Source organism: Eulemur rufifrons, chromosome 15 (assembly GCF_041146395.1).
Source record: "Eulemur rufifrons isolate Redbay chromosome 15, OSU_ERuf_1, whole genome shotgun sequence".
NCBI classification, from domain to species: domain Eukaryota; kingdom Metazoa; phylum Chordata; class Mammalia; order Primates; family Lemuridae; genus Eulemur; species Eulemur rufifrons.
In genome coordinates this window covers 18745956-18890134 of record NC_090997.1, presented here as the reverse complement: position 1 = coordinate 18890134, position 144179 = coordinate 18745956, and the positions used below count along the sequence as shown (strand labels likewise).

At 38.2% G+C, this 144179-nt stretch overlaps 1 protein-coding gene and 1 pseudogene across 2 annotated transcripts; one reads left to right on the top strand and one right to left on the bottom strand.

Moving 5' to 3' along the window:
* Positions 1–71756: 71756 nt before the first annotated feature.
* On the top strand, positions 71757–73224 carry LOC138395560 (keratin, type II cytoskeletal 8 pseudogene; annotated as a pseudogene).
* An 18218-nt stretch (positions 73225–91442) lies between these two features.
* TFAP2B (transcription factor AP-2 beta) lies at positions 91443–115514 on the bottom strand. 2 transcript variants are annotated; one of them, XM_069488169.1, is made up of 7 exons: positions 115434–115514; positions 110686–111144; positions 105856–105916; positions 98594–98813; positions 96786–96904; positions 94546–94687; positions 91443–91743 (listed from the first exon to the last, which is right to left on the bottom strand). In XM_069488169.1, the coding sequence occupies exons 1-7, from the start codon at positions 115512–115514 to the stop codon at positions 91443–91445; spliced, it is 1383 nt and encodes a 460-aa protein (XP_069344270.1). The 2 variants fall into 2 exon arrangements, with proteins under 2 accessions (XP_069344270.1, XP_069344271.1); XM_069488170.1 differs by lacking the exon at positions 115434–115514 and adding an exon at positions 112357–112383.
* Positions 115515–144179: the final 28665 nt, after the last annotated feature.

The window sequence follows — 144179 nt, the reverse complement described above, 5'->3', positions numbered from 1 at the left end:
TTGGAACTCTCAGTCTTTCTAATTTTAGCTGTTCTAGTGGGTGCGTAGACATATCTTAATTTTAATGGATTTAATTTGCATTTCCTTGATGACTAATAATGTTCAGCATATTTTTTGTGTTTATTTACCATTCATATATCGTCTCTGGTGGATTATCTTCAATTTTTTATCAAGTAGTTTTTCTTATTATTAAGTTGTATGATGTTTTGTATATTCTTGATATAAGTTCTTGCTCAAATATGTGTTTTCCAAATATTTTCTCCACTCTATAGCTTATCTTTTCATGTTCTTAATAGTATCTCTCAAAGAGTAGAAATTTTATAATTTTGATGAATTCTAACATCAATTTTTTCTTTCATATTTTTGTGTCCTATCTAAGAAAATTTTGTCTACCCAAAGTTCACAAAGATTTTCTCTGGTATTTTCTTCAAGGTATTTTAAAGTTTTAGCATTTAAGTCTATGTTTCATTTCAAGTTAATATTTATGTATGGTGTGAGGTAATGGTTGAGATTCATTTTGTACACATATATCCAATTGTTCCAGTTCCATTTGTTGAAAAGACTGCCCTTTCCCTCATGTTTTTATTCATAAGTATTTTATTTTTATAATATTGCAAGTGAATTGTCAATTTCAATTGTCAGTGTTGCTAACATATGCAAGTACAATTGCAGTTTGGAAAATAGATGGGAGCCTACAAAAAAAGCAGCTAGAACTAAAAAGTAACTTTACCAAAGCTCTAGTCTCTTTTCCAAACTCAACCAGTCCCTTTTAGAACTTTATTACAGGTTTTAATTATAAAAGTAGTATATGCTAATTGTAACATATCAGAAACCACAAAAGTGAATAAAGAAAATGTTAACAATCTTTCTCCATCTCACCCTTAATCCTTCCTCCTAGAAGTAACCCTAAAAGTACTCAGTATTAACACACATTTCTTACATTCCTACATTCAAGCAGGTAGTCAGTTATTTTTGCAACATCTGGTGGGCAGGGGTAAAATGTGCTCAATGAAAGGGGAAAAGCAGAATTAGTCTGCCAGACGTTCTGTCATTATTTCTAAAGGTCTAGCCCTAAAAAGAACATACAAAGTTGACAAAGAAAGCAAAAGTGCATAGAGGAATTATAGGAAGGAGAAGAGTATACAGAAAGAAGCAAAGGGGAAGATTGGTCTTTATAAACAAGAAAGAGAGTTGCTCACTGACATGAGGAGAAGAGACAGCTGTATGGGTCCCAAAGAAGAAAAAAAACAATGGATGCATTTTTTTTAATTCAGAATATTATGGGGGTACAAAAATTTTGACTACATACATTGCTTTTTTGTTGTTTGAGTCAAAATTATAAAGCGTGCCCATCTCCCAGATAGTGTGCATTTTACCCATTAGTTGTGAATTTACCCATCCCCTTCCTCCCGCTCCCACCTGCTTGATTTCCTATGAATATTATTTTCATACGTACATATAAGTGTTGATTGATTAGTTCCAATTTAATGGTGAGTACATGTGGTGTTCGTTTCTCCATTCTTTTGATACTTTACTTAGAAAAATTGGCTCCAGTTCCATCCAGGTTAATACAAGAGGCATTAATTCACCATGTTTTTTTATGGCTGAGTTGTACTCCATGGTATACATATACCACATTTTCTTAATCCACTCATGTATTGATTGGTGCTTGGGTTGTTTCCATATCTTTGCAATTGTGAATTGTGCTGCTATAAACATTCAAGTGCAGGTGTCTTTTTTTTATAAATTGTCTTTTTTTCCTTTGGGTAAATACCCACTAGTGGGATTGCTGTATCAAAGTGTAGGTCTACTTTTAGTCCTTTGAGGTATCTCTATACTGCTTTCCATAGAGGTTGTACTAGTTTGCAGTCCCACCAACAGTGTATGAGTGTTCCTATCTCTCTGCATCCATGCCAGCATTTGTTGTTTTGGGACTTTTTGATAAAAGGCATTTTCACTGGAGTTAAGTGATATCTCACTGTGGTTTTCATTTGCATTTCCCTGGTGATTAAAAATGTTGGGCTATTTTTCATGTGTTTCTTGCCCATTATGTAAATTTTTTGAGAAAAATTGGATCTTTGAAAATTTAGATAAAGCACTATTGGACATCTTGTAAAGATTCCTATGTCTCAACTGTGGTATGAAAACAACAATGACCCTCAAACCTAAAGTCATAGTGCAGAAAGAGCAAATGCACAAATGAGATGGAACCTGCTTGGAGAGAGAGCCAATGGCCAGAGGTGATCACCAGCCTAGGCACTGTAACTGCCTTTGGTTGCTCAAGACCCAGCAGGGACCCCACAAGAATGACCAAATTGGAATATCCTATCAGGGAAGATAATTAAAATCAAATAACTCCATAAAAACCAGAATGCAACCTTTTTGTACTTTATGCACATATTTTGAAGGACCTGGAAATAAAATTTTCTCCAGCATAGAGACTACGACCCATTTTCTGAAACTCTGAGATGAATGATAGATAATTAATCTTTGAATGGTTCTAAGGATCAGGAAGTCTGAATTCTAATCTTGTCTCTGTTTAAATATGATGTGCAGCTTTGGGAAAACATGTTTTTTAACTTTTTCATATGTAAAAAGTAGATTTCTTAAAATATACCCTCTAAATCAACCTGAAGTTTTTGAAGTTCTCTCTATTAGAAACTACCAATATATTGCAATACAACCAAAACACAGAATAAACACTAAGTAATAAAATGCACAGTAAAAATATAAAGAACTCATCCAGATAACATTATATAGCAACTTCCCCTTTCCAATCATCGTAAAGAATTTATAAGTGCAAGAAACACCTCATGACATGATCTGACACTCCATACTTTGTTCTTTGGATAGCCAGCCCCTCAAACATCAGTTTATTTGCTCTTGGCTTATATATCATTCTTATAAACTTACTTTTCCAAGCCAATAGGAGATTAGAAGCATCAAACTAAAGGTAGGGGAAGAAAATATGGAGATCGAGAACAAAAATAAGAGTATTATCACAAACAGCTGAAGAGAACAAAGCTAAAGAACAGATATAAACACTCCAAATCACCTTGCACTGAGACTAGTAGCTTGGCATATATCAATTCATACTGACTAAATTCACAGGTTTGGAAATGGAAGGGACCTTAGAATTTACCTAATGCAACTTGCTGATTGACACTGAAGAAAACTAAGCCAAGGCCTAGAGAGATGATTGAAGTGTCTCTCAATTAAGGTGCCCTCCCCCCACCACCACACCCACACACTTATACCCATACTTAATGAGTTGAAATACCAATCTTTTTCCTACTTCATTACTCTGGCAATTGTTTTTAAATGATTAAGAAAAAATTACATTTCTTAAAGTATACTCTATATATCATAAGCAAGGGATTTGATCAGCTGTTTTAGAAAGAGAAGCCTCCAATTTTGTTAAAATTTTAAATAGGTTTGTGTATACCAAGAACACATTGTTGACATCTCATTTCACAATAGTGTTAAACTATAAATGACAGTGTCTGTGTAGCTGTGCACCTGTGTGTGTGTGTGTCTGTGTTTGTGTACGAATGTGTTATGAAGCACCCAGTGGTGTGCTGGAGTCAACTCACGCAAGCTCTCAAGAGCCATTTTGTCTATCTTTGCCTAACTCCACATTACAGACATCTCACAGGTAGCTTTAAATCAGCATGGCATCAGTAAAAATATTTACACCACAAAAGTCAGCAACAGCTACAAATTAAGGCCCTTTTTTTTTTTTTTTTCAGGAGATCTGGTTGTTAAACATTTACCAGCATACCACTTGATGAACCCATACACATATATTCCCTGAAATAAAATATAGCCTTAAGAAATACATTTATTTAAGTTATTGAATGCATGCAATTTTGTACTGTAGGTACTTTAAGAGTTTTATTTGTTTTTATAGATATTGAAATTGAGAAATTTTCTTTCTTTAAATCTGTAAAGGAAAGAATCAAGACCTGTTTCCATTACTGACACTTTATTATGTAGTTAATAAGATGAGGAGAGAGAAAAATATATTTATTTGTTCAAGTTTGTCAAACAGTACTTTAATATGATGTGAGCAGAAGAGCAAGCTCCCAGTTCTATGATTTGCTGTGTAATGACATGCAGAATACGTGGTCAACCACATCCCATATTTTACATGCAGTCCTAACAGCTTAAACCAGTTTTTTACATGTTTCTTTATAAATTGGAGAGGTCTGTAAGAACAGAGTACAAATGAAGTACCACATGACAAGAGCCCAGAAGTTTCAGACCTAATTCATGAAGTATATATAATATTTACAAGTCCTATATATATTATTGCCAATTACTTTTGCTTTTACAAATTCTTCTGAAATGAATGTGGTTCTCTTGCGATTGACTTCAGTCAGATTTTTCATGGTAAAAAGGGGGTTCTTTTACATAGTGACCAGAAGCATTACTGGTACATTGTATGTGATAATCAGATAGTTCCCCTTGCTCTCATATACTCACCTTATAAAATAAGTCATACTAAATCTTTATTAAAAGAGACCAAAGGTCAGTTAGCATAATACAAGTGAGAGTTTTAAAATTGATAATATAAAGTAGTTTGGTTTTATATACTGGGACTGTGAATTCAGGCAACATTACTTAAAAAAAAAGGCTTTATTGAGATATAATTCATATACCATATATTTCATTCATTTAAAATGTACAATTCAATGGCTTTTAGTGAATTCACACAGTTGTGTATTCACTACCACAATCAATTTTAAAATATTTTTGTTACCCCCCAAAAAAACCTTGTTCCCCTTATCCATCACCCTCTAATCCCCCCAATCCCTTCCACCAGCCCTAGACAACATTATTCTTCTGTGTCTATATATAAATTTTCCTATTCTGGACATACTATATAAATTGAATCTTATAATATGTTGTACATTGTGACTGGCTTCTTTCACTTAGCATAATTTTTTCAAGGTCTATCCATTTTGTAGCATGCATTAGTGTTACATTTCATTATATTGCCAAATAATATTCCATTATATGGATATACCACATTTTGGTTATCTATTCATCAGTCGATGGACATTTGTGTTGTATCTACTTTTGGGCTGTTATGAATAATACTGCTATGAACATTCATGCACTAGTCTTTGTATGGACATACGTTTTCATTTCTCTTGGATGTATACCTAGGAGTAGAGTTGCTGGATCATATGGTAGCTCTATGGTTAGCCATTTGGGGAACTTCCTAAAGCAGCTGCATCATGTTACATTCCCACCACAGGCAACATTTTTACTCAGCCTAAATACCCCAGGAAACTATGGAATCTCACTTAAACCCAAACAATCCAGTCAATTAACATTTTCTTTTCTTTATTATGCCTATTTGTATTAATTCATAAGTTTCTCATTATATGGATAAATCAGCTGCCACTAGCGTGACTATTCTATTTTAATGTTTTTGGCTTTCTACTTTTTCAAATACTCAATATTTTTAAAGAGTTTTATCTCAAATTTCAGTGAAGAAGAATTTTGTGGTGGTAGCTAGCATTAGGTTTGGTGTTATTAAGACAAACTCATACACAATGGCTGTAGCCAGTTCAAGGGACCCCATTTAGGAGGTTTCTTTTTCAACATCTGTAGTTAGAGGACACAAAAACGTGGTTTTAATTGTTTACAGGACCACAGTTGACTAAACCTGCATAATGTTAAGCTCTTTTGTATCTATTCTCAGTAAATGATTTGAGAAGGCCATATTATAAGAGATGGGTCAACAAACCAAAACTCACATTAAACAGAAGAATTATTTTGATATACCAGTATTCTCCATTTCTGTTTGGGATGAATGTAGTAATGATTACGTATTTCAATGAAGCAGTAGCATCTTACATTATCTTACCAATTTGTCCCACTATTCACCTTCCCATGTTCATGTGCCACTATCAGCAATTGTTCATGGGCAGAATTTATGGGTAAATTATAAAAAAAAAATCTAAATGAGTATGTAGAAAAAGAGAGTTGGCTTTTATTTTCTTTGAGGAAAGCTACATTTGTTTATTAATATTTGCTTTCTTCAAATATCTTACAGCCAAAGTGAATGACTGTTTCAGAGAACAATGAAGTTGCTAAAATATCCTGTCCTCATGGAGCCAAAGAATGTTGTTGAGGCAACTTTACAGCTGCCCTTCTTTCCATCTGCCTCAACTTCCCTACCAGATTGAAGCCCCCTGAGTACAGCACTTTGTTTTCTTGTAACATCCTCATAATGACTTGCATCCAATGAGAGCTTCATAAATGTTTTCTAAATTAGAAAATTAATAATATAAAGAAGAATATGAAAATATTCAAAACACAAGTCCTTTATAATTTGCGCTAGGGGCAACACTGCTGTCCAACTGGTAGTTATCATCAGTAAAGTACACTAATCCTGTTTCTGCCAGAAGCATACCTCGCATCTCTGAAATGAGGTCACCTTCAGAGAATACCACACCGGCCCCACGTGTCATTGCCTCAGTATGGTGGGTGAAAAGGAAATAAGAAATATTTGGTGCCACTGAATTGGTAGGAGATAAATTTGGGTGGCATCAATGCAAAATTTCCATTTACCATTTGTTCAACTTCTTGACATCAACATCATTACATGTCAAAATTGGTGGGAATGTTCCATGGCCAAGAATATTTAAAAAAAACCGCTTTTCCCATCAGGAAGCCTATCTCTTACAAGAGTTGGATGAAAAGAGGCCACAGAAGTACTTTTAATAAAGTCTTAGCTTATCATAAAGTGCCACTTTAAGTAGATTCTCTCTGATCCACCAAAATCGTTGAACAATGCAAAGTGGTAAAGGGATCAAACCCAATCCTGTGATCTTCCTAATTATTCAGAGGCGTTTTTTGCACATCTTCAATATTTTTTAACATGAGCAAGACTAGGCATGTGAAGTTTTGAGTTCCAATTCCAGTTTATCCACTGGAATCCTCAATGAGTTATTTCATATTATTCAGTTTGTTTTCAGATTTTTACCTCAATCAGTTTTACCTAATATCTAAGTCACATAGTTGTCAAGATCAGCTGAGTTAATGTTTGTGAACCTGCTACATCTATGGTAAAGCACTTCATAAATACATATTAGTGTAATCACCATCATCTGTGCACGAGTCAAAGATATTATCTTTATTTTTATTAGGAAGATAAATTTCCTATTTAAGTGGTCAGTACCTGTAAGGTATTTCCTTTTGAACTGCCATTGGATTGCGATGACTTTCAAATTCCATAAGAAATATAATATACATATAAATGATAGGTGATGAAATGGAAAGAAAATTGCCTCTGGAGGCCAGGAGACTGTCTTTAACAAGTTACATGGCCTTAATTTTAACTTGTCTGAGCTTCAGTATCTTACTTGTGAAATATAATTACCACTCTCTATTTTGGGAATGGTATTGAGAAATAAATGAGATATACATAAAGGACGTGGTATATAACAGATACCAGATTAAATGCATTTTCTCTTCCCTTTCCTTTCACCAGTTATAACACAAAGGCAATAGATCAAAAAATCAATGTTTGCATTAAGAGGATTATATCTGAGAGAGGGGCTGCTCTACAAAATCCCTTACATAAATGGATTCTATTCGTTCGTGAAGTTGAGTGTAAATAAGAACTAAAGTAAAAACTGTAAAATCACTCAAATCCTCCACACCTTCCCCAAACACATCATGTTCTCCAGTTGCTTTTTGTAGTAAAATAAAGAGAAAATATCAAATCCCTTTTCACTCATACCGTTGCTGTTCTAAACCTACTTTACCACCAGTGACTTTCAGTCAATGCTCCACCTCTGCTGGATTTAAACTGCAAACACCATTCCCTTGTAAATCTTGCTCTGAAAATTGATTTGATAGGGCTTTTCTATTTGGAAAGAGCAGAATTTTAGAGACTGGCTATCGTATTCGGGAGCAGTCACAGGACCTGGTTCAACTTGAATAGGTCTCTGCTCACCAGACTTTCTTTCAGTCCCCATCTCTTTTCTTCCTTTCCTTCTGCCCCTCTGCCCCGTCTCTTTCTCTGGTCCAAGATTAACAGGCACCAGAGTTCCAAGGCCCACTTTTTAATCACTCTCTTTGCCATGGCATCACCAGGTATTCCAGCATGACTTTCCCAGGGTGCTAATGTTGTTATCATTCTCCAGACAGACTGCTGACGGCCTTCTGTTCAGAGTTTTGCTTTTTGAGTCCTCTGGAAACCGGGATACTTGAGACCATAGATATGAAATAGCTACCTTAATCTACTATGCAAAGAGTTTCTGGGGTATTGGATAAAACACTCTTTGAGGGGTGGAAAGAGGTGCTGGAGAGAGAGGCATTAAGGAATCAAGCCTATTAGGTTTCAGCATGTATAACTCTCAAGGCAGAGATATTTCTGTGATGTACACTATATACAATATAAGGGAGAATTTCCAATATTGACAATGATTGAAGAGTCCAGAGAGTAAACAAAGTGAGAAAAGAAAAAGTGCAAAATTATATATACTACTTTGCAAAGTAATGTTAATTACATGTACTTAAAAAAAATCTCATTATTTATACCTAATCACCATTGACATTGAGAATTAATATATAAGTTGTTAAATGTTTCAAATTAATTTATATAAATATTGCTGGACTAGAATATGTATGTCAACCTTCTTGGAATCTTGCTCCCATAACATGTTCATCTGTCATACACTTCTCTGCTCATAACTATAAAAAGCAGAAAGGAAGATTATATACAACCAGTTATATGTCTTATGAGCCATTAATAACTGAGATGACCAATTGCTTTCTTATGTTAATCAAGTTAATTACTAATGTCTCAATATTTATCTGAGTTTCTCTACTGGAATTATGCATTTATTGATTTTCTTTACATATGTTCTTGTAATAGGAAACAGAAATATAAATGAAACAAATGCAGATAAACACAACTGTCCTTAAATGTACTAAATCACAAAAAAGAGTGTATCCAAATGTATCAAGTTCTTATTGCAATTCTATTTTAATATATACAATGGCACTTATATTTGGCACTGAACTATTCTTCCCCTATGGTTTTCATGAAGAAGAAAAATCACCTTGAACACAAGAATAAATTGGTAAACTTGAAGAAATCACGCAGAGTTGCAAGTACTCTACTGATAACTACTTATGTATGTTTTATCACCTATTCCCATCACTCCTCTCCTTCTTCTTTCAAGTCAATTTCTTAAATAACTGGACCACCATGCATCATGATTACCACATACACAAAGAAAAAACAAAGTTTCTTTTAGGGTCAGTGAGGGTAAGTTTTGATTCTTTAAGCAAGGGGGAAAAAGGGGAAAAAAATTCTTGTTTTTATTACTACTATACATAAAGTAAAGCACGGGGATATTTTCGCCACACTACTTTGTTTTTTTTTTTTCCTATCTTTACCTTTAAATGTATGCCTTTCTCTGCCACCCTCCCATCCCACATCAATTCTCCAGCAGCTCATATTCATGGCTGTATAAGTCAGAGCCTTCATTTCCAATAATTTCCCAACCAAAAGACATGCTTCATGTTTTAACTGGAGCATAGCTAATAATGCAGATGAAATCTGGACCTGGTAACATTTGATCTGGCCTCAGACAAGAGAAGCAAGGTGGCATCAGCCTCTCTGATATAATCTGCAGCCAAGGAGCGGCACCAGTATACAAGTGACATGCATATCACATGTATCAAAGTGGAAGCTCAATCTGTAAGGCAATAAGACTCTCTCACATCCCAGCATGGGTGCTGGCCCTGAGCTGCAGTTCCAGTAATTGACATAGTTGCCCAATGCTACAAAACAAACTCAGAAACTATTCTCATTAGACATCCCCCTGCTTTGTGACTTTGTTATTGTAAAACCCAAACACTGAGCCCCATACCAGCGTGGCTCTGTTTTTAATTAGTTCTGATGGCACTGGGCTGTAAGCCAAAGAAAAAATGAACTTCCTGTGACTGAGGCTTGTTGCTCAGTATGTTGCTTCCTTCTTAGAGAGATTGTTTTCACAACATTTTATGAAAAGAACTACTGACAGAAATAATATAAGTTTTTACTGCTTTTGATATTTTTTTCAGGCCTATAAAAAACAGTCAAAAGTCAGATTTGTACAGTTACAATGTCATTATTTAGTCTTTTGTGTGACCCAGTTGATTTGTCTTTTGATTAAAGACATCCTACCCGATTAATTTTTTTTAATGGAGAAAACACAGGCTTCTGTTAAAATTTTAAGACCATGAATGTTTTAGTGTTTCCACTAAATTAATTCGGTGATATATATTTTACTGCCTGGGTCATTGCCGGCATAATGTTAGAATTGAGATGCTAGTGAGGTCACCTTCTGAAAACAAGGAAGTAAAGGGCAGACAAATAAAGAAAAATTGAGATAAATGCTGGAATCCTACCGAAGATGAGCCTTCACTGGCCATTAATTTTTACCTTTTGAAAATCCTTTTAATGCAGGAAAATTCTCAATCTATGAGTCTCTCCTCCCCAACTTAAAAAGCTGGGCTTTTGCCTTCCCAGATTCCCTTGTAATTTATCATGACATGTGACTTAGGCTCTGCCAATTAGATACATCCACTCACAACTTCAATTTGAATGAAAGTGAAATAAAAAAGGAGATACCACGTGGAACTGATTTTGGCAAGAGAAACATAGAGATATCCAATATGCAGGATCAGCAGTGGCCCAGGTCTTGGCTGGCCCCCGAATCAGGGTCAACAGCTCCCTATGCAAAGCTGTATATGGAGGTGGTGATTGTGGGGTCCCTACTGAGTCAGCGCAACAGTGGGACTGGGCACCCCATCCGGATGCATAGCCTTCAAATTTGACTCCCTGACCCTTGTGGAGATTCATTCAGTGAGCTGGCCAATCTCTTCTAACAAATTACTTCTCTTCGTATATTAGCTAGAGTGAATTTTGTTGTTGACAAATAGAAACTCCAGTATAAACACCCTGACTCTACATCACACTTATAGTAAAAAGGTAACAAGATGGTTTTAAGGTGGTAAAGAAAACAATCTTTGGAGCCAATAAGACATGGTTCAAAGTCCTAATTCTTCCTCTTAATAGCTGGGTGGAGACAAATGCTAAACTCCTCTGACCACTTCTTCACCTGAAAAATGAAGATTATAATCTACAACTCATGAAGTTCTTGGGAAAATTTAGTAAAATATGCTTGCAATTATTATTATTATCACCACTAAGAAAGGCATTTATAAGATTTTTTTCAATTCCTTTTAGGTACTGGTATAAATTTTACTTTAAATGAATAGCAGTTTACTCTCCTTGGGTACAGGCTTAGAGACTTACTGGATCACAGAATTACAAGAGATCCAGGGATTTTCTCAGCTATACTCATGCTTCTAAAAGGGTAATTGTCTATAGTTTTCTACAAAAGACCAGAAAAGGAGATGCCACTAATTATTTTTTATTTAAAGCTTATTCACACATACAAGTATTTTTTGACCAAACCAAAATAATCCCTACAATATTTATGCATCTGTTCCTTTTGAACACATTTAGTAGCCTGTCAAAGTTCTATGCATCCTTTAAGGCCCACTGTAAATTCCACCTCCTCTCTGAAGCCTTTGGCTATTCTCCTTGGTCAAACAGGAGCTTGCCTCCTTTGAAAGCACTGATACCATTGTCTCTTGTGGCAGTTAATATGCTCTCGCTTATGTGAAGGTTGTTTGTACACAGGCCTTAGTTCCCCTCATTGGTATAATCTAAGCTCCTTAAGATGAGAACTCATCTCAGTATCTCCTGTAGCACTTAGCAAAGTGTTCTCTGTATGTCATTCCTGTATATCATGTTATAACCTATACCACTGTAACACTCACTCTCAGTTCTGTAACTATATTAGAATCCCCTTGAAGACATAGATATTTCTTATTCATGATCATATCCTCCCTTGGTGTCTAGAACATATTTGTTGAATTGAAATACTAACATTAAACTAAAATTGTCTATATATTTCCTCCTTTTGTTCTTTACTTTTTCCCCTCTATTCCGTTCTTCTTTGATTCTTTAAAAATCTATAGTCTTCAGCACTTACTTTGTTCCAGTAAGTCTTTATGAAAGTAAATTCTTTCTTTGTAGCCATTACTGGCCACACTTCTTAGTGCTTTTACATAATCTTTGCAAAGTAGTTATAAAATATTTTCATGATAGCATATGGTTTAAACCAGCTATTACTGTTTCCTCTCTAACGCCTACATCTGGGCAGCTGTTATGTAAAATGTGTTGCACATTGCTAAAATTCTTCCAACCTACTAAGAGAATTCATATTAATCTGTGTTCTACAGCCCTTCCAGCCCAAGTATCCTCCTAGTTTCTAAGTGTCTAAATTAGAAGCCAGTAGAAAGCTCAAGACATGTCAATAAGTGAAAAGGGTAAGTTGTAGAACACAACTCATTATATGGTCTGTCATTTTATGTGTGTAAATGTACAGATATATGAAGGTTAATACATAACAGAGCTCTAGAAAGATACATACCAAACTTACTAGTGAGTGTTTCTGGAGAACGGAGTGGCTTCATAAGAAAAGATGATAAACTTTTTAGTATTATAACTCTACATTGTTTGAGTGCTTTAAAGTTAAAATACTGTAATATATTTCCTATATAAAAATAATTTAAATAAATAGGTAAATAGTCAACTTTTTTGGAAGTTTGGAAAAGTATTAAATTATGGTGAAATTCATTATTCAGTGCTATGGGTCCAGATAAATAAGCACATATGGAAACTAGAAAAAGGAAATATCTGGAATGGTGAATTTTCTTGGATCAAAACCATAAGGATGCAGTCTGTTACCGTGGAAATTGAATACTGTGCTAAACAATAAAAGCCATTTGACTCTATCTGTCTATATACACATATAACGTTATCACTAAAAATATAATCCCTTGGTCCAAAAACTATTCTTCTCAACTTATTTTGAGATTGTCACCCAAAATCATCTGGCTTATGTATCATTCCAAGCTGAAAATAATATATGTTAGATAATGTCTCAAAACAAAACACGCAAGAAAAAAAAATAACAAAATATTTTTTGTAAAAGCAAAACCTTTTTCAACATTTTTGTACTGGCAAATTCATAAGCAGCTGTACTTGTTCAGTAGCCAAGTCACAATCTCTTGAAGACAAGGTAAAGCACTCTCTACTAAACCATCATGATGAGGAGCACAGCCTACCTTGGCTCCAAGCTTCCCCATAAAGACACATGCTCTTCACTTGCCATCTGTTTTCTTCTAAACATCTATCAGCATAGCCTTGTACAGAAACACTAGTATGTGGAATGATTTTATGAATATGAAAAGTTTATTTATAAATTTCTTTGGGCAGCCAATACTTCACAGTTGTCACATTGCTTCAACTGGGTTGACAGACCCAAATATATGAGCTAAGTCCCAGGCCCTCTTGGACGTATACCTGAGACCTCTTCTACTCCTTGGACTTCATCTCCTACTGGTCTCTCCCCCATACATTCCATTCCTTGCTGTATCCTCAATATGCCAGGAATGCTCCTAGAATCAGTTCATTTACGAGTTCCCTGACAAGGATGCCCTTCACTCCTTATTTCCTTCAGGACTTTGCTCAAATGTCACCTTCTCAGTAAGCCTTTCCATGTTTTATTTTTCTCAATAAGAGTTATCAATCATCTAATATACAAAATATTTTATTTATTTTTTTCATATTCACCACAGCTTCATTTATAATAGCTAAACAACTAAAAACCACTTAGATGCTCAAAAATAGGGTAATTGATAAGTCAACTGAAACATTCATACAATGAAATATTACTAAGCAATAAAAATTTTAAAAATGTCTGATACACATGTATATTCATTTTCTATCAGTGCCATCACAAATTACAGCAAATTTAGCAGCCAAAAACAATACAAATTTATCACCATGTAGTTTTCTTATTTCATGTTTTACTTATTTTTTACATTTTATTTTGTTTATCATCTGTCCCACTCCACCCTCAACAGAACGTAAGCTCTTTCAAGGTGTATATTTTTCCTGTGTTTTTTACTGCTTTACTGTCAGAGTTATGATAGTGCCTGTTCTAACACTGAAGAGTTGGTACTGTTCTAACTCTTCAGAGCATAACTGATGCTCAAAAAATACTGCCATAATTATAAGACATCTCATACCAACAGTATTTTTTTTTCTGAATGATATAGATGGAAACTAAGACCACCTCCCAGTTTGAAGTTTGAAGGGGTTAAAGCCACTTTTCTGATATACTGATATTCCAGACCAGAAAAGTTATAGCAATGAATTTAGATTAGTAGATTAACTGACATAACTAATGGATTCTGAGCTCCCTGTGGAAATAAACTGGATTCCTACGTGCTCAAGGTGCTGATGCTTACAGAATGGGTAAGAGGGTTTTGCCAGTGTCGATGCTCAGTCGTCACTCTCCCACTCACAATGGAGCCGTCAATCACTCAAGGACTAACAACAAAGTTCTTTGGCCTAACTCAATAGCTGGAACAGAAGACAAGGTTCTACCAATGAGAAAACTTCCAAAAAGAAGTGGAAGGGGCTCAAAAACCACTAATCTGTCCCATATCATGTTGGCAAGAGAGTAGCTAAGGCCTTGCACAAGATACAAGTATGCATAGCTCTGGAATTTCCAAAACATTGTAGTCCGGGGTGGACTGAAGAATTGAATCATGTTAGGCCTGGTAGCGAAAGATGTGGTTATAGAGCAGATGCCTCCACTTCTGATAAACTCTCAAAAATGTTCAGCAGCAGCAACATCAGTAACAGCAGAGTTGGAGCAGACACGTTAGGGACAAAAGCACATAGCCGTCTAAACCAGGCCAAAGGTCACTCAACAAAAGAGCCAAAAGTATCTACAATGTGCCATTATCATAGCTTTTCTACTCAAGTTCAGATTCACTAACTAGGACACCAGGAATAACCCTCAGTACATCTTGGACCACCATAACCTCAGAACCCTAAGTGTATCTGATAACTCATTCCTTTGTCAGAACCCAAACACTCAGACTTCCTGGACATGATAAGGTTGAACTAATCCAGCCACAGGCGCAGCCAATTTTAGCACTTTGTCTTGTTAGCAGATTTATCTCCATTGATCAATATGAATCCAGTAATGATGAATAATCAGTATTAGTCACTAAACTGCTACACACCACCTTTTCTACCTGTCCATATAGCACAGAAATTATCATGAATGGATACCATGGCTACCTAGACGCATTCATTTCCACAATGAGAGTAGTGTGTCCAGGTGGCCCAAGAGAAAAGACATTAGATTTGTACGTTATTTTGTCACAGAAGAAATGTGATCTCTAGTCTAGGACCCTTGAAGCAACTTTCAGTCTGTCTTTTTCCACAGTATGTTTTCCAGATCTGGGCCAAGTACTTAGTAGGCCTCATCCAAGTAAATTACTATCTCTGATTGTGATGTAATAGATAATGTACTGATTAGGGTCTCTTCCTAAACTGCCAGCAAAGCTTCTTGCTGAGTTTCTCTCGTTAATATTCTCCTTTACCTTTCATGGCTCCTTCCTAACTGAGCATCGTTTAGATTTAGTAATGATGCTTCATATTATGGCGGCAATCTTTTCCCAAGTAACATAAATAGAAATATTCAATGAGAAAAAAAAGAAAGAGCACTCATTTGTTGAAACTCAAGTGTAATCTCTATTCTACAGTCCTGGGTCCAGCTGATCAGATGCTGTTCATGCAAATCAAGTAGTAGCCTCCCTTAATGATACACTTTATTGTTTACTATAAAATCAACAGAGATGTACTGAGAACTATTACATGTTTTTCAGCAAATGATCTGCATCTGCCATGCTGTAGACAGCTAAAGTTAGCCATTATATCTGTTCCAGTGAATTCAGCTAAATCATTATAACAAGCATAGTTATTGTGCTAAAAGACATTAACAGTCACCATTTTTCATTTCCATCAGGGGGTGAAAACTGTTCTATCTTTACTTCTAAAACATAGAAATTGAACTAAAACTGGGAAGTAATAGTTTTAAATGGTAATGCTAATAGTAAACATGACATCTAAATAATTATTCTAAAATAAATAAAATGGGGGAACATATAAAGGACTCTCTTCTTCATTTTTTTCCTAGAACAAAAAAGAGTCATGAACCATTATATAGCTCTCAAAATAAATTCAGGTAAAGACTCAAGACAATAATTAGGCTGGTTCTCCAGACTCTATTATGGGTTCAAATCAGCTCTGTTCCTAGTCACAGGCACTTTGGCTAAACATGGTCCTTTGGTTCTACTTCAATTCAAGAAGAACTTAATTTCTCATCTATATATGAGATAAAAAGACAGCAATCATTGAACACATAGAGCATATATGTACCAATATCACAAGTATGTACCAATATTAAGTAAAACTGGGATTTATACTATTGATTGTCATTTCAGTAAGTTCTACTAGTTGGTCATACTAAGCTCACCAGCATCCACTTAAAAGCTAAAAGCAGATCAACCTTATTTTTCTCTTGAGTCAAATGGAAGGATAATAATAATGTTCTATCTTTTACATGGTGTCTTCATTATAAATATGATATAGTACACTTACTGCAATAAGGACTTGGGGGCTTATTGGTCTGGAATAGTCTAACTGCAAGAAATTTTTTTTTTCTTTTTGAGGGATAACCTTCTTTTGTTTGATTCTAGACACTGAGACTGTGTAATTATTCAGAAAATCTCCCTGGAGATATATATATATATATACACATTCCAGAATATATATCTGTGTGTATATATATGTATGTATAATATACAAACACATACACATATACATATATATAAATTTTCATTTTAAGAATGCAGATGGCTAGGCAAAGTCTACACAGACCAGACCAGAGTGTGTAGAAATCAATTGATAATCTTGGACTGTGTGATAAGAATGAATCAAATTCAGTCAGGAGACTGAAAGCATTGACTTTGGCTCTGCCATCCAAATTCTCTAAATATTTCCCTGACTTTGTGACAAAACCTAAATGATTGGTGCAGATCAGGTGATTTATGCTACAGTGCTGCACAGACAAAGCAAAACAAAGAATGCATGCAGTTAGCCAAATAATTTTACATACAAAAGAAAATGAGATTATTAAAGTAAAGGTGAGGTTTTGCCTTAATTATCTGCATGCCTACCTCATGCTTTCTGTGTACAGATACAGCTTTAGCTAGGTTCAAATGATTTTTTTAAAAAATATGTCTGCAGCAATGTTGATTCAGATATGAGGGCTGCCTTAATGAACAATTTGCTGAGTCAAACATCAGCCAATCAACAAATATTGAGGCACATTGTGTACTTAACTATCTGGGGAACAACAGTTACCCAGAAGTATGGGACAGGATCTCATCCTTCATGTACATAAAAAGTAACCAGTGAGTTAGACCAGCAGCAAAGAGAGGTGGTGTGAACTGGTAATTAAACATGCAGGTCCCAGGGCCTAACTACTGGGGTTTAAATCCCAGTTCCGCCATTTAGCCTCTGATGTCTTTGATCAGTCCCCATCTGTCAAATGGGCATGATAGTTGTATCTTAGGTTTCTTGCATAAATTAAACGATTGGATCAAAGAAGGTACACTGTCTGTATGTGTTGAATGAATGAATGAATAAAATTTTGTGCACAGTTTTTTTTTCTGGTTTTATTATTTATTTATTGTTTTCAAATTAAAATGCATCATTTTACTACTTACTAAATTTTTGAGAATCTGTAGGTACTAAGCACAACTCTTAAAAAGATATGGCCCCATTCATAAGAACATGGATTACGTGTGCACAGTTTTTAGAGTACAGTGGCCCAAGATCCAAGAATCCTGAATTCTAACTCAGTCTTCACTACTAGTTCTTTGCATGAGTTTGATCCAGTTACAAACTTTCTGAGCTTTAATTTCCCCTACTTAAAAATAAGAGCTTAGGCCAGGTGGTATCAACACAATATTATAGCTTTTGTTATAATTCTATAATTGCCCAATCTTAGATGAATAGAGAAAAGGGATATCAGTGAGGGCTAGAGTCATGGTTTCATTAAGGAAGCAAAGGTAATCTACCTGAGGGAAAAAGGGAGAAATACATTGGCATGGTGGTGGTAGAAAACAAACATATGAGAAGGAAAGGAGTGGAACAGATTAGAGGAACTAACAAGAGAAAGTTCTGTCCTATTTGGAAGCTTCACACAAGGAAGTAGGCAGAAGTAAGTTTTTACATGACGGATGAGACCTGTGAGTGTGGAGATTTGAAAGAAAGGCAAACAGATTTCCTTGTAAGCCAGTAAGACCTCAGATCTTCTAAACTTTTTCTGAGAAGGGGAATGACAGCATGAAAGCAGTGATTAATGAAGACTAATTTGATAAAGTTATGCAAGATGAATGGGAGGAGTGAAGGTAATAGATTCAATTATTCTTTTAAAATTGACTATTAATACTGCTCAGAAAAAAATACAATAACTATCACAGCTACCTTCGAACAAGTTTCATTAGTCTATGGCTAAAACTCAAATTGTAACCATATGTACTAGGTAAGGAATTCAGGAAATCATGTAACATAATTAAAAATTAAATACATCATGTGTGTATGTATATGTATATTATATATATTTAGATCAAGTACCATATGGCAGAGGCAAATAACATATTTAAATACTATTGTTCTGTCTACATGTCTCTCTTCCAAGATAAATGTAGTATGAATCAAGTGAAGACTTATAGATTAATTAGAACCTGAGATTTCTAAATAATCTCAATTCTGCCACATGATATTCAAACCATGTGTAATGAAATGATTTTTAAGCACTTGCAAACTATCATTTAGCACAGGAGAAAAGAAAGGGAGACGTTAGGAATCAAAACCTATACTGTTCAATCAGCCCTACTTGTGTTTCTCTACTATTTGCATTAACAGAGTAAGATTAAGCAATTATCCAGAAAAGTTAGACAAATCCTAGCAATAGAACCAGATGATTCATTTGCCCATTGATGCTCAGAAAGAAAAGATATTTGGGCAGTTTTCAACAGTGTGGGAATTCTTTAAATTTTTGCATTTTGAGAACGGGGGGATTGAATTTGGAATTAATTTAATACAATTTGATAAATATTTTTACATATTAGCATGAACAAAAAGAAGCTAGAAGGGAAATGAAAAAATATACATTAAATACCAACTATATTCCTAACACCATGCTGGACACAACTTAAATGTTATCTCATTTATTTCTATTAAGAGAGCTCTGATATTTTCCTCATTTTACTGATTAAAATAAAATTAAGTTCACAGCACTAAAGAAATGTATCTAAGCTCTCACAACAACTAAGTGACTGAGTCATTTAAAACAATTGTGCCTTAATTTCTATTTATACCTCCATGGAATAATGGGGAAAATATTCACCTTCTTGCCTGAAACCACCAAAATACAAAAAATAAGTGAAATAAAGTTTTCAAAATATACGAAACAATGTTTTCAAAACACTGAACATCAGACAATGAGGAACCGTAATCCCTGAGGAGCAGGAAACAAATAAATGAGCCCTACAATGTCCCCCAACTTACTGCGTTGAGAGAGGTTCCAGGCTCCAGCACAGGGAGATGGAACCCAGGTGGAGCCCAACAAACTCCCTAAGTTGAGGAGACAGAGCTAAGAGTCTGGGGAGTCCAAGGCGCTAGAATTTGCAGGACACAGTCCTAAAGAGGAGAGAACTGCACATAGAAAGAACTCCTCGAAGATCTGCAGAGAATCCCTTTCTGTATTAGGCTGAATAGTGATAACACATATATGTGGAGAAACTACAGGGAAAGAATTGCTAGAAAAGATCAAAGCTAACTGCCTGACACTCACTCAGGGCCAGCAATGGTAGCTAGCAAACCTCAGGATTCAAGCGACAATGGGCAGAATACACAGAAAGGTCTTGTCTCAAAAGTGGATAATCCATTCTCTCTCATTAAAACTTTAAAACAAGACCTGAAAAGACAGAAATATTTTCAAGTAACTTAACTGCATCTCAGAATGAAAGCTCAAAAATACTTATAGAAATAGAAAATTATCTAGTAATTAATAAGGTAAAATTCACTGTCATACAATAGAAGATTATTAGGCAAAAGCAGGAAAATACAACTCATAATAAGAAGAAAAATAAATCAATCAAAAGTAAGCCAGAACTGATGCACTTATTAGAATTAGAAGACAAAGACTACTAGTGAAATGGTTATAACTAAATTCCACAGGTTCAAGAGTAGAGATATGGAAGATATTTTATTTAAAAAAAATACCCAAATTGAACTTTCAGAGATAAAAATTACAGCTTATAAAAAGGAAAATACACTGGTTGGGATTAATGACAGATTAGACATTACAGAAAGAAATATCACTGAATTCAAAGCCATAACAATAGAAACTGTCAAAAATGAGTCACAGAGTAAACAGAGAATCAAAATGGAGAAAAAAAGCAAAGAATTAATACTGTTAAAATATCCATGCTATGCAAAGCAATTTACAAATTCAAAGCAATCCCTATGAAAATCTCAATGGCAGTCTTCACAGAAAAAAAGAAATAACAAAGCTCAGAGCAGAACTAAATGAAATGGAAACAAACAAAAAAACAATATAAAGGATCAATGAAACAAAAAATTAGTTCTTTGAAAATATAAACAAAATCAGTAGACCACTCGCCAAATTAACTAGAAATAGAAAAGACTCAAATAAGCTTAATCAGAAATGAAAAACGAAAATTGCTTGAGGTCAGGAGTTCAAGAATAGCCTGAGCAAGAGCAAGACCCCACACTAATAGTAGAAAAAATTAGCCGGATGTGGTGGAATGCACCTATATTCCCAGCTACTCAGGAGGCTGAGGCAGGAGGATCCCTGGAGCTCAGGAGTTTAAGGTTTCAGTGAGCTATGATGATGCCACTACACTCCAGCCAAGGCAATAGAGCAAGACTCTGTCTCAAAAAAAAAAAAAAAAAGGGACATTACAATTGATATCACAGAAATACAAAGTATCATCCATGAATACTGTAAAAACATCTAGACACACTGAGTACAAAATACAGAGGAAATGGATAAATTCCAAGGCTAAATCAGGAAAAAATAGAAATCCTGAACAATAACAAGCAGCAAGATTGAAGCAGTAATAAAAAAATCTCCCAAGAAAAAAGCCCTGGACCAGATGAATTCACAGCCACATTCTACCAGACCTACGAAGAAAAACTAGTACCTATCCTACAGAAATTATTTCATAACACGGAGGAAGGAATCCTGCCTCTCTAACTCATTCTATGAAGCCAGTATCACCCTGATACCAAAGCCAGAAAAGGACACACCAAAAGAGAAAACTACAGACCAATATCCTTTATGAACATAGATGCAAAAATCTTCAACAAAATACCAGCAAACGAAATTCAACAGCACAATAAAAAGATAATTCACCATGATCAAATGGGCTTCATCCCAGGGATGTAAGAGGATGGTTCAACATATACAAATCAATAAACATGACTCACCACATAAATAGAAGCAAAAACAAAGACTATATTTTCATGTCAATAGATGCAGAAAAAGCATTCAATAAAATCCAGCACTGTTTCTTGATAAAAACTCTCAACAAAGTAGGCATAGAAGAAACATACCTCAAAATTTTAAAAGCTATATATGACAAACCCACAGCCAACATCATACTGAAAGGGGAAAAGTTGAAAGCATTCTCCCTAAGAACTGGAACAAGACAAGGGGGCCCACTGTCACCACTAAATACTTTAAACCAGTGATGACAAAAAAAAATCTCAAAAGCTTAAGAAAAAAAGACACTTTATATACAGAGAATCAAAAATAGGACAGATTTCTCATCACAATGTAAGCAAAACAGGGTCAATCTCTTTAAAGTAATGGGAAAAAAACTGTCAAACTAGAACTATTCCCACTGAAAATAGCTTTTAAAAATGAAAGTGAAATCAAGATGTTTTCAGAAATATTAAACCTGAAAAAATTTATTGCCAGCAGAACGATACTACAAGAAATGTAGTAGGTAGTCTTTCAGGCAGAAGGAAAATTAGACTAGATGCAAATATAGATCTACACAAAAGAAAAAATATATATAATAAATGGTAACTACATTAAATATATTGCTTTTTTCCTTGTTATTTAAAGGCTTTAAAAGAGAATTGACTGCTTCAAATACAAATAATATCAATGTGGTATGAGGTTTATAATATATGTAGAAATAAAATATATGACAAAATAGCATAAAGTTGGAAAGAAAGAAATGGAAATACATTATTTTAAGGTTCTTTTTGTTTTTGTTTTTGTTTTTTTTGAGACAGTGTCTCATTCTGTTACCCAGGCTGGAGTGCAGTGGTGTGACCATAGCTCACTACAGCTTTGAACTCCTGGGCTCAAAGGATCCTCCTGCTTCAGCCTCCCAAGTAGCTGGGACTCCAGGCACATGCCACCACGCCTGGCTCATTTTTTTCTGTTTTTAGTTGCCCAGCCAATTTTTTTTCTATTTTTATCAGAGAAGGGGTCTTGCTCTTGCTCAGGCTGGTCTTGAACTCCTGACTTCAAGCCAGGATAAAAGGTAAAAAAAGAAAAGAAGATAGGATAACAATAATTTGCCCAAAGGGTTGAAAAAAATAAAAATACTGGAACATTCCACATATTAAAAAAAAAAATAAAACATATAAATATATTAAAAATCTCTACAGAACTTACCTCTGAGTTTAAGGTTTCAGAATACAAGATCAAAATACAAAAATCAATTGTATTTCTCTACACAAGCAGTAAACAATCAGAAATTGACATTTTAAAATATAAGAGCATCAGAAACAATGAAATAAATGAGGTATAAATTTGACAAAATGTAAAAGTTCTATACACCGAAAACTTCACCACATCACTGAAAGAAAACTTGAATAAATGTACAATAGTCATAAGTCAAATGACTCAATATTGGTAAGATATCAATTCTAACCAAAGTGATCTAAAATAAAATGAATTCAAAATCCCAGCAGTTTCTTTTGGTAGAAAATGACAAATTGATTCTAAATTTATAGAAAAATAAAAAGATCTAGAATAGCCAAAATCACCTTTGAAAAAGAAGAACAAATTTAGAGGATTAACACTACCTGATTTCAAGGTTCATTATAAATCTATGGTGATTAAGATATTGTGTTATTCAAATAAAGGTAAACAATTGACCAATGCAACAGAATAAAGAGCCCTCAAAATAGACACACATATATATGGACAACTAGTTTTCCACAGAAGTACAAAGGAACTTCTGTGAAAATAGGCCAGTTTTCAAAAAATCAGAAAATGATGCTGGAACTGGGCATCCATACACAAAAAATAAAGAAAGAACATCAACTAATACCTCACATCATATACAAAAATTACCTCAAAATGGATCAAAGACCTAAATGCAAATCCTAAACGTATAAAACTTCTAGGAAACAACATAAATTAAAAATGCTTACAACCTTGGTTTTGGTAAAAATTTCCTAGCTACAATACCCAAAGTATAACTCATGAAATAACACATTGTTAAAATAAACTTCATCAAAATTAAAATCTTCTTTAATACTGTCTTCAAATGACTCTGTTAATGGAATGAAAAGGATAGCCATTTGCACTCTGTTGATTAGCCATTAGCCAAACATTTGCACTCTGTTGATTATTCCCTTTGATGTGCAGAAACCAAATGTGGTGTGTGTGTATATAAATATACACCATGGAGTACTACTCAGCCATAAAAAGGAATGAAATAATGGTGTTTGCAGCAACTTGGATAGAACAGGAGACCACTATCCTAAGTGAAGTATCTCAGAAATGGAAAACCAAACACTATATGTTTTTACTAATAAGTGGGAGCTAATAGATGGGTACACACAGGCACAAAGCACTATAAAGGACATGAGAATCCAAGAAACGGCATTCGATAAAAAAGACATCTGCACTAGAATGTTTATAGCAGCACAATTCACAATTGCAAAGACGTGGAAACAACCCAAGTGCCCATCAATACATAAGTGGATTAATAAAATGTAGTATATGTATACCATGGAGCTCTACTCAGCCACAAAAAACAATGGTGATCTAGCACCTCTTGATTTATCCTGGATACAGCTGGAGCCCATTCTACTAAGTGCAGTATCACAAGAATGGAAAAACAAGCACCGCGTGTACTCACCATCATATTGGTATTAACTGAGCAACACTTAAGTGCACATATAGTAGTAACATTCACTGGGTGTCAGGCAGATGGGAGGGGCGAGGAGGGAGGAGGGGATGGGTCTATTCACATCTAATAGGTGTAGTCTGCACCGTCTGGGGGATGGACAGACTTGAACCTCTGACTCAGGTGGGGCAAAGGCAATATATGTAACTTAAACATTTGTACCCCATACTGTGCTGAAATAAAAAAAATGCAAAACAACAACAGCAAAAAAGAATCCAAGAAGAGGGGAGGATTGAGAGGGGGAGTATGGGATAAAACTTACGTTTTGGGTACAACGAACACTATTCTGGTAATGGGCACTCCATTTTCCTCCTACCTACTACATGCAGGTATTCAATTAAATAAGTATTTATTGACGCTCCTATGTTGCAGCTCCTGCTGATGTTGTTAAGAATATAAAAAGACTGTGCAGAAGCTTTTTAATTTAATCATGTCCCATTCATTAATTTTTGTTGCTGCTGTGATTGCCTTGGGGGTCTTCTTCATAAATTCTTTGCCTAGGCCAATGTCTGTAAGAGTCTTTCCTACATTTTCTTCTAGAATTCTGATTGTATCACGCCTAAGGTTTAAGTCTGTTATCCACCGTGATTTGATTTTTGTGAGAGGTGAAAGCTGTGGGTCCTGTTTCAGTCTTCTACAAGTGGCTAACCAATTCTCCCAGCACCATTTATTGAATAGGGATTCTTGTCCCCAGAATATATTCTTTCCTGCTTTGTCAAAAATTAGGTGACTATATGAGGATGGTTCTATATTTGGATTTTCTGTTGTGTTCCACTGGTCTGTGTCCCTGTACTTGTGCCAGTACCAGGCTGTTTTAAGAACCACGGCCTTGTAGTATAGTTTGAGGTCTGGCAAATTAATACCTCCCATTTTGTTTTTGTTGCTTAAAATTGCTTTTGCTATACGGGGTCTTCTCTGGTTCCATACAAAGTGTATAATTATTTTCTCTACATCTGTGAAGAATGATGTTGGTAATTTAATAGGGATTGCATTGAATCTGTAGATCACTTTGGGTAGTATAGACATTTTAACAATGTTGATTCTTCCGATCCACGAGCATGGTATATTTTTCCATCCATTTGCAAGTTCTGCTATTTCTTTTCTCAGTGTTTCATAGTTTTCCTTATAGAGGTCCTTTACCTCTTTAGTTAGGTATAAACAGACCACCTACAGAATGGGAAAAAATTTTTGCATATTACACATCAGATAAAGGACTGATAACAAGAATCTATTTAGAACTCAGGAAAATCAGCAAGAAAAAATCAAGTAACCCTATCAAAAAGTGGGCAAATGACATGAATAGAAACTTCTCGAAAGAAGATATAAGAATGGCTAACAAACATATGAAAAAATGCTCAACATCCCTAATCATCAGAGAAATGCAAATCAAAACCACAATGAGATATCACTTAACCCCAGTGAGAATGGCCTTTATCAAAAAAACCCAAAACAACACATGTTGGCGTGGGTGTGGAGAGACAGGAACACTAATACACTGCTGGTGGGACTGCAAACTAGTGCAACCCCTGTGGAAAGCATTATGGAGGTATCTTAAACAGATTCAAGTAGACCTGCCATTTGACCCAGCAATCCCATTACTGGGCATATACCCAAAGGAAAAAAGGTCATTCTTTAACAAAGACACATGTACCCGAATGTTTATAGCAGCACAATTCACAATAGCAAAGATGTGGAAGCAACCCAAATGCCCATCAATACATGATTGGATTAGTAAGCTGTGGTATATGTATACCATGGAATATTACTCAGCTATAAGGAATGATGAAGATACGACATCTCTATGGTTCTCCTGGAGAGAATTGAAACCCATTATATTAAGTGAAGTATCCCAAGAATGGAAAAACAAGCATCACATGTACTCACCAGAAAATTGGTTCCCCTGATCATCACCTAAATACACATCTGGGAACAACACCAATTGGATGACAGACTGAGTTGGGGGTGGGGGAGGGGATGGGGGTATGCCTACACAATGAGTGCATTGTGCACCGTTTGGGGAGTGGTAACACTTGAAGGTGCTGACTCGGGAAGGGGGGGTGGGGAAGGGAGGGATATATACCTACATGATGGGTGCAATGTGCACGACCTGGGGAACAGACACGTTCCCCAGGTCGTGCGCTCTGGAGCTCTGGCTTGGGGGGAAAGGCGGAACAGGAGCAACGTATGTAACCTGAAATTCTGTATCCCCCATAACAAGATGAAATAAAATAAAATAAAAATAAAAAAAAAAAAGAATATAAAAAGAATAAGTGAGCTGCTACTATTTCCAAGATAAATTAATATGTAGATAATATTAAGCATTGTTAAACTTCTTTTCTGGTTTCACTTTATGTCTTGCCCTTGTTTTCTTTCACATGCTATCTAATTATATTTTTGATATTCTTTTCTTTTTTCAAACTTCAAGAATAATTTAATTTCTTCTTTCTGGACCCAATGATATCCTAAAAGCTACATCAGAGTTGTGATTTTTTTTCTGCACTTGTTGATTCTCTTTGAATCCTCTCTAGAACAAGATGAAATATAAATACAGATAAATAATTATTCAAATGACTAAGACATGAGATTTTCCTTCAAGAAATTTGTAGCAAAGAATAGTCAGTCCTTCTCTTAAAGTACCTTACAACCTAGTGAGGACAGACATGTACACTAATAATTATTCTATAAGATTTGATTTGTTAATGCCATAGAGGTATTGATACATTTAAACTTAAAATACATTTAAGTTTTTATAGGATGGAACACTGGAGAAAGAATGTTTAATTCTGACAAGGTGAACAGAAGTTTACAGAGAGAATAGAGAATTTTCAGTTGGGTTTTTGAAGGATATGCTGATTTTCAATGGGCAGAGGTAGAAGAACAGTCTGAGCACAGAGAATATCATAAACAAAGGAGTGGATGTGAGAAAGGCCAGCATATATTCCTGGGCTAAAGAATAGTCTAATAAGAAGAAATAGAAACCTAATACTGGTACTAGCTACATGGTGTCTGGGGAGTTATTTAATCTCTCCAGTTTCCAGTGCCCTTAACTAGGAAGTGGGAATAATTAAACTATTACATATATCTAAGAGATTTTTTTAAAAGACTAAAAGAGAAAAATAATGAACATAAAGCATTCAGCATTGTGCCTGGCACAATGTTTACCAAATGTTTACAAAACTAGTAGCAGTTATTATTAGCATAAGGCTGGAATCAAAGGCAGCAAAGGAGAAAAGAAAAATTTATCTCATTCATATTTTTATAGTGACAAGTTGTTGCCCCTAGTAGCTTCCCAAATACATTCAGTTATACAATGACATCATTCTTTCTAAAACAAATTTCTGACTTCACCTGGTCTGCTTTAAAAAAAAAAAAAGTATTAAAAATGTGAGGAATGGGAAGGGGAAGCACAGATGGCAATTTCATGCTTGAAAATTCAGTCCTCCTGATTTGAGTTGAAAAGATAAAAAAGACCTTATGGATCTCTTCCTTTATGTGTCTTTGGCCATTATATATATTTTATATATATATATATATATATATAATAGTCTCATCATGACTTAAGGTTGTATAATTCTAAAGGATTCATTTTTAAGTTTCATAGAATCATGTTTCTAAAAAGGATCATTTTGTTCAAACCTCACATTTTCAGGCCAACAATACAAGAAACAAAAATACCTTGAACAAACCTACCAACAAATAAAAACCCATTTGCAAGTTGCTGCATATTACGTTGTGATTTCACTTATAGTAGTCTCAAACAAAGACAATCACCATAACTCCCAAAATCACTGTGTCATCGAAAACTAAACATAAGTAGAGAATGGTCACAACAAAACACTGAATAGACATCCATGTGCTTGGTATGATGATCCAATATGAAGTCAAGTAGATTCAATAGAATTCAAGTAGATCAAAAAAAGTAATGGGATTTATTTGTTCTCAGAAGACTAACTATATGCTCAAGTAAGGCATTGGTATGCTGTTAAATATTTACATGTTTGTAAAACTAGAAGATATTGTAACCATATTCATTTATATTTTCATCCCTTTTTCTCTCTTAGCTCCATCCTTGCCTTTCTACGCCTAGTCCATATGACTTCTGATAAAATATTTTAAGAGTACCTATCCAGAGAGGAGTAGTTCTTGCTCAAGCAAGTTTTTTTTAAGAGAACAGTGAGTTGTTGGTGGGGAAGGAAATTATAACAACCTCTATGGAGATTTCTCAAAGAACTGAAAATAGAACTACCATTTGATACAGCTAACTCCCTACTGGGTATCTACCCAAACAAAAATAAATCATTCTATCGGTAAGATACCTACACGCATGTGTTTATCACAATACTATTTACAATAGCAAAGAAACGAAATCAACCTAACTGTCCATCAACTGATGATTAGATAAAAAAATGTGGTGTAAATATACACACTATGGAATACTATTCAGCCATAAAAAAGAATGAAATTATGTCATTTGCAGCAACATGGTCGAAACCAGAAACCATTATCCTAAGTGAAATAACTCAGAAACAGAAAGTCAAGTACTTCATGCTATCACTTATAAGTGGCAGCTAAATAATAAGTACACATGACATAGAGAGTGGAATAATAGACACTGGAGACTCAGAAGGGTAGGGGAACTTCCGGAAGGGTGGGAGAAGAGAGGGATGTGGGAATAGAAATTTCCAAATGGGTACTTTGTACACTAATTGGGTGACGGTTACACAAAAAGCCATGACTTCACCACTGTGCAATATATCCATGTAACAAATCTGCACATTCCCCCCAAATCTATAAAAGTAAAAAAGGGAAAAAAATTAAAAATAAAAAAGAACAGTGAACGACATAAATCCCTTTAATGTGAAAATGGCATTTAATTTTAAAGATGAGAAATTTCATAAATAGACCTGAAAATTTAGTTACTGAGAAGGCAGCAAACATGTAAAAAGAAAGTATGTTAATAATCCAGGAAACTTATTTTCATGATGAGGTTTAAAATATCTAGAATATTCCACAAGAAAATAAGAAAAGGTGTCTAAACATCAGTAAAGGCCTTGTTTCCAATGGCATTTGTTTTTCAAAATGGAATATCTATATAGATAATATAGATACAATTATACATGTAGATATGGATGTAGTTTTTTTTCTTTCCAGGAAGTTTAAGAAATTTCTCTGGGACTTCCCACATTGACAGAAAAACTGAGAGCTTGAAAAACTTAGTGAGGTGAAGAAAATTTCCATATCCCTTTTAACACAGAATATATTTCACTAAAGATTAGAAAGGTAAGTGAAATGCAGGTTTCAACCAAATTTTCTAAATACATATATTACTATTAGGAGAGGTAGGATAACCAGAAGGATGAAAAGATATACATTTATTTTACCAAACAACACATATCAATTAATATGTACCGGCTATAGTTATAAGCATTTTAAAAATAATATCATTTAAATGAACCTTCAAGACAACCCTAAAATAAAGATTCCATTATTATCTCCAATTAACAGAGGAAAAAACTGAGATACAGATTAAAAAACTTTTCCAGGCTCACGTGGTTACTAAATGTAGAAGTGAGCTTTGAACCCAGACCATTTGGCTCCAAGATCTATATTTGTAATCACTTCACTATTTTGCATATTTTTCCTCAGAAGAGCTTCTCTTTGGGGATAAGTTTAATCTTTGAACATTTTTGTCTTTCCTACAGTCCCAAAAGAAATTTTACTTGTATGGTAGACCTGGACCATTCTTTACAGAAAAAAATCAGTATTTTTATAGGAGAATTTCCCTAGAAAACAGTTTAAAATGCCTTTTTAATTATCAATAACTTTAGAGGAATTAATAATCCCACACCTCCCTTTAGGAGAGACAGGTGATAAACTTCAGGTATATGACCTCATTGATTTTATAAACATTTCTGGGAGCCACGTGGCAGCTAGCATGCCTACTTGACAGGTGAAAACAGAGACAAGAAGCTGTTCGGTGACTTCTCCGTGGCACACAGACACCTTTACAAACACACCCTTGAAGGGACAATATGAATCCAGCATAACCATGTGTGGCAGCTTCTGAGTCTTCATTTCTTCATCCATCCTGTTCCAGAGGCAGGAAGCCTGGTACAGTCTATGACTTTTTGCAATGAGACTTCCCACAGTAGAGGAATCATCAGTGACAAGGCCCATAAGCAACAAGAAAGAAGAAAAATAAGCTTTCTTAAAGAAAGCAGGCCCAAGGAGCACAATGACTGATTATGGAAGAGATAGTGTTTAACGTAATTGGCTCCTTCTTCTTGGTAAAGGTCAAAGCCATCTTCAAAATGATTGCCCTATTCATGTTTTTCATAATAGATTGGAAAATATGACTCAGACAAACACCCAGGAAAACTTGGCTCCTAATTTCTCAGGTTTTTAAATGGGTAGTCTTTAAACTTCCTCGAAGAAAGTATTCTAGCATTCCTCAAATTGTTTTTTCTCCCCTATATTTCTACTCAAGAGAATATAAGCTTGGGAAACTGTGTGTTGTGCATGCATGTTTGTAGATTTATACAGTTATCCCCAAATTTCAGACATCAAAAATAATTTGACCACTAAAAACAAAAGCCAAGCAAAACTGGGCACATGAGGTTCTATTCAAGTTCCACTGCACTCTGAGGTGAAGGTGAAGGCCAGCAGTCCCTTCTCTTGTTCGCCTTTGCACTCATATTCCTGAATGAATGGACATCCAGAGGATGGTGCTTACTCAGGATTCCACTTTAGATTTTAGCATTGAGGCATCTACATAAAGCATGAGTGGCTGTTGTTGCCCCAGGCTTACTATTCCTAATTGTATTGTTTTGTTGCTTTGCTTGGTTCAGTAAGCTGATGCATTAACTGTTTAGCAGCATAAAAAATAAAATATAAAACCATGTTTGTTTAAGTCATGCCATCTTGGCTGTCTTCTTTGAGTATTTCCAAGGCCAGCAGTCAGTTGAAATGAGTGGCAAATATAAGGTGATTTCCGGTGAGGTGAGGAGGACTTCCTCCTACTTTGATTTATCCTGCTTTCATCGTTACATAGAAAACACTGAAATGTTGTCATCCTTTTCAGTTTTTTGATCCCCTTAGGGTGTTTGTTTCACTTTGATTATGGAAGATTTACTTGGAAGTAGTATTAAAAAGTTTGGAAATTGTTAAATCATCTATCCAATGAGAAGTCTTGGAACAAATGGAATGCCATTACTTTCAGAATAAAGCTGAAATTGCCAAAAGGTCATACAAGAAGGCTCTTGATATTATGGCCACTGCCTAGCTGTCCAGCCTCAACATTTTTTTTTTTTTTTTTTTTTTTGAGACAGAGTCTCACTTTGTTGCCCGGGCTAGAGTGAGTGCCATGGCATCAGCCTAGCTCACAGCAACCTCAAACTCCTAGGCTCAAGCGATCCTACTGCCTCAGCCTCCCGAGTAGCTGGGACTACAGGCATGCGCCACCATGCCCGGCTAATTTTTTCTATATATATTTTAGTTGTCCACATAATTTCTTTCTATTTTTAGTAGAGACGGGGTCTCGCTCTTGCTCAGGCTGGTCTCGAACTCCTGACCTTGAGCGATCCACCCGCCTCAGCCTCCCAGAGTGCTAGGATTACAGGCGTGAGCCACCGCACCCAGCCCACAGCCTCAACATTAACCACATCATCTTCTCCCTCAACTCAACCCAACCCCAGATAAATACATAATCATTATTTCAACTGGAATAAATTATATGATCTCCTTGATTCCTTGTGCTTTCTATAGCCACAATATAATTTGTATATGCTGTTTGTATTAGTTGTGGTAGACTAACGATGTAACAAATAACCTCAACATTTTAGTCATGTAACACATTAAGTTTTATTTCTCACTCAAGTCACAATCCCATTCAAGTCAGCAATGGTTCTCTGCTACACTCAGTCATTAAGAAACTCAAACCCCTTCTATCCGGTAGCTCCAATGTCCTCTAGGACAGCCCTGCTCAAATGGGATTCCATGAGAGACTTAAGCAGTAATGCCCATAAGCATCCACTGTTAATGAGGAATGAACCGTCCCCTACAAATCTGCAATGATGTTAGCCGAGCACTATCTTCGCATGAACTGAGAAAATGGTCACCAAAATCATTTTTATAAGGCTTAATTCTCTATGAACCCTTTGAGGAGGTCTGCTTCCAGGGCATTGCCTTCAACATTGGCTTGCATGTTAGAATCACCCAGAAGCTAAGGCTAAGAGCCACTGATTTGAGGCCCTAGCATTTTTAGTTAGGTCATCTGCATCCAGCCTACCAAAGGAGGAAGAGAAAGAGGGTAAAAGGGAATGCATGGAAAATCATCTTCGAGGTCTTCTTCTGGGTTAACCCTGGAAATGGCATCACTCAGTCCACAGTCCATTGGCCAGACTACAGTCAAAATGCCCCATGTAACTGCAACCAAGAAGGAAATATACTTTGCTCCCATGTGCCAGAAGAAAAAGGAAGTGGGACTTACCTTAGCAGTCTCTGCCACACCCTTCCCTTTGCCTGAGGAGATATCACCTTTCCTTCCACCACCTCTCTCCAATTGTTCCATTTAGTTAGGTCCTCTGGTCCTCCGAAACAGTAGTTACCTGCTCTAGAAAACCTTCTCCCTCCATCCCCCAAAGCTAAGGCTGTATCTTTACCAGAGTACGTATCACACAGAACTATTCTGGTTAGTTTCTCTGTCTCCTCCAGCTCTAACTATATATTCCTGGTGACTGTCGCTGCTAAAGATACACAATAAGTACTCAATATGTTTCAAGAATGAACAGATAAAACTGCCAAAATGTATTTCACATATACATACATCATAATCTTGAAGACTTCATATTATCCTATGTCTTAGATTTTAAAAAACATAGATGCCTTAGAAGTAAAAGACTTCTTCAAAATAACAAAATCATAGAGATAAACAGGAATGATCTGTATAATCTATAACTTAACCATATAATTTATTAATTGTTCCTGTGTCTTTTATCTTTCCTTTTTAACTTTAAAAAATAAGATGATATATTTATAAGGAAAAACACTATATACTCCCTTTTAGGCCTCAAAATGCTCTTCTTGCTGAAAACAACATAAAAACCTTCTTCCTCTTCCAAAGCCCAGTGAAACACTAGAAAAGTGATGGAGAAGGTACTCAGTAGCTTTTCCCTCCTAAAAGTTCCAGTGCAATGCTTGAATAGACATATAGCAGCGCTAGGTTCATCAAAAACTACCTGCCATTTCTAAAAGAACATTAGTTTGTTACTTATATCAGATATAATCAAAATAATCAAGTTTAATCATATGGGATTTTGAACAGTGATCCCTCTTTTCTTTCCTTCTTTCCTTTCTTCTTTCCTTCTTTCCTTCCTCCCTTTGAAGTATTATTACCTACTGTTCTGTGACAGCTGAAATGAAATGCTACGTGACAAACCAAATCACCTACAGAAGGTGGCTAACATTGTTATTTATTTCTCAGTCTCCAAACTAAGAAATCATTTAGAGTTTCCATTTCAGTGAAAAAGTTCCTATTAAAATAAATAAATTAAAATAAAACAAACATTAATTTAAAACACAGAAGCAAATCGTCTAAAGAGAAGGAAAAGAAGATAAAATATTTTTAAAAGTTCGTTATGTATATGATTCTTGACTGTTGGCTTTCCCATAATCATCATTTGTTTTGAAACTTATAAATATGGGTAACTGAAAGGAAAAAATTCTCTTTATTAAATTAGAGATGAGAGGTGACAATATTCCCATAATCACAAAGAACCCTTCCTATATTCAAAGTGTCAAATTGGAAACCACATGTTGAACATGGAGAAATAAATTAATTCACTTAGAATATCCTGCTTCTAAAGAAAAAAAAAATATTCCAGAGGCTTACAGACTCTTAAATGGTGATTTCCAAGCATTCTGTTGGTTCAAATATGCACAAGTCAAAGTGCTGTCAATTAAATATCATAAAATATGCATTGACTTAGAGTTGCCTAGGAAGAAAAAAGACTGTGTGCTATTGATAAAATTTAAACAAAATATTTGATACCTTAAAATTGGTTTCAAAATTTTCAATATGTGGCATCTAAGAAACAAACCCTGTTAACACAAAGAGATTAAGGTGTTTCTATAATGTTTGGTGGTGAATGTGGATCACAGGCTGTGCTACAATAAAATCCAAACCAGGGTTATTTCAGGAATCAGCATCAGAAAAGCAGTGGGAAGTCAGGTCCTGACCTGTAAACAAGAGGAGAGAAGCAAAGTGAAGCCAAGGTCTGGAAATAAGCTCAGAATTAAAAAAAAACCAAACAAGCAAACAAAACGAACCTGAGTGAAAAGGATTCCACAATTCAAAATTAAGAAAAGGAAGTAATAGGAAAGAAGCTCAGACATGTCCAAAGGTGAATAAGTTAGCAAAAGACGATAACATGAGAAGAAACTCAATAGCTATTCTTCAGTATTCTACTAGCACCAAACCAAATCTTACCCCACTTGGGACGTTGTGAAATAGACCTTACACACGTTCTCAATGGAATCATGGAGGGTTTTAAAAATGTGACCTTGGCATCTGCCATCAGGAAATTTAGATTTCTCATTGATGGTCGTAGGGTAATTCTTTGATGACTTTTTCGTAGGTCACAAAATGAGGTAAAACTAATAATCGTGAAAATTGACAGTGCTTCAAGGATAACCCACTACCTCATTTAATTCTTCAACTAAATATAGTACATGTATATTGGTATTTAGTACTTTTCCTACCTTCTTCTATTGTTCCTCGCTTTATTACAAACACTGAAAAGTTAAAAAGTATATTCCATACTTTTCGTCCAAATACTTTTAGAATTTCTTTGCAACTAACAAAACACATTAGATTTGTAAACTAGGTTTCACCAATGAGAAGCACTCCCCTGAAATTTGGAAAGCAGAAGGAAAATAGAGATCACATACTCGTAACTTTCAGTACATTTTCTTCTGACAGGCAAGGCTGTGAAGAAGCCAATGTCAACAGCTTTGTAAATATTTATTACAAATTGGAGCAATAGCATCTGGGCTCAGTTTCCCAATTCTCAGGCAGTTCTAGGCATAGCAGTGGTAATGGTGGTGACAGAGCGCTGACAGTCTCCTGAATCCTAAATTTCAGTGAACTATTGACACATAGTTTCAGTGGCAGCCTCTTGACTCCCTACCTTCTTAAGTGTGGCAGAGACAGCAGCTCTCCTTGGAGGCCAATTGAATAGTCTCGTTCTCAGAAGCTTTCCTGGAGGTCCAGTCTAGTGCTTGTTCTCTAACCCTGCCAACAATTTTCATGAGCATATAATTAACCTGTATTTAATATTTTACTGTTTAAAATACTCAAAGTGTTTTTGTTTAAAAAATTGAATCTTAATCGATACAAACTTCAAAATAACCCTGTGGGATCCTATTATTATAACTCTTTACACATGAAAAAAACTGAGGCACTGAAAAGTTAAGTAAAAATTAAATGACATGGACAGAGAGGCCACAAACTGAGAGGATATATTTGCGAAATGTATATCTGATAAAAAAAAGTTATACCTAAAGTTTTAAAACTCAACAATATGAGAAATAACAACCTAATTTTAAAATCGGCAAAATTCTAGAGCGGATATCTCACCAAAAAAGATATATATGGCAGATAAGCATATAAAAAGATGTTCAACATCATGTATCATCAGAGAACTACAAATTACAACAACAATGAAATACCACTATGTATCTTTTAGTATGAACAAAATCCAAAACACTAATAACACCACTGTTGGTGAGGATGTGAAACAATAGGAACTCTTATTCATTGCTGTCAGGAATGCAAAATGGTACAGCTACTTTAGAAGACAAGTGGTCGGTTTTTTATAAAACTAAGCATACTATCTGGCAATCACACTTCCATATTTTTACCCAAATGAATTGAAAATATGTCCACAAGAAAACTTACAAGCCAATGTTTATAGCAGCTTTATTCATAATTGTCAAATCTTGGAAGCAACCAGGAAGTTTGTCAGCAGGTAAATGGATAAACAGCCTATGGTACATCCATATAATAGAATATTATTCAGTGATAAAACATTTAGCTATTGAACAAAGAAAATACATGAAGGAAACTTAAATACATGTTTCTAAGTAAAAAAAAGTCAGTCTGCAAAGGCTACATACTACATAATTTCAAATACATAGCATTCTAGAAAAGACAAAACTAAAGAGACGGTTAAAATACCAGTAGTTTCTAGAGGTTCAAGGGGGAAGGGTTGGAACATGGGATTTTTAGGGCAGTGAAAGTATTTTGTATGAATATTGTAATAGTAGATACATGATGTTATGCATTTGCCAAACCCATAATATAACAAAAAGAGTGAGCCCTAATGTAAACTATGTACTTCAAAAAGAATGTATCAATATCAGTACATCAATTTTAACAAATGTACAACACTAATACAAGACATTAATAAAGGAAACTGTGGGGGAAAATATATAGGAACTGTATATAGAAATATATAGGAAATATGTAGGCTTTTTCTGAAAACCTAAAACTGCTGTAAAAAATAAAGCCTATAGTAAATGATATAAAAGGTCATCTATGAGGATCTACATCTATAATCATACTTAGTGGAGAAAAAGTGAATGCATTTCCCCTAACATCAGGAGCAAGACAAAAATGTCTATTCTTACCACTTCTATTCAATATTGTACTAGAGGTTCTACCCAGGACAAGTAGGTAAGAAAATGAAATAAAGGGCATCCAGATTGGAATGGAAGAAGTAAAACTATCTCTATTTTTTTTTTATTTCATCTTATTGTTATGGGGGATACAGAATTGCAGGTTACATACGTTGCCCATGTACCGCCTTTCCCCCCAAGTCAGAGCTCCAGGCGTGTCTGTTCCCCAGACAGTGCGCGTTGCACCCATCGTGTAGGTATATATCCCTCCCTTCCCCACCCCCCCTTCCCGAGTCAGCACCTTCAAGGGTTACCATTACGAATGAATAATCTTGTACCTACAAAATCCTAAGAAATTCACCAAAATATATTAGACCTAGTAAACAAGTTTAGAAAGATTTCAGAAAAATGGTAAATATACAATAATCAATTGTATTTCTATACACTAGTAATGAACAGTCCAAAAATAAAATTAAGAAAACGACTCTATTTATAAAAGTAACAAAAAGAATAAAACTCTTCAGAATAAATTTGAGAAAAAGAAGGCAAGAATTATACACTGAAAACTATAAAATTTCACTAAAAGAAATTTTAAAATACATGAGTAAATAGAAAGTCACCTCATGAAAATGAATTGAAAGATTTTGTATTAAGTTGGCAACGCCCTCAAATTGATCTCCATATTTAACACAATCCCTGTCAAAATCTCAATTATCTTTTTTGTATCTATTGACAATCTTATCATAAAATTCATATGGAAATGAAGGGGACTCAAAATAGCCAAAACAATCTTAAAAAAGAAGAACAAAGTTGGAAAATTCATACTTCCCAATTTCAAAACTTACCACCCAGTGACAGTAATGAAATCAGTGTGGCACTGGCCTAAGAATAAATACAGATCAATGAAACAGAATTGAGAGTCAGAAATATAATCTTATATTTACAGTTAATTGATTTTCAACAGGATTGTCAAGAAAATTCAATAAGGTAAGAATTGTCTTTACAACAAGAGGTGTTGGGACACTGGATATTCACATGCAAAAGAATATACTTGTACTCCTTTCTCACACAATATACAAAAATTAACTCAAAATAGATGATAGTCCTAAATGTAAGAGCTAAAACTATAAACCTCGTATTAGTTTCCTATGCCTGCTGTAACAAATGATCAGAAACTTGATGGTTTATACCAACAGAAATTTATTCTCTTATAATTCTGGAGGCCAGAGGCCCAAATCTGGAAACCCACATAGGTCTACCTGAGTCTTTGGCTGAGTACTTATCTGTGTATGTATAAGAAGCTAGGAATAAAATCACCAAAAAATAAAATATTGCACAAATGCTTAGAGCCCATATAGGACTGGGAAGAGTTTATATTTCAACCAGAGAAAAAAATTTCTGATATCATGAGTCATTGATTAGAGGCCTTAGATTGCTATCATCTTAGTACTAGGGCTAAATTAGTCTTATGGTATAATAAAATCTCCTCTGGACCTATCCTAATAAAACTTAAAGGCCAAATTCAAACAAAGAAAACCATTTCCAAGCAATGTAACAGTGTCCCAGAAAAAAAAGGCCAACTTTATATTTAAAGGAATATATCAAATTACAGCATACCAAAACATAACATGCATAATGCCCAATATCCGATCAAAAATTACCAGATGAACAAAGAAGCAGGAAAATGTAGACCATAAATCATAGAATAATCAATTTTAAAAAACAGATATTACAGAGATAATAGAATTATCATTAAAAGATGTTACAACAAATATGTATATTATATATACATTATATGCATGTATATGTATCCTAGATATATATATATTTTAAATATAAATATATGTTCTAAAAGGTAGTAGCAACTATTAATTAGAGGTAGAGTAATGCAAAGTATTTTTTAAAAACCCTAATGGCATTCCTAAAAGTGAAAAATAGATTATCTCAAGAGAAAAATGCAGTGGAAAAAATTATTATTAATAATTGATTAAACACTGCAGAAGTATAAATATGTGAACACATAGAACTAGAAACTATCAAAAACAACCAGAAACAAAGAGAGTAAAAACATAAATAAATAAAAAACTGGAAAAAATGGAAAAACATGAACAGTACATCAATGAGATGATAACAAAGGCTCTAACATACATGTAATTAGAGTCCCAGAAGAAGAGGAAAAACAAATGACATAAAAATTAAATAATAATTGCCAAATTTGCTAAAACTAAACACACAGATCTAAGAATTTCAACAAATCCCAAGCAGAATAAACACAAAGGAAACCACACCTAGGCTCTTCATAACCAATTTGATGAATACCAGTGACAAATAGAAAACTTAAGAATCAGAGAAAAAAATACACGTTATATCTAAAAAGAAGTTATATCAAAGAAGAAATCACAAGGTGAACTAGAAAATATTTTAAAGCAAATGAAAAGAAAAACATCATCTAAAAGTTTGTAGTTTGCAGCTAAAGAAGAGCTTAGAGGGAACTTGATAATTTTAAAATGATTATAGTAGAAAAGAGGGTTCTCAAATTAATGATCTGAAATGATTATCAAAATTAATGATCTTAAGAAATTTTTAAAGAAATTTATATCCAAAATAATCAAAGGAAAAAAATAATAAAGATAAGAGGAGAAAATAAAAAAAGAGAAAAATAATTTTAAAAATTGATGCACCCAAAAATTGCTTCTCTGAAAAATTAATAAATTTTATTAACATCCAGCCAGATTTATAAAATTTTCAGGCACAAAAGAGAGAAAATACAAATCCCCAATACCAGAAATAAAAGTAGTGGTACCACTACCTGCTCATAAAAGACTAATAAGGGATTATTATGAATAACTTTATGGCAAACAATGAACAATTCCAATGAAATGAAAAATTTCATGAAAGATATAAAGTACCAAAACTGACATAAGAAGAAATAGATAATAGGAATAGGCCTGTTTTTGATAAAGAATAAAAGATTGTGTATAGTAAGCAAAACCTCTGACTCTGATCTCATGTATTTTATTTTTAGGACCCCAAATCAAGTAACTAGCACTGATTCTGAATATTAACTACAAAAAAGTTGATAAGAATAGAATTGCAAGCAATCATGGCCATTTAAATCCAGAGTAAGATGATCACATTTGTATAACCATAGAGTTGCAAATGCCCAAATGGCAAACCACTCAGCATGTTTTCATTATTCCCAAACTCTCCTCTACTTCCCTATACCATACTCTCTCAAGCAAAATTCAGATTAGGCCATAAACCAAAGCCATTCCAGGCAGTACTATATTAATATGATTCCCGAGAGTCTGCCTATACACCTGAGTCCTTTAATAGGAGGCAAAACATTCTAAGAGAACATTAGAAAAAAGGTTTAAAATGCAAATATCTCTGGAGGTAGAATACACATTAATAAATTTCCAGTAAGATTTAAATGACTGATTCAAAATATTGTTTTACAAAGAAGATTTTTCTGGAAAGGGTGAGATCTAAAGGACTAAAGTAGCAAAAGGATGGCAAAGAAAGTAGCAACTAGTGTAGATGGAAGTTGATATTGAAACAAATTTCATTTACTTCAGTTTGACAAAGGTTAATGTTATCATTGTGCAGGTGCCTGGCTAAGTACTGTAGCACTGTGACCCTGCCTGGGGCCCAGGAATTACCTTAAGGACTATGAGGTTAGTCTTCAGGATAACCCTTTACACTAACTTCTTCCTCGTAGTCACCTCAATATTGTAGAATTCCACTTTCAGCATTGGCTGTATTATTTACTTAAATGAAGCCATTTCATTCTTATTTCAAAATCTAGGGTTTTTAAAAAATTCTTTTTAAATGAATGAATTCATGAAATGAATATATCCCATCCAAAATAACCCCTTTGCTGCTTCTTTTTTCTTTTTTTTTTTTTTTCAGGATTAGGCATATGATATTGTTTTGAAAAAAATTAAAGATTAGAATAAAGAAGTAAAATAAAGATTTCATGTATTTGTTTTCTTAAATGCAACAAGAGATCTATTTTCACCACCACTATATATTTGCCTATGAAAACACAGCTATTCGATTAATAGTGATATTCCCCCGAATTAATTTTGGCAGTTTGTGTAGAGTCAAAGACATATCCGGCATTTTTTAAATATAGAACAACATACACAGAATGTTACCAAAATGGTTAAAACTATTTAATTAGATGTGATGTAAATCTCCCTTAAGTAATTCTCTACCTAGGTCATTTATAAAGACAGACTTTGCTTATTCTCTTTTTATAGGAGTCTAATAGAAGGCCATTATCCTTTTGGAGTGAAGAGATTTACGGACATACCTTCCATTAGCATTAATAGGTGTCCATGTAAATCACCAGGCACCAATAGCTGAAGAGGTCTCACTCATCTATTGGGTAATTGGCTATTTTAGTTAAAAAATAATTTTGGGACAAGGAGAAAAAGTAACATCCTTAATGTAATTATCTGAGGTTAAGACTGCATTAAAAGGACATGGTAAGGAATAATGGGTGACCTGACACTTCATTTGGCTTTTATTTCCCCTTCTTCATAAGTTAATCATAAGCATAACAAAAAGAAAGCAAGCATAAAGGTGAATTAGAGTGACTGCTTTTGAAAAGACAGCAAAGTGCATTACATGATATATAAGCACATTGACATAGATCATTAAATTAACAGAATGGAGTCACAATAAAAGCATATTGTTTCCTTCATATGGCAAATGTTTGCTACACTTGTACCTTAGACTAACATAGGATTTGCTTAACATTTTAATTGTATTATTTTAAGAAGTACAATGTCTTCCAAATGTTCTATTACTCTGCGTATTTTTTTTTTTTTTTTTTTTTAGTTCTGTATTGCTGTTCATGCATATGGGCTTCTCAGGGTCCCTGGCACAATTTTATGTGCCTCGAAATATCATGTGCAGATGGTTACATTTTAGTTTGTCATTCCACACATAGAAGAACTTTCATGTGCTTAATGTAAAGCCAGGCTTAGCATGTCAAGTTGTCTTGTGTGACAAATAGTTGTGTATAAATAAACTCACTGGATACACTTTAAAACAAAACAGGGGTGTTTAACTTCTCAAAAATAGGGTATCAGAAATCCAGGAGTCTTTCCATATTTAGCAAATGATTTTGAAAGAGTAGGGTTCACTGCCGGCAAAGTAGGTTATATCTTCGTGGTTTAGACAGACAAATACCACATAATCTCTGCTCAGATTTAAAATGCATGCCTGTGTAATATACATTTGCAAATCTGTCCTAGAAATGTTCTGCCACAGATCAGATGCCTTGTTATTGAGAAATCAAACAGTTCTTTAAATAGAAGTTGAAAATGCAGCAGAAGCTAATTTTTGCAGTACAAAACTAATTGTGTGTTTTATTTTCATTTAACAGATTAAATATAGCTCTACCCTTTGCTTTGATTCCTCTTCTGTTTCTTACAAATGCGACAGTGTCAGAGTACATGCAGGGATTCCACTTAATTAAAAAAAACATACTTATGGATAAAAAGAGAGAAAAGAAAAGGAACAATAAAAACAAAACAATTTATAGGGTTCTAGTTACTGGCATTTAACAAAAGGCATTTTGAAGGAATTTTAGGGAGCTTTTTTATAGTTCTCAGAGTGGATGCTACATATTGCTTTATTTTTTTTTTTCGCTGTATTTATTGTAAAATCAAACATATAGAAGAGAGTCTGTAAAACAAAAAATCAGAAAAGAGGAGAAATGGATGACTGCCTCTTTGTGACATATTTTCTCCCTCAGCCTTGCATATTTGCATTAAAGTGATTGTGAATAATGTACATTTGACCAGCGCTGTCTGCAGAACTAATGCCTATAAAAGGGATGGGAAGTAGCATATGTTGTGCCTAGGGCAGAGAAAGTCCAATCACCCCCACTGTGAGAGTCTCCAACTAAAACACAGGACAGCCTGGGATTTAGCCTAAATGAACCCAGCAGGGAGAAACAGGACACAGTCCCTCGGTCCACATTTAAGCTTCTGAACTAAGATTTTTAGAGTTTGCTTCCCAAAAAAGAACCCATAATCTCTATCATTTTATTCACACAGAAAATTAAGATTTTTTTTCTCCTTTGTCTTATCTACCTATTCTGCAAAATTTCAAGGGAAACATTACAGCAAGAAATCAGACACATGCAATTGGTTGTTACAGAATCAAGATGTATGCTCTTTCTTGCCATTTTAGCAGCTCTCTTCTCTGCTTGATCTACTCCCCAGCATTATCTGACAAGGCACAGTTTTGACAGTAATTGCAAAATGTTTTGGGCTTGTGGTTTCACTTTTATGCTCTTGCACTGTACTAGAAATTCTCTGCTATAAACACTTTGCAAAGCTTCTCAGTCCTGTTACATAATCTTTCTGTGACCTCCAGCATCAGGTTCAGATGCAAACTAGCTTTCCTTATACCTGTGTTAACCTGATAGCTAAAAACAGCAATTATAAAAATGTATAAGAATAACAAAATTGACTGAACTAGGGAAATAATAGTTGCCGAATTGCTGTGTTTAGATCAGTAGGATTGCTTTGTGCCTCATTAGCTGCAGTATTAAAGGGAAAAAGAGAATAGGGCTAGAAAATATGTATTCAGATTATCCATTTGGTATTTATGTAACCCAAAGAGGGGGGAGGTAGTAAAAAAAAATACAATTGAAAAACTTGTAAGCTATATCATAGTATGATAAGGAACAGTCTATGTAATGCTAAAAATAATAGAGTTGATATGATATAGTTTATCTTTTCTGCTACTATTGGAGTGTTTTATTCCTATTCAAATTACTGTGAAGACACTGTTATGTTTTGGAATGGAGGAAGGCTCCAAACCATTGATTTTAGTTTATTGAGCTATTTCTTGGATAGGCATAGGAAGGTGGCAAGGACTGCCCCATTTTGATAGCTTATACGGACTTCTTTCTTTGAATGGTTAGCCATTATGGAGGGTTACAAACGTTCACGGGAATTAAGTTTGGGCGTTTAATTTTATTTCTTTGGAATCATAGCCTGAGTTTAGTAGATCAAAGACCTCAACCCCACTCCTCCACCCCCATCCGTGACTTCACTGTCCTAATTTGCTGGAACCCCAAGATGATCTATTTTGGTAAGCTAGGCATCCTTCATTTTTTTTCCATGATTTCAGTCTTCTCTGTTATCATCCAGTGATGGGCCCTCATGGTGTGCAATCACTGTAGTTCCTGAGATCAACCAAACCCACCTCGCAGAGATTTCATTTGAGACCATGATTCAGTGTCTTAGATTTAGGAGACATCAATCTCCTGTTAAGATTATAGAGCAGCTTCTATCTGCTCTATAGTATTATAAGCACCTATAAATCTTGGAGAGGGGAGTTAATGGAGAGGGATTCTCCAAAACATGCTACCAGAAAAAGTAACATAAAAATTGCTTAACATTAATTTATCAGAGGCTTGAAAATACTGGTTGTTTGATAAATTAATTGACACAGATAGCTCTTCATCTTATATATATCATCATGTCAGCATTTTCTATCTTAATCTTATCCTTAGTGCCATTATTAAACTAGGGACTGAGGGACAGGAAGTGTAAATCATGCAAACATTTTCATGAAATGTTTAGCAGGCACCTGCTATATGCTGGTACCAGATGAAATTAGGGACCTCTGTTTCCACTGAACTTAAAGTATAATGCTGGAGATAGAGAAGTAAACAAGCAATTTACATTATAAGACATTGTGATTATATTATGATAAGCTGAGTAACATGAGGTTCTATAGGACTACAAAGTGGAAAATGCAAAAAAAAAAGCATAATATGTAATTATTTTCTTAGAAGATGTTTTAAACTTGTTACCAAACATGCAAATTACTTTACCGTCCTGCTCACATGAAGGTTGCCCTTGTTATTGCTGTTTTATCATTAATAATATATTATGGTTTATTCCTTTCTTAACCAGTGAGGGTTAATATTGCAAATAAATTGGGAACTGGTGAGGTTAGATCACTCCAGAGGAAGCTTCATAGCAGACACTTTCCCCCTTATGCTTAATTTCACAGGCTTTGGTCATTTCACATATTGCTGCTGGGGCTGGTAAAAGTTTGTGTTGTGATGTATTACATTTGTCATCACGTGTCCCCAAAGCCCCTTCCTCTTCTCACATTGCTTTATTGCAGCATAAGGTCTAAAACCCATGAATCTTGCTGTCTTTCAATAGTCCCCTTCCATAACACGGCGACCTGTGCGGAATTAGAGCTAATAATTCAAACCAAAAAGGATAAAAATCATAAAGCAACTGGCTTGCTTCCAGATTCCACCATGACATTTTTAAAGCCCAAATCAAATATTTTAAGCAGTGCCCTTTCTGAGGCAGAATTTTAAGCAGTGCCCTTTCTAAGGCTGTGTGTGGCTCAGTCAGGAGCCCTGGGTTCTAGTTTTGCTTCCACTACATACTCAAGGCAAGTAATGAGCTCCCTCACATTTAAATGGAAGAGGCATTCACGATCCATAACATTAATGTCAACTCCAGTTTTCTAAAAATGAATTTTAAAATAAACTAGATAAACTTTTTGTTCTTTTAATGTTCACACCTTTGATCTACCCAAAGTTCTTAAAGAATGTTTTAAAATAAGACTTCCTACATCATTCTAATGTATGCAAATGGCCAAGAAATGGCATCCTCTCCTCTTTTCTGAGATAAAAATTCTGAATCCCAGAAAGATGTAGTGATTTTTCCAAGAATTACAATGACTTATCAGAGTAATAAAAAACCAAATCCCTATCTTCTCAAATGTTACATTAAAATGTGTGTGTGTGTGTGTGTGTGTGTGTGTTCCAAAGGAAAAAGACTTTTATTTCACAATTTTCTCTGATTCAGTTAATAATCTGAACCTCAGTATGACTTAGTAAAACACTAATTATATTTGGATGTCTGACAGATAAAATAGTTTAACTGGCCAAAATTCATAGTTAAAGGAATTAGGTGTTCATCAGAGCACCAAATGGACCACACCGGAAGCACAGATTGATGCTCCAATATCTCTATATTTGACAGTGGCAGTCACCACTGGCAGGTAGGAGAACGAAACCAGAGCTATCTCAATATTAGCTCCCTCTCTCTTCTTCTCTGAGGGCTAAATATACAGACATCACCATTTGGTCTGTATGCTTGGAAGTTTCCCTGAACTGGCTAGCAAAGCAACTACATGCCTTCCTAAAGATGAATATGTGTACTCTTAACTTGGAATGTCTCTAGCCCTCAACAGAACACTGTGAAAAGTCAGATTATTAATTTTAAATGACATGACTTGATGACCACAGAATCCAGGACCATAGATTCCCAAGAGGTAACACAGGTAATTAGGCACACAATTTCTACATCTTGTCTGTTATCTGTACAATTTCTAAAATGTTTATGTGCATAATCAATTAAAACCTGCACCAGAAAGAGAAACTAGATAAATGCTATATTAGACTATCTGTAAGAGAAGAGGGCTGGAAACAACATATTACTTGATATCTTGCTCAGATATCAACTCAGTCCTTTCATTCACTTTTCCCTGAGTTGGAATTTAGCCACCTAGAAAATGTAACTACCTAGCACATAGAAGTTCAATTTTTTTAAACATATTATCAGTGGCAATTATCATGTCACCTATGTCAAATGTAACCATTTTGTAACTAGTGTAAACCTCAGAGACTATTTTATCTTTTGTGACTCAATGCTGTCCAGTGCTTTTGATCTTGCCAAATCCCTACCTCCTAATCCGTACTTAGTAAGATTAAAGCTTGGTACTGGTCACTGTGATGCTTGTCTGCAAGAAGAGACAGTCAAGCAATAAACAAACTCAAAAGAATAAACTCTTTCCACCCAATGTTTCTCAGGCAAATGAAACAATAACACACAGAGACAACCAAATATTTTAATTCTTTTATGTTGAAAGCATATGGGTCTTCATTTGTAATATGATTCTATTGTCAGTCAAAGAACAGAAAAAGAATGGAATTTTGAGGTTGATTTTTATTAAAGGAGTTTTGTTTTTTTAAATAAGGTCTTATTTTTAGGAACAGGTATTTTGACATAATTATTTACATTATCATATAGAGCTTATTCTGCGTGGGATACTATCCTAAGTGCTTTATAAAATTTAACTTATTTGATCCTCATAATAATCCCATGTGGTTCTATGATTATCCACATCTTACAGATAAGGAGACTAAGAAACAAAGGTTAAAAAACTTTGTGAAGGTCACTAGCCAGTAAGCGGAGGAGCTGGGATTCAAACCCCAGCAGTATGACTCCAGAGTCTATATACTGAAATCTCAATAAGATGCTTTTAATATCAGTAATATGAAAATTGGAAGCATTTCATTGACAAAGAAAATTGGAAACCTCACTTACATTGCTGAACCTGACCTCATCAGCCTTGCAATCATGCCTTCTCATGACTCTTTTTCTAATATTTGAGAGAGCATTCTGAGAAAAGCGCCATTGTTTCTCAAACATAGTTTTCATAGTCTTTCTCCAAATCTATGATAAGTACTTTTGCAACTTTTGTCAAATTGATTTTTAGAAACTGAAGAATCATGAAGGAAGAGGAAATGGAGGAGCTACTCTTAGTGTTTATCAACTTAACTCACATGGTTGCAATAAAGAAAAACAGGAAATCGCAACATTAACTGAAACAGCTCTCCGCAGCCTACAAACCAAATAATGATTCCACCACTTTATCTTGTAGTCTAGTAGTTAAGATTCTGCACTTTCATTGCTGTGGCCTGGGTTTGATTCCCAGTCAGGTAATCAATTCTTTGGAGAAGTCAGTCCTTTAACTCAAGCAAATCCTGATTCCACCATTCTGGGACTCTGTGCTATTTGATCATGCTGAGCTTTAAGTTGTCTCTTGTAAAATATGGTTAAAATACATACCTTACAATGCTGTAGTAAGGACTAATTGAAATAATATAAAGTGCTTAGCAAAGTTCTTGGTACAAATAAGCCCTCCATAGATACTCAAATCCTTTCCTCTCATTGTAGAAATAAGGGCTTTCTGGATTATAAATATAGGGGGAGAATTATTAAGCTTTAAAAAGCACACTTGGAGAACACATACAATCATTTAACAAATATTTACCAAGTGCTTACTATGTTCCAGGCATTATGATTATTTCAAATATGATAGATCGGAATTCCAGAAGATTGAAAAGTCCCATGGGTACTTATTTCAATGTATTAGAAACAAATGTGCAAGTAATTCCACCACTTCTAAGTGTTGTTTCTTTGAAAGAATACACTCTTTAGTTCAACAACGAGAATTCTGTGATTATTTTGTCTATTCCTTGACTTCATAAGAAAATTATTTCTGAATAAACACACAGTCGAAAAGGAGCACAACATTCGGTCCTAAGGAGCAAATACAAAGCATTCAGAAACTACAAGCTCCAGGAGGACCAATACCACTCAATTCCTGGTCATTCCAGGGAAGACTTTCCCTGGAGATCAACAACAGCCAACCCCCTTTGCAATACGCAGTGTCTAATTTGATCACTGTCATTAAGACAGTGCCTTTTAGGTTTAGCGTATTTTGCTAGAAATTCAAGAACATTTATCTTCTTTTTAAAAATTATCCAGGTTTGTTACTTCAGTTTCTGACACAAATATATTAATGAACTTGCAGCTCCATAAAGAAGAGCATAGCAAATAACCTCAGACTTGAACTATTTCTTCCAGCTCTCTGACTTGCCCTCAGGTGGGAGGCAGCTGCTGCCTGGATCGGCTATCTGAATGGCACAGGGACACACTTTGATTCTTTTCAGGCTAGCTCTTCACTAACATAATTCTTTGATTCACAGCCCCTGTGTCTGTCCACAGAGCCTAACACTAATCACTCAGCCCTTTTCCTCACTGTCCTTCCACATCCTTCTTGTTTCTTTGCCACAGGTCAAGAGATAAGGCCGCTTTGGTCGATTCCCAGCAGTCAGTCCTTCATGTCACTTCACAGGTAGCTACTGGGCACATAGTATATGCTCAGTGCTGAGTACTATGGAGAGTACCACAACAGTACCTTAAACCAAAGCCTTCATTCCTAGTCGGAATATAAGATTTAAATTAAGCTTCTCCTAACACTTCAAGAGGATACATAATTAAGGACCATCGCACACCTGTGCTGCCTGTTTCGTAGTTCCACACTGGCCCCCTCCAAAGACCCTCTCAGAGACCTCAAGGAGCACTCCCTGGTGACACATCCACAGATGAATACTCCTCACTACGTCTTCAATAGCAGTCCCTCTGCACAGGAGATGCTGCTTTGCAGTACTTTATATTCTAACCAAATTCCTTTAATAACATAGTCTCTTTCAGAGTTGCCCCAGGGTTTCCAGTGTCTTCATCTGAACTCCAAGATGAACCCCTAGAATTCATTCCGGCTGCTAAATCTGTCAGTATTTCCACATATTCCTTGGAGGGTTATGCTTTGGCTATACAATCTCACTTTAGGATAAGAGGATCTTAACAGGAAGATACCATACACACACACACAAATAAATGAATAAATGATCTTTCATTATCTACTTGACATAGAAAACATTAAAATATCAGAAAATCCAAGATTTTAGAGCCAAAATAGGTCCCAATCAATGATCTAGAATAAGCTGTTAAAAAAATAATAGGTCCTATTTTATAGAAGAGATTCCAAAGCTAAAAGACGATGGATTTTGTTCCGGTTCATAGATTTCTAGGGTGTCTATAAATAAGTATACTTATTTCCCTTTATTTATTATAAGAACATATTTAATACTTTAAAAATGTTTCACTAGTCATACTTAATATATACTTATGAAATTGAAATGGTTCAGGCAAAAGTTTCATCAACCCACTTTCTCTTCCGTGTTTCATAACTATTTTACTGCTGCTGCTTTCTAAAAGTGGAACTATGGATTCTTCATACCACTTCTGGATTCAATTAAATTCAATTTAGCAAATATTTAATGAATAACTTTGCAAAATCCTAAAAATTTTCATTCTACATATTTTAAATCCATACGTTTAAAAGATTCTAGCAAATAAAAGAGTTGGCCAATTTTCAAGTGCATGTTATGACGAAAATAGTCATGTGAATGATGCAGCATATATACTTACTTATCTGGTCCAGGATTCTATAATGATTAATGCATTAAGACTGTTCATGAAGAAAACAGTATGGATATTCCTTAAAAGATTAAAAATAGAACTATCTCATAATCCAACAATCCCACCTCTGGGCATATATCCAAAAGAGATGAAATCAGTATCTTGAAAAGATATCTGCACTCCCATGTTTATTGCAGCATTATTCAAAACAATATATTTGTGGTCAAGTCAGGGTGCAGTGCCTTGTGCCTATAATTCTAGCACTCTGGGAGTCTTAGAGGGGAGGATCCCTTGAGGCCAGTAATTTGAGACCAGCCTGGGCAACATAGTGAGATCCTGTCTCAACAAAATATTAAAAAATTAGCTGGGTGTGGTGGTGTGTACCTGTGCTCCTAGCTACTCAGAAGGCTGAGGCAGGAGGCTCACTTGAGCCCAGGAGTTCGAGGCTGCAGTAAGCTATGTTTGTGCCATTGCACTCCAGCCTGGGTAACAGAGTGAGACTCTGTCTCAAAAAAAAAAAACAAAAACAAAAACACAAAACTTTGACAAATAGGACAGTTCTCCAAAATTGCTAAAGCCAACTTTTCAGTAATATACAAACTCTATGGCTGAAAACACATCTATATTACAAGCAACTGACTTCTTGTATCAGCTGAAAAATATACTTTAGTATATAAAGGCAGTTTGGCCTAAGTTACAAAATTGTAGCATGTCATTATTTTATTACTAGGTGCTACTATATATTTTAAACCTCTAAAAAAATACAACCAACATATAAAATGTCATACAGAGAACAAGTTTTTAAATGAATCAGTGGTATTATACTGAATGCACCACAGTCCACGTTGGGCTCTAGAACAGGTCCTGCAAACTGCCTGCACTGCAGGCCACCAGTGAGGAGGACCCAGATAGGAATAAGAATTCTGTCCCCCTCCCCCAGATAGGCCAATTTGACTGTGGTGGAGGCCTGAAAAAGCAAAGCTCATAAATGTATAAAAAAAAAACCCAGAAGAATCCACTGATAAAAAGTGCTAAAAATATGAAAAGCCATGGAAGACAAAAACATGTGAGTTGTATCCACTCAGTCAAATATTCTCCTCTGAATGCAGAACATTCCCTCTGAAGGCTATTACTTAGGGAAGATACAGGGAAACAGGAAGGAGACAAAGACGAACCTGGTTCTAGCTGTACTACCCACCTGATCACAGGAAAGTCATGCATTAATAAAATGCTTTCAGCATCCTTTTCTTTATTTTCAAAGTATGTATCATGCTCTATTTTTCTCCATGCTTCCCCCTCAACTGCCTGCACTTTTCCTCTAGCCACAGTGAGCTACTTGTAGTTCCCAGAAAGCACCATGCTCTGTTTTCTGTTGTTAAATCTACTGTCTCCATTGGCAGAAATGCTCTCTGTACCCTTTCTCCCCCTCCTCACACACTTAGCTAAAGCCTATTTATGATTCAAGTTTTAAATTAGACATTACTTCATCCAGGAAGACATCGCTAATGCCTCAATATTGGCCCACATGCACTTTTTACATGTCTCCATAGATAGCAAGTACTTATCATCATCTCAGTATTCTCTGCACTGAAACCTCATCTCACCCTTCTCTGAAAACTCCTGTGAGCTTAGCAAAGACTGAGCACTGAAAAAAAAAAATACATGTAAAAAAGGGAATGGGAGGGGAGAAAAGAGGAGAGGAAGAAGGAGAAAAGGAAGGGAGAGGAATGAACATGAAGACAGAGAAGGAAAGGATAGGGGTGAGGAACATAAGGGAGGAGAGGGACAGAAAAGTAGAGGAAAGAGAAGGACAAAGAGCAGGGAAGGGAAGGGAAGCCAAAGAAAAGAAAAACTACCCCTTTTCTTGACAAGGTTATTATGAGGACCAAATGCGACAATGAAAGCCCTTCAAAAGCTTCCATTTGTAAGAAGATAGACAATAAGAATAAACATGATAAATAAGAAAGTACCTAGTATGTTAAGTGGGATAACAGTATTAGAGAAAAGTAAAAGAAGAAGAAAAGGAAAGTAGTATTAAGAATAACAGGAGTGATTTGTAATCTTTCTGTCTTTTGGATGTAGGCATTTCTATGAATACTATAAAAACCTCTATGCATGTAGACTTGAAAATGTGGAGGACATAGACAAATTTTTAGAAACACACAGGCTCCCTAGGCTCAATCAGAAAGAAATAGAATTTCTGAACAGACAAATATCAAGTACTGAAATTGAAGCAGCAATAAAAAAACATTTCTAAAAAGAAAAGTCCCAGACCAGATGGCTTCACACCCGAATTTTAGCACACCTACAAAGAAGAACTGGTGTCTATCCTACAGAAATTATTCCACAACATCTAGAAGAAACGAATCCTCCCCAACACATTATATGAAACCAACATCACTCTGATACCAAAATCAGGAAAGGACACAACAAAAAAAGAAAACTACAGACCAATAACCCTTTTAAATATAGATGCAAAAATTTTCAGAAAAGATCCTAGCAAACCGAATTCAGGTGCTTATCAAAAAAATAATCCATCATGACCAAGTGGGCTTCATCCCAGAGATGGCGGAATGGTTCACCATATGCAACTGTATAAACATAATTCACCACATAAATAGAAGTGAAAACAAAGGCCATATGATCCTCACATTAGATGCAGAAAAAGCATTTAACAATATTCAGCACCCTTTTATTCTAACAAAATAGGCATAGATGAGACTTACCTAAAAATGATAAAAGCCATATATGAGAAACCCATAGCCAACATCATACAGAACTGGGAAAAACTGAAAGCATTCCCGCTTAGAGCTGGAACCAGACAAGGTCACCCTCTATCACCACTTCTATTCAACATAGTGCTACAAGTGCTAGACAGAGCAATCAGACAAGAGAAGGAAATCAAGGGCATCCAAATGGGGGCAGAAGAAGTCAAACTATCACTCTTTGCTGATGTTATGATCTTATATCTAGAAAACCCCAAAAATTCTGCCATGAGACTACTGGAATTGATAAATAAATTCAGCAAAGTCTCAGGTTACAGAATCAATGTACAGAAATCAGTAGCATTCCTATACACCAAGAACAGTCAAACTGAGAACCAAATCAAAGACTCAATACCCTTCACAATAGCTACAAAGACAATGAAATACCTACGAATATATTTAAATAAGGAGGTGAAAGACCTCTACAGAGAGAACTACAAAACACTGAGGAAGGAAACAGCAGAGGATGTAAACAGGTGGAAAACCATACCATGCTCACGGATTAGCAGACTCAACATTGTTAAAATGTCTATACTACCCAAAGTGATCTACAGATTCACTTCAATCCCTATTAAAATACCAACATCATTTTTCACAGATCTAGAAATAGTAATTGTACATTTCTATGGAAGCAGAGAAGACCCTGAAGAGCAAAAGTAATCTTAAGCAAAAAGAACAAATTGGAAGGCATCAATTTACCAGACTTCAAGCTATTCTACAAGGCATTAGGAACTAAAACAGCATAGGATTGCCACAAGAACGAAGACATAGACCAATGGAACAGAACTGAGAACCCAGATATAAAACCATCCTCATGTAGCCATCTAATCTTTGACAAAGCAGACAAAAACATAAACTGGGAAAAAGAATCCTTATTCCATAAATGGTGCTGGGAAAATTGGACAGCCACATGTAGAAGACTGAAACAGGATCCGCACCTTTCACCTCTCACAAAAATCAACTCACAGTGGATAACAGACTTAAATCTAAGGCATGAAACTATAAGAATTCTTGAAGAAAATGTTGGAAAAACTTTTGTAGACATTGGCTTAGGCAAAGATTTATGAAGAAGACCCCAAAGGCAATCACAGCAACAACAAAAATAAATAAATGGGACCTAATCAAATTAAAAAGCTTCTGCACAGCCAAGGAAACTATCACAAGAGCAAACAGACAACCTTCCCAATGGGAGAAAATATTCATATTCTACACATCCAATAAAGGGCTAACTAGAATCTATATAGAACTCATGAAAATCAACAAGAAAAAATCAAACAAACCCATTAAAAAGTGGGCAAACGACATACACAGAAACTTCTCAAAAGAATACAGACTAATGGCTAATAAACATATGAAAAATGCTCAACATCTCTAATCATTAGGGAAATGCAAATCAAAACCACAATGAGATATCACTTAATTCCAGTGAGAATGGCCTTTATCAAAAAATCCCAAAACAATAAACGTTGGCATGGATGCAGAGAGATAGGAATACTCATACATTGCGGTGGGACTGCAAACTAGTACAACCTCTGTGGAAAGCAAAGAGCTACAAGTAGAACTACCATTTGATCCAGCAATACCATTACTGAGCATCTACCCAAAGGAACAAAAGACATTCTATAAAAAATATATCTGCACTAAAATGTTTATAGCAGCATAATTCACAATTGCAAAGATGTGGAAATAACCCAAGTGTCCATCAATACATGAGTGGATTAATAAAATGTGGTATATGTATACCATGGAGTTCTACTCAGCCACAAAACACAATGGTGATCTAGCACCTCTTGTATTATCCTGGATAGAGCTGGAGCCCATTCTACTAAGTAAAGTATCACAAGAATGGAAAAACAAGCATCACATTAAGTCACCATCAAATTGGTATTAACTGATCAACACTTATGTGTACATAAAGTAGTAATGTTAATCATGTGTCAGGCACATGGGAGGGGAAGGAGGGGATGGGTCTATTCACATCTAATGGGTGCAGTGCACACCTTCTGGGGGATGGACATGCTTGAAGCTCTGACTCGGGTGGGGCAAAAGCAATATATGTAACCTAAACATTTGTAGCCTTGTAATATGCTAAAATAAAGAAAAATGGGTTACAAAGGAAAAAAGGTCATTCTATAACAAAGACACATGTACCCGAATGTTTATAGCAGCACAATTCACAATAGCAAAGATGTGGAAACAACCCAAATGCCCATCAATACATGATTGGATTAGTAAGCTGTGGTATATGTATACCATGGAATATTACTCAGCTATAAGGAATAATGAAGATACGACATCTCTATGATTCTCCTGGAGAAAGTTGGAACCCATTATATTAAGTGAAGTATCCCAAGAATGGAAAAACAAGCATCACATGTACTCACTAGATAATTGGTTTCCCTGATCATCACCTAAATACACATCTGGGAATGACACCAATCGGATATCAGACTGAGGTGGGGGTGGGGGAGGGGATGGGTGTATGCTTACACAATGAGTGCATTGCACAACGTTTGGGGAATGGTAACGCTTGAAGGTGCTGACTCGGGAAGGGGGGGTGGGAAAGGGAAGGATATATACCTGCATGATGGGTGCAACGCGCACTATCTGGGGGGCGGACGCGCCTGGAGCTCTGACTTGGGGGGAGGGGTGGTGCATGGGCAACGTATGTAACCTGCAATTCTGTATCCCCCATAACAGTAAGATGAAATAAAAAAAAAATGGGTTAAAAAAAAAGAGAGAGAGAGTAACCAGAGTGATGGAGGGTCTGTGGTTTGTAACTTTAAAGGGATAATCAGGGCAGTGTTCATTAGGAGATGCCCTGAAGAAGAAAAACGATTTAAGTGGATAAGTAGAGGAAGATCACCCTAGGCGGTGAAATAGCCAGTGCAAAGGTCCTAAGGGGGTGACTTTACTGCCATGATTCAGGAACAGTAAGGAGGCAGGGACTGAAGGGTAATAGTTTTAGGAGATGAGGTCAGAGGGGCAAGGGAAACACATCCAGTCATGTGATGCTTTGCAAGCCATTGTAAGAATTTTACTTTTACTATGAAATGGAGAGCCACTGCAGGGTTTAGAGCAGAGAATGATCATTATCTGACTTATATTTTAAAACCACCACTCTGACTGCTATATTGAAAATAGATGCTAGAGGGCCAAGGGTAGATGCAAGCAGCCAGACAGAGGCCATTGCAGCATTCATGTAAAAGATATTGGTGCTTTGGACCAGAGTAATAGTGGTAGTCACCCCAGTGGCTTTCCATCTTTCTCTCTCTCTCTCTCTCTCTCTCTACACACACACACACACACACACACACACACGTATAAAGAGAGAATGGGAGGGGAGAAAAGAGGAGAGGACGAGGGAGAGGAGAGGCAGGGAGAGGAGGGACAGAACAGTACAGGAAAGGAAGGACAAACAGCAGGGAAGGGAGATTCTCTGTCTCTCTATCTCTCTGTGTATATATATATATACATAAACTAATACTGAAAAATTACTATGTTCCATGCCCTTTTAAAACACTTTCATGTACTATTTTTTACTCTGTTAGGTAGGTACTATTACTATTACTAGTTTAAAAATGAAAAAACCGGGGCACAGAGAAATTAAATAATTTACCCAAGGTCACGCAGCTAATAAGAAACATTCTCTGTGTAGATGTCTCTTGTTGATGCCTCTGGTATTGAATAGTGCTTTTTGTCTGCTTGTTTTTGTTTTTGTTTTTGTTTTTAATTATTTGAAAGCATTACAGGGGTACAAATGTTTTTGGTTACAAAGATCGTTTTGGTAATGCTTAAGTCAGAGTTGTAAGTGTGCCCATCATCCAGATAGTGTTCATTGTAGCCATAAGGTAGGTTTTCACCCACCCCTCCTCCCCTCCCCCAATTGACTTCCATTGAGTTATACTTCCCTGTGTGCACATATGTGCTCATTGGTTAGTTCTAATTTAATAGCGAGTACATATGGTGTTTGTGTTTCCATTCTTTAGATACTTCACTTGGGATAATGGTCTCCAGTTCCACCCAAATTGTTGCAAAAAGTATTAAGTCATCCTTCTTCATGGCTGAGTAGTATTCCATGGTGTTTGCTTGTATTCCATGTGTTTTCCATGGTGTTTAAATTTGATAATTTTAAGGTGGGTACAAGCTTTCCAGGTCATCCCAGTTCCCACTACTACTAATTGCCTCACATGTTTTTCCACTTCATTAATTCACATTACCTGCCTAGCCCATAAAGAAATTTGAGTTTGTAACTCCAGCCAATCAGCCTAATCTCATTCCTGCCCCTTACCCTGTCCCTTACCCATCTGCCCATACTTATCCCTCTCTCTTAATTGGAATATTCTCTATGGCTTCTTTTCCAGATTCAACTACCATATTCAAATTTAGCTGAAGACCTCTCTTGAAACCTTCTTAGATTAGCCTGAGCACATTAATAACCTTTCAAATCTCTTGAATTCTAATAGCACTGCATAGTTTCAATAATCTTTTTACTCAAGTGGTTTATTACTGTACACTTTATCTCCTCCCTGACTCCCCATCTGAGTGTAAATGCACTGTGAAGACATTTGTGATGTGTCAAGTTCACTAGGCCACAGCCCCAGTTATTCAATCAAATACTTAGATAATCTAAGTGTTGCTGGGAAAAGATTTTGCAGACGTATTAATATTTGGGGGTCCTAGTAAGTTGAGTTTAAGGAAAGGAAAGTATCTTGTATAATCTGGGTGGATCATGTTTAATCAGTTGAAGGCCTTAAGAGTAGGACTGAGCCTTGAGAGAGAGAGAGAGAAAGAAATTCCACCTGTGGACAACAGCTTCAGCCTGCGACCATGAAGTTTCATCCTGCTCGTAATTTTCCCTTCCTGACTGCTTGACCTATAGATTTTGAACTTGTTTTGCCATCCTGCATAACCAGGTAAGTCAATTCTTTGTATTTCACACACACACACACACACACACACACACACACACAACCCCATGCTACAGGTTCTTGGTTGAACCCTGACTAATACACAGAGAGTGGAAGAACTCACTCTGTGTGTTCTCTTCTTTTTGAAACTCCTATCTTACTAACACACACACATAAACTCACATTTGGGTACCTAGTTAATACCATTAAATAAACCTAAGATATTAAAATTATGACAAAGTATTATATGCATAGGAAAATATGCAGGATAAATTAGATAAATAAATTATGAGTAATAGAAAAAAATAAATTATTAGAGTAAGCCAGTATAAATCACGGAAGCCTTCCAAAAAGAAATGTGTTTGCAATGAAGTCACTGAGTAAGTTTTGAATGTAGACTAGTAGAGATAACGATGGAGAACAAAATGAGAAAAATATTTCTGAAACAGTAGCAGTACCAATACACAATGAACCAAATGTATATCTGCATACTTGTTTGAACAGTTCTTTCAACATATAGAATTCCAAATAATTAAAATGCAACAAAACAGACATTTTAACTGTCTAGGTTTCCCGTTTTTTTAGTTCATTCTACCAAGCTGTCATATTGATAGCAATAAATGATGTTTACCATTTTAATATTAAAGTTTTCTCACTAATGGCATTAGATATAAATAACTTTGATTTGTGATTTTCCCCCAACACTGTGCTTTTAGAATGCATGACATGATTATGTATGAAATGGGAATTGAAAATTCCCTTAATATCCATGAGCATGTATTTATGCAGTCTTTAAAATTTAGAATTATGTAGGTTGCCTAAGCACTAGATTCAAACGTTCAAATATAAACGATTACATATATATGGTAATTGTCCCATATATGAAAGAATTGCAAGGAGCAGGGAAAGGAGCAGTGAGTACAGAAGTTCAAGGTTACAACTTTCTGGACATCCCACCATCCATACAGCATGCATATTTTTAAAATGTTCTGAAGCTTCTAGTTAGCTATGCAATGACTCAGAATTGGCACACAATGTCACTAAAACCAAGCAATATGCTTTTGGTTTGAAAATTGGTTTCTTGAGTCAGTTAAAATTCAGAAACACATTTTCTACTCCCTGCCAAACTCATTCTATCCTCCCCACTATTATGTAAAATTATTTTAATCAAATGAACCTATGTAGATCAAGCTTAACTTTTCACCCAGTTATAAACCCTGAATGCATGATGTTATAGTATGGAAATATTGATATTCCATCAGGGCAAGTAGAAGCAGCAGCCTATTTATTATATTATTTTAGGAGCTAGAGAAAAAACTCCTGCCCCCAAAAATATTAAATTTAGTTCAAATTCAATTTAGCAGACATATATGAAGTGCCTACTATTACTAGGTGCTGAGTTGACAAATGTGAATAAAACACAGTTGTTACCCTCAAGATGATCACTGTGTAATGGAAACAACAGCTATGAAACAATGTGATGAGTATAATAACAGATATCTACACGGAACATTATAGGACCAGAAAGGTCTCCTAACCTTTGGAAAGGACAGGAGTGTCATGGGTGACTTCTTGAAACAGTTATTCCTGAGCTGAGCTTCAAAGATGAGAAGACAACCCAGGAAAGTGGAAAGAGGGCCTTACAGGCGAAGGGGGATGCATGAATAGAGCAAAGATCAGGGCCATGCTGGTTTAGGCTACTACAGATAATTCAGGGTTGTTGCAGCAAAAGGAGTGAGCCAAGGAGGGGCAAAGGGTAATAAGTCCCCATACACTGATTTAAGTCCATGTCAAGCTATCTTTCTTTCTTGATAGAATAAATGTACTTGCATCTCAGAGTGTGGAAAAAGGGAAAACCAGGACCAAAAATAAGCTTAAGATGTTAAAGATAAACATTGTAATCTTGGTTAGGTGAGTCCTACGTAGTTATAGAAACAGATAACCAACCTCTCCGTAACATCAAAAAACACCATCCACAGATGATTAAGTTTGTCTACAACATAAACAATGCAGCCAGACTCCCAATTTCAAAAATATCATTATGATCAATCAAAATATTATTGTAATTAACCAAAATATTATTTTGACAGTTCTATTCATTCTTACCACAGAATAATTGTCCAAGGTATATAAGATCTCATATACCCTTAAATCATTATAGTGACACATATCTCCCTAAGCATTAGATTCCCTAGTTATTTTCCAGGTAAGCAAAGAAACAAATGAAAACAATGACAGTGCATCTAACACCTAATGCTTTCCTTCAAGAGACCTTAACTGTTACATTTGATGTCTGCTAGTCTGGGCATTACCAGCGGCAGGCAAATCTATTTGTTATCTCAAATTCTGGTGACGATCTAATAATAGACATAGAATTAAACGACAGGACATGACATTCTTTACAAAAAGTCCACTGGAGATCAAATTATGCCTAATAACTAAGAATGTGTTATAATTTTGCTCTTATCTGACTTCTATCTTCTAGACTGGTAGGTTTTAAATAGGCATGAGATTATCATAAGAAAAATGTGCAACATAGGCAAACATTATAGCCTGGTAATTAAACCAAAGGTCTTGACAGTCATACAGACCTGGATTAAAAATCTATCCTCTGCCACTTATTAGTCCTGTGACCTAAAGAGGTTTACTTAAGATCCCTGGGATAGAAATGCCAAAATAAACTACGTTCAACCAAACTTTTGTCACAGGCTCTGTTATCAGGGTAATCCAAGCCAAAACAACATGCTAAAGTAGTTGAAGCTTAATGGACCTTAACTATAGAATCCAAAGTTTCCTTTTTTTCACTATGCCACACAGGTCCCCAAGGACTTTTTCGACTGGCTGGAAGGGAAGGAACACTTCTGTATTAAATACTTATGCCTTTCACAACATTTTGTTTTCTCTAGATGGTCCAAAGGCCACCAGAGCTCCTTCTGGCTGCTTCGAGCTCCATTTGCTTTCTGCACTCTGTCCGCACACCGGACGCCACAGAAGCACGCAGCCAGCTCGATGCACGAGCACACCTGGAAGTACATAAGGTAATAAGCAAACACTCCACAAGCAATTCTGGTCGGTATCCCAATGCCAATGAGGTTTGGAGCTGGAGGACACAACCTTCTTTCTTCTGTCCACATTGTGCATGCTTTTGATCGGTTCCATAGCACACTTTTTATTAATAATTGGATTTTCCTTCTTCTTGGTTTGGCTTTTCCAGACCTTCACTCTTATTTCTTGGGTTCCCTTTCCAAAATAAATGACCTGCATCAAAGCCTCATCTTAGCCTCTTCTTTTAGGCATACATAGGCTAAGAAAACGTGTCAGCAAATTACGGAGTATGACAAATACGTCCTGGAGCATGTCATGGCCTCAGGCTGCCCCACAGACTTGGCCTGTTAGTCAAATGAGCCAGGGTCATGAATGAACACACTCCCTTTAAAATACATAGCAAAAAGCCAGCACACTTACATTTCAAACACAGCATTGGCCTCAAACTCAAACTGCTGCATTATATTATAGTATATATAATAAGATTGTTGCATCAGAAAGATTTAAAGGTCTCCAGTCTTCAGCTATTTTAGGGGCAATCTGTTGATCAGAGTAAAAAAGTCTCATGATGAGTGGCATTAGTTTGGAAGACTCCCCCAGCTTCAGGGAGGTGGTAACCCTTCCACCTATTACCAAATCAAATCTCTAACCAGAGGCTTATGTTTAAATAGAGGAAACAAGATACATAACTATGAAGATATTAGTACCAATGTAATTCCATAGATTAGAGTTTATAGTTTTATGTATTTATAATTAATCATAATGAAAGTATATAAGAGACTAATAAAATCTTTAAGCGATTTAGACAATGGAGACTAGGATGGTAAAATTGAAGTTTAAGAATGGAAAAAGGACAAAAAGAGACAGAGAAAGGGTATAGTTTAGAGGTCTCCAAGGTATCCCTCCGAATCACTAATTGAAGGCCACCTGGAAAGAATAGTTCATGGTTACTTATAGGCCACAAATGGAGTGGAATTAGTCTACCACTCCTTGGGACAGAGATCTGTGGGGCAAGAGGACTGAAGGAGGTGGGTGTTGATAAAAAACAAAAGGTGGGAGATGTTAGGAGCCCTGCCCACCAAGATGGGAACACCACAGTTCAGTGCTCAATACAGCTGCATTGCTTATACACTATTTGATTCAACAATTGCTTAAGGATATAACTCCTAGAATACATTTCCTTTAATGTGAGTGCACTTTTTATTGGGGACAGGGGGGAATTAGAGCAGGGAGAATTTGCTAAACTAATATTGATTTGAATTCTGTAATTTGCCATGCTTTGTGCTAAATGATTTACACTCCCTACTTATTTAACCATTTGGAATATTTCTATAAAGTAAGTATTATAAAAACATTTTGCAGATGAGAAAACTGAAGCTTAGCTTTTTAAGCAACATTCCCCAAACCAAACAATTCTCAAGTGGTAGAGCCAGACAGGCCTGTCTGACTCCAGAGTTGCTGTTCTTTTTTACTAGACACCAGGCTACTCACCTTTCTTTTTGTTTGAGTCAGGGCACATCATTGCCAAACTATTAATTTATATCACAGCTTTCAACCATGTAAACGTAAAGTGTTTATTCTACAAGGATGCCAGAAGTGTTAGAAGAATCTAGCTAGCTTAACAACAAGAGTGATTCCTATATGTTCCAATGTTGACATCCCTGTTTAGAAATGTAGACCTTATTTCCAAATAGAATTGATTATGTAGAAATTGACTTAAATAAGTCTGACACAATGACATTTGAATACAAATACTTTTGGTGAACATTATCAAGAAACTCTAAAAAGGAATAAACCACCAGAACTGATATGTTTCTTTAAAAAGAGAAAAAGCAAACACAGAAAAAGATAAGTGGCATTTCCACACAGAGACTGAACAAGGAATGAAATTTAAGCTCCAGATCTTCAATGATTCTAACTCTAAGATCATTCTCCAGAGAATGATCTGGAGGGTTCTCTGCTCTGAGCAAATCTCTTTGGAGACAGCTCTACATCTTCCTTCCTACTCAGATTCTTTCCTTTCTAAAAATGTCTCAGCTTGTCTTTGAAATATTTGTGACATTAAAATGCAATTCTGTCTTTCCTCTTGACTTTTCTCTGAACAGTAGTCCATAATTACACCCTCTACTACCACCCATAAACTCCTAGAATGTCTGCATGTATAATGTATCATGCATGTGTTCAACAGAATAAGTTTTCTCTGCATAGAGAAACCCTTGGACATCTGACAAAGTCTTCAAGTTTCTAAAATAGAATTTTAAGCACAGTATCTTCTTTTCTGCATTTAATGTTAACCTCAGGCATCTGCTGTGGCTTTAAAGTCTACAAAATTATTATTCAATTTACATTCTTAGGGTTACATGAATGCCAGTTCCTCAGAGACATTGTGGTTGGCTTGTCCAGGGATACTTGACTTGTCTTATTCCCATTTCTCTTGCAAACTTAATTCATGATTTTCATTAGCCTTTTGAATGTCATGTTTCATGGAATGCCTCATCTCTGGTCTGGAGTTCTAAAGAATGTGCATGGCCACCTGCATCACTGACAGAAGCAGCTTTGCTTAGGGTTTTACATCACTTGGGAAAGCTCAAGACAGAGCAGAATTTATCATGATGATAATATAGTATGAAGTTATTTGCAAAGAAATATATTACCAGATACATACCTGGAGTGGATATCAGGGAGGATTAACTCCTGCATGCCATTTAAAGAAAGAAAACTACTTTGTAATAGGAAAATTATTTTTCTACCTCTGATCTCACCTGCCACATTTCCCTTCCATTCTGCTGATAATTTCATGCACTTTTATGAAGAGTAATTCCAGACTCTATTATTGTTCCAAGCTCTGACATTCTCATAGAAAATGAAAAACTGCTATAACCTTCCCTCTTGCTCATAAAGTCCTAGAAGAGGTGGATCAGACCAGAGAATCTTCTGACTTAGGGTAAATTTTTTTATTCTTTTACATAAATCCCCTAGGAGGGAATAAGGAAGAAGTATTTCAAATCCAATTCCAAATATTTCACTTGGAATTGCTCCCTGAGAAGAATGGAGCAGCTGCCAATTAGCATATCTGCAGATCTTCTGAACAAACTCAGTAATATTTTCATTAATAAGTTGACTGAATAGAGCCCCTAGCTGTCAACTGGATACATATCCCTACAGGAAAATTAAAGAAAAAGAAAGAAAGAAAGAAAGAAAGAAAGAAAGAAAGAAAGAGCGAGCAAGCAAGCTAGCTAGATGGTTATTATCTCTTAAAATGCCTTCATAAGGCATGGAGTTACAGAATCAAAAGAGTCTATGAAGTCCAAATGTCTACCCTAGATCCCTCATTTTTCAGGCAAAGAAACCAAGACCCAAGGAGGTTGGGAGAACTATAAGGTTATGTGGTTATCTAGTGGCAGAACCAGCTCTGGAACCCAAGTATCTGGCCCACAGATCTAGAGTTTTCACATTAATAAAAATAATGCTATTTTATTATTTTCATAGCTTAGAGATTCAATATAGTGTTCTGTTTTATTTTTCTCAAGAGCTTAATTATACATAGTAATCACATATTATTATTCTTTCAGATATCCACTGAAACAACTGTAATGTCATGAAAATACAAACGTTGTGGTCCTATCTTTTTGATGAGGAAATGTTGACATCATAATCATAAGACTTAGTCTATAGTACTCTCTCAAAAAATTCTCACAATAAGAAAATAAAACTACATATTGGGCCATAACAGCATCTAGTTTTCATTTCTTTTATTTTCCTCTGATTTTCTCATGGGGTACAGCATGCTCCTCCCTCTTTTGTCATATCCTCACTTCCATACATATTTCTTGATCTGTAGCAGGCATTCTGCCCCTGTCGAAATACAGTGAATTCTTATACAAGACTTACTTGGTGGGCAACAGAAACACAGCCTTATATTAAGCAATGTTTGAACATTTTTAAACGTTTGAATATCAGAATAGACAGGAAGGGTCACACACACGGCCACTAAAGTCTCCGGAGTAGCCAGAGACTTCAGTAGCCCTTACATAAGCTTCAGAGCAGCCTAATTTGAGGAGTCCATTTCAGATGAACTAAGAACAAAACCACAATGAAGATGGCTGAATGGAAAAAAAAAAAAAAATACTAGTTAAAACAAGCCACGCTGCTTTGCGCTACCACTGAAAGCCTTTGCAAAGAAAGGAAAAGAGCTGAGAGTCAAATCAATGTAGTATGCACCCAAACTTAAGTAAAAAATAGTCTTTTACCCTAGATCATCATAAAATGGTTCTTTATTCAGAGTTGCCCTGTGCACACTGAGTGGTCATCGCTCTTCACCTACAGAATGCCTGCAACAAGAAGAGAAAGCCAGCCCACTGCGGTGCTGACCTGACTCTCTCAGGGACCTTCAAAAATAGTTCTAGCTCTAAATTCCAGTGTTCTTAGGACATCTGAAACTCCAAGCTCAAAATAGGTCAATACTAGAGATGGTCTTTCTGAGCCCCTGAAGGAACAGGGGATTTAGGTTCAGGCATGCGAGATACAATGTTCTAGCGAACCTTTGCACATACTAGAAGGAAACAATTATTTGGGTTCCAGGTTTAAAAGGAAAGGGTGTTATCTCAAAGAGTGGTCAGTGAATTATGCCTACATAATATGAAGTGCACAAATACTTCAAATAGACTTAACCTTAGTTCTTTGAGTTCTCTGGAGAAAAGGGGAAATCTTAGGTTAGGAATTATCACTCTTCAGGGAGAAAATGTACTATTTAGTATCTCTTTGTATTTCATTAAATTTCTGTTTGTGCTCCACACTTCAGTTTTAAAACATGGCCGGATACATTCTGGCCATGTATCTGACCACTTCAATCTTCTGAAACTTCAGACATTGCCCATCATGTGCTTTAATTTTAAATGCTCTTATCTGTACATACCAATATAGACAGAACTCTTTATTGGTAGAAGTTTTTACTTTTTTAAATGTATTTGTACCTCCGGGACAGAAAGCCTAAAGTATTCTATGAATACCTTAGAAAAACAATAAAATTGAAATAAAATATGGCAGATATCATATTACCAAAACCTAGAGAAAGGAAATGTGTTGTACAAAATTTCAACCATTTTACCCTGATATATATTTTTAGATTAAAAAATTGTATCGGCAAATTCTAATAGTTTCTGAATTACCCTTTGATGACAGACTTCAGAGACTGAATCAATTGGATTTTAGCAGCAGTAGGTACGGAGAAGCTGTGTTAATAGGAACAGTAAAGTGGTCCCTTCTTTTAACAACATCCTCTCCTTTTAACTTAGTGCCAAATAAACACAACTCCTGGAATGAAGATTTAATAGGAAAACAGGGAAAAATTTCCCAACAAATAATAGCAGCAGCACATAAAGTCCATCAGGCATTAAGATACATCTCTGCCACCAGATTAATAATAAATAAATAGGGCCTACTAATTTTTACTGTGCCTGCAGTAAAACGGACCACACAGGCCTTCTCTTCTGGAATCTGCAAGTAGTGCTTTAAAATCCATGCATGGCTTTAGCACCTGTAATGACTTAGGATGTTCAGGGATGTCTAGAGGAAAAGGTACTCAGCATTTTCTTACACAGTTAAAAATAATTTCTTGCCTGTTAGCTACTGTGTGACCCAGAGGACAGCTGCAGGCCCAAACACCAGAGGTATATTCTCTACTCATCTATTATCTACATTAGCCTTTTTAATGTGGCTCATCAATTATCCCTATCTAAATTCATCCTCTAGCCCTAATGATTGATATAAATGTTCTTCATCTGTGATAACATAATTTACAGTACTAACTTCCTTGCATCTACCATTCTGCATAGGTTTTTGACTTGTACTAAGATCCCCCGTCACTTTAATTTTTCATACGAAATTCATTTCAAGGGCTGCACCCCGGGATCCCCCTCACGTGACATCTCATTTCCAGGACGATCTGTAAACACCACGGCAATCTGTAAGCCAACCTGATAGGGGGCTATGTTCATAGACACCCCAAGGAACCGCTGCTGCTGAAGGGAGAATCTCTCTTACCACGTTTGACGCTGCCCCCCACCCCATTTGTGACAAGTCCTGCCAATGGCAGTGTTCTGACTGATGCTGGTACCAAAGCTAAGTCAGGTAGAGCAGAAATCACTCTTTGGTGGAAGCTTGGACAGTTGTACAACTTTAACTGTCAGAGAACAAGGCAGGGATCAGAATGTTTACACAGAGCCAGAAAAACCCTATGTTTCCCCCTTCTCAATCCTCAAACTTTCCACTGCCATTGTACTATCCAGCTGTGTCCCGTGTTATGATGGAAGTTTGACGGCAAAGAATTTCAAGAGAGCTCCACATATTCTGTGCATTTGCCACGTTTTTTTTTCTGTAGCTCCATTCTAAACCTGCTAGTTTTAAAAAAAACAGGGTGTGTCTTTAGAAATTGTAATTAGATCTAAGACCTTTGCCATGGGAAAACCCAATGAAATCACTGAGAGGTGTGTATATACCACATATTTAAGGGGGCCTGAAACAGTTAAACAGCAAAAGCCTTTCAAGGCATCCAGTGAACAGCTTTTAACCAAGGGCTGCTGATGTCATGGGGGGTTGTTGATAGCAAAACATAAGAAAGTAACAATAAAGTAAATTACTTCTGAGTAGTGGGGGATACATTTTTTAAACTAGTGCTCAGCCTGAAATTTGTTCTGTTTCCCATCCCTAAAATCCAGGAATATCTTCAAAACCTCTCCATTGCTACAGCAAAGGAAATACACTTATTTCTAGGCAGCTGAAGAATAACCAAATTAGTATCAAATGGGAGGCTAATCACATTTCCAGCATTAACATGAATCCATATAGTAGGAGACAGGAAGAAATAGCTAAAGCCAATAGATAAGGAAAATGGATACCAGTAGATAAGGATTTTGCGCTTCAAATGCCAAACTTTGTTGTGGCGGGTAGAGAGACAAAGAGTTCTACATAATTCATATATAAGTATGACAGTAGTAAGTCAGAGGCCTGCATGGACCACTGTAAGATGTGACACATCAACATGGGCATGGACTGGTGTAGATACCAGATGGCAACAGAAAAAACAAATGTCTGGACCTGAACCTCAGCAGAGACGTTTTTCTAGCCACATCTGCTGCTTTCCCTGGATTTGGCAAAAATAAATTGAAAAATAACATAAAATGATACTGTCACTATTTCCAAATATTAGAGTTGGTTTTTTCTACAGCTGTGTTTACTTTCATGATTTAGTAAACACATCTATTTCATTCTATCAAAAGCATTTAATTGTTCTTAGTTTTTGGTATCTTTATAAAGTATCATTATAAATATTTTAATTAACTCCATTTGATCATTTCTAGAGAAAGAAAACTCTACTAAGATGTTACAAATTATGTTTTCGATCAAGATCTTTGCATCCATGTTTGCCTGTCAAATAAAATGACGTCTAACCGGGGCCTAGCCCTTTGAAGATGGATCTTACATTATATCTTTATGCTGAGAACATATTATATATTACAAATGTGTGAGCCATGCTGTCTAACCAAACAGAAACTCCAAAACTGACTAGCTGTTTGCATCTAACGTAAAGAAATATGACATTATCTAAGCTTGTTATTCTTATTCACCAGTGAGAGCTGAAAAGTTTTAGCTGTAGAAATACGGCCCAAATGCATAATTCAATTTTTCTCTCTTTAGCAGCAGGAAATCCTCTCTGAAAAAAAAAATTTTTTCATTTAAAAAAATTTTTTATGTAGAAATATTATCAAATTTACATACGTGTTGTAAGAAGAGATAAAAGAACTCCCATATTCACCTATATTCACCATTTACCACACTTATTACCTTTCTTCCTCTCCTTCTACTTTTCTCATTCTCTCCTGAAATATTTAAAAATAAGCTCCACATTGTTGTATACATATATCAAAACATAACATTATACCCTATAAGTATATACAATTATGATTTTTCAATCAAAAATATTATTAGTTTAAAAAAGAATAAGTTGCATACATCATGCCTCTTTATCAAAGTATAATTTTAAAATCATAAAACCTAACATTGGTACAATATTATTTCTAATATATTGACCATATTTAAATTTCATCAATTTCCCCAATAAATCCTTACAGCAATTTTTTTCTTAGATCCAGTTTCTAGTCCAGGATCATGAATTGCATTTAGTTGCATGTTTCTTTATTCTTCTTTAATCTGAAACAGTTTCTTGGCCATTCTTTGTTTTTCATGGCATTGATATTTTTGAAAAGTACAAGCCACTTGTTTTGTAAAATGTTCCTAAATTTGGATTTATCTAATGTTTCTTTGTGATTAAATTTAGGTTCTGCATTTTTTGCAAAATGTCAAACAGCATAGTGACAAAGTAGGTGGCTTCTTCTCAGGGTATCACATTAAGAGGCATACAGTACTTGTTAAGACAGTGGTAGCTGGGCTTCCCCATTGATAAAATTTTCTCCTTTGCAGTCAGTAAGTAATCAGTGGGGACATGCCTTGAAATTATATAAAAACCTGTCATTCATCAAATTATACTCATTAGTTTTATGATCCATTGATTCTTATCCAAATCAATTTTTACAATGATGGTTGCAAAATGGTGATTTTTAAAACTCTATCATTTCTTCTACATTTATTACTTGGCATCCTACTATCAGGAAGAGCTTTCTCCTCTTTCCCTTGCATTTATTTATCAACTGATTGATTATTAGTATGGACTCGTCAATTCTAATATTTTCCATGGGTTATATCCCATTACTATCCTTACTCATTTTGATAGGCAAATTGTCCCAGATTTGGCCAATGTGAGCCCCTCAAGCTGTTTCTTTTAACAAAGTCTCTTCTTAACTAGGCAAAATTCTAATAATTTTTTTAAAAACACTTAGTGTTCTGGGGAACACTTATTTTGTGCATTAGCCATTGACATTATATGGGAGAGGGAAAATATTTCTATTTTCAAATAAGTCTGGGTAATTATAACTCTTTAGAACACTGTTAATAACAAATTCATTAAATCTGAAAAGAATTTTCTTCCAATTTAAGTTCCAGTTTAAAGAGAGAAGGAAAAATAAGAAATTTTGGCCTAAATCTAATATATTTTGTTAGGCAGTCATTCTCAAATTATACCATAAACTACCTCTAGGATCTATTCATTATCCTATGAATAAAATCATCTGATTTCTGGAGCTAATTTCCTTCAAAGGACATTCAAATGAAAGTTTTCTTAGCAATATCTGAAGCCAAGTTTCTATCAATCATGCCTACAATTAAGATGAGATTTTTCTATAAAACAACCAGGCAGACATTAAGTAGAAATGATAAGCTCTAGTTCAGTAAATTTGTTTCGCTTAACGTTCAAACAGTGGGTCTGGAACTTTATTTAGTGTACATTAGAATCCTCTGGGTGCTTGATTGATCATAACAATCCCAGTAGGCGAGTATAAAATATCTCCATCTTATAAATGAATAAACTTAGACACAGTCCCTTAAAGCCACAAGTAGCTAGTAATTGAATTTCAAGTAAAGTCACCTCTCTCTAATTACCTGGTACTATTTACTTCAAGATTCATGCCTTTGCCCTCTTCTACTTGGATGCATTGACTTATGCATGAACCTGGCATGCTAACCCTTTGCTTTCATGATTTGGCTACAGCAAAAAGACCACCCTTTCTGGGAACTAAGGATCATCTCTGCTAAATTGATGTGTGCCCGACTTGCTGACTTGCTCTGAGTAGAAACAAAAGTGATACCCAAGGAAACAAATATGTAAGAAGGGAAAAAAAGGACAGATGGAAGCGAAAAGGAAAAGAAAGGGATAGAAGGGAAGGGAAAGTTAACATAGCTTTAAATGATATTAATATATTAATTTTTGTTTCTCATCAACTTACACAACCTAAGAAATGGCATCACATTCCTTAGTTCAACTCTGTGTTCCTCTGGATATAGAATGCTGTGTCTCTTCTTCACCTTTTATATCCTCTGCAGAAGCTAGTGCATTGCCTTCTATGTAGTAGTTTATTAACTATGTTGAAATTAATTGAATCATTTGCTCAGGCTTATAAAAATATTTATCAGCAAGATGTAGAGTTTTCTGAATCTTTCTCTAGGGTGTGAAATTTCTCTGTTATGCAGAAAAAAACATTATCTGTGTATCTGAGATTTATACCTTTGAGAGATTAGAAAAGCTACTTCAAAGTAAACTTTGTCTTATTACATACATCACATTTACTGAGGTATCTCTATGAATATGCTATTTGTCCATATGCAATTACATCAATATAATCTAATGCAAATTGTAAAATCAATAAATGATCTCTTTAGAGTATCCAGTGACTTTCTCTATTCATTTTCAGTTCAGTAGTAACCCCACCCTATTATCCAAAGCACAAAGAATATTTTGTTATGAATATGTCCTCTGTACCCAAACAGAAAAAGAGCTGAAATCATCCTTTATAATTGACTAAAAATGATTCATACTAATGTACTATTTTACCTGCAGAATTTTTTTTTTTTTTGAGACAGAGTCTTGCTCTGTTGCCCCAGTTGGAGTGCAGCGGTGTCATCTTAACTCATAGCAACCTCAAACTCCTCAGCTCAAGCAATCCTCCTGCCTCAGCCTTCCAAGTAGTTGGGACTACAGGCATGCACCATTGCACCCAGCCACTTTTTCTATTTTTAGTAGAGACAGTTGCTCTTGCTCAGGCTGGTTTCCAACTCATGAGCTCAGGCAGTCCTCCTGCCTTGGCCTCCCAGAGTGCTCGGATTATAGTGCTCGGATTACACCACCACACCCAGCCCTATGTATTTTAAAATCTTTAATTTGTAAAAGAGAATTGAAAAACTTTTCCTCATGTCAAGAAAATTTCTGGAATCAAAATTCAGATAGAGGCCAGCCCACCTAAAAGCACCGTCTCGCTCCTTCTTGAATCTCTGTCTGGTTTGGACTGCCTGCCTCCACTCCAGCCTCCACCATGTCCATCAGGGTGACCCAGAAGTCCTACAAGGTGTCCATATCTGGCCCTGGGGCCTTCAGCAGCCCCTCATACACCAGGGGACCCAGTAGCTGCATCAGTCCTTGAGCTTCTCCCAGGTGGGCCGCAGCAGCAGCTTCAAAAGTGGCCTGAGCATCGACATGGGTCTGGGTGGAAGCTACACTGGGGCTGGTGGTATGGGGTACATCACAGCCAACATGGTGAACGAGAGCCTGCTGAGCCTCCTCAAGCTGGAGGTGGACCCCAATACCCAGACCGTGCACAACCAGAAGGAGGAGATCAAGACCCTCAACAACAAGTTTGCCTCCTTCATTGACAAGGTGCAGTTCCTGGAGCAGCAGAACAAGATGCTGGAGACCAAGTGGAGCCTCCTGCAGCAGCAGAAGACAGCTCAGGGCAACATGGACAGCATGTCTGAAAGCTATATCAACAACCTTCCTCGACAGTTTCCTGGACTCACTGGGCCAAGACAAGCTGAAGCTGGAGGTGGAGTTTGGCAACATGCAGGGGCTCATGGAGGACTTCAAGAATAAGTATGAGGATGAGATCAACAAGCGTACAGAGATGGGGAATGAATTTGTGCTCATCAAGAAAGATGTGGATGAAGCTTACATGAACAAGGTAGAGCAGGAGTCTTGCCTAGAAGGGCTAACAGATGAGATCAAGTTCCTTAGGCAGCTGAATGAAAAGGAGATCTGTGAGCTGCAGTCCCAGAACTCAGACATATCTGTGGCCCTGTCCATGGACAACAGCCTTTCCCTGGACATGGATAGCATCACTGCTGAGGTCCACGCCCAGTACAAGGAGATTGCCAACCGCAGCCGGGATGAAGCTGAGACCATATATGAGACAAAGTATGAGGAGCTGCAGGTACTGGTTAGGAAGCATGGGGATGACCTGCATAGCATAAAAACGGAGATCTCTGACATGAACAGGAATATTAGCCAGCTCCAGGCTGAAATTGAAGGTCTCAAAGGCTAGAGGGCTTCCCTGGAGGCTACCATTGCAGATGCTGAACAGCACAGAGAGCTGGCCATTAAGAACGCCAGTGCCAAGGTGGATGAGCTGAATGCTGCCCTGCAGAGAGCCAAGCAGCCATGGTGTGGCAGCAACGCTAGTACCAGAAGCTGATGAACGTCGAACTGGCCCTGGACATCGAGATCACGAACTACTGCAAGCTGCTGGTGGGCGAGGACAGCCGGCTGGAGAACATGAGTATTGACACAAAGACCACCAGTGCTACTCAGTTGGGCTGAGCTCAGCCTATAGGGGTCTCAAAAGCCCTGGCCTCAACTACAGCCTGAGCTTCTTGCAGCCCAGCTTTGGCTCTGATGGCGGCTCCAGCTCCTTCAGCCATACCAGCTCCTCCAGGGCCATGGTTGTGAAGAAGATCGAGATCCATGATGGGAAGCTGGTATCTGAATCCTCTGTTGTCCTGCCCAAGTGAACGGCCAGTGAGGCCCCTCCAGCCTACTCCCTCATGTGGCTGCCCCAGACCCTGTTGGGAGAAGCAACTGTGCCCATGAGCACAGGGAACAGGAGACTCACCTGAGGTTCAGCCCCAGCCCTCAGCCCACACATGGGGGGAGTTTATTGCCTGGGGTACCCCCTCTTACTCATGCTCCCAACTAAAAACCAATTCAATTGCTTTTCCCCAAATAAATCCTCAGCTAGCTCTGCCAAAAATAAATAAATAAATAAACAATTCAGGTAGAGGCCAGGTATCGTGGCTCATGCCTATAATCCTAGCACTTTGGGAGGCTGAGGTGGGAGAATTGCTTGTAGTCAGGAGTTCAACACCAGCCTGAGCAACACAGTGAGACCCTGTCTCTACAAAAGATAGAAAAATTAGCTGGGCATGGTGGCACGTGTTTGTAGTTCCAGTTACTTGGGAGGCTGAAGCAGAAGGCTCACTGGAGCCCAGGAGTTTGAGGTTGCTATTATACTCTAGCCCTAGCAACAGAGAGAGAGACCCTGTCTCAAAAAAAAAAAAAAAAAAAAAAAAAATCAGGTAGATAAGCATCCATCAACTTAAGAGTAGATAAAGAAAATGTGGTATATATATATACCATGGAGTACTACTCAGCCATAAAAAGGAATTAAATAATGGCATTTGCAGCAACTTGGATGGAACTGAAGACCATCATCCTAAGAGAAGTATCTCAGGAATGAAAAACTAAATATCACACATTCTCATTTACAAGTGGGAGTTAAATGAGGTATATAGTCAGAAAGTATTATAATAGACATTGAAAAGTAAGAGGAGATGAGGGTGGGTGTGGGATGAGGGATAAAAATCTACCTATCAGGTACAATGTATACTATCATGGTGACCAGTACACTGACAGCCTTGACCTCAGCGTTATACAGTTCATCCATGCAACAAAAAGCACTTGTACCCCATAACGATATTTAAATAAGAAAATGAATAAGGTAGAAGAGATATTTAGGGAGAAGGAAACTTTTTCTTGTTTCAAAATCTTAATAAAGATCTGGCTGACTCAATTTAAACATAATATTTTAGGATCCCAAATATCAGGCCTTTAGTGAAAAAAAATAATGACATAATGACATTACTAGCTGTTTCCTTTACTTCCCCAATGCTTAATCTATTCTTTCCTTTATTCTTTCACTATATCCTTCTATCTTGCTTTCTTTCCCATCCTTATGTTCTCTTCATTCATTACTCCCTTGGGCAATCATTTAACATATTCTTCGTCTTTCTATGTTTCTAAATCCTGATGATTAAATGCCAGAAAGCAGAGATCTTTCTAAAACTCAGTGTCCTCTCCTCCTCTTATACTACCATCCTTGACCTGAACATACACCACCCACCTGTCCAGGTACTAGAAGATTGAAAACACACACACACACACACACACACCTACCTTTAGAAATAAGCTAATTCACTCTTTCATCATCCACCTAAATTACTGTAGTCAAACTGATACATGTGCATTTTCTATTATAATTTACAGAACTCTGGTGTGGCAGGGTGTCCGCTGACAATTAGAAGACTTCCAGAGAGTCAGCTTTAAATTTATTTCTAATTATTTGTCCTCACTAAACACACCTCTTAACTTTCCTCAACTTTCCTTTGCTCAACTAACTCTAAATAGCCCATAATATTCCAGAGAAATTGTTGTGGGGAATTAAATAAAATGAAATATGTGAAGGTACACTATAAACCATAAAAAAGCTAGACAAATAAAAACTATTGTTTTCATTATACTTTTCAACAAAAGATTTTCCTTCAAGTTCACTTACAGGCCCAATCAAATATGAATATGCATGTTTATGCACTGCTTCTGAAAACACCAATAGGAGGAAAAAAACAATGTCTTAAAGGAAGGATAAAATTTCAAGATACTGAAAGTACACTGGATGTCCTCTACGTATATCCTGGGAGCCCCAAGTCTGAAAATGAAGATTTGGTTGGCTCAGTGATCTGCTTAAAGGAGAGGAGAAAAAAATGGAGAAGACATACATATATAATTATATATAATGTACATAGTCAGAGAGAGAGAGAGAGAGAGAAAGAGATGTTTGGGGGGCAGAGGAAGTGGGGAAGAAAGAGAGTATGTGCCTTGGCTTCACTTGTTAAATCTCTCTCAAAAAAAGAAGAACAAGAAACAAGACTATAAAATAGAATATTCCTGGGTCTGGCAGTTCTGACTAAACACTCTGAGGATTTCTTATAAAAAGACCCAATTCTAATGCTACTTCTGCAGTATTCCTGATGACCTAGTGTCTTTTGATGAATGTTAAGTGTTAAGTTGCTTGTTTTTTTGTTTTTTTCTTTTCCCCTAAACAAAGAACCCAAATGCATTGCCTGTGCTTCGCTCTCTTTAATGCCACTATTGTGCAGGGATTCACTCAGCAAGCCAGGGGAATAGCGTGTGGGTATTGAATACAAAGAGGCAGCGGGTTCCAAATGCAGCCTCCAAAAGACGAGGCTGTCTCCACACTCCACATGGGATGGAATAAAACTGTGTTTTGTCCAAAATTAAAAAGCCTGACCTGCGGGTCCTTAGAGGAGAAAAAGATTTCCCACAAAGGTGACATCTGGATTCTCTCCTTGTTTCTGCTACTGCTGCTGTTTTTACCACCACTTTCTATATTCCCATTCCTTTATTGCAATTGTCAAAATTTAAGTTTGAAAATGTTTTATTCTGCCCTCTTACACAAAACAGTTGGGGGGAGGGGAATCCTTATGATTTCTCAAACGGATGTAGTCATCTTATTTTAAAAGAGTTTAAAGGCCACACCATTTCTTCCAGAAATTTTAATAAGCATATAGGAATAGCCAGCTGGCTAATCCTGGGAATATCCCTCCTCCCTGTTCATTTTATAGAAAGATCCTGTGGTCAGGAAACATAAAGCTTTCAACACATTGACCACAGCTAGGATTATAGCCTCATATGGTAGAGCTTTTTCCCACTGTCTTTTTCTGGGTGTTGTCAATATCCAACCATCCTCTCACGGGTGTTGAAGTCACCTTCACTCTTCTCACTGGGGAGAACTTCAAGACTGACTACACTAATGAGGGAGTCTGGAATTGAGACATTACATGTAAATCCATCACTGTGATTAAACTTAGCATGCACACTGTGTGTGCTTGGTAGTTTCAAAGAGCCTAGCTATTAAATGGCTTCATATTTTTATACCTTTTGGCACCCTCATAAAAGGACTTAAGGAAACAGAATTTTTCCTCCACAGCTACAGATTAACTAAGGCAAATCTATGCTAAGGAGCTATAAAATAATTTGAGACGTCTCAGGTTCATTGATAAGTCAGTAGCTCTGCAGAATACTTTTAAATGTATAAAACATATATATTAATAAGGTTATATATGTATGTAAAGGCAAATATGTGGTGCAAAACCTATTAAGTTGCAAATAAAGTAAAACCTTGTTAAATCAGACTCACTTAAATCAGAATTTCTGATCTACTCAAAGTCTGGCTAAGCAGAAGTCTGTCTTTACCATATTGGAGAAAAGACTTGCTGAACAAATCACTACTGTAAATAAAGATTACAGGGACAGTATATTAACTGTTTAAGAGAATACACTGTTTTTAGTATCCTCAAGCACTTGAGGAGCACCCATTTACACACAGATAATTGAGAGTATAATTACAAAGCATTCTTATGTATTAATCAAAGTAGGCGCTCTAAGGACCTCTCAAAGGAATCTTTAATTATTGTAGGTCCACTTCTTTTATATACTTGAAAGAAATAAAGCCACATCCTTTTTTAATATTCTATAGTTCAAACTTCTCACAAATGTAAGCACATATTTCTGTAGCTAATATAAATTAACAAGCTGTTAAAATATATTATGCTATGTTAATATGCTAGACTTGTTGTTTTTGCTTTTCAAGTACTTTAACAAAACTTGGTGTTTGCATATTTGTCTGACATATGTGGATGCATATTTACATTGATAATATAAACATGGCAGTATGGAATGATAGAGAGAACACTGAACTTACCAGCTTGGCTGCCACTGTCCTGCAAGATGAGCTGAGGTCTCAACTTGTGCCTAGGTTTCCTCACCTGTAAAATTAAGAGACGTGCTTATATACCCATCTTACCTCTCAGTCTTGTCGTAAAGTGACATGCAAATATGTTATAATTATTTCTCTAGATAATGGATACTTATCTTTGATTTAGAAGGAAAAGTGGATGAAGTACACCATACTATTATAAAATATACAGATATACATTTCAAGTTAATTTACCTGAAGAATATACTATGTCCTACCTTAGGGTTAAACTAGGGTAAATGAAATTGAAGCAATCTATAAACACCTACTCATTCTATTTACCATCTAGAATGCAGAGTTAGGAATTGAAACTGTAAGATATTTTAGCAATTTGTGGAAATCTTTTAGATTTTAAAAATCTTTGTGGTTCGTTGTGTCAGTAAGTGCAGTTTAAATGAAAATCTCACAAATGTACAAGGTTTAGGAAACACAGGATGGGCCAGTCCTAAGGGTAGATAAAACAGTATGCCAAAACAGAGACCCCTGCAACCTGGTTCATCTGCTCTAAGTTAGTCAGGTCCTATTATTTATTGTACTCTGATGCTTCTTGGTGAGCTATCAGCTAAGCTTAGATAGATCTGCAAATGCAGGGACAACATACTTGCTCTCATGGACAAAATACTGTAAGTTTCCCAAGGTGAAGGACCAAGTCTGTCTTGTTTCCTGATGTTTCCTCAGATTTTAGAACTTAGTGACTACTCAGTAAGAATCTGTTGAATGAGCAAGCAACAACTACCATATGCCATGTTTTATGTAAGTTGATTATGACATAGGTTTTACACTCAAAGTTCGTAATATGAAGTGGCCAGAGAGACAGACTTTTATAGAACTGTGGGACAATGGGTTAAATACCATATTTTGAAATACAGTGCTCTGAGAACATAAAGCATTGTTTTGCTATCCCAGTTGCACATTAGAATCACCTGGGGAGCTTTTGAAGCAATACCAGTGTCCCAGATCAAATAAATCTGAGGATGGGGTGCAGAGATCAATATTTTTTTAAACTCTCCCTAGGTTATTCTAATGTGCAGCTGAGGTCAAGAATTGTGGACAAAGAAGTTAAAAAGGAATAATTATAACAGGAAGTAAAGGAATTAGGGAAGAAAGTTTTCTCAGATGAGGTGATATTTATACTGGGCCTGTTAATCTCTATGATTCACCAAGTCCCCAAAATGCTAAATTTTTTCCCCTTCCAAATTTTCAACAGAGTATCTTCTCTTCAGGACTATGAAAACCTGTTCCTCCCATGCACTGCTCTTCCTGAACCTTTTAAGTTCTAACTCCTAAAGATTTAAGTGACGTATGAGAGTCTTAAAAGTCCCAGAGTATACCTCACTTAGGAGAAAGATTCAATGTCTCAACCTACAGCAAGTCTGGAAGAAAACAAAGAACAGAGACCTTGTGGTTCCCAAGTGGATGAATTGTCTGATATTCCCTAGTTTTCTTCATTCACAAGTTCTTCACATGTGTGAAGGCTGTGGAGTTTCATGATTTAATGAGGACTCGTATGATCTAAGTCTAAGAAGTCAAAGCATTATTTTTTCCTGTTATAAATTTCAGTCATGTTCACATTTAGTTATATTAACTTATAGTAACTTTTATTTATAATAACTAGTGAACAACCTGGTCCACCATATTGGAAAGGGAAGCAATGGAGTTCTTTATCTTATTGTCCTGACCTTCCAATCTAAACCAAGTTGAAGGAACAATTTTTGCCTTCTTCTTGCAAGTAATGCCAAAAATTATGATACCAAAATTATCCACTGTAAAGGATCTGTTTTTAAAATACTGTATGTCAGTCCTATGGGATCAGACATTTTTTAAGTTCTCTTTCTTCAAAACTATCGAAATATATAGTGGGAAAAAATGACACTAATATCTAAAATAAAAACCCAAGCTCTAATGTCTATTGTAGAGGAAAGAGTACTTTGGAGCCAAGTTTCAGTTGCAGTTCTGCCAGGAGTTACATGCATGAGGTTGGACAAGCCATTCTCTGAGCATCTGTAAAATGAAGTGAGCAGACTGATGATGTTAAAAGAATCCCTATGCTAGCTATTTATCCTATTTTAAATTCAACATATTAACAACAGTTTCCAAATGTATCCAAGGCAAGCAACAGTATATCCTGAGATAAGAAAATGCAAAGCATTTCCCTAGTGCTTTCAACCTTTGTTTACAGATTTCAACATTAAAAAAACTTGAAGTTTGATTTCACTACTACCAACTTTGGATAGGGACTTTTATGTGTCACTCTAAATATCTTATCACCGAGGCAGTTCTACCTGGCCAAATTATGAAGAATTCTGAAAGATTATATATATTACTTTTGATGAGTATAGGTAGCCCATATGGACTTATCGCTCCCTGGAAATTTTTCCTACACCATTATTGCTTATCTAAATGAAAGAGTCATAGCTCATGTGCTTTATTTCACTGCCTAAGGAAGACTGTGTGTGGATAAAATAAGGAGGTTGCTAGGCAGTGGAAGGAAACATACAAAAGGTACTGTTATCATTACTGTTTTAGGTCCCATAATCCTTATTCAAGGACTATAAATCAACGGATAAAAAAAGATACCTGAGTAGAATGAATGACAAGACAGGTCAGTCCTAAAGACAGCATACTTTCAGGCTTACTATCAATGGATCCAACGAGTGTAATCAATTCAACTGTACACTTACAGACCTAACAGAGTCTAAGAGAATTCATGACCACTAATGCCTGTGTAAACTCAGAAAATGTACTTTTGAGGTACATAAACTGCTTCCTCCTCCATTATACATAGTCCCGTCTCTCATATTAATGAGATTTAAAATACTACCTATGGGGTCTATAAACCCATTGCTATAAGCCCTGTGTGGCCAGGTGCTGATGGAGCCAAAGACTTGTCAAGGAATCAGCTGACTAGAAAAGGAATATAACATGCATTTGATTGGCATCATGAATTATATTACTAAAGCAAATATGGATGATGGCAGGTCCAAAGGAGAATTAAAATCACCCAAATCTTTTCCATAGCTGAGGAGGGCCACAAAGGACCTAACTGATTATAAGGTTAGAAATTACATTTCCAGGTTCCCATCTGGAGGCATGTTTGTTTCTTGCTGTGTAAGTTTGCTCCTAAGTTCTTCAATGGCCTGTTTTGAAAGGGTGCAACTGAAACAAATGCCTCTGTCTTAAGGACTTAAAAAAAATCATTGAAAACAATGTACGGATATAAATGTCTCTGCCCACAGCCAAGATAAAAAATGCAAAGTCTGGGCCACCTTGCCTTTAATTTTCTAACTGCTGTTTTGTAAGGCTGTGTCATGCTTCTCAGTTCAAACACGCTTTGGCTCTTTATTATTCATGGACCTTTTTCTCAGTCAGTGGTGTTGAATAATAAAACAGCCTAGGATCAAATGGGCCAATTCTCCACGCCTGACACCAACTGCTACTGTTCGCTGGGCTCTGCCAAGCGTTGCCTCTGATAATGAGTGGGATTTGGTTAAACAGTAAATTAATGAATAATGAAATATCCAGGTTGATCAGTTAGAGAGCACGCTTGCTTTGCCCTGGGCTAAACGCTTGGGGCAGAAATTACTCTCAAACGGCACTTGCCTGGCTGCTGGTCTGGATAACTATTTTACAGCCTATTGCTTGACAGAATGCTGGGGAAGGGGGAGTCAGTAGGGAAGAGGAAAGTAAGGACGGAGTTATTAACAGCAAAAAGAAAAAAAAAAGGTGGAAGAGAGAGGAAGAATAACCTAGTTATCACCTTGTAGGTTTCTAACCTGCATGTGTAAGAACAAAGTCACAAATATGATCTGGAGAAGTCAGAGTTCCAAAATTCCCAACACATGTTTAACATCAAGGAGAAATGATGAGTGAAAACAGTCTTCTGTGTGTGCTAGCACATATCTGTGATTAAATCTAGAATGATTCAACTGCGAACTCATGTTTTTGGTGCCCACGTTGGAGTGATGACATACATGCAGGGAAGCCATCCGGTATCTGGTTGACAGGAAAACTGTACCCTTACTTTAAGGTTTCATGCTCTGGTTATTTGACACACCCCCTTCTACAAATTTTAGAACATTAAAGATAGGATGGCTTTTCCAAATGACCTCCATTAGGAAAAAGTTTAACTGCAATTGTGATTCCAGGTGATATACAGAGATAGAGATAGAGAAATATAGATACAGAGATATTTTGCCACTTTTCAACCTTAACCCAAGAGTTTTAAATCGTTATCTAGTTTCATACATGCATATGTAATGGTTTGCTCATTCAAGATCAGAGATATGTCCTTTCCAAGAAACAAATGTTGGTTCATCAAAAACCCACAGCACAGTGTCCTAAGAACAACATGTACTGAGAAAATGTGTTATTTCACTCTTGAAATTTGTTTTGGAGAAAAATTTCTCTAATTGGTTATCTCTGGAATATCTTATTCTTTTAGATCTTTGACCCTTTCAAATGGGCTTGAGATTAGTAGACTTTGCAGTTTCACACACTGCAGGGTGAAACACTTTTCAACAAATTGATTAACATATAGTGAGTGAGTGTGTTTTGTTAGCTTTGGGTTTGGTTTGATTTTAGCTTGTTTTTAGCTGAAAGAAAGAGAAACGCTTTCACAAATTGGTGTGAGAGTGACAATGCATTCAGGAGCCTAATTTAACAGTCCTCACAGCTGGAAATAAACCCACAACAAGGCTGGAGAGAGGTGAACATTATCTTCTTTTCCTGGTATTAAAGGTGGCAAATGATAGAATTGTAAAAAACAAACAAAAAAGCCCGCCCACAAACTAATGAATATGGGGAAGAAAGGAACAATATGAATTACCTATAGCTTCAGTGTATCTAATTACTATACTCCATTCCTCAGAGCCTGCTAAGTAGCAAGGCTTAGTGAATATTATTCCCCTAGTTTCATCCTGCAAAATGGGATTATAGACTAAGATTTAACCTCTCTGCACTGGCACCCAACCTTCCCTCAGCTAAGAAAAAATAAAATGCTCTAATTGTCTTTATTACTTTCAGACATCGCCCACCAAACACAGATGTTCAACACTGAGCATTAAAGGAAGGGTAAAAGGTCACAGGGACCCGGATCACCTCAATCCTTCTTTGGATTATTTGGTACCATTGTCTTGAATGGTCCTTATCCTTAAAGAAAAAAAGAATATTTAGACTGAACATAAAAGTGAATACATCACTCAGTGGACCAATTTTGTTGGAAAGGCTCTTACCTGCCGGCCCCCTCTCCTGCCTCCCTAAAAATAACAAAGAGAAAATGTGTGAAACAATCTATAAAAGGAGTAAGCCTTGCTTTTGCCTCAAATCTTGATAGTTCCCTATCTTTAAGAATCCCTAGCCAAAAAAGTTCTATCTTGAAAACAAGAGCCTTAAAACTGAATACATGAAAAAAAAAAAAATTCCTTCTTAGCATATGGGACTCTCATGGCAAACAAAATTCACATTGGTAAACACTGCTTTGTTGTGGCTAGTTTTTATTTAGTGCAGATATTGGGGAAATCCCATGTCGTGATATTGAGTGTATGTGTGAGTGAACAGCCCTAACCACAGTCCCCCAAAATGATCTCTCATCTAGTCATTTGGCAAATCATTTATCAGGAAGGATAACATTTACACAAGACCCATCCTGGTCCAAGAGTGATGTTTTGCTCTCAAAAGTTAGAGCTGGCATTTTTTGCATGTGTTTGTTTTTTGTTTGTTTGATGAGGGCTAGCTAATGGAGCACTGAGGTTTGGTCTAGTTTTATATTTGTTTTCTTTGCATTGGCTGGGATTTTCCCAGGCATTTTGTACAACACCTATCTGTGCCTTTCCAAACCTAGAATAAGTGGCCGACAGTTCAGAATTTAGTAAAGTCCACCGCTGGATAGAAACTGTCTAAAATCCTATTTCCTCAGAAATTCGTATTACAGGTCTCACTCTCTTTGCCCGCAGTAACTGCCGCCAGCCCTTCAGAGCAACCAGGTGCTTCAGAGCTGAGCTGCGGGGCCTCTAATTGGTCGCCTGGACTCCGGATTCCAGCGTTCAGAACCCAATGGTTCAATTGGCGAGTGCCAGTCCTAATGGGCTGGACTCAATCCTCCACCCAGGTCTATGTAGTAGACCCGTCAGATTCTGGGAGTTTCCATCTCAGAGAAGACTTGCATACCCAGTCCCAGAGAAGCTCCCCTTCCCACGTCTCTGTACCCACTGCTCATGAGCCAGCTTCTTTTCTCCAGCCATCGGATAAATGTCTGTACAGCTCGGGACATTTGGCTGTTACAGGAGGAAAACTCTTGACCTTCCTTCTCCCACCCGATTCTAAGCATATATGCTGTGGCCATGCCCTCCTCCCAGTTAAGCAAATGGCTGGGTGAGCAAACGTTGGCTAATGACATCTGACAGCCACATCCTTGAAACGCTTGCTAATATCTCTGTGAACAAGCACGTCCGGGACGTTAACTGGTCGAGTTACAGATGATTGCCAGAGCTACCCTCCTTGCAGACTGGGCGAGTCACGCTTTGTTAAGTCCATTGACCATTATGCTGATTTTTTAAAAATTTAAAGAGCATTTTTATGCAGAGGCCTCTCTTGGCAGCAGGTGTGACCCCTATTTGGGCCTGGACGCCTCTCGCCTGAGTCAGCTCCAGAAGGCTGCAGCCATTCGGATAGGAGAGGAGAGCGACGCGCAGGGTGGGCAAGAACAAATGTTTCCAACAAGTGGGTGAAAAATCACTGCTTGACCTTGCTAGCTTGTGTGACCAGCGTGGAACGTGTTGAACTTGTGTAACAAAACTGCAACTGCTCCTTCAATATGAGCATAAGCAGCTTACAAAAAAAAAAAAAAAAAAACACCAAGAAAAAATGCTTCCCACGATTCTGTCGTTAGCAAACCGGGAACCCTGATCAGGAGGTCGCGCACAGGAAACCCTCCCCGGCGGGCCGCGCCCAGGGCGGTGGCGGTGGCGGTGGCGGGGGTTTCGCCCCGGGGTGCCACGGCGCGTGCGTGCCCGTGCGTGCGCGTGCGTGCGTGGGCATTCGCGCGTGCGCCTTGTTGACGCCATGCTCGGCAACCTGGAGAGCGTGCCTAGACGCGAGCAGCGAGCGCCGAGTGCGTCGGCTCCACGTAGGGTGACGCCCGCGCGGTGCGTGGGCCCGCGGACTCGGTGCTCAGTCTGTATCTCTGCGCACGTACCCAATGTCCAAATTGCTGTCGGCGGTTTCCTTCTGGAAACCCAGGGGAAAGACGGTGGGAGTGTTGCAACATGTGACATGTGGGAGGAGCATGGAGGGACCCAAGCTGGGCCCGGGAGGCGTTTGACTGACCTCATCCTAAGGGAGCTCACCGGGTTATTTATGAGGCCTGATTTAAAAGCAGTGGGTGCCAGGAAAGTGAAAAAGAAGCTCACCCCAAGCTTTGAGGGGAGCTACAGTCCCAAGAATGCTGTTTATGATGATATACATCAACCTGGAGCTTGTGATGGGAAATATAGAGACTGCGAGTTTGGGATAGAAACAAGGAAACAAAGTCAAGAAGAAAAAATGATTTTTTTGCCCTCCCTTTTCTATCCCTCTTCCTCCACCCGCGCGCAATTCCTCCTTTTCTTAGGAGGCCACGATTCCCGGGGCGGGGGAGTACGGGCGGGCAGGGAGCATCTGCCGCCGTCTTCCCCCAGTTTACGCGATGATCGTTAGAGGACCCGGGAATAGATGTAAATAAACAACTTGGAAGATTTATGGGAAGGAGTTCAATTTTATAGGACTGTATTTATAGAGCCAGCTCTGGTTCACTTATAAATAGATTAATGGGAAGCTAAAATTAATGGACTTGTGAGGTGCACGTTTAATTTCTGAGGCTTCAACATGACAGACAACCGCCCTCCGCCCTGGAAGTACAAGCGTGGAAGGCAGCTTGCGCTGGGGAGCCGTGAGCGCCCTCAGGAAGGCACATGTCGCGCCTGGCAGCCAACTCTCTCTGGTGGCTACCAGCGGGGAGGGGCCCCTAAGGAACAGGTATTTGCAAATGAAGAAAAAGAATGCAGCTTCATAAAAAAAATAATCGGGTCTTCCTTCTAGCACTATGTTTAATCAAGCCCTTAACCAGCTAATATGAGCCGGCTGGTAGTTCTGAGACATCGTAAGGTGCACACCTGGGCTGGCGGTCTTCTGGCAGGCAGGGCAGCAATGAGTGTTCCTCCAAGGTCACTAGGGTCCCTGGGCCGGCTAATGGCCTAGCGGTTCTAACTACTGCTCTTTCCTTGCTCCCTCCACAGCCTCACACGACAGTAAAAAAGGGGCTAGGGAGCTGTGACAAGCAGCCCAAGGCTGTTTTGTTAGGCAAGGCTGTCTCCAGCTTCCAACCCCCTTTTTTCCCTCTTTCGAGTTCTTCCTTCCAGGTCTTTCCTCCAGTTCTTTCTTCACAGTTTGGGCTCCTAAAGACCCTTACCTGATAAAGGTGATTTTGTGTCAGAACTTCTCCTTGCCAAATGGTGAGGAGGGGTGAGGTGGTCAGGAACTTACCTATAGGATAACAGATTGCAGGTCAGCCTATCTAGGGCTGGTGCTAACCTTCTGTAGGTAAATTTGCCATAGAATATGGAAATTACCCACCACCCCCTTTATATAATCCCAGTGGTAACCAACTCCACAGTCTGCAAAGCAAATGAAAGGGAAACTCAATATAACAATTGAACTAAGACATACATCTATTTTCTTTCTAGATAAATGGATTGAATGCCATCACAATTACACTTCCCTTGGTTTTCTTTGCTTTCTTCTATTACCTTTTTTTTCTTTGATTCCATTGTTTATAGTTCTAGCCACGATACTCCCCCCTTTCATTAATAAATAAAACAGGAAGGGGAAAATCTCACATAAAGCACATTCCATTATCCCTTCCGCCTTTCCATATAGGTAAGTCGAACTGAAAAAGAGTCACCTTAAAAACAGAAAATTGGCATGAGAGGCACATTATTAATTAACTGACCACAAACTATATATGCTAAGCACTCATATAATTTGGGATCATCAAGATTTAACATTTCCAGTGCTCTTAAATATATACACATGTTGCTATTTCTGCTTTGTATAATTAAACTAGGCAATGTTGATGTAGGAAAGAACCTTAGGAGGTCCATATAAAGACTTTGAGACCCCAAAAGAAGCAGTGACTCATCCCAACTGTATAACATCTTATATGGCTTTGTTTTCCTGGCTTCAGGGAAGACACCCAAGCCTTGGGATAAAATACAAATTGAGATGATGTTTGGTCACTGCAGCCCATTAACCCAAGTGAGAAAAGCTCTGGCTTTTCTAGGCAGCCTCTGAACTTAAGGTAAGAGCCAACCTCCTAAGACATCTATACCTCTTGCATCTTTTTGGACAGAGGAGCTTTTCCTCATTTGTTTTATAGTGGGCCTTGCTCTGCTAAAGGATGTCAGGGTCAGGTTTAATTCTGAAATGGGCCAGTTAACTGCTCCAGACCCCACATCATGGGATGCAGGGGCCCACATCCAGCCCTGTAGACTTCTCTCCTCCATCATCTCCTTCTGAGAACACCAAACCAGACTAACAGTGGGAGGGGAGCTTCTTATTTGATTTGTACTCAGAGTCCTTTAGTTACCTGGACAGTAAATTTGACTCATTTTTTAAAGGGGAAAATAAGCCAAAAGATGCAGTTAACATGTGCTTTTATTGCAAATCTGGTGAGAACTAGGAGAGAAGAATGTCAATTTGGAATTTAGAAAATCGAAAACACCTCCTAGTGAAAACAAACGTTCATTTTTCTGAGAAGCAAAATTTATTTCTGTTGTAACAAAAACAATGTGGATACTTTGGTGAAGGGGGACAAAGAAAAAAAGCTTCTTGCTATACTTTTTTCTGTCTGTAGAATTAAACAATATCCATATTTAAGGAACTGAAGATGAAAACACAACAAAAACACAACAATCTTTTTATTTATGTAAAACAGATCAACACGGGACAATAAACCAATTTCTACCCATTACCATGACAGCTTGTTTATAAAGAACAGAAAAATTCAGATAAGATTCTACCTAGGGTCAAGCGGTTTTTTTTTTTTTTTAACCACCCATTCACAGAGGTATAGATTCACAGATAAATAATCCCAAACTACTTGCTCGCCATATTTACACATTCCCATTAAATTAAGCATAAATAAATATATACAAACTTAACATGAATACCCTCCAGAGCTCTTCTGGTGAAGGAAGAGTCAATAGATTGATATTTCACGATTGTATGGTAAAAACAATGTTAGTGAATTCAAAACCAACTCAAAAGAGGAGTCGATTTTGGCATTTAAAGAAGGATAGTGTTCCATTTTTTAAAAGAAGACAAAACAAATTTCGATTTTTTTTATGCCAATAATTTAACATACATCGGCAAAGGAGGGGAAATGCTGTTGGGCTCTTGAGGCAACATCAGATGGATTAAGGTTATTATTCCCTTTCCACATAACCTATTACATGAACAGGATATCAGATGTGATGACAAATTCTCTATAAACACTCTAACTAGGAATGCATTGTACCAGAGGAACAGTATGTAGGTAAGTTCGGGGTTTGGGGTTTTCCATTTGACCAAAGTTTTCATAGGCTATGAAATAATTGCTTTAGAGAGAGTGGTTTTCTTGGCCAAAGAAAATAAAACATCCAGGTCTTTGAAAGCTTCTTCGGTTCTTTATGTGAGGATGGAGAAAACTAAGGATATGGAAGCCAGAAAGAGGGAAAGAAAATGCAAGATAATTGGGGGTGGAGAGTAGGAGGAGAGAAAGTTTACCCTCCCAGTTTGGGGGATATGTTAAAATCCTTTTGATGATGGAATCCTCACCCAGAATAGCACATTTCTTGCTCCCCTGAGATCCACAATACGTGTAGGAGGAGGCAAGGTTGGACAGAGAATGGTCTGGAGATCTTTAGAACCTTTAAAGGAACTGGCAAAGTGGAAAGTGTGAAGGCAGCACTGCCACATCCTGACTTCTCCTTTCTATCTAGCTATTTTAGTTTGGAACTGAGCATTTAGGAGTGGGCGCGCGCCATGGATAAAATGTCTAAAGAGTGCATGGGTTGGGGGAGAGCTGCAACTCACCTGTTTGGTTTGAAAACAAAGCTCAAAGGGGCTTGCCGTAAACGTTTCCCTTGAGTTAAAAGGCAAAGTCTTGCGTTAATCCTACTGTTTATTGATTTATAGGCCCAAGGAAACCAAATCTTTTAATAACTCAATTATCAGATAAACGTAGCAGGCCTGGCTAAAGGAGGGGGGCGGGGGTTCCTACATGAAAGGAGAGGCGGGGGCCGTGGGCTCACTCCACGCGGTGATGGGAGCGGGGGAGGCGTGCAAAGGGTTCTGTGTGGCTGGGGCACCGGAGGAACGCACGAATGAGGGCGTAGGGCAAGAGAGGGAGCCTGCCTGCCTGGCCAAGTAAGACAATTCCCATCCCTTCTCCTCCCTTTAGGAGCGTGAGGGTGGGTGAGTTTTTGTCCTGGCAGAGGTGAAGCAGGGGGGAAGCTTCCGATTCCTTTCTAGGACACTCTCCCCCTCGGAGCAGGCGCCCGGGTGGCCGCTGGCAGCGCTGGGACCCCTCCCCGCCTGCAACCCGCGGAGCGCCGCCCCATTACCTACTGGAGAATGGGGCTTTCTCGGTCGCCTTAGCCCTTAGGGTGAGACCGAGAGCGGGAAGGGCCCGCGCGGCCGGCAGCCCCTCCAGCGGCTGATTCTATGTCCTCAACACGACTGGGAGCGTGTGGCCCACACGCTCTCGGGACCTGCACAGTAAGAGCAAGGCGCGTCCATCGCGTCTCTCGCACGTCACACGCGTGGGGCGCGTTGCCCTGAAAGGAAAGGAGACGACGGTTTTCAGTGTGGTCTCTCCTGGCCTTGTGCAATCAGAATACATCTAATACAAGCGGCCAGGGCCTCGGACAAAGGCAAGGGCTTCTGAGCTGGGGGTCTACGCTCTCCATAACGTCTAGTTCCCGGCCTTTGTACTCCTCTCAACAAGTCTAGAGCCGAGCCTGAAAGAGCCAGAGTCCCCCCAAAGGAGGTGGGGGTAGCAGATGGGCTGCGGTGTGACCTTAACTGTTGCTTTTCACTCTTGGTGACCTTAAACCGACTCCCTAATTCCCTCCTCCCCCGAAAAAAATAGACAAAGCTTTCAACAGGTTCCTAAGACCCCAGTCCTATCCCCTTACCCCAAGGCCAAGGAGGAGGGGGGCAAAACTTAGAGTCTGAGGTATTGGAGTGGGTCCTAACTAAACCCTGCAGAACGACATCGGAGTTTTATCTTCAAGGGATGTTGCAAAGGTCCTTTCTACTTTGTTTAAATAGGTGAGTGTATCTACACTAAATTTAGAGACCTATCTCACCCACCCACCCACGCCCTCGGGATATTTCTCACTGCTTTTGGGAAGGTGCGGGCATTGAGTTCCAGATCTTATTTCATGATAATGCTAAGAGAGAGCTCGAGAAAGAAGCTGGGCTGCCAGAAGTGAGAAATATTAAATGCATGAAACTTTATCCACTGGGAATAATCCTAGTGTATCCAGACTGTAAAATTCAAAGCTGAAATACATCTCCTTTCACTTTGCATTATTTTAATATTATATACCAAAACAAGTGTCCGTCTGGGAGGGGAAAATGCCGCATTCATAAAGCATCTTGTAAGAAAACAATTGCAGAAACACGGGAGCTTGCGCCACCCTCCTCCCAATGTCCACTCACAAAGCTGCTTCTTTCCCGGTTAAAACAGCAATCGCCAAAGAACCCAGGGACATCAAATCCATTTTATATGCAGGGCAATACTGCTAGAACATAGGGCTCCAAGAACCCTTATTCTTTTCCCTTAAAATTCATTTTGCAGCCCCCCCCCCACCAGAATTCCGATGTTGAGGTATGTTAGCCTGTAGATTCAAAGAGGTTTCTAGCATATTGGACACTTTCTAAATTATTCCCTTTGAGCTTCTTTAAAGAAGTGCACCTGCAGAATTCTGACACACAGGCTTTGATTTAAAAGGGATCGGATTTTTTTTTTCTCTGTACCTTATAGATTGTGTAGGAAGCCCAAGTCCTCTTTGAAGAAGCTCATAAACCATGCGGGCAAAGCTTTGGAAAACAGAAGAGAATGAAATGGTACATACCCCTCCGAAGGAATTACATACTAATCAACGTATTCATATTTTTTTTACTATAGTTCTTAAAATTGGTAGATGACACAAATATTATAACAAATGCAAGATTTTCTGTATGCTGATGCTGGCAAGTCTGGGATCTAGTAACATTTCTGAAAGGAACTGATGATGATGAGTCTGAATCAACTTATTGGTCCGGATTTTGCTCAGCCTCGGAAGCCTGCTCTGCCAGCCGGCACCGAAAGCTGCAGCCTCCACCTGCATCCCCGTAGGCCTCCCGCCCCGCCCGCCCTCGTCCTCCCTAAATATGCAAACGGTCGAGGAGCTGGGCCTCGGTGAGTTAAGACGCAGAGCGGGGCGGGGTACCGAGGGGACTGAAAGAACGCAAAAGTGGTTAACCACACTCATTTTCATCCCAGAAGATTCCCGTAACAGCGTGAGGAAGGGAAGGTAACGTAGAAAAGGGTGGCTGGGAGAGGGGTGAGGTGAAGTGGAGGGATGGGACTGCGAGAGAGTTTCCTAAAAAAATATTTAAAATTAAAAAGTTCGTGCGTCTCAGTCAACCAGCTCTCAAAGCACTGACACCAACATTTCTCCGATTTTCTTCCAATAAGTTAGCGTTTTCTCCCGTTTAGTCTTATGTTTATTTTCCAAAGGGGGAGGGGAAATCATGGTTTTCTTTTATTATCAGTATACTAAGCTCGCAAGAACCGAAGTGGGAAATCCGGACGGTTGTCTCCAAGTGTATCTTGAAATAGACACTGAGAACCGATATTGTTGCTCCGTTGTACGCCTCAGTTTTTTTTTTTTTAAGTTATTTAGCTCTTTTTTTTAAAATTTTGATTGTATGTGTATTCTACCTAATATAATTCTTCCAAAGCCAATCCAATATTTTAAAGCTAAAATTAAATTTTTGTCTGTTTTTCCTTTTGTATTTAAAACATTTTTCCTTCTTTTAAATTTTTTTTTTTTTTCATTTCCTGTGTTTCTCCTCCTTGTCGCCAGTTTTACTACCTGGGCCTTCCCCAGACGTGTGCCTGTTAGTGGTGGTGTTGTTCAAGAACATCTTGTCCATGCCTTTGAGCGCCTCGGTGAGATAGTTCTGCAGGGCCGTGAGCGCGGCGCAAATGGCCGGGGCGCCGAAGCCGTGTGTGATGAGGCTGAAGTGCGTGAGGCAGCTCTGTATCCCCGGCTCCAGGATGGGGCTGGGTCGGCTGTTCCCGATCGGTGTCCGGTCCTGCGCCAGCAGATCTGTAAATTCTTTACAAAGTTGCCTGAAAGGGTGGGGGAGGAACATAAAATCACCCTCAGTGTCGTTGTCATTGGCATTAGAAAGGAGACGTTCACACAAGCCCAGAGGCGCCCGGTCACCGAAGAGCGAGGCTAATGTGGGCGATTCCGCTCTGTTTCCTTTCCCAGCGCTCTCCCTTTTCGAGCAGCTGGGACTGGAAGGAAAGCGGGGGTGGGTAGATAATCCACCCCTTCCACCCCAAAGCCTTGCCTTTTTTCCCCTTTCAATCTTTTCCCCTTCATTCCAAGAGCGCATGGACTCTGTTTTGGGAAATTCGCTAGGCTTTAGCATTTGATTTTGAATATGCAATAATTTTGAGCTCTTACCTGGCATTTCTTTTGAGCTATTTCCCCTTCCTCTCTTCTGCCTCTCCAACCTCTTGGTGATCAGGCACAAAAAGCCCTGAAAGATTTAGGCCCCTCGGCCACAAGCCTGTCCCTGGCACCAAGCAGATTGCTGGAGCCTTCTATGGCCCAGGGCAAGAAACTGTTTATTCTAGGAGAGAATGCTGATTCCATTCAAAGGAAAACCTGTTTACCTGCAGTATTTAGTGAGGGAGATATTTTCTTCCTTTTTTACTCAACCCTTTCTTTCTTGTGAGTGTAGGCTACTAACAATCTTTGTATAACAGGATTGTTGTCAATATAAAAGGATTCCCACATAGTTTAAATAAAACCTAAAGGTAGACTGTTAAAACACTAGGGAGGATAGATTTTTATTTGTTGAAGGTTTTTATTTCCTCAAGGCACCTACAATTTAGAGGAATCTCCCAGCCCTAGAAATCCTGAGTGCCTAACTATGGATTGAGCTTCTTTGAGAAATTTTTAATATAGGAGCTGCATGGGAGGGTTTTAGCCCTGAAGGTCAAATGGCTTGGCTGTGCTGGCAGGCAGAGGCACAGCATCCCAAAGGCCACAGCCTTTCACAGATTGGCAGATTTCTCCTGTCTGCCTGCCTCCACCCAGCCTGGGGGTTTGCAGGGTTTTGAGAAAAGCAAACATACAGCACTTCAGTCCCAGACCCCCAATAGGATGGCTTAGCTGACAGACACTTGGCAACACCTGGCCTGGCCAACAAGTAAACGGGGCAGATGACTGGATGCAAAGGACCCCTGGGGCATCCTTTCCCAGGGTTCCGCCACTTTGGGGTAGCCGCTAAACCAGACAGGAAATACTACCCACTCACAGCAGCTGAAAGATTGTTAGTTTTAAAGCTGGGTAAGAGAGCACTAGTAGGCTCCCACTTTCCACCCTCTGGTTTCTCCATATGAAACACACACACACATCCTCACAACCAGAAAGAAATAGGTAATGGTTCTGACCAAAAGAGGGCAGTTCTTAAGCTCTTAAGAGGTACCTCAGAATCCCCGGTGGGGCTCAAATACACTCTCCTAGGCCGCCACCTCCAGTGATTCCAATTCAGAAGATTTTGGGATAGATCGGTACTGATTCTGATACTCACCCCAGGTTAAGAAGTGCTGGCCCTAAGAGAAGCGAAGCATTGTGGCTTGGTAGTTATAAGCATCCCTTAAGGAAATGACAGAGTTGTTTGTGGGATCCTGTTACCTGATTTATAAAGCTTGGTTTTATTTTTTTCCCTAAAGTACCCTTCCTCTTTTATAAAGCACAACAGGTCCTCCTCCACCAGACACCAGGGCACAAAGATCTATTGTATTGCTAGTTGGTACGGCAGATGAAAACCTTCTAAAAAGAGAGTGGGTGCCAGGTTTTGATCATTGGGAGAGATGGTTAAAGTCTTTCCTTAAGTTTGTACTCATTACCAAAGTGCCAAAAAGGAAATTCTGAACTGGGGAGAACAAATGCTTAGAGTCAAACATTTTAAATCTTCAAAGCCCAAACCAGGGTCTGTAAGCAATTAAAGTTCTGGGACATTAATATTTTTTGACCCTGCGGAAAGGGGCAATCAAATTCCAATCACGTCTCAAAAACATCTGGACAAATTTGAGCAAATGATTTTTCAGCCTTCCATATATTTCTTTAAATTACGCTGTCAACGGGACAAACCGCGTCCTCCAGCACTAAATAAATGAGCGCCGCTGTTTGGGCCGCGCCTGTGAGAGAAACGTGCGGGCGCACGCAGCGCCGCCCACTGCAGGCCTGAGCCGGCCATAAAACACCAACAATATGACACCGAAGCCAAAGACAGGAGTAAATCAAATAAATAGAAAACCCACTGTAAAAGTTCAAATGAGCTCTAGACCTAAATTTAGCCAGAGATTTACTATTTTCCCCTCTGGAGTTGTAGTAAATTTTACAAGTCTGTGGAAGATGACAAACAGCAACGTTGGAAACGGAGTAATTAGAGCTGTGGGTAGAGATGGGTACACGTGGGTGACATATAGACATCCTGAACTAGCACACATGGCTGTGTGGATATGACAGGGAGCTAGATGTGCAAACCCAACAGAAATATGCACCTAGGGATCCAGAGAAGAGTTGGAACAAGGACCCACCTGGAAAAGGTCTGCCTGACATCCCCAAGCTTGTAGAAGAGAATTATAAAACACCTGGATTCAGATTAACAAAGCCCTTCTCCCCAGACTTGGAAAAAAAGAAGATAACTGAGGCAAACCCATAGCCCATCAACTCTGCCCACCTCTGGGGAGCTGGGATGGCTTCCTAACCAACTTGCTGCAGGCTGCAAATGCTACTTGTAGACAACCCACCGAGCTCCTTTTCTACCCCTCCCCTCGGCTTCCTTCCAAGCAGGGCGGGCCAGCAGGGTGGGAGTCGGGGAAGAGGGCCAGAGAGCCTAGGACACTCACTTGGTGGCCAGCAGCATATTCTTTCGGGAGTGCAGGTCACTTGGGTCCGTGTGCTGCCGGTTCAAATACTCAGAAACAGCTTTGGCGGGGAACTCTGTTTCACAAATGTACCCAAAATCCCGAGCTAAGTGAACAGCTTCTCCTGAAAAGACAGCAGTGGAGGTAATAATCAGCACCCTAAACATCCCAGGGCAGGAGCTGCTCCCTGGTCAACTCTATTAGTATTTCCAGAGGAGGCCAGCTGTTGGAGTCAAAAGCAAAGGTGAGACAGATGCCCAAAGTAAAAATGATTCTCAAGCTACAATTAAACTTGATGGGACTAACTTTTTGCCTACCTTTCTTACTAGCCTCTGCCTGAGCCAAGTCCTAGCTAGACATCCCCTGAATAGCTTCGGGGTCTCCCACACTGCACTCACTTTGTCTTAAAGGAAAGGTGGGCCAATATATTCAAGAGCTGCCTTACAATTGAACCTAGACATTTGGCTGGATATTCAAGCCATATTCCCCCCCTTCTTTTTAAAGCATCTGTTACACCTGCTTCAAATAAAATTTAAAAATCATCACCATCTTCCTATAATTGTTCCAGGGGAAAATCTTATTAATAACTAATTATATATAAACAAATTCATGTGTGTATAGGTTCACATATATTAAAGAATATATGTAAAATATATATACAAAGAGTATTTCTATCCAGCAATGAAATAATTATCCTCCTTGTCATTTTTCCTGCTAGTCAGGTTTCAGGTTTCTCCCTTTCAGAGGTTTCTGTCATCCTCCTCCTACTTAAGGACTTTTCACTGCACAAAGATGACAAGGCAGCTATAGAAAACTGGGGTATCTAAGATATTCCTTAGCTTATGTGGAAGCCCCTTTCAAATAAAGCATTATTACCTTTTAAAGCACAGCTTTAGGGGTTCAAGGGAAGATCCCAAACATGAAAAAGATACTATGTTGAATTATCCCATAGCTACATTATTTTTAAGGAGCATGACTTACTTTTAATCATCATTATCATAATAACAACAAAAGACTTCAGGCACAGTGCTTACAAGGATTCATAAAACCAAAAAGTGCCAACCAAATATTAGAATTTCACTGGGTTTTCCAATTTCCTCCTTTCTCTACCAAAATCCTTATCTTGGGCTGAGATTACCTTGACTGCTTTTCAAAATGAGGACGGTGATATTAGCAATTCCTTGAAGGGCAAAATGTGAAACCCCCAGGCTGAGAGTCAATCCCTAATAAGTGTGGTCTGGAAATTCAGTAACTGTTGCCTCTAGAGGGTGTTTGGACCAAGCAACTTTGCTTTAAAGATGGAAAAGTACAAGGCCTATGACTGTGATGACTTATGGTTGTTGTTCAAATAGTCTAAGATTCCCTCCTTTAAAAACCCAATATCACATCCACAAAAATGGAAGAAAAAAACAAGACCTATAAGCTAGACTCTAGAGAAAATTCTACATCTTCCCCCATTAAGACCATCTGGCTATATTTCCTATCCCTTCCTACAAATTCAACTGCAGATGCTCTTGTTCTAGACTGTGTAGATGATCTTGTTTATTATGTACCATAAATATCATCCTCAAAGCCAAACTGATGAGCAAATTGGAAGATGCTTATTACAATTATGGCCCTTTAATTCACAATTGGTGAATCTATGAAGATCATACCTGACTTCCCTACATGTTTTCTCACCCCTTCTCCCCAATTTTCTCGTAGGCATCATTGGCCTCATTAAGCTATCAATATTTAAATAACAATAAGTCCTAGGTAATCTGCAGCAGATTTGGCCCTGGGAGTGACAAGAGTTTTAAAATAACCATTAGAGGTCATGGATGCAATGTGTTTTCTAATACTGACAATTCAGAGGCAAAATCTGGCAAAGAGAAGGGTATAGAATAGATTATTGCTTACAGAGTTACTCTTTCAGGAGTTCATACAGAGAGTGTCCCCACATGGCAGAGTAGATAACCTCTGCTTTGGCTAGGGGGCTGGACCTACTAAGCCCTCTTCAGAGCACAGGGACTCTCACACACTTCTCTTGGCCTCTCTACAACCGCTGGTTCCCTCTAAGTAAAAAGACCTTTGAACCTCTCTCAAGCAGCCGCTTGACATCCAACTCATAAGGGCACAACAATCCCAATGATTTCCAGTTAATCATGAAACATGTAAAATGTCAGCCTCCAGCTGACAGTTAAGCTCAGCCACTTCGTGAAATGGCCACACATCTTGCTTACCTTCCACCAGGGAGGTGAGTAACGTGACATTTGCTGCTTTGCGCCTGCCCGCGGGTAAATTCAAACCGATTTTTTCTAGCCTTTCTCGCAAAGATCTCCCCCCATTTTTCGATTTGGCTCTGAAATTGCAAGAATTAACATTCTGATTAACCTCAGAGTGTTCCTGAAACAAAGTTTAGACTTAGCAATCTAAAGCCCAGTGGAGCTTGAAGAGGTTTTAACTTGAGGTTAGCACATTTTCCCCCTTCCTTTTGGTTATTTGCTGATAGTATGCTGAGGTTAGCTTAATTTCTGCAATACAGAGAATTTTTTAAAAATTGGGTAGTTTTATTTTTTTTTATCTCGTGAGAAAAAAAAAATGATACCAGATGGGAATTCTTAGGATGTAGGTTGTGGGTCCAGAGAAGGTAGAAGATGCACATGTGCTTACACACACATCCCTTCATTGTCATGGAGCCAGTGAGGTGAACAGAAACTGGGCAAGCACAACCTTGTTGAAAAGAAGAAAAGAGCTAAGTGTCTTGGAGAAGAGAAGGCACTTGTGGAAACAGGTGGGCTTTTCGAGGAAGGGTTCAAAAATTGCTGTGTAAGGGGACTGTGTTAAAAAGGGAGGAGGGAAGACTGAAATCTGAAACTAATAATAATGATCATAATAACAGTAAAACTCACACTTTAGGGAATTTAGTTATGTGATAAGCACTTTATATTGATTATCTTACTTCATCTCATAGCAAGTTTTATACACACATGCTCAGTGCTTAAAGGGGTAACTGAAGACTTCCACACTCTGAGGCTCAAAGGACTCACTTGAAAACTGAATCAAAGTAGGGCAGAGCAAGAGGATTCAAAATGAGAAAGTTCCTTGGCCACACCCTTAATTTCTCCCAAGGCTCTTCCTGTATGTGCTAAGGTCTGGGCAAAAAGACAAGAAAAACTGCAGCTACTGTAACTTCTCTTGCTGTACTACTTATACAGCCACTTTTAGGAAAGAAGAGGATTGTTACTCTCCAAAATGGGTAAACTTGGAACGTTTTATCTCATACAAAGTCACCTTCGTATCAGGACACTGCCAAAGGTGTCTTGGGGAAATTTTTACATCTTAAGAAAAAATAACCCTCCTCCTCCATTTCCAGGAGGAGGAGACAATCTATGGGTAGGAATACTGGGAAGCACCTGAATGGCCCCAAGGGATAACTGTTAATACTTCTAAATTGGCATTATTGTTATTGCTGTTGGTGTTATTTAAAGAAGGAGGTCACAAATCTAGAAAAGATTGTGCCCCTGTGGGGCACAATGCATTAGGGGGTGAAAAACCAGCTTAGCCAGTAGCCAATCGCGTTTTAAAACGTACAGTAAAATACAGAAAGAAGTATCAGAGGAAACGGAAAGTATGAAGGCAGTTGCTTCATGAAACTTCTGTTTTAGATAAGTTTGTGTGTGTGGGGGGGGGGGGGTTCTGGGTCGTATTCTTGGACTAGAAAATGCCCTCGAGGTGTTTTGGGACTAGGAAGGAAAAAGGTGCCAGAAGCAGGGCCAAGAAAGTGAACGATTCCCACGACCGCAAAATCGGCGGGAGAGTGCGGCTGCGCGTGCGCGGTGCGGACCCTCTAGGCACCGGGCGGCGGCGTTTGCGCGCGCGGCCCCGGCCCCGAGCACGTGGCAGCCGCGGATCTCCGCACGCGCAACGCGGGAGCTTTGCTCAGGCTGTCCGGTTGCTAAGCAACCGCATCGGACTTCCAGTCGCGTTCCGCGCCAGCCTTCTCCCCGCTTCCCTTCTGCCCCTATAAAAACTGGTTTGGGGGGGTTACCTTCTAAGGACGCCGCCCAGGAGAGACGCATTGAGGCATTCAGGGGGCGAGAGCCGTCTCTGAACTTCTCCCACAGTCACTTTGTACTTTGAAGTTGAACTGAGCAGAGACAAACGGCCGGGGACCGAGCAAAACACCTCGCCAGTGTTGACGGACATGCCTCCTAGGAAGCCATCTTTATTCATCATTAGAGAAGTCACAGATTTGGGAGGAACCGGAACTAAAAAGAGAGAAAAAAAACTGCCATAAAGGTGACTGGGTTTCGATCTTGGTGACCGGCTGAGAGAATGTGTCATTGCGTGAGGCCACAGGACAAATGCTAAGTGGAAAGCTGGGGAGGAACGAACTGTTTGTTCCAGTGGCGCTACTGTGCGTTCAGAGCGCTGTGAAAAGATGGAGAAGCCATCACTATTCTGGAAACTTACTCCATGTATGTATATGAGTGTCGCTTGCCAGAGCCCCAGTCACTACACAAATCAAGAAGACATACAACCCAGAGCTTCGATTGTGCTGTAAACCCAAATACTATTTCATCAAGTGCTAGCTCTGTGACCTCAGGCACGTCACTAAACCTCTCTGAATCTGTTTCCTCAGATAAAATAGTAATACCAATTGGAACTCCTCCCTTCTCTCCTATTGGACCCAAATGTATGGTCATCACCAGAGAAGATCAGAAGATCAACCCCCATCAGATGCTGTGCCTAAGAGCAGACATAATATCATCGAGATGGGGAGTTGGGCTGGAAAGAGCTGTTCCAAGAGCTGCTGCTCATGTCTTTAAAGTGGGCCCCATTTTTTCCTGCATAATAACAACAGATTCATTTAGAAACAAACCCAAATGCACATCTCCAGTGAAAGCAATTCTGCAGTGACATGAATTTTGTTTACAAATTAAAGCACCCGGCAGGTGATTGTTTGGAGCAGTTATGATTTACAACAGGTGCCCTGATCAATCAACCAATCACTCTAATTCATATGAGCAGCGGTCTTGCCTTGCCCCAGTTGTTTCATTTTGCCAAGTAATTGATAACAAACCGCACTCAAGGTATGTTTTATGCAGAAGTTAATAAGAGCTGACAGCTGGTTGCCACTGCTACCCTGACGCATTCAGCCTCTCAAGCCTGTATTTCTGTTTAATTGTGTTTCAGTGTCATCTGCACATCAGAAAGAGGCCCGGCTCAGTGGAACCAGAAGGCGGGGAATGAGGAGCATTCAACCTCCCAATTCTCTCACAATCTTGCCCCTTGGATTTCTATACTGCTCAAGCCCATTTTCTTGTCACAGGCTCTAGAGGTGACACCTGGACAGGTGACTTCACCTCCTGACCTGCCCTATACCTTTGCCCTATACCTTTGGGGTATGAATCCCCCAAATATTCACAGTATTTTTGATCACCAGTCCAGGGAATTTATCAAAATACACGTATGATGTGAAAAAAAAAGGTTTCCACCACTATCTATTTGATAGACTCTATCTCACCCCATAATTTTAATAGGGGAAATATACACTTTTTCTACTCTATGGGGCCTGGAACCCTATGTCAAACAAAATGCATAACTTCCCTTGTATGGGACAGACTAACCAACAGTCAGTATTTCTGTAACAATTTATTTTTTTTGCCACAGATTCCAGCAAGCAAACCTCTATGATTGTTTACAGACTCCTAAAAGCCAGGTAAATCCCAAATCTTTTATTTACTATGAATTCCATTTGGCCCCTTATAAACATTTTGTGGAAAAGAGCTTTCCTAGGGGACTGGATGGGGGAACTAAAGCACTTTCTCTTGCTACTTCTTGTTAGGCATTTTAGGATCTCTAGATCTGTCCACAAAGCCTAAGACCTTGTCCCAGGTGGATCAATGATGTTAGGCAACAGGGTGGATCTTCTGCACTGTCATGAGGTTGGGGCGTTATAGAGAGGGGTTTCTTCTGGTTCCCCTCATATTCTTATCAGGGAATCTGCTTCCCATTTGAAAGTAAACCAATGAAAAGTTGAAGTGTGGCTACTGATTTGGGTGGGAACACTCTCCCATTTAATTTCTTATGCAATATCCACATCTATTTTAACCTATCTTATTCTTCACAGCAATCCTGATTTCCATATTTCAGACTCACATCGAAGACACTATAAATAAATCATTTATTATCATGGGAATTGGCATTAGAAAAATTTGTAAAAACTTCTTCCCAAAATATAGATGGCTCTTTGTAGTTTTAACATGATGTGAGCTATAGAAATAAATTACATAAAAATCTCACCTTTGATGCTTTACTATTTAGAAAGAATATTTTAACCACCACCGCCACCACAAACCCTAATAAGCTGAGAGTAGTAAGTTCAGTTCCTGCTTACTACAATGGATAAATGAATATCTCCTGAGGATTGGAACTTTACCTGCTTCTCTCAGTCCTAGATGCCAAATCTCTTGAAAAGCCAGGCCTTTAGAGATATTTTATAACCTGCCCTCTAATCTCACTATTGTTGATTGCCTGATTTGCCAGACAAGAGCTGTTTCCTTTGGGGAATGTATCCCTCCCAGGAGCTGTACCTTTCTGTATATACATTATCATCTAAACAACCCCATTCTAGTCAGCTTTCCTCAGCACATTGCTGTAGGGGGGAGGTTGTTTTGTTTTGTTTTGTTTTTTCCAAAAACACAAACAATGTGAGCAGATGTGCTTCAGATTATACTTCCATTTTCTAATTTATGTGTCACAATTGTGTTCCCACCCTCTACTCTCCTATTCTCAGGTTCTAAATCTCTTTCCTACCCCAGCTTAGTATACTGGTCCCCTAGACCAGATCCTGCCCATATCTTGTCCCAACTTTCCTTTAGGTCCGTAGCTCTGTTATCATCTACCTTCCCCTTCACTCTCACACCTGCTTAGCTCAGCTGATTAACCCCATATTTTATTCCCTTTGTCTTTTCTCTTCTGCTTTCCTCCAGCTTATCAATAAACCCAGAGAGCAACAGGGCCCGGTTGATTTGTTAGTAATTATGAGCACACTGTTCCTGCTCATGGAACCCAGAGATGACTGAGATAGGTTTAAAGCAACAGCAGGAAATGGTAAGGAAATGGGGCATAGCAAAACTCAGCATGAAGCTTTCAGTTCTTTACATGTTTACAATTTTCTGTGCATACATTAAAAGTGGCGTTTTTTTTCTCTTCAGTTTTCAGTTGGGTGGCATGACCAACTTCTAGATAAAACACCCATAAACCTCATTCCCTTCCCTTTTTCCCTGCATTATGTTTTGGAGAAGGAAAAAAAAGGTCTAAAAACAGATCAATATTTCATTACAGTGACTGGAGTTTTATTTAAGAGAGAAGAAGGAAAAATGATTAGAAAAAAATATTCATTAGCAGACTACACCGAGCTAAAGGGTTAACAGGCTAGTGCTTAATCTCTACTTTTTAAACTTACGTGTGAAATCACAGTTTTGAGATCTTTGTATTTGGATTTGCTGGTAAGGAGATAGGAAGAAATGAACTTATCTTACAGATTCAAGGGACAAATCCCTCCAAAAGTCACTCTTGATATGTAACCTACACTGAGAAACACCAAGAGGTTTAGCATTGATTTAGAGTGGTCCCTAAAAGAGAAATAGTTACGGCTCACCAGCAGAGTACCCTTTCCTCACATTTGCATAATTTATCATCTACCTGAGGGTTAAATTTTATTCCAAAAGTATAGCACATGTATAAGTATGAGCACTGAAATCATGGGGACAAAAATTAAAGAATTCCCACAAAGAAAACTAGGATATAAAAAAACTACAAACATCCAGTATTGGGATCTTTTAGGGACAAAGTCTAAGAGGCTGGAAACTGTGTTGGGTCTTACCACTTACTTGGGGTGTGAGACCTTGAGAAAGTCACTTATCTTCTCTCTGTCTCAGTTTCTACACTTAGAGCATTGAAGAAGACTGTTTAACCTTTCCACCTTTGAAACTGTGAATTCTGATCACTCCTGGGGTGGCTGGAATGTATCTGAGGGGCTCTAATGGATAAATAGCTATTGATATCCAAATCAGCTCTGGAAATGCAAACCTTTTCCCTTGACAGGAAACTCACACCTTCCAGAGGCTCTGACAGACAGACTCTCAGTGCTTTTTTCCTTGTAGGTCAGAAGGAAGGATCCTGACAGAACCCATTGTAATTGAAATTTGGCAATTTCTTTATTTCCCCTGAAAGAAAATCTACACCAATCAAAGTGTTTATGTGGGGACGGGGCCAGAACTAACGGGAAAGAAAGTGGGAGAGAACGGAGGTTGAACTGAAACTAACCAAATAGGGTATCCTTAAGACCAATGATAATGCCTCACAGTCATAACATTTGAACCTTGGACTCCAGCCATGCTATCCTTTCCAAGAAATCCTAGCATATTTTCTTGTCTAAGGTGTTAAACAGATTGCATATTGTCCTCTGATTGCACCAAAAACTTAGCCTAGGTGAGCCTTTTTTTAGTTAGGCAATATGATGGTGGCAGTGATCATTTATATTAGCTGGGCACACCCTCTCCCCCACCTCCACACCCCGCCCAAATTTCTAATCTTAATGGAACTGAGAGTTAAGAATGATTTTTTAATGTCTCGTTGGATTTTTAGACTGTTAATGTACCGAATCCTTCTCATTATTACTTTATTGATTGCTCATTGACCAGCCCCCTTCAAATCGTATTAACCACCCTCTGCCGGTTTAGATTAGGAGAGTTTAAAAAGCACCTTTCATTACTCCTCCCCCCCCACTCCTGCCATGGAGTTGAGACTAGGCAGCTTAATGGGAGCTCTAATGGGGCAGCTAAGAGGAGAGGGGCCACGGTCCCTGCCGATTGCATTAATAGCTCAAAGGGGGCCAATACAGAAAATTAGCCGTAAACGAGCTCTGGAGATCTTCAAATGAAAGAGCCATTTATCACGCTGGCTACCTTCACTCCACTCGTTTGCTCTCTCTACTGGGAACAACTCATTTCCTCTTAACTAAATTACTTCAGAAATGTCAGCTAAGCCCAGATAGCAAACATAACAAGAGAGGGAGCGCATAATCTATGGGGTGATATCAACACGGGTGAAAAATTAGGCTGGTTAAGTTTTAGGAGGGGGCCTTGCCATAATTGGAGAGAGAGACATAGAGATACAGACATATATTATTTATGTCCAAGTCTTCTGGCTTCATAAACACAGGAGCAGAGACCCCCAAACCCAGACCAGTTGCCAGACTTTTATTAACAAGTAATCAACCACTTATTTCTATTTTGCCTATGGCTCTCTCAAGATAAAAAATGATATTATGAACTTTTCCTCGTGTAATAAAGCAAATATCTCAAATATTAAATAATGGAATTGTCCTAAATTTCATATTCATACCACACCCACTGAATCAATTAAAATGAGTAGGGTGCTACTTAGATGTTTTAAGCTGTACAATTTTTTAAAAAAATAAAAGATATTCCAATGTTTCCAAAAACAGAATTAGCTACTTTAGTCACTATTCTCCTTTTCTTATTCCTGGAGATAAATGTATATATAAATATTCACATTTCACTGACAAACATATACAAGGTCTGAAACCAAAGCATCTCACTTCTAAGAATATTTTCAGCTTCATTTTACTAGGCAAGCTAAGTTCCAAATATTTTTATTGGCCTGACGATTAATAACATTTCTGATTGGTCATCTGTTGGGCATGTCCCACTGACAGCCCAAATGATGTTGCTAGGATACGGAACCCTTAGCTAAGTGGTTCTAGCTTTCCATGAAAAGGGAGTGGGAACTAAAACAAAAAAAGCCAATGGAGAAGCTCCTCCCCCACCCCACTCCAATCAACCAGCAATTAACCAAAAGAGAAGACCCAAGAGAAAATGGTGAAAGTGAGCTGTCAGTCAGCAAGTGGCAAGTCTAAGCAACGAGCCTGGGTATCCTAGCAAATCCAAAAGCTGGCATTCAAAACCGAAATGATATTATCTAAAGAAGAGAGGGAGAGATGTTTGGAGCAGCACTTAAAATAGTTTTGCCCCAAACCTTACTATTCTTCAGGACATTCATTTCAAAGCCAAAGGGCACCATTTCAAGTACTGCTTCCCCCACCCACTTCTCCAAGCTACTCTTCCTGCCTTTGTAAAAGAAGAAAATTTAGAATAGCTCACCCTGTTTGGAATGCCTATTCCACAACCCTCCTACTATCCCAGTTTGACTCTGGATGGATTCTTCCCAAAGCATCTTTTCTTTTAATTGTTTCTGTGAATGTCAAGTGGCTCAAGTGAATCATAAATGACTGAAGCTGGGGATTGTTGACACCAAACATAAGGACAGGCTTTCTCCAGTATCAATAAGAAAGGGATACAGTAGTTAAAACTGTATCTTCAAATACCGGGTCCTGTGATAATTAAAGATTGCACTGTTTACACATTTAAGCTTCTAAATTTGTGGCATGTGAGTGACATTCAGGCCTTTCAGCAGCCACACTAATCTCCAGGCATTCTCTCAGTGACTGTCAGAGAAGAGGAGAAAAAATTAAGCAGCTGCAATACGCCCGAAATGAGTTATTGTAATTACATTTAATTAGTTTAATTAGTTAATTATTTTGCTTACAGCTGTACAAGAGACTGCAAACATTTGTTAATATCACATGCCCTTTAACAGTATGGGGTGGTTCCACAGTCACACTAAATCATGAATGCATATGTAGGAAGATTTAGAAATGTGCATAGGCTGTCTCAGCTTCTCAGGATGCGCATATTTAGCAACACATTTGGCACAATTAAAAATAATAATAAAAGAAACAACTCATAAAACACAGAGAACTGGGAACAAAATTACCACCAAAAAAATCAAATACAAAAACAAGGAAAGAAGGAGTTGTCTCAATGACATAGAATGTAGCTCAGCAAACTCCAGTTATCAATGAAATAATTATAGCACAGTTTTGAAGCCAGTGTTTCCCAGCCAGTTCCACACATGATGATAGCTCAATTATTTAAGATGTGTCTGGAATGGCTACGGAATGTATCATGAGAAAAATGGCAATAGTCTCTGTCCCTCTATCTCTCTCATCCGAGTTTCTGTCTGTGATTTTTTTCTGCCCCTGGCCCCATTTCCTTCTTCCAGACATGCCCTTTCACCTAGGCTGACAGCCATTGTCCTATGATTGTGAACAAATATTTGTGTCTTATAAAATAATGAATTCCCCCAAAGTGAAAACTCATCATAAAGACATTAATACACAGGAAAACTTTGCTTACTTTTGGGGGGAATAAGCCGTACCTTTTTTAATGACAGACTGGTCCAATAGATTCATGCCGCTGTTATTGGCATCTTCAACTGACTGTGAATATAAAAACATCACTATTCAAATTGACTGGATATTAAAGAATTGCACACATAAATCATGTCATTCCAAACTCGAGTTTCTGTTATTTCCATTTATATTAATTCACAAAGGGAGGTTTTATTATTATCATTATTACCTCCAAATCGACATAGAAATGAAATTCACTGAAATTATAAATTCTTCCAATGGAAGAAGAGGAAAAAGGAAACTGTGAAAGACATCTGGGATGCAATATTGGCTTAGTTATTATACAAAACACAGATATTACATAGACACATAAACCTTTATATTATTTGCTCTTATGAATTGTGAAAATTTGGCAACAGGCGAAAGATTTTCACCAATATTAGTAAGAGCAATTTCTGCTTTCCATTCTATTCCAGTGCATCTTAACCCCAGAGCCATTTTACAAATACATAATAGTTTACATTATGGGGTTTTAATTAAAGTCTGAGCAATTTGGAATGGAATGCAAACAGCAACACATAGGAACATGTTTGCAAGCCTCCAGGACCGCACACCCACTGCAGTCCATACACGTCCCTGTGAGCTCTGAGCTTCTTGCTGCACAATGGCAATCCCTCCGAGGAGCCTGCACCATTCACCCCTCCTTCCAACCCTGCTGAGGTTGCCTCCCATCAAGGAGCACACCTGTTAGGAAGGCAGTAACTACAGGCCCACAGACACACACAAAGGCCTGGATCCTCCCAGTCAGCACCTAGGTAATCGCACATAATGTTCATCTTCTGTGCCAAAGTTTCATCCCAGAGAAGGAAAGTTTCAACTCTGAGGTTGGCAGCACTTCTGAGGGGAAACAGTCGTTGGAGCGAGTTTCTTTACTGTCAGGATGCACACGAACAGAGTTTAGGCTGTGCATTCCAGGGCGTCCAAAAGCAATGGATGCCTTCCCTCCTACCCCCCATGAAAAGAAATGCTAGGTTTTTTCTGAAATGTACAGCTATTTTCCTTGACCCTCAAAAACACAAGTTTGGACCAATTTGTCACCCACTCTATAGAGAAGTAAAAAGCACAGGGCTTGAGGGTGAAGTGGTGTTTTCATGGCACCTCCCACCCACTCATGCCGCATCCCCAGACAGGGTGTGAGTTCATCACAAGAAAAAGACTGTCTACCCCAAACAAGTAGCACTTTAGAAATGAGATGATCTAATCATGGAGGGGGCATGTTAATTTGTTTCTTTTCATTTTTAATAGTCACTCTTCTGTTCTCATTTGAAAGGGGAGGAAAATTGTTATTCTCCTTAGGAACTGTTTTCCTTGTTGCAACATGCTATATACATCTTAAGAAATAGTAAAAAGCTGTTTAAAAATACTTCACGTAATTTGTCCATGACTCCTCAAGGGACCCCAGACACACACACGCGCACACACACACACACACTCGTGCATACATACGATTCACTTTACGCCTTTCTATACTCATGTATCTACAGTGGCAATGTGTCCACACGGGACAGAAATATTCGCCTGTGTCTGTGGGCAGGCAGACCCTTGTTTGGGTCTGGACCCTTGAGCCCCCACACCTCACTCTCATGTTGGTACGTAAATATGTATAAACGCCTCATCAGCGACGTGGGGTAGTTGTGGTAGTTAATGAGAAGGCTCTTGTCTGATTTTCTATCTAATTACGGCCGCCTGCTGGGTTTTTGTACAGGATATTCACGCAGCATGCTGGCGCTTAATCGTCACAGGGAGTATCGTAAAGATTTAATTAGGACTGCATGCGGAAGCGCAGAAAAACAACTCAGACTCGTAATTACTAGACTTCTTTAGTTAAAAGTGATACTAGGGGTTGCTTTAAGACACTCGGGTGTGTTTGAGTGTGGGTGTGTGTTTGTAGGGGGGTTGACTTAACATCCTTATATGTTTATGCTCATGGGTGGTAGAGGTGATGGGAGGTTAGAGAGCAAGGAAGGCAAGAAGAAAAGAGGTGTGCATGGCAACTAAACAAATTCCAAACTAGGTGTCATCTCACTCTGTCTTTCTTTTTCTGTAGCTGTTTTTCTGAGTTTTTAACACTTGTAACCCCCGCCCCCCCACACACAATGGGTGAAATGTAGCATACCCAGAACCTAAACAGCGATTTGCTAGTTTAATAGCCCCTGAGAGTAAATTGAAATAGAAATTGACAGGGTTTTATAGTTTCATTTAAAAAAATATTAGAAACATTTGGTTAATTAGCTCTCCTCTTTCTCTTCTCTCATGGTCCGGGCGGTGGCCCTGCGTGTGTGCGTCTGGGTCGCACAACATCTCCCTAACCCTCGACCCACAGGCCAGGCAGTGCCTTCAGGGTTGGTCTGGTCCATGGCTTAGGGGGCATTTGGAACATACACCAGGCCCTTGAGATTGAGCAAAAGACTGTGAGGTCCAGGCTGAGGCACTCTCTGGTCCCTTTTAAAGACTAGACTGGTGCAGTCAACCCATTCCGTAGCTGCAGGGAATGTTGAAACCCCAACTGTCTTCTGTAACTTTAGCCCCCCAGCTTCAGATCCCTAACTCGGAAGTGGATTCTTCCTAACAGAGGAGATGAGTAGCAGTCTCTGGATTCCAGCCTCTGGTCCGGGGAACATCTCCGCCCCTGTCTTTGTCACCTGCCTGGAGTAACATCAACTTCACCCTGGCCTCGGGAGGTCTGTCATTGCCTTGGAGACAGAGGCCATCCCTGCCCCTGTTGTTTCCCTCCAGGACAGGTTCGGAGTGTATTCCCTAAGATCCCTTGCACGGAGGGTCATCCAGAGAAGGTCCCGTGGGCCTCCCCACCTCCTCAGGCGACGAACTGGGATGAAGCTGGGGCAGGAACAGTGTAGGAGTGGGATGGAGCAGGGAGTGTGCGAGGGTCCCGTCCTCTTCCTTTCTCTTTTGGCTCTCTACCTCTGCAGTCTGTATTACCACCAGCAACACCTCAGCCAGCAGTTCTCTGTTCACACAAACGCTCTAAATGCTTTCTGACGCTTTGACAAGAGTATTCTCCTAGATGCACACTGACCTGGCCGTTCTTTCTCGCCCTTTGCATTTCATCAAACACTCAAAAAAAAAAAACCCCAAACAAACAAATAAACAAAAACTCTCACAATTTGGTCATTTAAAACATCTAAAGCCAAAGAAATCTCCCTATTTTGGGGGAAAATTGCTGAGTTCTATCACCTGAGCCACTCGGCCTGCAGGATGATGGTGACAAGGAGTTAGCATCATCAGCAACGGTGAGGATTTGATCCACTTTCATTATCCAGCACTTTGAACCGTACTCAGAAAGGTTAATTTAAAAACGTTTCCCCCTGAGACACATATTACCCCAATGTATTAAAAAAACTATTAAATATTTCCTTTCTCATATGATATTCTGAAATCAGCAATATCTCCAGACATGGACAGTTGAACTCTGTTAAATCAACAAAACCATGACTCTTATTACTATGGGTAAATTCAGCCACAAAGCAGGTGATTCCATCTTTTTTGGAAATAATAAATAACTGAATTTCTTTTAAAACAATAAACCATCATAGACCTCACACAGGCAGCATTTGATTCTGTCACCACATTTTAACTGTTTAAAAATATAATTTTTCAGCAAAGTAAAGAAGAATGACTCATGTACCATTGTCTCTTTCCCATTTTATTTTCCTTTGCTTCAGAGGTATGTCTAAAAGGATACATAATATATAGTACTATGCCAATGAGACCAAAGTGTCAATTAAATACCTTTCAACCATATTTATCCTTTCTGGAGACTATTTAAATTAAGATGAAAAAGGAGATCTGCTCAGGATCACCCAGACAGTTTTTAGGAATCATTTCTTTGATGTTTCTTTGTTTAGTTTAACCAAGTATTCTCAACCAAATCAAGCTGCATTGTGTAGGCTGCAGATGGGATAGTGGGTGGATAGGGGGAGTGTTTTAAGCCTTTTGTTTTAAGAAATAAACACGTGATGCCTCTTCTACTGGGATGGTGGGCTTGGAGAAGTGTTAATGGAAGGGGGGAGGGCTGGACAGGGAGGTTGCGAATATTCGTCCAGTCATTTAATGGATGGAAAACTGAAAAGAATCTCCAAAATGATATCTGTCCTCATGGACTACCAAACCAAATTATGGCTTTTTGGGTCTCTCCCCAACAGATACTCTATTTTTCAGATGAGGACTGGAACTCATATCTTGGAAAATGGCTCTGTAACTTATGGGACATTCAAAGCAAGACCTGGCTTAGACGAACACAGAGCAGGACTTTTCTTCCAATGTGCATTGTCATGCTCAACAAAATCTTTACAAATCCAGCAGAAACCTCTAGAGCGTACAGAGACCCCTGCACCGTGGTGCTGGAGCCCCAGCTCCTAGGCACAGGTCTTCCCCAGACAAGTCAGTGGGACAGGCCCACTATGGGGTGTGCATGTTGATGAAGGGAGGGTACTAAGCTTGCCCCCACAAAGCACTATGGAATACGCACGAGTTGGTAGCTGAGGCAAGACAGAAATAATAGCCTTGATTCTAATAATCTTAAACTATCGAAACACGTATTTTTTTCTCCTTCAAGATTTAATTTCTAGTGGCTCTGGCTTTCATAATTAGACCTCTAGAAACCTCCACTTAGAGCCATACATACATACACAAACAGTTATATATGTCCTGTCCAGCTAGTTCTGTTCTAAAAATGGGAACAACCTCCCCCAAAAGGAGACACCTGCCCCTCCTCCTCCCGGGGCATTCGTTATTCATTGTCTTTTTTGTTTGTTTGTTATTTTGTTTGTGGTTACCTGGACGTCTTCCATGCCGGGATGGCCGAGGCCGTGCAGCGAGAGGCTGTCACCCATGCCCGCGTCCAGGCCGTGGTGTGCCGAATGCAGCAGCACGTCCGGCCGGCGGACCGAGTGGTAGTCCCTCCGGGGGTCAAGGCCCGAGAGCTGAGGCAAGGCGGCCCGAGGCTGGGGCAGGAGAGAGCCGGCTTCTGAACCCACTTCTTGCCGCTGCCGTTGTCCCCAGGGGTGCTGCTGGGGCTGGTGCAGTGGGTTCAGGGAGTAGGGGTCGTTGACGTGGGAGTAGGGGTCCTGGCTCTGGTGGTAGGGCAGCGGCTGGTAAGGGGGCGGGAAGTAGGGCGGCTGGAAGTCCGACGACGGGGTGTGAGACAGCGGCGGAGCGCTCGAGTAAGGTCCTTGGGACACCGAGCCCAGCTGGGAGAGCCGCGAGCTGTGGCTCGGGACGCCATCGTGCCGGTCCTGGGAGCGGAGAGAGAAAGAGCCAGAGAGAGGGAGAGAGAGAGCCAGAGAGAGAGTGACAGGAAGAAAAAAAAAAAAAAAAATACAAGCGACAAATGGAGAAGCCCGGCTTCCGTACGCTCTTCCCGGGACTGGGGAAGCAAGAGTCTGAAACTCAGACCCCTAAGTTGACTCAGAGGGCCACATTTCAGCAATTCCATACGCGAGGTTTTGGGGAGAAAATGGGGGAACGGATCACCCACTTAACTAGCATTTGAGCCGCCTTTTGGAAGTGGAAAGTAGGCGAAAGGGGCGAGGGTAAAGGAACTGTGTGTATGGAGGGAGATTCTAAACGCCTTAATTAAAAATGTAAGAGCCTTACATATGGTGTTTGCTCCTCTGCGTGTTTTAAACTATTTTTTCTAACTCTTCTAGAGGTCCAAAGAACAACAAATAAAACTTCATGGTATTTGGTGCACTGCTCCTCCGAGTCAAAGCAACTTCTGCCTTCACTTGCAGTGCAGCTGGCTGATCCGGAGCTTTCCACACAACCTGATAATTCCAGGAGTTCCGAGGAATCCGCCAGATCTGAGTTCTCAGTCACCCTCCCTCCCCAGGAGAAATTAAATAACTTAAATAGTGTTTGATTGAAATGGATCTCATTCGAAATCATATCCTAAGCCCATGTTAAATTGAGTTGTAGTTCACATGAGTTATTTCTAAGGTGGTTTTTCTATATCTAACACTATTATACTCCAGGGTGTAAAAATGAAGGACCTGAAGTTGGGAGGAGGGAAAAAAAAGCCCAGACAACTTATTCTTGGTCTTATCTCAATTGTAAAATAAGTGAAAGAGGGGGAGGGGTATGCGTTGGGGGGGGGTTAAGTTTCTCCCTCTCCTCTGTGGAAATGCCATAGTAAAGTCCCCATGGTTCTTTTTGCAGAAATAGTCACCTAAATTTCCAAACTGCAATGGCAAATAGAAAGTTTTTCTGTTCGGCCTCCCCCCTCCCAGCTGACTCATGGAGCTCAGACGGAGAACACACAATGCAGAGAGAAGCAGCTGCAGCCTCGTCCAATTATGGTGCTAAATTACCAAGCCAAAGGCGCTCCAAGGAAGACAGAGAGAGACAGAGTGTGAGACACACACACACACACAGAGAGAGACGCAGAGACAGAGAGACAGTGAGAGGAGGGAGCATGCAATTCTGGTAACACGTGAATCCAAACTCACCATGGATGAATAGGTGTGGACTAACATCTGGAAAAAAAAGCCTGGTTACTGCTCAAAATCAGACAATGTTTAAAAAAAAAAAAAATCAAGGAGTCCAGCAGAGAAGCGAGCTGGACACAGGAGCTGAGCTTGAGGTGTTTCCAGGACAAGCCATCAAAAAAAAAAAAAAAAATTACCCCCCCCCCCACAAGATTGGTGATGCCCGTCACACACAGACAGAACTGTTCATCTATCTCTTGCTGTCTTTTTGGCCTCTTTTCTTCTGCCGTTCTCCGGGGCTCCAGATGCAGTCCTCTTCCACCCGAAGCTGGGCTCAGACTGCTCGGGCGCCCCTTCCTCCCTCCGCTTGCCTACACCGCCTCATAATAATTGATATTCATGACTATTAATATTACACGAGTACTTTAAAGGGAGAATGGAGGACAAATGGAGCGTGAAGCAGCAGCGAGCGCAGAGCTCCCCTACTATTGTAAATGACGTTCATTCAGTGGAGAATTACTAGATGTAATCAGACGAGGGGGCTGGCAAAGGCAGACTGGGGAAAAAGTTTAGCAGGAAAGAGGCAGAACTTCAGTTGACTGAGCTGGGGACACGCATAAAGCAGCCCCTGCTCCTTTGGACAGGGCAGTGTGGGAAAGCAGCTCTGGGGTCTTTAATAGAATGTAGGTGTCCTTGTACCTGAAGAGAGACTTTCCTAACGGGAAGAATTGATCGCTCGGGGTGCTTTGTGTGCAGATTAAAAAACAAAATAAAAAGGGGTTTGCTTCATTATTTAGAAGGGAAAGAAAAGTAAATCGGTGGGCCCGGTTGTTTACAGTAACATTTGCAGACTTTTACTGAATGTGGAAGATTATGATAATTTATTAAAGGACAGAGGCAAGATGGGGGCTTTTCATCCCTGGTGCAGCCTTTTCCTCTTTAGTGCTCAGCTAGTCTGCGATTTTTACCTCGGTTTAAAGCGTACGCAATCAATCTTCAAGTACACTAAACTTATCCTTTCCAGGCAAAGCCAGGGGCAACAGAAAACCTTTTTGGATGTTTCAGGAACCCGTTCAACTGGCCTGACTGCCATTTCTGTTAAAGTTCAACCTTAGTCCAGACTTAAATAGGCTCCTTCCACTGTGCTGCGGGTTTTTCTGGTGGGTTTTTTTTTGTGTGTGTGCAGAAAATTTAGGCAGACAGGAATACCTCTAATATTCTCTCCTCTCCCCTCTCTCTCATCTCTTCTTCCCCCTTTTTTTCTTCTCTCTTCCCCCTTCCACTCCACCCCTCTCTCTTTCCCTCCTTTCTTCTTTCTTCTCTCCCTCCTTTCCCATTTATTTAGCCAGTTTACTTTACATAAAGACAAGTATTACCCTGATTACTTTTTAGAAACCCACTCAAATCCCTCTACGTGTACCTCGAACTATTTTCACCATGACCCCATCCCTGTCAATGTCATGCCCAGTTTGGGGGCTCGTATTCTTTAGGTCAGTTCTAATGCATTCGGCTTTACCATTATCCCGCCTGTTAAGGAAAGAATAGGAGGCAGAACCGAAACAAACCCCACCAGGCGCGTAGGCGCGGCTCTTCGTTACACGGAGAGGAAAGGAAAACCCCAAGCATCATTCAGCAAAAAACGAATCTCTCTCTCCCCCACTTCCTCCCACACCCACACACATACACACACCCCAAAATCAGGATTCAGGGCTGCCCAGGGCTGGGGGGCGCTGGGCGCTGCCTGCGGGACGCTCGTCGGAACCCGGGTCTTGTGGGACTGGGCGAGCGGCTTGGAGGAACTTGCCGGACGCTTTTGTGAGCCGTCCATCCTTGCTATCCGTAAGGCGACTCCCGCTGGGTTTTCTGGGGTTACCCCGGAGCGGCGAGGTCGCGTTTCTTTCTCGGCTCTTTGAGGAGCCTCAGTGCTTCCTCCACGACCGCTTCCTCCGACCGAGCGCAGCCCTTGCCCACCGGCTGGGAGCTTGCTTCTCTTCCTCCCTCTTCTCGCCAACTTTTCCTCCTTGCAGTCTCCATCGCCCCGCTTCGACTTGCCCCTTTGCCCCAACTATTTTTTCTCCTTTTTTTGAAGATTTTCTGCCTTTCTTCCCTCCCTCGACGTCTCCTGGGAGCCTTCGCTTTCTCCCTTCCCCTTGCACCAAACTGAGGCTCGCCCAGGCCATTCGGTTCTAGAGCGAGGCTCCTCCGGGCCCGCCGCCGTCCCCACCCCGTCCCGCCGCGCCCCCAGCGCCCCGCCCGGGCGCCCGCCTCGCCCGCGAGCCCCGGAGCCGCCCGGCCGCCGCGTCCGTCCTCGCCCGAGACCGAAACGGGCACCGGCGAGCGCGGTCCCGGCGCCACCGGGGCGGCAGGCGCCCGCCGGCCCGGGCGCAACTTCTGCCCGAAAGAGTTGAGCTAGCCTCGGTGCCAGAGAACCGTGCGCACCGAACACGGGCGGAAAATTTCGTTAAAAACGCCAAAACATGGGGCGGCTTCGATCTCTGCTTGGACGCACTGACCCTCAGTGAAGCAAAACACAAGAAAGCAGAAAATAACAAATTGTCTGCTGTGGCTCCTTGGATTATCTCTATTCATCCATACATCCATCCGTCTACCTATCTGCCTGTCTCCCTCTAATTTTCTGCCCTCCACTTGGATCCGTTTGCTATCGATTTCAGAAATTTTACTGAAAATAACAAAACCTCGAGTTCTGTTACGAATGAGGCTTGAAAACCCAATTCTCTTCCACACGGAAAACAAGGAGAGACCCTGCCTTTGTCGTAATCCCTATTTTCTCTGCCAGTGTGCCCACATTCAGTGGCACCACATTCCCCATCAGAGCTTAAAGGGGGGGGGGAAGGAAGAGAGAAAGAAAAATAAAAGAAAAAGTCTCCTAAATTAAAGTTGCCAGGTTTCAACCTTAAAGTCCCTTTTCAGAATAGCGAAGTCTCCCCAAGCCAGCTTTTCTAAAAGTTAAAGAAAGCTGAGAAAACCGACCGGAAATCTACGAGCAAATAGCTTAAAATATATATCAGTTGGGGCGTCAAGAAGCTCAAATTCTCTATCTGCAAAGCTCTCAGATGCATCTGGGGGTGTCGGCTCACCTCATAGATATCTTCGTACTTGACATTCTCCACGAGCTTCCAGAGCATGATGGCAGCCTGGTCTCTAGGAGGTGAGTGCATTCATGTGAGGAGCAGATGTCTGGCTTCTCAGGACTCCGCTGTCTGTAATGATCCATCTATAATTGGAAATGGGGGATACACACCAAATCCGACGCTCCTCTCCCATCGCAACTTATATCTGTTGTCTCAAACAATAGGCTGGACAAGTAAGCTTCAGCAGAGAGAAAAAACATTATTGCACACGCATGAGTTAGATGTAACCCACAGACATGTATATTATAAAAATCATAAACACGTATTTACACCCAGACACCCACATGTAGTTATATAAGCACCCTTGGGTCACACAGAGTCTGCAGACTCTGAACGTGCATTTAAAGGAGTGATAGTTGTTCAGGGTGATTAATATAAACATATACATTTTTTAAAACCTCTGTGTTGAAAATGATAAATCATTGTAGCCACAAACTAAAGTCTTTACAATTCATAATGAGAAACCAGGGGCCATCGGTCCCCTATTTTCTATGTAGATTTTAAAAGGGGGACCATTACTAAGACATTTTTAAACACGAAAGCTTCCTATTTATGTGTGTTCAGGAGAAGGATATTTTGAGAGCTGGATGTGGGGATTTTAAGGGTGATCTGTCTGTGTTGGTGGCTACACAACTTTTTTTTTTTTTTTTTTAACTTTATCTCTGTCGCTGTAGAACAAAAAAGCTAGCCACCAACGTGACCATTTCTAATATTTTCTGGTCATTTTGCCCAACACATTTGGAAACTTAAATACACCTCAGTCTGTGCTGCTTGTTGTTTTACGGGTTGTTTGTGTGCCTTTCCAACCCATTCCATGCTCCATTCCTCTTGGCTGGAGTCTCCATTTTATCAAGTTTTTTCAGATGTTGGAGGCAACATATGCACACATTCACACAATGTTAATTTTGAGCCTTCTTTGCAGAGGCACACGACATTTTATATTTGCATCTGTTGTCTGTAACTTGTAAGTGGTTATAATAGTGGAGAGTCAAGAAATGGTCACCTGAATCTTTGAGAAGCACTTTACGAAGAACATTCTTCAAAGAGACTGAAAAATATTTTAGGGTGTGCAAGGTTTTGTGAGTGTATTTTCCCTAATAAGGTGATTTTTATAGTTTTTTTTTTTTTAAGGAAAACATAAACAACGAAAGTTAACCAAAGCTTGAAAATGGGTGCCCTTTATGACACAGGGTTTCTGAATTTCATCACTAAGTGATTACTCACTTGTTCCCTTTTCCCCATCCCCTGTGTTTTTCTACTCTCTTTCAGGGTGCAGAGGGCTCCTCACAGCGAGAAGAGAAGCCCAGAGGAGGATCTTTGCCCCAGGGGCAGCAAATAAATGGCAGGAGGGAATGAGGAGGTACCTGGACAATTTGGGGTGACAGTTATTAAACCTGGTAAGAGTGAATCTGCAAAAGGCGATTGTCTTTAAATCCACGACCGCTTCCAGCGGCCGAGTGCGAACAGGGTTGGACGCTTTTCGAGCAGACGGCTCTGGACAACCGCGGCGGATTCCAATTAGATAAAACCCAAGGAGACACTTCGTGAAGTGCAGAATGCACAATTCTGCAGATTTTTAATTTATTTATTTTTAACGATAAGTCAAATGAGCACAAAGAAGGTGCTTTAGAAGGAACTTCAGAAATAAACCCTTTTTTCATTTCCAGTCCTATTTTTTTTAGTTTTGCCTTTCCCTTTCTCTTTCCTCTTTCCTCTTCCCTCCCTCCCTTCCATCCCTCTCTTCTTCCCTCCCTCCCTTTCTCCCATCCACCCTTCCTTTCCTCCATTCTTCCTTTCCTTTCCTTTAAATATTAACCTGAAATCATACAGAATCTATACAGATTTTCCACCAGGAGCAAGAGCAAACATTTTTCCTTGTTGCCCCCAGAGCTAGTTAGCAGATGGGAGGAAGGCATTCTTCCTGACTTTATTGTGTGGTAGGACTTAAAATGGGTTCCTCCCCCAGCCCCCCCTTCTAGAACTAAAATCATTCCAAGATCTACACATTGAAAAATAAATATTATAGACTTAGAAATTCAGATTCTCCAGACACAAATTTATTAATGAGAATAATTATCTTCTCCCTTTCAAATCAATAACTCTATTATCTTTATTACCTAAGGATCACTACAACCCAAATAAAATGCATTTGGAAAAATCTTATTTTTGTCTTTAAGTGCTCTTAACACTTTTAAAATCCCTTTTTGGTAAATAATTTACTAGTCTAAAATAAACAAACCCTAAGGTTTAACAAAACAAAACAACCCGGGAGGGATAATTTTATGTATTAATGTAAAACTATTTTTAAAACGTGTATTGTGTTAGTATGACTTTTATAGCCTTATATATGTATAATTTAAATTTTTCATATGTAATTTTATTTTACTCTAATATTAGGTATTTTTAAAAGTAGAAACGTGAAATATTTGGTTAAAATTTATTTAAATTCTTTAGGAAAACTGAATAAATCTGGTTTCATTAAGAGTGAATCATAAACCTAAAAATATGTCCACGTAAACACATATAGAGAGAAATACCCCCAAAATACATAAGGATAATTAAAGCCCTAGTTAATTTTTTAATGTGGGCATTATTCGAAAAATCCTAGAAATTGCAAGGTAAACCTTTCCCAGGGAGCGTTCCTTAAGTCATTGAACGGGCAACAGCGCCCTCTGTTGGGATTTTTGTAGAAGCAAACCTTGCAGGGCCGCTCGCTTTCTTTTTTTGCGGATTTCTTTCGGTTCTTCAAAACCTGTTACTACGAAGAGCATTTGAAAAGTTCAGTTCTTATTATATCCACTCATTTTAGAAACGGTTGTTTCAGCATCTAAAAAGTTTAAAAGCCTCAAAAAATGTACAAATAGAAGCTCAGCCTCTACTAACTTGAGCCGGCCTCTCTTGCTCTTACTTTCTATTGCATTTCGCGGTAACACCCAATCACGTGACACAGGAAAAGATTCCCGCAAGAACTCAATACAATGCAAACCCAAAGGTAAAACAACCTCTGGATTTCGAAGGAAATTAAACGAGTAAAACTGCATTTTCATCATCATTGCGTTCCGCCTTGTTGCCCGTATTTCTTATTCAGGACTCGCACACGCTCGCTAGGTGGAACCGCGCTTGAGACATCCCAGGTAGTTATAATTGTATTTTCCCTTTTGATTTGTATTTATTTCGGCTTATAACAGCAAAGAAGAGAGTTATTAGTACCCTTCTCCTTTTCTTGCCTCAGAAAGAGGGAATATTATTCAATAAGTGTACGAGCCAATAATCGAAAGCATTTCACCCAGCACGAAGCCCTCTGCTGGCGGTTTTCTGACTAAGTTTATGACTTTTTTTTTTCAATGTCACAGAAAAATATCATTACATTAAATCAAGGTCAACTATTACCACTCTCATGTCTTCTTTCTCCTTTCTCCAAAAAATCTAATTATGAATTATCTAAATTTCTTTGACTTCCTTGCTTCCACTATTTCTCACCTTGGCATCTATGGGTTAAGGCTTCATGAGCTAGATCCCCTTGTAGATGCCTGATGGACCACCTTTTCTTTTTCCATTATAGTCTCCTTGGGTTTCCTTTTCCATCTACTCAAAACACAAAAACAATAAAGTGGAAAAAGCCAAGACTTAGAATTAGGATTATTGTGTTAATTTTGGGCCCTGGCTCTTCTCATTCTGTGTAATAGCCTGAAGTTCAGTGTCCTGAGCTATGACATGGAAATGATTGTGAAAATTCATTAAAATAACACCTATGAAAGAATATGTGTGATGCTGTTGCTTTGTAAACAATTTAATTTCTCCTTATCATCTCGAAACACTGAGCTAAGTGTCAAGAAAATGAAGGCTTCCATCAACCCGGAACTTGCATAAGCTCGGGGTTAGAAAGTGGAGGTGGGAAGCCCAATGTAGGTCTTCTATCTACTCAGCACTTTCCCACAGTGCCATGATGCTATCTTGCTTCCTTCTGAAATTAAGAAGGCAATATTTTTGAATTATTAAGTTTTTCAGGGTTATTATTGCCCTGGATTTATAAATAGGAAAAGGAAAAGAGAGAGAGAGAAGAAAGCACTGACTGATTTCAACATACTTAGCTACTGCTCCACCTCTTATGCAGCAGAAGCATTATTTGTCCACCAAGTTGATTAATAAGACATGACAACACTTTTATTGTGGCATCTGACTCCTTATTTTCCTACCACCTTTCTGTCCTGAAGCTATCTCATGATTATATTTTTGGGGAAGCTTTGTTATGCATGTTTAGCATCAGTTTAGAAAAATTACTGTTGAATGTGTGAAACTACAATTCAAGCACCTGCCTTCAGATTTATAGGGCTTTGATACCACATAGGTTTCAGTGACTCAGTACGAGGAAACAAAATAGGAGGGACTAATGTTTGCACAAGAGTGTTTTAAAAAGTAAATGTGGGGAGAGTTATCTCTGGATTGACTCTTCATATTTGTACAGGTTGAGGCAAGCCCTGAAAAGGAAACAGTATTTCTTACTTTAACTTATGTGGCTAATGGTACATCTGTGAATTTGTAAAGTGATGCCAAGTTGAAATCATGTGTGAGAATAAAAATAACTGTAACTGTGAAAACTTCTCCTTTCTCTTGGACTTTTGAGGAGCAATAGTAATTTTATTAAATATTTTAGATATTCTCAAGTACTAAGGATTTTCCATTTAATTGTAGGGGTATGAAGTGGTCAAGGAGACAGTTTTAAAATTTCTATCTCCTGTAGATAACTCGATTAAGGAATGGAAGATGAGGGGCTGAAGTAAATGATGCAAACAGCCATACAAGAATTGTTTTCAATACCAGTGGGTATTTCACGTACAAAATGTGAGAGGTGTGTGTCTCCTCTGCCATGACTAATGCAAGAGGACAGGTACTTTCATCACTGTGTACATTTTCCATGTTATTGCTTTAACAAGGAGCAATCTCAAAGGGTGAGAACACTAAACAATTTGGTTTCAAAATGCAACCAATAGACCAATACACATCTGTGAGGGAAAAAAGAATTTGCAAATAAAGACTTGGAAAGATGTAGAGCAGAAATATAACCTTTAAAGCATGAATAAACACACACAATGTATAACATTAGAGCTGAAGTGTCTCATAAGTACAAGGGACATTTGGGAGAAATTAGCATTACATTGGAACTGCTTCCTAAAATTCACAATTTTGCATTTTGATAAAAATAGAGAAGGATGTTCATTTTATGACTTTTATTTCATTAACATAGAACAGTTTTTTCACTTACTTGCTATGTTCCCTTGGGCAAGTCCTTTGACCTTTTCAGGTCTCAGTTCTCTCATCTACAAAACCAGAAAAATTTACTGGATGGTATTTGAGACTTTCTTATAAATGGACTTTATGGCATTTATGAAAGCATAAAATAGTAATTAATGAAAAAATTAAATGAAAGTGTTCTTTCTCAACATGTTGCAGCAAAATCTTAGCTCTCTGGGACCCTCTGAAGAAGAGTTTAAGAGAATTAGCCCCAATCTTTTGACAAATGCTCATCACAGAGAACTTCTTGGGAATATGACCTTAGAAGAAAGCAAAGAAAGGATAACAATATAGTTTGTTAAGCAATCTAAAGCAAAGAGAACAAATCTGAAAGCATCAAATTATCTGACTTCAAATTATACTACAAGGCTATAGTAACTAAAACAGCATGGTACTGGTATAGAAGTAGAGACATAGACCAATGGAACAGAATAGGGTACCCAGAAACAAAACTGTCTACCTGCAACCATCTGATCTTTGACAAAGGAGACAACATACACTGGGGAAAGGAAGCTATATTCAATAAATGGTGCTGGGAAAACTGGATAGCCACATACAGAAGAATGAAACAGGATTCCTATCCCTTGCCATATACAAAAATTAATTCAAAATGGATAAAAGACTTAAATGTAAGGCATGAAACCATAAAAATTTTAAAAGAGAATGTGGGGAAAACTCTTCTAGACATTGGCCTAGGCAAAGAATTTATTACTAAGACCCCAAAGGCAAATACAGTAATAATAAAAATAAATAAATAGGGCTTGATTAAATTAAAAAGTTTCTGCACAGCAGAAGAAATAATCAACAGAGCAATTGACAAATTACAGAATGGGAGAAAATATTTGCAAACTATATACATGACAAAGGGCTAATATCTGGAATCTACAAAGAAATCAAACAGATCAGCAAGGAAAAATCAACTCCATTTAAAAGTGGGCAAAACACATGAACAGAAGTTTTTCAAGGGAAGGTAAACAAATGGCAAATAAACATATGAAAAAATGTTCCAAATTACTAATCATCAGGGAAATACAAATTAAAACCACAATGAGATACCACCTTACCCCTATCAGAATGGCCATTATTAAAAAGTCAGAAAACAATAGATGCTGACATGGGTGCAGAGAGAAAGGAACACTTATACACTGTTGGTAGGACTGAAAATTAATACAACCTCTACGAAAAACAGTAATGAGATCCTCAAAGAAATAAATGTACTTACCATTCAATCCAGAAATCCCACTACTGGGTATCTACCCAAAGGAAAAGAATCATTTTATAAAAAACAAAAACAACAACAACATAAAAAAACACCTGCACCCGAAGGCAGTACAATTCACAACTGCAAAGATGTGGATTCAACCTAGGAGCCCATCAATTCATGAGTTAACAAAGAAAACGTGGTATGTGTGTGTGTGTATACATACATACACACACACACATACATACACATGGAGTACTGCTCAGCTATAAAAAGAAATGAAATAATGTCTTTTGCAGCAACTTGCATGGAACTGGAGTCCATTATCCTAAATGAAATATTTCAGGAATGGAAAAACAAACACCACATGTTCTCACTAACAATTGGGAGGTAAATGTTTGGCACACGTGAGTGCAAAGAGATGTAAAGGATATTGGAAACCAGGAAGCGGGGAGGGAGAGGTAAGGGGTAAAAGTCTTACCTATCGGGTACAATGAACACTATTCTGGTGACAGGAACCCTGAAAATCCTGACTTAGGCATTATACAAGACATCCATGTAACACAAATATTTGTACTCCCTTAATACTTTGAAATTAAAAAAATTTAAAAAATAATATAGTTTGTTGGGTCTTCTATAACAAAATACCTTATAGGTCTTCAAAAATGCCTTCTGGTTGTGGCAGGCAGCAAGGCGGCCATTTGTTCCTATTAATTATGCTGCCATTAAGGCAGAATGTAAGATACTGTCAAGTTTTTAACCTTATATATAGTTTCTGACTATCTTCTCTCTTTCCCTCTCTCCCTCCCTTTTTTTTTTTGTTTGTTCAAAGTAAACATAAGTTCACATGTACTGCCAAAAAAAGGTCCCCTTAGACTGGGTAATTTATGAAAAGCAGAATTTTGTTGCTCATAGTTGTGGAAACTGGGAAGTCCCAGTCAAGCAACCAGTAGATTCAGTGTCTAGTGAGGGCCTGTTCCTGATAGATGGTGTCCTCACATGGCAGGAGGGCAAAAGGGACAAATAAGCTCCCTCAGGCCCCTTTTATAAGGAAACTAATCCCATTCACCAGGGATCTGCTCATGACCTAGTCACTTCCCAGAGGCCCCACCTCTTAATACCAAGATTTTGGGGGTTAGATTTCAACATCTGAGTTTTAGAGGGACACAAATATTCAGACCATGGCATATAGCTTGAGGGAAGAGGAAGTAATTTTAATAGCTAATACTTAATAGGCACTTGGAGAGATTCAATCATCTAAGTCTAGAAAAATTACATCTTAACAAACCAAAAGAGTTTGCACTTGTAATCTTGAAATTATGGTTAGTAATCTTTGGTAAAGTATGCAGAAGAGAAGCAATGTCCAATAGCAAAGGCTGGAAAACACTTAATTTTTCAGCCAGGGGTAAAAATATAGATACTAGAGACTACATTTGTGGAATCATACTATATTTTCTCCAGAAAAAGGATAGTTTCAGTTGTCAAAGGACAGTTTGTCAAAAACTCTGAAAGAGAAAGAAGAGATCCCTGGGAACCAGCATGGATTTGGGAAAAACACATCATTCTATGTGTTCTCATTTTCTTTTGTTGTAGATTTACTAGATTGAATATTGGAAACACAATGTATCTGTAGCTCACGGAAATATTTCAAAGGTTTCTCGTTGTCTCCCCTATCTGGGTTGAATGACATCTTGGTATTTGGAGGCAGTCCTGCATTCTGATTAAGACATGAGCTTTGGAGTAGTACAGATATGTACTTACAGAAAGTAAGTAAGTAAGTAACATATCTTACTTACTTACTTACAGAAAGTAAGATCTGTCACTTTCTTGGACATTGGGGAAATTACCTAACCCCCCCGAGCCTCAATGTATTTATATGAAACATATTTCCTTACATGGGATATATTCTTTATATGAAATATATTCCTCATACAAAATATGTACATGACAATACTCATTGCATAGGAATGGTCATAATGATTAAATGAGATAATATATATAAAAGTGCTTATCATGACCTCCCATACAGGGCAACCATTCAGTGTGTTATAGCTACTGTTTCCATCTCAGATTTGCAGCTATTTAAGTAATTCTCGTCCAAAGAGGTTGATTGATTAATGAAAACAAATTTGAGTCAGTAGCTTCAATAGTTAGTTTGCCACAGGACTTTTCCCTTGGTCTTATTCTTTCTAATATTAAAAAAAAAAATGTTGACTTGGAAGAAGAATTAGAAGATATTTTCAGGTGTTAAACATTGGGGAGAATAGTCAATACATTGTATTACAGGATGAAGATTCAAAACTATTTTGACAGGCTAATACTCTGGAACAAATTCCAAAAGCTATACTTTAACAAAGGTAATAGTAACAAAAATATAAATGTGAAGGGGGCTAATAGACTGACAGAGGAAGACAAAAAAGTATCCATAGTTTTCCACACTCAGGGTCCTTATAGTTTCTGGAACATAGTAACCATATCAGCACTATTCCCAACAATTTTTTGAGACTGATGGACCTATACAGTGAGTGAAATTCCAGATTGCATTCCTGGTTCAAGTGCAGAGAAGTTGCAATCCCACAGTTCCTTATGCTATTCAAACTGAATTTCGAGATTTGTATCCAACTGGGGTGGCTTGCTTTAAGACTATCACTGACAAACAAAAATGTCTTTAAAGAAAAGTGATCAGATTAAAGAAAGTCCTGAAAGTCATGCCAAGGGAGAAAGAGTTGGGAAAACTGGGATTGTCACACTAGGACAGAGAAAACTTGGGGATGTGAATGCTGTCTTCCAGTATTTGATGATGGTCTTGGGGAAGGAGGAGTAGACTAAGGAATAAGTCGGCATTTGTCTTGTTCACTGCTATAATATATTGTCAGCATACAGGAAAATGGCTGGCTCAAATGTGTTCAAAGCATTTTAGGTGAAATCATTCTCTTTTGCTCTAAAGATACAGGATAAGATCAATAGAGGGATATTACCAAGAGGCAGATTTAACTCAGTGTGAGAAAAAAATTTCTAACAATTCAAAGTACTGGAAAAAGCTTTGATTGTGGTGAACTGCCAGTCCCTGCAGGATGCAAGCAGAGCCTGGACGACCTCCGTCCAGGATGGGCTAATGCTGAGGCAGGAGGTCTGACTATATAACACTGGGCAGGAGGTCCGTTACGACACCAAGATGTTGAGATTCTACCACAGGTGCTCAGCTTGCTATTGCGTTGTGAGTTCAGGAGATTAACCATTGTGAAGGACTGGCATTGAGAGACATATGGGGAAGATTCCATTATTTCTGCATCTGTATAAGTATTATCTGATTGGGGAGTCGTACACTTTTATGAGGCCCATGTCCACGTAATGTATAAATTATCCACTTTCTATTAGCAGGAACAACATCACAGTGATTATACTCAATAGCTTTGTTGGTCTGTCAGTCTCTGTTTTGCTTCTGTCATTGTTAACTTTTATTTCCATATTTAATAGGATTTCTGTGGTTGGCTTTATAGAATGAAGAAAAGGAAATTCATTTAGGGTATGGATGAAGGGACTTTTAGGCTTTTATTTGCAATCATTTTGGGGGAGACATTTGTTTGCTCCCTAGAAGAAATAAGTCCTTTGCAGATTTATCCAATGATCATAGTCAAAGCCAGACTCCCTTTGAGGGAGTTTCAAAAATCTTTAAGTGATTTAAATAAGCATAGAACTAAAAAGAAGCAATCCTTTCCAAGTCTCTCCTTAATTGCAGAGGAATGTGAAGATTCTTTATAAAACTTTCACTAGTATTTGTAAACAAATTATGAAGAATGATCTTTTTCTGCTGTATTATAAACTATTTTTATTAACTTCTCCACCACAACCTAAACAAAAACTAAAAAAATATTTTAAGATCCAACAAAGCATGGGAAGTCAGTTTTTTATCCTCTCTCATATTGGTTTTCTTGTGAATTTTGGTCAATACATGAAATATGACATTTTCAGCATGAAAACTATTTGAAGGTTTCCAGGGAATTGAAATTGGAACTTGAGTTAGACCATATTTTGCAGCTTCTGATATCTTTGTGGGACTCATTTTTTCAATATGTATGAAGTGCCTAATTTTTTTTATAATGCATTATGCATATAAAAAGACAAATCAGAGAAAGAAATTGCTCAGAAAGAATATTGTCTTAGTAAAGGAAATGAAACATTATAGGATATGAAGAGTTTGTGACCTTGACTATGGAAACTACATTTAGTCATATTTTAGTTTCAAAGTTAAAGCCTAAGTAACTTACTACATTCTATCTAGTGCTTAGATGCTCTAGTTCTGAAAAATTTTGCTTTTTTTGATTAGAAGTTTTTCTTTAATAAAAATTGCGATTAGCGATCAGTAAATTAAATGCACATATGTGTGCATAGCGAGGTTCTATTCGTTCTGAGACCCAGAATCCAAGGGCTGGATTTTGTGACTGAGTTTTTGTGCATATTGAGTGACAGCTTTTCTAAGACCTCTTCCTGTGAAAATACAGCTCAGGGAGGGAGTGGCATCAGGCAGCAGCTAGTCAACTCTTGGAGATACTGGAAAGAATCTGTCCCAGGACGTATAGCTTGACTTGGCAGAAAGTTTTCTGATTTTCACAATGAAAGTCTGAGCATGGTTTATTCTTAACCTGGGATCTAGGGGCCATGGGTCTTTCTTATCAATGACCTTGATGATATTTTTGCAAATACTTTTCATTTCAGTTCGAGTTATGGTGACAGTACTAGAAAATGAGGAACACGATTTTAGAGAATGTGATAAGGTGATGTTATTGGCTCCAAAATGGCCTTGTATTCAAGTGACTAAAAATAAATACATAAATAAAAGACTTTGGATAAAAAAGGAGACCAGAGTTTCAGGACCTTCCAAGTCACACTAAACCTGAAGAAAAGCAGAATATCAGCTGTAGTCTTTTGAAATCAGAGTGTCTCAAAATGTTTATTCACGTATTATTGGGTGACTTAAACTATTATTCCCAAGCAACATTTGTTTTCTTTTCTTAACAGAAGAATAATATTTGTTTTGTAATGATCATTATATTAATATGCTCTAATACTATCAACTTATATTTAAGAATAAATGCAGTTGCTCCTATGTGAAATGGTCACATTCCAGATACTTCAATTAAATTAGCAATTTGTGGATTTAACTGGGCAGAAAGGCACACAGGATCATCATCATTAACTCTGTCCTTTACTCCACGTTTATTTTCTTTCAACTGATTAGAGTCTATCTTCTTTGACGGCTAACAACAATGTTTTAATTTCTATCATGGGCTCTTCTACTCTGAAAATCTCTTTACTGTGATTGGAGTATAGCTTCCTTCTCCCTGGTAGCCTAATATTATTAAATAATAGCTACACCTGGTAAGACCTCATCATATCCCATGCCCTTAACTAAGCACATTCAATCCTTTAGCTCACTTAACTCCATCTCCACAAGGTCTATGAAAAAGGCACAATTACTACAGCTTTTCAGATGAGGAAACCAAGGCCCAAGGAGATTAAGCACCTTTCATCAATCGTCATAGAATTGGTATATGACAGAAAAAGGATTTGAGCCTAAATTTGACTTCAAATCTGTCTTCTCAGCCTTGTAGCCATTCTATGGGGGTTTGTCAAGGCCCAGAGTTAGCTTTTCTTTGATTTCCACAGGTCAGTGGTTTGGACAATGGCAAACTAAATCGCATGCAATAGAGACAGGGAACAAAGTCGAATGAACAGAGGAGGAAAAAGAAATTAAATGGAGAGGAAAGGAAAGAAAACTGAATGGAGAAAGTATAAAAACTGAAAGAAAGAGAAGAACATAGAGCATGTAGCGGGCTGTTGACTTTCCATCTAGGCAGTGGTCTTGACATGGAGGTGGGTGATCCTGATCTCCAGAGGGTATTTGGAAATGTGTGGAGACATTTCTTGGTCGTCACAATTGGGCTGGGGGTGTTGGGGGTGGTGGTGCTAGTGGCATCTAGTGGGAAGAGGCCAGAAATGCTGCTGAACATTAAACAACAAAGAACTTCCACAACAAAGAACTATTAGCACGTCAGCAGGGCAGAGGCTGAGAAATCCCTGTCTAGGGTTTGCTTGTCTAACCTTCCCCAGCTACCAACAACTATTAACAAAGGATATTTTTGGAGTAACTTTGTAATAACTTTGTAATTTTCTAAGAGATCTTAAATTATAATCTTTGGTTAAGTCTAGGGTACACGAGAACATGAAAGAAGACTCAGTACTGGTAATCTCTCTCTCTCTCTCTTTTTTTTTTTTCCTGCAATACCTGAAAGAAAAAGTTCTATAATGTAGTTTTAGAGTGATATATTTTATATTTTTAGTATACATTGAATATGTTATTCAATATAGATTGCCCTTCAACTAAATTCAGTCAAGCCTAAGGAAGCAGAACTAGGTTGAACAATTAGTTCTAACTTCTGTGTGAGAACTGTAGAAGCCCAGGGTTAGAACGGGGAGGAACATAAGGAAGCATGATACCAGGCCCTTCATTTTACTTGGGAGAGTGTTAGGGCTCAGGAAACTGAGGTGAGTTGCCTAAGGTCATAAATGGCTGGGTTGGGACAAAACCCCTGTTCTTTGACCTTCTAATTCTTAGTTCTTTCCCTTCATAAAATGTGCTTCTGCAATCTACTACTAACCTTCACCATCAGAAATGACTTAACCATCTTTCGCTTTAATTTCTCAGGTGTATCAGTTAAAAGGATACAATAACACTCTGACACACACACACACATTAAAATTTACAGATTCTCTTAAAAGTTTCGTGATGATTGATACAATATCTCTTCTTTCTTCTGAGGACAGAAACATAACGATAATGAAGTACCGTGTTTGATTGAATCAGATTATAATTTTGCCATCATGGTAGTTTGTGAACTTTTATAACTCAGAGTAGTAGCACTATGAATTCACTGTTTCTCTCCATATCATGCAGCTTTCAAATATGTCTAATGTCCTATTACTTAAACATGGGAGAATAAAACTCAACAATTAAAATCAAATATATGAATAAACTATGCATTAATATACAAACATTTATTAGATGCCTATTGCTCGTATTGAGCACCTTAGGTAGTGACAATGATAACTAATACTTACGAAGTGTTTCTCTGTGCCAGGTAATGGTGTAAGTGTTTGTGTTAACTGTATTGATTCATGTGCTGCACCAGCCACTGTAGGATCTGGAGATGATAAGAAGTCTAAATCCAATTCCTTTGTCCTTTGGGAATATGTATTTAATCAAGGAAGCAATGCATATGAGGCTGAAACCCACTTATATGTAGAAATGTCTGATCCAGCCTAAAAGGGAAATGGATTGGAGAGAAAGCCAGTACTAGTAAGAGCATGATTTTAATCAGAGAAGGTTTCTAGGAGAAGGTAAATGTACAGCTAAAACTGAGAGGAAGCAGAGGAGAGGGAAAACGCAGAGAGGCACAGGAAGAATAGGTGCCAGGAATTGCGAAAGCATAAAGAATCCCCGCCCAAATGCAATCAAGAAACCGTATTAATGATATTGCAATATGTGTTTGATTGAAACTTTCCATAGTCACATTCTAAAGTTCTAAAACCAGTGACATTACGCAAGGTGAATTGAATTCAACTTGACCCACCTGAACATGGGACCTGAAGCCTTTGTGTGCAAGCCAGCGGGGAGGCAATCGGAGACAGGAGGGGCTCTGAGCAGAGGAGCTGGGGATCTCCCCGCACGTGGAAACGTTTGTTATCTTCCCTTTCAGGCTGGTTCTAAGGAGTCAGTCCACACCTCCAAAGGGCATCTAGTAGTTTGTTTCTTCAGTGAGCCAATAATTTCATTTGGTGGGAGATTAAAAAACAGCAACAAGAAAATAACAAACCATTACTTATTTTCCTGGGTCACCAGAAATGTGCATAGGATGATGGATTAATTGGCCCACAGATTTAATCAAATATTTTGTGTTAAGAAGTATAACTCACTCAAATATTACGTATAGAATGAGGTGATGAAAAAAATCAGCAAAACACCACCTTTGCTTTACTATTACTTAATTACTTAAAAATAATATTTTAGAGAAATTGTCACAAAATCCTAAAGCCTAGATATGAAATTTCATATGTGGTTCACTACAAATATGTTAAAAATATATTCTACTGATCTACCATAACAATTTCGTGGGGAATTACATCCAGTTGAACTAACATAGGAGCGGCTTGGTTATCATATTTTTTAAGTAGAGAAAATGTGAAGAATGGCAGGGTTAGTGGGACTATCTCAAGCCCATGTAGTGAGAGGCATCAGTTTTATCATTAGGGAGTAGACTATGCTATTTTGGAAGAAAGTCCATCTGGCTCTATGTTTACTTACTGCTTTATGTTGGCTTTTACCTCTTTGATTGTTTTCTTGCAGTGGGTTTCACTTGCCCCTTTGCTAGATCATTATTCATATAATCTGTAAAAGGACAATTATTATAATAGAAGCTGTTGACATTCTCTGACCACAGGATTTGAAGTTAGGGTTAAATTATATTAAACATAATATTTTAAAAGTTGTATATAAAGGAAATCTGTAATTAAAATCAGACATTCCGGATTAAGCTGATACAAAATGAAACAAACGAATGAACTATGATGAAGGAAGATAAATAATAAACGTCAATAAAGAAAACATGTTTCTTTTCATTGTTATGTAGCTTGGGTTTCATGAGGAATGAGACTTCATATGGCTCTGAAAATTTGAATTTTGGCATAGTTTGCTATCAGACAATGGGGAAGATTTTGCTTTCATTGTCTATGGAAATAATAGCAATACAATCCATTAGGCATTCATGGGAAAAGAGACAGAAAATTTATTTTGACGAATACTTTAAAATCTGCTTTTTGTCTTTTGATCAGAGTGAAGAAGCATAAATCAACCTTAGGAATTGGTTCAAAAATAATGCAATGAGTAATATTTTTTCAAATTCTGGAACATTAGATGGGAACTAAATGTCCCATTCAGCTTTTCAGATTCTGGGTGCACATTTTTACATACAAAGAAATAGTGAGAACACAACTGGTTAGATACAAAGAGTGGAGGAAATTATGAAAGCCTAGAAACCCAGATGTGATAATGAGTGAAAAAATACTTAGTATCATTTTCTTCATAGCACTCACCCTTCTCTTGCAAATGATCTAGATCTTGAAGTAAATAAGGTGGTTGAACTCAGTACTCGTGATAGAATCACACATGGTTCCTCCTTCAATTACAATGGAGAGACAAGGGAAGTCTGAAAAAGGAGTCTTTTTGCTTGAATGGTTTTATCATATTATAAGAAACAAACATGAAATTAGATTCAGTTATGTATTTTTGGCAGGAGTAGGACAGGAATTAGGTGTTCTCACTGCATTGTATCAGAAGGTAAATCATGTCAACTTGTGCCATCGCTGGTAATATTATATTAATGTTGCTTGCTTGGTTAAATGGTGTCTGCTAGGTGTCTCCACTGTAAAGTCATTATTTTTCCCTTGTGGGGAGGGAATATGGAACTAATACAATTGAGAATTGTACTACAAAATACCTGTCAATATTATAAAAGGAAGAATGAGAAACCATTCTGTATTGAAGGAGATTAAAGAGATAAGACAACTAAAAGAAAGGCATGATCTGGTATTTTCTCTTACTATAAAAGATGTTATTGGTGTAATTGGAGAAATTTAAGTAAGGCTGTAGATTATACATAGTATTTTATCAATACTTAAGTTTCTCTTTCTGATTTTGAAAATTGTGATGTGGCTATATAAGAGTATGTCTTTGCATTTAGGAAAAACACACTGAAGTATTTGGGGGTAAAGGAGCATGATGTCTGCAACTTATTGTCAGATGGATATATAAAGCAAATGACATAGAATGTTAATATTTGGAGAATCTGGGTAAAGTGTATGTTAACGCACAGTTTAGCAATTTATAAGGCAAAAGAAAAGGCCTAGTTCTGACAGCTGATTCTCGTTTTCATTTCTTGTCTAATCCTGGGGTAAATACTTAGATCCTGTTCTTTTAACTATCACTCTCAGCATTTTTCACTTTGTTCTGTCCCCATTTGTAAAGAGTTTGTATTCAGACTTTGAAAGTCATTTGCTTTATAGACTTAGTGAGCTCAGTTTTACTAGGAATAAACCTTGCTGAAAGGCTATTTTTTCCAGTCCCGGACAGTCATACAGTCACATAATCACTGAACTGTAAGCACAGTGTGGTGTGAGACTTCAGGAAGGGTGTTCGAAGGAAGCAGACTCAGCTGAGAAGGGGACATTTACTCTTTTCCCCCTTTCTCATTCCTATTGTCTGCAATGTGTGTATGATGCAGCTGTCTTGGGCCACGCTTTGAACCTTAAAGATGGAAGCTGGTTCTTGGATGGTGTAGCTGAAGGATGGAAAGAGCCCAGACCACTGATGACTGGAGTCACTATGCCAACCATGGACGGCCTACCTCTGGGCTTCTTTTACATAAGAGAAAAATAAACTTTTGCTCATGCGAGTCATTTATATTTTGAATTTTCTGTTAAACCTATTCCCAACTGACTGACCACATTATTCTGAGTCTAAATATGGTAAGATAGTTTCTCCAAGCATCTAATATATTAAAGTATCAAATATATATTAATTATATTTTCACAATTTTTCAAGTTTGGCATGTCTTTGGAAGGACCATATGACTGAAGAACAAGCTATTTTTCTTTAGCCTGAAAGAGGAAGGTTAGATTAAAAGTTCTACTTGGCTGGGCATGGTGATTTATGCCTATAATCCCAGTACTCTGGGAGGCTGAGGCAGGAGGATCACTTGAGGCCAGGAGTTTGAGTTAGAGGCTGCAGTGAGCGATGATTGTACCACTGCACTCTAGCCTGGGTGACAGAGCAAGACCCTGTCTGTAAAAAAGGGAAAAAAAGCTTTGCTTTACTTTTTGGATCTTCCCTGATAGGTACAGGTGGAGGATCCAGAGGTGCAATGATGCTAGGTTTCTTCTGGTATGTAGGTTCCCCCCTTCTGTCAAGACTTTAGCAGTTCACTAGGTCTGGAAAGGGAAGGCTTTTGATCACTGGAGGAGGCTGACAATGTCAGGACATGCTTATTCTTAAGAGAAATTTATTGCAGGAAATCAGCATCCGGTACAGAGCCCCCTAAGACAGCACTGTCAGCATCTCTCCTTCATGCTTGAGACCTCCACTGGCTCTATGTTATGTAAACCTTCTGTTTGGACTTTAAGGCCTCCCAGATGTTTTTCCATGCCCTTTCCTTGGCTGATTGTTTCTTCCATTCCTTATTAAGCAATCCTCATCATTGTACACCAGTTACATCATTTCAATTCCCATCTCTAAATTTTTCTTACTTGCCTAATCTTAATATTACTTGGGAACCTGCCCAAGTTTCACCTTTTCCTTGAATCATCCCTCAGGCAAGTGTGCTCATTGATTTCTCTCTTGTAGTTAGACTCAACAGCGCACAGTTCAGCAATTATCATCATTATATATTTAATAGCTCAGCCATCTCCCTGGGCAAGATTAAGACCTCCTTAAGGCTTATCTCTCAATGTACCCCACAGATGCCTCTTACATGCTTTTGTGTACATGGTTTTCTGTATTGACACTGCTAATTAAATTTCAATACACCTTGGGTGCATACCTACATGATGAGTGCCATGTGCATTGTCTAGGGAATGGACATGCTTGAAGCTCAGACTCGGGGAGATGGGGGGGCATGGGCAATATATATAGCCTGAATTTTTATACTCCCATAATAAGCTGAAATAAAAATAAATAAATAAAAGCATGAGAGATTGTAAAAAAAAAAAATCATTTAATAAGAAGGAAAACTGTGAAGCCAAGACAATTGAAATGGGTAATAGGGGAATAAGCTGGAATGTAAAGATTAGAGCCCAAATCTTATTGTTCCTTAGATCTTCCTCTTGCTGTTAGGTAACACAAATTAGAATGTAAGCTCAATGAGGGCAAGTTTGTCAGTTTGTTTTATTTGCTGATGTATCCCCACGCCTAGAAGAGTGTATAGTCCTCAGTAAGTACTTATTGAATAAATGAATGAGGATTTTTAAGCTTAGACAATAAATTTTGCTCTTTATTAAAAAGGACCATGGGCATATAAGCTGATTTTCCCATATTTTCAAGAAGGCATTTTACAGTTAAATAGGAGGAATTCTAGTGTTTCATTGCACAGTTGGGTGACTATAATTAACAATAATATACTGTATACTTCCTAATAGCTAGAAGAGATGATTTTAAATGTTCTCACCACAAATAAATAAATAAATGATCAGCGTTTAAGGTGATGAATATGCTCATTATCTTGAATTCATCATTATACAATGTACAAATGTATCAAAACACTACACTGTATCCCATAAATATGTACAATTTTTGTGTGTCAATTAAGAATAAAATAACTTTAAAAAAAGGTGTCATAAGAAGTTTTATTCTATTTGATTGTAGGAAACATACAAATTAGAAGGATGTTTACAACATAGAAATGTATGCATACAAATATATGAAGCACCTATTTTTTTCATGTTCTTTTTAAAAAAAAATCATATTCTTAATTAGCAGGTAAAATGAGCCTTTAGGAAACAGCTTAGTAAAATTGCTTTTTTGCATGTTTGTTAAATTAAGCACATTTGTAAACATTAAAAGAGTTCATTTTTTAAAAGTAAAACACAGTTTATCTTGAGAAGTGAAGAAGTCTCTATAGTGTAACTTTGTTGCCATCTAAATTTCTATATTCACATGACATGTTTGCTTAGAGTACAGCAAACTGATAATCAGGGAATGAGGACTAGATTATTTTACCTATCAACTTCCCACAAACATTTTGCCTCTATTAATAATTCATCATTCTTGATAGATGATGGCACTCCCAGATGGAAATATTTACTGGGATAGGAATTCAGTGTATTTTTTAGAAAGTTGGAGAGCACGTGCAGCTAGCTGGAAAGTACTAACTAGTACCATGGAAAATGACCTGAGGTTAACTGGAAATCCCCTCAAATTTTCCAACTTAAAGTCATAAAAATCTATTTCACCAGAGGGTTTATGAATGAACCATATAATTTTGTGGCTCACAAATAATGACGGCTTCCCATTTGTTATTTACTTATACAGGTTGAAGCAGCAGACACATGAAGAAAGATCTGAAGAATAACATTTTGATCCTGTGGAGGAACCACATCAAATAGTTGAGGCAACCTGGGGTGTAAACATTCTATATGGGAGGACGCATTGTGGAATGGTTCATGGAATAGTAGGTGTTGAAGGCGTGCTGGAAAAAAACAAAAGGCATCTCTTCTAATGTCATTGAAACTGCAGGGAGGGGAACTTGTGTTGCCCAAGAAAGCTCTGTGAGTCAGGAATGACAACTCTAATACATTGTGGTCTCCAGATCTTACATTGCTTCTAAATAATGATCCATGAGAATAAATTGATTTTCAACTATTCTATGTATTTGAGACATATAGATTCATACACTAAATAATAAGTTCAAACAGGGTAATCTGGGTTCAGATCTAGGTAAATCTTGGGATTGCCCCATAAGGTAAAGTGTGAGTATGGAGATGGAAAAACCTTACTGTAACATCCATGCTGATTGTGTACACAATTTCAGTTAGGTATGGAAAGGGGAAGCCATTTTAGGGCCCCATCTAACCCACCTGGTCATGGATAGGTGAGAAAAAAGGAGAGCTAGGGAAGACGTGGGGCATGTGAAGAAAGGGCAGCTTTCTCTCCTTTCCAATGCTCCAGTGAGATTCCATTTTCTCCCAGCTGGTCACATTTTCATGGGCCTCCTTCATCCTCTCAATTAGCTTTCCCATCTCCTCCCCACAACCAATTCTTCCTTTAGCCTGAACTTTCTGATAGTGCTTGAGCTACCTGAAAGAGATGGATATGCTCTTCCATGCTTCTTTCTCTCCTCCGATTCATTTCCTCAGCAGACTGATCAAAGAGGAGTCCTTGAAATACACTAACCCTGTGAGGTCCTGAAGTGACCTAATTCTGTGTGATTAGCTCATCTCAGACGAGTTGTTCTTTAGGGGGAAATTGTCTAGTGATTTCCATGGAGATTTTGCTGGTGTCAGAAAGTAATTTTGATATTGAATCTAAATATGCTGCAATAAATTAAGAAATGTGATTACAACAATCCAGCCAATGTGGTGGCCCATGCCTGTAATCCTAGCACTCTGGGAGGCCTAGGCGGGGAGGATTGCTTGAGGTTAGAGGTTAGAGACCAGGCTGAGTAAGAGGAAGACCCTGTCTCTATTAAAAATAGAAAAAAAAAATAGCCAGATGTGGTGGCCCACACCTGTAGTCCCAGCTACTTGGGAGGCTGAGGCAGGAGGATTGCTTGAGCCCAGGAATTTGAAGTTGAAGTGAGCTATGATGACACCATTGCACTCTAGCTGGAGCAACAGAGGGAGACTCTGTCTCAAAAACAAACGAAGAAAGCCACCCACAAGAAAACCAACAATCCTTAGCATACACTTCTACATATCCACAAATACTTTTCTAAAATTTATAAGCATTTTCTAGCCTACACAGATTTCACTTTTACCAAGAAGGGAAAGCAAAAGAGAGAGGCAGAGAGAGAGAGAGAGAGAGGCAGGGAGGGAGGGAGAGAGACAGACACTATGGGCAGGAGGGAGGGAATGGGAGCAGAAAAGAAAATCAAGGAATCAAAATAAACTCAATCCTGGGAATGCTTCCCTCTGTGTTCAACTTTAGTTCTCTGCTCTAAGGTGGTAGTTGTCAAACTTCAAGATGCTTTAACAGGGAGTACAAATTTAATACAAATTCTCATGCTCCATCTTCAGAAATACCGATTCAGTTGATTCAGCAAATCAAGAATAGGGTCTAGGGATTTTCCTTTTAACAAAGACTTCAGAAAATTCAGAGTCAGGTGGTCCTGTGAAATTTTGCAGGGGATGTTGGATACATGCATGAAACTTCCTTTTGTATAAATATGATCATATGACCATTTCCAATTAGCCCTTGAAATTCAGGATTAATTACTTTGACAAGGGAGAAAGGAAGAATGTCTGAGTCAAGGAAAGGGATGAAAAACCTTTATCTGTCAGCTGTCATGTTCTGTAATAACCTAATAGATGAGATATACTATAGTTATTTTTCTGTTGTGCTTTTTCAACTGACATAAGTGATTTGATTAGATTTAGGACCATTTGAGCTCACAAAATAATGAGTCCAGAATTTCTCACAAAACTTACAAGAGGTAGAGTTAATCAGATAGCAAGTTATATCAGGAGCAAACATAGCATGATAGAAATGACAAACCCATCTAACAGTGGGTTCTAGGGTCCAGTTTTAATGTTTCTTTGGGAAAATCTCTGCAGTGCTCTGGGAATCATTATTCTTACCTCTAAAATGAAGGGTGTGGGAAAGATGGCCTTTTGGTTCTCTTCTAGAGATGAATTCTACAGAATAGTCGACTTTGTGGTGGCCTTTTTGAGTAATTTGTTGCTGTTAGAAACTGGGTAAATGTCAGGTAATCCATAAGCACAAAGTTGTTAAGGGAAAAAATACTAGCAACACTTTTATTCAGCATCTACTAAGTACCAGGATCTATATTTTATGCTTTGTATGTATTTTCCCCAATACTCCCCAAACCCAGCCATCTACATTTCTTTATTATCATTTTACAGTGTAATGCAGAGTTTAAGAGCAGAAATTCTAGCATCTTTAGCCCTGGGCTTGAATCCTGACTCCATCACTCAATAACTCTGTGACTAAGTACATGAAAGATACGTAACATTCTCTGTGACTTAGTTTCCTCATTTGTAAAATGAGAATTTTAATAATGCTTCCCTCAGGGGCTGTTAATGCATGGTACATATTATGCAAGTGTTTGCTCTAACACTTCATCAATGCTTTCTAAGAGCTGAGATTCAAACCCACGTTGTTTGAATCTGGAACCTATGCTAATTCCTAGCTCAATGATTGAAATACAATTGCTGAGCCAGTGTTCGAGTACAAACAAACCCAGTGAGTCAAGATGCATCATTCAGACTCAAAAATAAATATCAAAGGTAATTGGCAAGGGAGGATAAAACATGTACCCAAACTAGGACTGATTAAGTGTTTAAGCCATTATATTTTGCATACAATTTGTGGAAACTTTGAATTAAAACCATGATTCAAATAAAGCCACGCTATGTTAAAGCATAGCATCCACATTATAAGAAAATTCACGCATACACAATAACACACACTGTCACTTTCAGTATATTTATAAAGTTGGAATTAAAACTTTAAAGTTAAGTAAACTAAGGCACAGAGTAGGGAAATTATTTGCTGAATGTTGCATTAAATGCTCTCATGGACTTTAGAATCCAGAAAAGCTCATAAGTGGATAGAGAAATGTAAAAAAGAATTATAATGTTGTGATAAGGTATTTAGTTACCCGTCCCTTTATTCTTTCTTGATTGATCTGACACCAATTTTTCTGTATTCTAACCTAGATTTTGTCCCTTTATTGAGCAGCTTCATTTTATTAATTATCTGCATATTATTTAGGAACCACCCTTCCATTTTCCCTTCCATTAAATGCTTATCATTTTTAAATTGTTATCCTACTTTTATTTTGCAGGTTTGTTTGTGAAAGCTCAACTTAGTCCTGTAATAGATCTAATATAGTTGTAGAGTATAGATACCCAGTTTTGTCTGTTAATAACATTCTCTATCATCTGTCTATCTATCTAATCTATCAATCAATCATCTGGTACATTGGCTGACAGGTGATAAATAACTAGTTGTTGAATGAATTACAGAGGGAGCACCCATTTCCTCCACTTGCTCCAGAGACCGAGTTGATGAACGATAAACTCACTCCCTCTTCCAGCAGAGGGCAGTAGAATACACTCTGTCGCTTACCAAGGTGTTGGGAATTACTGTTGATATTTTGAAAGGAAGTGCACATATTTCAGATATGTTTGAAGGTAGAGTAATGTGAGAGTTTTGGTAAAAAAAAAAAAATACAGAAAAAGGGAGGGTTACATGAATTCTTGTTATAAGTCAGAATAAAAAAATTATTTCTCATTTGTTAACATTTTTCTTCTTCAGGGAATTGGTAATTGGTCTGTGACTCAGAAGTGCTCGTTACCACATAATCCTATACTTTGTGCTTATCTTTGTTAATTATCTCATATATTTAAATAATACAAATACTGTATTTCCTTGTAGAATGGGTTATAGGGAATATAAATCGGCCCCTATGTTAACTAGTTTATTAAGTAAGGTAAATCTGTGCCTTATAGTTACTAAAATATGTAGTAGTTAGATAAATCTGTGTCTTATAATTATTAACTTATTTATTAGGTAGCTATTTAATAAAACATTAAAAGTAACTTTAAAGAAACATTTTTAGGACAGAGATCTTTTTTTAGAGCTCCACCTGGATAGATAATTTTTTTTCCAACACTTGTTTGCTCATGCCATTCCTGTAAACATGTTGGTATATGTATGCAGGAAGCTTTCCCAGTATTCGGCCTTTGATCTCACCACCTGTTTGATCACATTTCATAGCCAGACGCTCACATGTATATATCTCCATCATCCACAAAACCCACACCACCCTTGCTCCTCCTTCCACTGTGGTTCTCGCTATGTGTGTCAATTTTCAATTTGGAAGAAAGAAAGTAAAGGAAGTAAGAAAATCCAAATGTTTCCTCAGATTAGAACTCCTGGAGGTATCCCAGTGTTGGGGACTGACAGACAATGCCAGCTATTTGTAACTCAGCTACTTCTTAGCCACGATGAAGGTGAAACTGGAATTTGGGGAGATTGTGGGTAGAAAAGAAGAATGGGCCACAATAAAAGAGATAAGAAGGGTTTGCAGAGCAAAGCCACATATACAGCCATTTTTAATAGCTGTCCTGGATAAGATTTTATGCCCATATCATCTCAAATACTGTTATTTTTAGAGGACTAAGGCTAGATTGTATTACATCTATGGCTCATTCTAACTCAAAATTCTCTAAATAGGTCCTTTTATGTGAATATTTCTCTGGGTGGTTTGATGCAACAATCTTCATCATTATATCAATAACTGCTATCACAGTTTCTGCTGACCCAGGCACTGTAGAAATAGGAGAGATGAGATCCCTGATCTCATGGACTTTACAGTCCAGTAGGGCTCATAAATGAATAGAGAATTATAATAAAGAGAATTATAATGTTGCCCCTGTATTTATCCTTTATTTGTTTCACTAATAGTTATTGATGATGTTCTTTGGGTCAGTACCCCAATCTCATGGATACAGAAAATAAATTACTAAACCAATAGATAATTTCAGATCGTGGTAAGTGATATAAAAAAACGAACAGTGTAATATGATACAGAATGAGTAATAGAAGAAGAGTGTGCTCTGATCGCACCTAACCTGGATTTAGGTGGTTGTTTTAGGTGCTAGTTATGTGGTGAGGGATATCAGAGAATACTTGCCAAAGGATATGATATATAAACTAAGAATTGGAAGATTCCTAAGTGTGAGAGATTAAGGTATAAAGGGGAAGATGGTGGGTGAAGAGCATTTCAGGCAAAGAGAATGGCATGTGTGAGACGTAGATGGTGTGACTTGCCCTCTCAGGTTGTTGAAAATGTTCCAGATCTGCCCGGGACCTCGGAGTGAGTGTGGTGGGTGGTGAGGCTGGAGCGGCTGGCAGAACAATAGAAAAAAGGGTCTCTAAGCTTAGTTAAAGTATTCAAACTTTGCCCCAGGAGCATGGGAAACCAATATTCATTAAAATGAAATTGCTTTAAGTTCTAAAAAGTATTTTTCAAATATGGTTTGGTAGGGCACCATTTTCTGTTTTGTAAATTCTTCCTTTTGGAATGGCAGAAACTTTTTAAAATAAAAGCCCTGTGTTAAGCATGTATTTTCCAAAGAATACTTTTAATTTCATTAACTTATCCATTAATATTTAGGTGAATACTTCATGTCCAGGCACTGTTTTGGATGATAGGAACGTATCAGTGAACAAAATGGATTAAATTCCCCCACTCAGGGAGGTACATTTGAAGGCATAAATTAGCAGAGAATTACTTTAGAGAATAAAAGGTTTTTTTCAAGAACTATGAAGGGGCTGAGATTCTACCTTAGTTGCAAGCTAACAAGTTAGCCTGCCACAGTTTTATGTAAGTAGGCAGAAGACATGAAACTCATAGATCAGAGACAAACAACTTTATTACTCATGGTCATAATAGTAGCTGGCATGTAAGCATTTGTGTAAGTTCCCAGTTTTCACAAGACAACGTAAAGACAGCCAGTTGATATCTATACATGCGGTGGGTTATGTTATAAGAGAGGAAACCTGAGCTTATGGAACACAAATCTTTTATAATGGATAATAAACAAAAGCATAACTATCCTCTGCTCTAGAGGGAGATATCATCTCTACGCATATAAGCAAGCCTGTCCCTTGCTCCAGAGGGAGAGACTTTTCACAATGCAGACTTCTCCAGAAAGACAGTTCAGAACAGAAATAGTCAGTGCAAAATATATGTAGAAACACAAGAGATTCACAGGGAATTCTCTTCCAAGAGGCTGGTCTTTGTTTTAGTCAACTTACAGCATAGACCACAAAATTATTATGTGGCCAAAATAAGACTGAAAGTTCACCTGCTTCTTTTATTGGAAACGGTATGTCTGGATATATCCTGTAGTTGTTCTGCACAGGTGAGATTTTGTGAATAGCTGGCCTTAGTGCCTTAGAACTGTGCAGCCTCGTCCTGTCTACAGACATGTTTTCAGAATGGCTGTGAGGTTTGAGGGCTTCACATACTCCCTTTTATGAGTGCTTGAAGTTTGTTACACCTTTTAGTGCACTTCAAGCCTGTCTTTTCTTTTTTATTTTTTTCTTTCTTTCTTTCTTTTTTTTTTTTTTTTTTTGAGACAGAGTCTCACTCTGTTGCCGGGGCTAGAGTGAGTGCCATGGCGTCAGCCTAGCTCAGAGCAACCTCAAACTCTTGGGCTCAAACAATCCTTCTGCCTCAGCCTCCTGAGTAGCTGGGACTACAGGCATGCACCACCATGCCTGGTTAATTTTTTCTGTATACTTTTAGTTGTCCATATAATTTCTTTCTATTTTTAGTAGAGATGGGTCTCGCTCTTGCTAAAGCTGGTTTCGAACTCCTGAGCTCAAATGATCCACCCGCCTTGGCCTCCCAGAGTGCTAGGATTACAGGTGTGAGCCACCGTGCCCGGCCCTGTCTTTTCTTTTTATGTTGAATTTATGTGTTTATGCATAAAGATAAGAAGTAGGTATGATAAAATACACTCAGAAATAAATTTCTCCTTAAAAATTACATTGTAACATTGTTAAGGCAGTAGCTCTTAAGAAATTGTCATGGAGAATTTTCTGCCCAAACTTTTAATACATATTTAAGAGTGGGGATCCTTTTCAATGGCCACCTACCAGTGCCTTTAAGTGGTTTTCAATCACATAAATAATACCTTAACTATTATTTTTAATTCTACAAGTCTACTTAATTTGAAATTTAATGTTACAATATTTTCATACAACATATATTTAGTCTTTAATAATCACTAGAATTAGAGATGCTATGCTTGTGAAACATATGAAAATAGCCACTTTTGGGAGTTGTATGTATGACAGTATTTTCAAAATACCATAGCAGTCAAGACCAATGGTTTAGGATTGTTTTTTAGGAATTGAAAAGGTAAGCATAAGATGTTTTAGGAAAAAATATCAGACTTGCAAGATTAATTTTGTTTAAAATCACTGATAATTCCAAAGCAAAATTCAATTTCACATGCTGATTTTACTCAATTTTCATGCACTACAGTGGCTTAAATCTCAGAGCAGAAGTTAAATCTCTTGTCCTCTCTTTTTTGAGTAAACAAATTGTGTGGTAAATCTGGATAGATGACTTTTACATTAACAATTGAAACGGGAGTAGCCTTTCTACTTTTTCTCTAAAAGACAGCAGTGTTGGCATTTTTATACGGATGTCAGTGATCTTTATATTGCTTGGTTTCAAAGGAATATTCATAGTTAAAATGAATATTCATAGTTAAAACAAACACAGCATGGGCTGGAGTTCCTTAGGCCAATCTCAGAATTTTCTAGTTTATTTTATGCATCAATTTTGGTAACAATCTCATTCATGTGATAATGTTAAACTTGACCTGAGCCCTGTGTTCTCAGAAAAGAGCAATAGTTGAGAAATCCTCCCACTCTTGTGTCTAGGGCCATGACTACTACAAAGAACCACCCTTCCTCATATGACTTAGATAGACTCACAGGTACCTCCCTTGCTTACCTGTGACAATGCCAGATGCACACCCTCCAGATTCCCATTCCTTGTCTCATAAATGATTAGTGGACCTGTTTGTACCTGTTGGCTAATCCGAACAAAAGCCTGACTTGACCAAACTTTAGTCGAGCTTATCCTCCGTCCCCAACTTTGACTCACTGTCATCCTGAGCCAGCATGCAGCCTCCTGAACTGCCTCTCTGAAATCAACAGACCAAAAAGAAAGGCCTATCCTCTTAACTACCCTATCACTCCACCTACTCCCACACCCCACTTATTTAGTCCTCGCTGTAAAAGAAAGTCCTCTTCTGCCTGACCTTTAAGAAGCTGCAGATCTTACAGTTGGAGAGTTCTCCCTGTTGATAGGCCCTCTTTCTTGCAATGATGCTTTTGAATAAAGTTTCTCCTTAAGTAAGCCCAGATTACTTTCTATTTCACTCACGGTTAGTTTCCAACACCTTTCTTCTTTTCACCACTGCAAGAAAATTGTGTATATAGGGAAAATTAAGTTCATTTCAAAGACACGTTCAAAATACCTGACTGATGTTTCCACATATACTTGGAATACATCTCAAATGTCAAGTTCACTTTCTAAGAAAGCCACACCGAAAATGAAACAAGATGTAGCTGAGGCCTGCAAGTCAACTGGTTGTCAGATCCACTATCAACAAACTTCCTTCCTGGAAATTTGAAAGCTTGGACACCAAAAAGAGAGGCCCCATGAAGATCTTTGGTTGGGTATCTTCACTGAGGGTCCCAGTAACCCTAGTCTTTGAATATGAGGATCATCTTGCTCGTGTCCAGGTATCTGAGGGTCAAGGTGAGGGCAGTGGGCTGGGCGATTGTTCCTTGCCCACCTGGTCGCACCTGCACATATCTG

What these genes read in the sequence shown, in the direction of transcription:
- TFAP2B (XM_069488169.1), bottom strand. Translation starts at nt 115,514, where the DNA reads ATGCACTCACCTCCTAGAGACCAGGCTGCCATCATGCTCTGGAAGCTC. An exon ending in AGTACGAAGATATCTATGAG is followed by an intron (nt 111,145 to 115,433) that starts GTGAGCCGACAC and finishes CTCCGCTCCCAG; the next exon opens with GACCGGCACGATGGCGTCCC. An exon ending in CTGGGCGGCGTCCTTAGAAG is followed by an intron (nt 96,905 to 98,593) that starts GTAACCCCCCCA and finishes TTGCAATTTCAG; the next exon opens with AGCCAAATCGAAAAATGGGG.